Genomic DNA, 144,179 nt, shown 5'->3' with positions numbered 1-144,179 from the left:
TGTAAAAAGTCAGCCATCACCAATATTTAATGCTGATGTTGATAACTCAGGCATTCCTGGATACTCTGGGTTCAACATCTTTGGACTGTGATTTTCTCCATGTGTGGAATTAGACCAGAAAAACCTCAAGGGGTCTTGTCTTTGAAAGAGACTCTGCTATGTTCACTAAAAGAGCTTTTTCTTATTCATTAGATCCCCCTTCCAAATATTCTGTTAGTTAGAGATAAGAAACCTCCTCAGTGTGCATTAATTCACTGGCATCCTAATTTATAAATGAGTGTCCTGTTAATTTACTTACCATGATATAATGCCCCAAAGTAGGCACACTTTAGCTGAATTAAAACAAAATTAAGTTTTTGCAACAGGAAGGGCAAGCATACTAATGAAATAACTGAACTCTCTTTCAATCGAGGCTATGGAGCATGTGATAGTATTTCTAATTTTTTTAAAAAGAATATTGTATTAAATGATAGTTTTCCTAATCCATATAAATTTGCCAGGAGCCATAGGTTATTCCACATATTTTTGAATTTTATCAGTGTAAGGAGTAAGTAAAAGGAGTGTAAGTGGTTTTCGATGTCTTGGAACAAACCATTTTATGTTTGTTTATATTGTTGAGAATGTGTCATGTGAAATATTAAGCTCACTTCATCATAGTTTCAAAGAAGGTTCAAAATGGATCAGGAACTGTACACAGCCATGAGCCTGCCAAGTCAAGCACATATGAAGATAGAAAATCCTCCATAAATATGATATAAAACATTAACTATAAATACAACTGTGGCTCCCATTTCATTGATAATTTCCAATATTCTTCTCAAGTGTTATACAAGTATAATTCATCAACATTTACAACAGAAAAGATAGATGACAAATAAACCTTTTTTATCAAAATCTTCACATGAGAGGCACTGCCTCACTAGAATTTAAATCAGCAGTTCATTATATTAGAGAAGGCAAATTTAATCAAATAAGCTGACCAAGTAGCCAGCCATACTACTCCACATATCTTTATACCATATTATTGTGAGAGATGATGAAAGATGTCAGAATCCTTACTTATTTAATAAAATACATTCATCCAGTTCGATGAAAGAAAAAATAACAATTCAACAATGTTAGTCATCAAATAACTAAAATGCTTACTTAGCAATTTTTTTGTTGTTGTTCTCAGAGAATCCATGAGATAAAATTGCCCATAAAAGCACAACTTCAGCATAGGATAGTATTAAAAATTCAGTCAAAACAAGTGATTAAAATAATAGTTTGAATCAATGATAATGGTTTGTTGCCTTATTGTGGTGTTTTTCTACATATCTACTATATAAACACTTTCCATACTGTTTTTCTGACGCAATCTGTGGATTTCATTCCAAACAATAAGTTGCAACTTTGAACATTACAGTTTCAAGTCAATAAAGTCAGAGGTTTGAAAAATGATGGTATATTAGTGTTTTGGTTGTTATTGCTGCTGTAACCAATTACCACAAAAGTATGGTTTAAAACAAAACATTTATCATCTTTAAATTTTGTTGTTCAGAAGTTCTCCAAAGGTCTCTCTGTGCTGAAGTCAAGGTGTGGGCAGGGGTATGTTCTTAGAGGCTCTAAGGAAGATTCCATTTCCTTCTTTTCCCCAGAGCCTATAGCCCACATGCATGCCTGAGCTCACTGCCCCTTTCCTCATCTTAAACGCCAGGAACTTCATATTTTTCGGACCCTCCTTCAGTTGTTACATCTCTGTCTCTGATCCAGCCTAGAAAGGTTCTCTGCTTTTAAGGGCCCCTGATTAGACTGGGCCAACCAGGATGATTCAGAAGGTCATTCCTATCTTAAGACACCAAGTCCTTTTGCCATGTAAAGGAGCATACCCACAGGTTCCGGCGGTTAGGGGTGGACATCCTTGGGGGGTCATTAATTTGGCTCCTACACAACAGAGAGGCAGCACAAGATTAAAGCAATTAGACGGCAGTCACTGTGGTTGGCATCTTTGCTCCAGTTCCTCTCAGCATTATTGACTGGGTCTTCACTTTGATGTTTGTTCAGTTTATTTAGAAATTTAAAACTGATCTGAGTCAGAAATCTGGAATCTGCCTCAAGGTAGGAAATAACCTGTTGCCTTTTAGTTCTACAAAACATTTGCAGAAATATCTGGTTTGTTCTGTACAGCCAGCAGTTTGGAAGATGTTCTTCAAAATGCTTGATAAATGTTCCAATTAAGAGGATTCAGAAAATAGTATTTTCACTTAGAAAAACCTTTAACTTTGTAGTTGGACAAGCCACTCATTTTCTTTTGAAACAACTTAAAATTTTCATATTGTATGGTAAGCATATTGAAAAGAGTAGTGACCCTAGAGTAAATGACACCTAGTTGTGTTGTTGTTATATATTTTCTAAACTTGACCAATTTACTAGATCTCTCTCATGCTTGTTTTTTCATTTATACGTATTCTTACCATATCTTGTCAGGTAAATTTGAGGGTAAAATATACTGATGTTAGATCTATAAGCAATAAAATGCTATACAAATGTTATTATTTATTCTCCTAGTTCACACTTGAATACAGTATTATCTTCATTTTCATTAGAATGGCAAATCACAGGCACGTGCATGCACAGAAAAGACAAGTGACTTGGTTTATAAGGTGGTTCAAGAAACAGTTCTAGAGCTTCCACATTTGTTGTCTCTCCCTCTGCTGTTTTCTTTACATGGAACCATTTTAAAAAAAAATATTCCAGATCCTCTCAAGATAGGGCTTAGGTCTGTGGCAGTACCAGGAATTAAATGGCCTTAGGGCAGCATAAATTCAATTTCTGGGACCCTTGGGGTTGGTAAACTAAGGTCCTCATTCCATTTTCACTTTAAAAGAACTGTTTCAAAATAAAGTATCTCACAGCAAATTGCAGACACTCAAAGAGGTAGGCCTGTATCAAAACAGTGACTTGTCTTTATAATTTGCTCTAAGCAGGGAGGTGTAGGGAAGTGGGGCTAGCAAGCCATTCAAAGTGTCTTTGTGTTTTCATGGATTTTGCTAATCTGTGCTCACTTTGGTTAATATTTTTATTGTCAAAGTAATTTCTAGTAAGGCTTTTGTGTAGAAGAAATACAACTGAAATTTTGATAAATTCTAAAAGAAATGCCATGCAGTTGGATTTTTATAGCACCTTTCCTTTGAGGCTCGGGGCACCTGCTCCATTTCAGCTTCATTTGATCTACCCCACAGAAGCACATGATACTTTCCAAGAGATCCCCCTGCCAGGGGGCTCACAATAAATTCCTCCTCAGCCAGACAAGTTGGCCTTTATTTTTTGTATTGCTCTGGGCATCTCACATGACATTCCCAAATAAGGTATTGTACTACAAGCCTGCTATGATTGCTAGTAATGACTTAACTGCAAAGGAATTATAACAGTATGAATAACAGTGGTTTGCACTGTGAATGTCCTAGCTACTCCAAAAATGCCAGAGCAACAAATATAAAATGCTTCTCATTTGCCAGTTTGAAAGGAGTAAAAGTCAGAAGACTACAACTGCTGCTAATCTGTAAACACTGATTGTTCATTCAACAGCAGGAAGCAAAACAAATGCAAAACAAGCCATGGCATTAGCCATTGCGCTGGTGCATTAGGGGGTTGAAAATAAAATAAAAATTATATTCAAATACAAGACTACTAGGCAGAAAAAGGATTTTGCCCGCAAACTTGTTAAATAGAAACTTCGTGTGTATTTTGACTCTGGTTTTTAGAATGATCACATTAACATTGTTAAGCAGCTTGTCTTTTCCCACATGTTCATATCTGACATTATAGATCAATGGCCTAGAAGTACAAAATTCAATCTATGTTCTTAATTATATTGTTATATCTCTTGTTTACTTCCAGAAAGAATTTGAGTTAATTTACAAAATTAATATGGCATCATTTTAAAAAGTATAGAAAACTCGTTTAAAAGACCAAATATTAAATAACATTATTTCTTGAATGGCATGTGAGTATAATTAAGAATTAAAGACTTTACCCACTCAAGGTTCAATAAATATTCCTATAACATATGTACACTTCCAATGGTAATTTATTTATTGAATTCATTTTTAAGCTATAGAAGTGTAGTCTATAGTCTAAAGATTATAGATTAGATGCAAACTTTGTATAGAATTATAAATTAGGGCAGTGAATTTAACAGACATTTACTTTGTAAGATGGAAAACTGAAAAAGACTTCCCAGTCTAAAGAATAAATGTATTCTTCTTAGTTTCTAAAACTTTTAAGTTGATAATACTATCAAATACAGGACTTTTCATGCTGTAATGAGTAATCTTTAATACATAACTGTGAATGAATGCTGCATTCCATTAATAAAAGGCAAACATATCTTTCTCTGCCAGCTTATTTTTAAGCATTTTGGGCTCTAAAATAGAACAGATTTGTGGACTCCCTAAAATATTTCATAAATCCACCTACTCAAACATTCCTTACGCAGGTACCCTTTTCACCAGAAATAATTTCAATCTGATTTAATTGTTTCCTTTCATGACCTCATGGGGGTGTTCACTTGTCTAAACATCTATACTACTTCTCCTATACCCTGCACCTCAACCCCAGCATTAAGTGCTGGGGAATGAGATAAATGAAAGCAGGAAGGTATCTCCAAATGTTATGAGTATCTCCCACAATCGCAGCTTCCCATAGAGATTTATTGGTACCTTGTCTATCAGATGAGCTCAGATTTACTCCGTCAGCAGTTAGAACCATATTTCACCCACTCCTCTTGCTCTCTAGGTTTGAACACTTGGTTGCTCCCCCATGGGACAAGCAATGGCTTACAACTGGGATTCTTGAATGATTGCCAGAAAGGAATTGACTCTGAGAACTGCCATTTTCCAGGTTCCCATAACGTGCAGTAAACCCAATTATCCAAGCTGGGAATGAGAGACTGGCCTGATATGAGCATTAGAGTAAAGATGTAGATGATAGTCATAACTAATTACATAGTTATCTTCTAGCAGGTGGGGTTAGAAGGATCTATCATAGCCCATTCTGATATTCTTTTGAGAGAATTAATACTAATATTCATATAACAGCCCTAGGTCACTAAAATCAAAAAAGGCTATGCCATAAAATATACCACTCGATATCATGTGTTAGTTGCAAAATATTTCCTAAGTACCTTTCTCATTTTTAAAACTAGGTCAGGGTTGACAGACTATGGACAGCAAGCCAAATGAGGCTTGCTATCTGTCCTTTGTAGGCCCACAGGCTACAAAATTATTTTTAAGTCATTGAAAACAATCAAAAAGAATAATATATTATGGCATGTGGAAATTATATGAAATTCAAGTTTTAGTTTCTATAAATAAATAAGCATTGGAACCCAGCCACACCCATTTGTTTGTTGCTCTTGACTGTTTTCATGCTACAGCTACAGAGTTGAGTAGCTGCAGCAGAGACCGTATGGCCCACAAAGCCTCAAATAATTACTATCTGGTCCTTTACAAAAAAGAAAAAAGTTTGCCTGGACAGAGTGGTTGCACATTGAGCAAATGTTTGGTATAATTATTCTACTTACTCTACTTTCATTCTTCATATAGAGAGAATTTAAACATATTATTGAAGAGAGAATGAAAAAAAAGGGAACATACACACAAAACCACAATAGAAAATAAAGAAAACAGAACACAAAAGACAAGGAAATGAGAACAGTACTAATTTATCTTATAAAATTATCATGTGCTGTGTGAGAAGGACATGTTGTGATTTGTGAATTTTTTCTTTAATGTTTACAACAATTCTTTGTGCTGGTTTTATTTACTATCTTGAGTTAAAAAGACAATGGGAAGGATATGGTGTCACAGGAACGTAGATAACAAATCTATGAAGGAGTGAATAGAAAACTGGAAATGATTAAGAATAGATATCGCAACACAGACATGGCTAGAGACATTTTAAAAGATAATTTTAGTAAAATGGAGGGGGATTGAAACCTGCTTGGAGTGGTTTGAAGAGGGGACTATAGGTGTGAGAATAAATATAGAAAAATCTGAGTTGTTTTACAGAAAGTTAGCAGAGAAAATGAACAGAAATGGTTGACTGGCAGGAAATTTTAGTGTTTTTTTTTTAAGATGGAGTGATATTAAGGCTTTGTTATTATTTGTTTTGCTGTTGGGAGTAATTTAGGAGTGAAAAACAAAACTTGATGCAGAAAAAAGGGGGGGCTACTTGGATATATAATTGTAAAAACCAAAGCCAATAGGTGGGCAAGAACAAATGGGAACCTTCAGACTATTCATATGAAGAAACTGGCCTTAGATAATAGCAAATACACTCTCTTTGTAGTAGAAGGAAACTCTATGTGTGTACAGACACAGATAAATGAGCGAATTTGGTTTCAGGAAGATAAGATCCCCTCTTATGATAATAAATTATTGTTAATGACATTTGATATAATATCTTCAGTGTAGGGTGAGAGAGAGAGTAGTGTGTTTGGAGACAGAAGAAAAGATGTGTAGTAATAATTTAAGAGCTTGGGGAAGTGTAGTAGAATTGTTATGTGTGCTGAGTCCCCATTTGAGATTTGTAAACATTAAAGTGAGATCAGTCCACACAGTGGAGGAATTTTTTCTCTCTCCAGCCATATATAGCTGCTGAGGAGAGGGGATGGTGAATGGTCAGTGAGAGGCTGGCTGAACCACAGCAGGTCTGCAGCAAGCAGGCCAGAGGGATGGGAGGAGAGGGCAACCCCGAGGCCTGGGCCCTAGTGCTGCTCAGCCATCCGAGGGACCTCAGGAGTCTCAGTTGGGTAAAGAGCAGTGAGGACGGGTGTGTGGAGGAAGGTAAAGGAAAAGGCGGATTTGTGAATGGAAAGGTAGAGTGAGCACTGGAGGCCTAGGACAGGTGGGCACTGCACTGGAGCTCCATCACTTTAGCATCTGAACAAAAGATAGAATGTGGTAGTTAAAACGGGCTATTTAAGATGCAGAATTCTGAGGTGAGGCTGGTAGAGGTGAAGACAAGATCTAGGAAGGAATAAGTTAGAAGTTGGAGAGATCAAAGTTTTTGGATGGACCAGCTTGGAGTTCTCAAGCATAACTGGAGTAGCGCAGGAGAGCTCAGGGAGCCAGGTTCTAAGGACAGGAGGGAAGGGGGGCTTGCTGGGCATTTTCTTTTGGAATGTTAAAGGGTGAGAGATTCTTTACATCTTAATAGAGCGCCTTTCCAGAAATTTCAAGTTAAAGACCTAGTTTTTAGGGATGACAACATTCTGTTTTTCACACCACTAAACAGCACACGTGAACTAGTAATGTGGAGTGGGAGTGACTTTGTGTATGATATCAAAATACTTTTGATAAAACTTGAAAAATTTTGGCACATATATACATTTATGGATCTTTCCACTAGCTTTGGTCTATTTCATGAAAGAGTATTTCTCAGAGGTAATCTGGCATTTGCATGTTATTTGGAAAATTGCTTTTCTAATTTATAACACAAGTTCAAGCAGTAATGTTAAAAAAGGAGTACAGTCTAGAATACAAAGTTCTCCTAAATGGATATTTTTAAAAAGTACGCAGTAAGTTAAGAAATAGCTCTACAATACAGTTGATTTAGTTATATCAAGAAACTTGAGAAATCAGATTAGAACACATCTTACATTGAAGAATAAGTTCCAATCACTTAATAGTTTCTTCTTTGGTCTAAAAAATATATAGCAGAGTAGTACACAGGTAGGCCCAGGGAGAAAGCTAGGAGTGATATGAAAATGTATATTATGAAGGCTCAAATATGCCGAACTGTGTTGCATATGTGTTATATAGCATTCCCTCTGCAAAGGAATGTAGAAGGCATGTGTGGAGCATATTCAGAAGGAAATTCCACTTCCTGATTGACATAAATATTGATTTGACTTATAATGTATTGCTGTAATCATTGACAGTTGATTGACTTTTTAAACAACCAATGAAGAAACTTACATGGTTCTTTTAAAAAGTACAGCTTATTTTAAAATAATAACGTATTCTTAAAGTCCTAATAAATGGAGCCTTTCTGTAGGTAACCAGACTGTTAAATCATAAAACTCTAAGCGCTAAGTGTGCCATCTATTGGTGAAACAAGCACAGTAGGAATACCAGAAAAGTCCAGGCTAAGGGCAAGTTACACAGGCATCTTTTCATATGTCGCATAAAATGACACTTCATTTTGCCAAAATATCCTGATTACCCACAGAAAAAGTGGGCTCATTGCACCTGTGTCATTAACATGGTAACAGAAAGGATATCAGATCAGAAGTCAGGACGTCATGGACCTTGTCCCAGCTTTCTATAATGTGCAGTGTCACCTTGCATGTCGTTTCACTTTCCTAGGTCCCACTTTTCTTCTATATAAAAATAAATTGTGAGAGAGATAGCAGTGATCCATCAGTTTCTTTAAATTCTCTTTTACAAATTTTACAGCCTCCATATATGAGTACCATTGTTCCATTTAAGAGAGTTTAGCCTATTTTTAATTTTACTCTTGGAGACGTGCATTTCCTCTAATATAAACTGTAGAAGCCATTGCACATAAAGTCTTACTTCTAGGGGCATAAAAATTACTCAATACATTATAATTGAATTCATAAATGAGTAGGTAAACCACAAAATCTTTTTAAAAAATTTATAATTCTATACATCCTTAAGCTGTGTAATCATTAACTTTGATTAACCTGTGGCACAGGGTTTACTGATTCGTCATGTTTAAAGCTTTCTTTTTTAGAAGAAGATGTTAAAGTGGAAATTAAGAATTTTTTAAATTAAAGAAAATGTAGAATCATTTGTTTAAATTTTTATTTAAAGAAATTAAAGTGGTGAGAAGTATTTCTGGGTTTCATTGTCATTTTGTTTGTTTTTAAGTGGCATAAAAGTTTAGATTTATCTTTGAACAACATTGTAAACAAAATGTGTTACCATTTCCCGAATCCACTCTAAAATTAATCTCTCTAAAAAGTGATGATGTCTTGTGATGAATGAGGATTACCGGGAAGCTAGTTGATGACAACAATTGGTACAACTTTTTGGGACTTCGTTAACTTACTTTAATTCAGTAATTTCTTTCCTGGGATTTAACACTTAAGACACAGTCAGAAATTCATGGAGAGAGTTATGTACATATATGTTGTGTTATTTATAATATTTAATATGTATTAAAAAGTAAATTAAAAATAGGTATGTGGTTATTCAACCATAGTGACAGCTCCAAAAAGTATAGAAAGAATACAGAAATTCAGATAACACGGTCATAACATTTAAAGTACATTCATCAGTTACCACAGTTGACATCCTCATTAGCAAAAAATAAAAAAATAAAAATAAAAATTCTGTCAGTGCACTTCGTAGTAGACATAAGAATGGGAAGGCTAAATTAAAATAAAAGCAATCTATTATTTATTATTTGAATATTCTTAATATAGCATATTGTTATGCTATTAAATTTTAATTGCAAGTAGGGGGGAAACATTCATTAGCACTTTATTATACTTTTGTTCTGAAGTTATTGCAAATCTGACACCTTGAGACCTGTACCAGTCACACCATTCTTCTAGGTGTGGAACTCTCTAGGAAGCACTAATGCTCACTTATTAAAAGAGAGTAACACACAGACAAAGGCAAGACATGCTAAACTTCCTCTTTTAAAGAAAAATTCCAATATATCTCAAACAGAAAAAGAGGGAAGGGAAATATCTCTATTACAGAGCTTTTTTTTTTTTTAACTTTGGTACTAACACTTTATTACTTTAATGTTTTAACCATCAAAATGTTAACTGGTTAACAATGAGAATCATTACAATACGCTTTTCTTGGAGGAGAAGGAGATGGAGTTTATGAGGTGGAGGCGACTGCATTTACAGGACCCTCGAGTCTTCACACATGTTTCAATAATCACACTAAGCCTGAGGCATAAACAAGTTTAATCTGTGTTTGTATTTCCCATTCATTCTTCTAGGTTGAAAATCATTTCATCACAAGTTTTGAACAGTTTGCCATGATATAAACTAGACCTTCAAGTACATCTTTGCACTTTCCACTGGAGTCTACTTTGTAATCAGAAGGAAATAAGATGTGAAAGAACAGCACCACCTTAGCAGTTGGGTTTTTCCCAAGACCCCACTTATGCTGTATAAATAGCTAATCTCAGGATCTAGGGTCTGGGAATTCACTTAGTTCTTCAGCTAGAGCCATTTACTTGGCACCTATTTTCAATGTGAAATCGATTGTTTTATTTTCCATTCAGCTCACTATGCATATTGTTTCAGCAAATGTGAACATGGGAAGGAGTAGAAAGCAACAAGTGGTAGAACGGAATCTGTTTTCCACAGTCAATGGAAATATAAATATGCCCTTGTATTTGTACAGGGTGTCAAGTAAAAATCTAAACTTTCTCTGTAAAATTATACCAAACCTATTTTATAATCTTTTGAAATTTTGAATTATTGGCACAACCAGAAACTCTTACTTCTTCCAGGCTGGTAATGGAGTGTGAAAATGTCTCCTGAGACAACAAATATGGAAGGGGCCAGCTTCCTCCAAATAGATTGAAATAAGGAAAAAAGTATTGCTAAACACTCACCACACGAACTTAAAAATATTTTTATTCCTGTCACCTAGTAAATACATTGGAAAAAAAATTATACCAAGGAGGGAAGTGGAAAGGACATTTGCACAGGTGACGTACTGTATTAGAGGAACGAGTCTTCTGCAGGTACAAAGAGATAAGAGAAATTTATTTCTCCGTTTCCATTTACCTGAACAGAATTTGTAGTTCACTGGATATCTCTTTGCTTTCTCATAATACTCCAGATGTTTCAAGGTGCATTCGCTCTTTAAACTTCCTGATTTCAAGTATTCTGTAACCTTTTAAATAAATTGACAGTTGAGTCAAAATTTATCATGCTTTTCTCAGTCTGATTTTTTTTTTTTTAAGTTTGATAGAAGTAGTTTGGCTACCTTTCAATTATTCAAGCATGAAAAAGCCACATTTTTCATACTTTCAGACATATTTGGAAATAGTTTCCACCTTTGGTTAACCCAAGCTTGTGTGCAGAATGACAAGCTGACATCTGTCTACTGAGTCCTTCAGCTGCCAACCTATTACTAGGACCACGTTTATCTCAAGAGAGTGGGATGAAGAATGAAATGAGGGCAGTGTGGATGTGAATTGATGCTGGGACAGAAAAGAAGCGACAGGAATAAGAAAATGTGGAATGTAGTAGAGGAGATTACAATCTACTTTCCTCCCCTCTCACATAAGAAGTAGAGAAGGAATGGTATTATCCCAAGTGAGGGACTCTGAGAGCAAATTTATCAGGTTAATTTCCAAATACAATTTTGGGGAAAAGGAGTAGGAGTTAGTAGAAAGGGAATATGGGTAAAGAGGAAATAGCAAAATGTTAAGATTTTTAGAGTCAGGATTTTGATTCATTGCAATCCCAAATAGAAAAGGCAAAACTAATGAAAAATAGAAATGTGGCATATGGACCTTCTCTCTTTAATAAGTAATAAAAAAGAATATGTGATTTTAGCCTGGACAATTTAACTTTGATTCCTTGGAGGATCATGGAAAGACTCATTCAATACTCAGTTGACTTTTCCTAGAAAAAGGGAATCACTAAGATAATATGAGTAGCTGGGCTCTGTGAAGAATAAATTAGAACCAACCACTTTTATTCTGTCCATGATAGAATGACAAGCTTCGAGGTAAGAGGAGAAATAACAATAGCAATATGTTTGAATTTCACAGAAGATCTATTCTCCATCTAGAATGACATTCTATTACATGTAAGAACTAAAAATATCAACCTGTGAAACAGATATGTCATGTTCCATGGCTTTCCATCTAGAGTCATTGCTACTTCATGAACAGTCTGAGTAAATCACATAATACCATTATTTTATGTTCAAATGTGTTCAAAGGAACTCTTTATCTCAGTTAAGAACAGTGGGCCACTAGAAAAAAAATGTTTAAAGGAATATTTACAGCAGTTCAGAACGCCATAGTTAGGAGACCACAACATCAACCCCAAAAGTTTTGATTGCATTAACCATTGAAAATAAGACTTAAGTGTGAAAGTTCTGTTTTTGCTTGATTTATATCAATTAGAATGAAAAGGAGACAAAAAAATGTTTTCTCTATGAAGACAAATTTTGCCCTAAGAAGCTCTGATGGTGCTATGCTAAGAAATGTATGGAACATAGAAATGGTTCAAATTTGAGAGAATAGGTTGGATAACTGACTGAAAGCATTTCTTGGTATGCCTGTCTTTAACTTCTCACTTCTTAGAACGTTTACATCATTAAAGTGAGCATGGCTTTGAATACCTCCCTTCAGACACTCAGAATTCCAGTGTGGTCACATTCAATGTTTAACTTATCTTCGATTTTTTTTTTTCCTGTAAAACAAAGGGAATGGAATTTAATTATTCTCAAGGGTCTTTATATTTCTAAAAATGTATGATTCTCTTTATCTCTGTAAGATCATTTAGGCTAATTAAATAATGAACAATAATACTTAAGGTTTCATCTGAGCTTTGCAACAGTGATGTTTAGAAATTTATATTTGCTTGAAATTTTCCTCTCCTTAATTTTGTATATATGTTCCAAATGTAGGAATGTATAATGTACATAGTATCACATTTTAATGTTAATGGGAAAAAATCAATTTATGGATAACAGTGATTCTCAGGGACTGCAATACCTCTTCCACTCTCAAAATTTGTGAGTAAAATCCTTGGGATGCTTTAATGGTAACAGTCACTGAGAGGAGGGAGGTGTTGGCATTCATTGCTTGGAGGCAGGGATACTAAATGTTCTATAATATGTAAGACAGTCCCTCACAACAATGGATTGTCCTTCCCCAAATCCATTAGTGCCCTTGAAAAAGACCGAATATCTGTCCTAACTAATTTTCATTCTCAAAATTTGTTAGCTTCCCCTTTTCCCTTATAGCGGATATCATATGAATTGCTACAAGGACTAGAAAGTTTCTAGAAGGCTAGTCTTTCATGGCCAATCCAATGAAGTAACAACAAATATCATAATCTGATAACAGCCAGACATATTTACTTCGTGTGTAAGTGTGATGCTCAGCTTGAGGTTGGCAACCTGTTCCATGTGTTGTCTCGAGTATTCTTCCCTAAAGAGAAAACTGTTGACCAATGTGTCCAGGAGTTGTTCTCATAGGGGCATATACCGATCCTCTTCAGAAAACACTTTGTGCTGATTATGTAGCAAAAACTTCTTGGAGAGAAGCCATGGAAACTCTCAACAGCTGAGGAGAACTTGGCAGGAAATAAGACAAAGAGGAAGAAATAACTTTGCTCTGTTGAGATGTTATATAGAAGGTTGAACTCTAAACTTCTTGTGGATGAGGGCATTGTCCTATAACTCCTTTATGTTCTCTCCAGCATCTGGAAGAATTATACACTAATATTTCATAAGAGTTAGGTAATTTCTAGTTTGATAAATCCTCAAAATAGAATTAAATATTTCAGCCATCATGATAGTACGTATGTTTTAATAAGCAGACAATACCATTTGGTTAGCATTACAATGACCTTAGCTTTCAATGGAATTTGAAATTTTCTTGAAAGTCAAGAGCTAAAAATTATTAATAAACATATAGAATGTAATATAGAAATAAAAGACAAAATATTCATGGACAATATTTATCATATTTACTGTACATAAAATGAGTCAGTGAGGAGCCAACTGTGGTATAATCTATTTAGAATGACATTGAGAACATCCTGGACCATAAGCAGTGTGTTTCTTAACAATGGCATGTGTTGTAAGAAAGGGAATATCTTAATAGAAAATATAAAACATGAAGGAAAAGCATATTTCTCCTATACATTTGTTGAAGTCTTAGTAAATCCTTGCATATAGTCCATTCTTATTACAAACAGATGTGGAAAGTTCAGAGAACATCAAATAAAACTTTACAGGTAGAACATAAGTTTAACTGATAATATATATCTGGGGGAGGGGAGTTGATTTGATAGTCCTATCAATGCAAAGGAGAGTAGGAAGTTTCTCAAATAGAAAATCTTTTTAAATGTTGAATTTGTAGTTGCTAAGATTCTTCTAACTTCAAACACAACAAAGCAGGCACATATTTTAAGTTTAGCAAAACAGTAGTAAAATCTAGTGTCTTTAGTTGGTGAAATTTCCTTTCTTCTTTGTTCAAATCTCTCAACACTCATTTTATCTGGGAAAAGTGTAAAAAAGTGTTCATGGAGGGTGTGGCTATTTTTCTCATTAAAGTGATATGGTGAATAGGTCTTTTAGAAGAAAGATTAGCTGAGCTATCTAATGTTTTTTCTCACTTAAAGCTCTTCATTGGAGATGAAAGAATGAGTGGGAAATCTTTCCAGCTGTTGGTAAATCGATATGCAGTAAGGATTAATTTTTCGAGGATGATTAGAGGAGAAATCTAAACACATTATGGGAGCAAATAAAAAGAATATTAGAAAAATAGATTATATACCAGAGTTCATGAAATCAAGAAAAAGATGCCCCCATTAAAATGGGGGATGTTCTGCCTTTTACCTTTTCAATGAGACTGAGATAGGAACTGATTCTTTAGCCTAGAACTGAAATGAAAAAGATTTGTGCAGCAGAATTGTGGGCAATTTCAGCCCAGCGGTGACATAGTGAGAAAACTGTTGTTGATGAGCTTTCTAAAACGGTTATCTTAGCAACATCTATTACATTCCTTTGAGTGTCTAGGGCGATGTCTGATCATTATAAGCGATCATGCTGGTGAAGTTGCTCTTGTCGTCATTTCTGCTGTTGCTCAAAGTTGCCAGAGTGTTAGGTATTCCTGCACCTGAAAAGTGGAGCCAGTCTGTAAGGGGCTTGAACAACTAGACTCTTTACATCACACTCAGCCCTGGCCGGCGCGGCTTGGTGGTTAGAGCGCTGGCCTGCTACCGGGCATGTGCCAAGCAATGTGTCCCTCTCACATCCATACTTCTCTCTCTCTCCTCTCTTTCTCCCTCCCCCTTCCCTTTCACTCTCTTTAAAAATCAATGGAAAAATATCCTCATTCCTTAGTTGAGGATAAAAAAAAGTAATCAGATACATTTTGGCATGCATAAATAATAATCTGGATCTTGCTTTTGGTTTTAGGGGCTGGGTGAGGGAATTCCATTTAAACTTGTAAATCAGCAGCCACTGAAACTACATATCAGTGATCTTTTTTATCCATTTAGCCTCTTCCAGCCTAAGAATAAAAGGTGGAAGTTGCTGAAAGTCAAAATAGAAGCCCCAGGGATCTCTGGAAATCATGGAAGGGACCAAGAGCCCCGTCGGGCTTCCATGGCCTGTGTGACTGGGCTCTCTTTGTGCTTACTCACTACACAGCTTCGCCTCAGAATGTTAACTGCTGATGCTTCTCAAATGCTATTTATACACAACTATACTTCAAGGGCCAAAAGATTGCAGTGATAAGATACAAGATATTAAAAAAAAAAAACCAGAAGCATTTGGTGGGAAATTATAAATGGGTACGGATCACTGTATTCGCCATGAGAACTTTCGGTCACCAATTGTTTTTCACCTGTTTATTGGCATCTGGATGCCGATTTGGCAAGGATACAGAGCATATCAGTTGTGGAGGCAAAATTGGATCCAATGTTAACTAACTCAAACTGGTCATTTTCCGCATTTTCTGTTTAGACAAAATTTTGCCTCTTTTTGATCAAATGAACATTATTATCACAGAGAATATTCTAATCTTTTACCAAATTTTTCTAATATAGAAGAAGGAACATTTCTTTAAATATCATAGCTGTTTGAAATTTTTGATTAATCAATAACCTTATGTAGATATTACTCAAGAGAATTTAAAAGTCATCTATGTATGGTAAATTTTATTTATTACTGATTAAAATGATAAAATATGACAGTAGAAATACATTAATAGATACAATATGATAAGAAAGTATAGTATTAGTTTATGAATATAATAATATTTATTCCTATATAGAATGAATTATTCCTATATAAAATGATGAAAGTTTAAATTAATATAGGAGTTAAGCACAAGAGAACATGTGAATATATGTTAGGTGTCATAGAGTTTGTTTACATTTTGCATTTTTCTCAGGGGTTGTCCTATATAGAATATACAATTTGCTAACACACGCACACACACAATGCATATGTATCAGAAATGTATTATATATCACATACATGTGTATATGGATACCAAATAAGGTATAAATTCTCTATATTAAAAGATGTATTTGATAAAATTTATAAAGCAATATTTATTGATAATTAAATCATACTTAAATCATATTTTTATGTATATATGTAATTCCAGTAAGATTTAAATGCACTATACACACTTTTGAATGTGTAAGTATGCAATGGAAATTTTCTGATCTTTTTCTGCCATCTAGTGGTATACTCAACAGTTTGGTTTTCGTTTAAAGGTCAGTGCAAACATTAAATTGGAATCACAGATTTAGATCATTTAATAAATGTAAAGTTTGAAAAAACAAAAATAGAAATTCAGTGTGTGTGTATTACATGGTACTTATATATCACCTAGTCATTGTGAGGTTCTTAAAGGCTTCTATTGATTCTTACAAAATGTAAACTTTAGGGGTTAGAATGAGCTGTTGCCCTAAAATCCTAATCTTCCAAGTAAAACACCAAAGAAACTACATGTAAAATATTGTAATGGGATGCTTTAAAACTCTATTGACCTCTCACATATAGTTTCAGCATCTACAATTGTACAGCACTTACCATGTAGCGGGGTTTTTTCCAAAGCAGCTGTACATGCATCAGTTCTTTATGGTACATACCTTGAATAAAAATGTATATGACATCATTTTTATACACCAATAATGATCTCTCTGAAAGACAAACAAAAAAGCAATCCTTTTAACCACTGCAACAACAACAACAAGAAGAATTGGCATAAACTTACCAAGGAGGTAAAAGACCTGTACTCGGAAAGCTATAGAAAAAAGAAACAGAGGAAGATACAAACAAGTGGAAGCATATTCCGTGTTCATGGATTGGAAGAATTAACATCATTAAAATGTCCACACTACCCAAAGCAATCTATGTAGATTCAACACAATCCCTATTAAAATACAAACAATATATTTCACAAGTCTAGAACAAATAATTCAAAAATTTATATGGAACTAAAAAAGACCCCAAATAGCTGCAGCAATCTTGAAAAAGAAGAACAAAGTTGGAGGGATCACAATACCACATATCAAATTATACTACAAAGTCACTGTAATCAAAACAGCCTGGTACTGGCACAAGAATAGGCATGTAGATCAGTGTAACAGCACAAGGAACCTAGAATTCAACCCAAGGAATTATGCTCAATATTTGACAAAGGAAGCAAGAGCATACAATAGAGTCAAGACAGTCCCTTCAATAAATGGTGTTGGGAAAATTGGAGAGGTACATGCAAAAAAATGAAACTAGACCACCAACTCATACCATGCACAAGAATAAACCCCACTGTATGGGAGAACATATTTGCCAATGATACATCGGATAAGGGGTTAATTTCCAAAATATAAAAATAATTCATATAACTCAACAAAAGGAAGACAAACAACCCAATTAAAAAGTGAGAAAAGGACCCAAATAAACACTTCTCCAAACAGGACATACAGATGACCAAGAGACATATGAAAAAGTGCTGAAAGTCACTAACCATCTGAGAGATGCAAATTAAAACCACAATGAGGTATCACTTCACACCCATCAGAATGGTTCCATCAACAAATCAACAAACAAGCGCTGGCGAGGGTGTGGAGAAAGGGGACCCTAGCACACTGCTGGTGGGAATGGAGACTGGGGCAGCCACTATGGAAAGCAGTATGGAGGTTCCTCAAAAAATTAAAAATGGAACTGCCATTTGACCCAGTGATCCCACTTCTAGGAATATATCCTAAGAAACCTGAAACACCAATCAGAAAGATTATATACACCCCTATGTCACAGCAGCATTATTTACAATAGCTAAGATCTAGAAACAGCCCAAGTTTCCATCAGTAGATGAGTGGATAAAAAATCTGGTATGTTTACACCATGGAATACTATGCAGCTGTAAAAAAGAAGGATCTCTTACCCTTTGAGACAGCCTTTAGGGACCTGGAGAGTATTATGCTAAGTGAAATAAGCAAGTCAGAGAAAGACAAACATCATATGATCTCACTCATATGTGGAACCTGGTGAACAAAATAGATTCAGAGACATGGAGGCATGCAACAGACTGAGGATTCTCAGACAGAAGTGGGTGGTGGGGCAGGCAGAGATTAACCAAAAAATTTACATGCAGAGATGCCTCACCCATGGATGCAGACAATAGTGTGGTGAATGCCTGGGTTGAGGGGGGCAATGAGGGAAAAATGGAGGACATTTGTAACACTCTCAACAATAAATATATGTGTGTGTTCATATATATATACACACATAAAGATATATGGCATCACTGAATATTTGTTGTCTTAACACTAATTTGATTGCCTCTAAAAGCTGAAAAACAATAGTTGAAGTGACTTAGAAGCCTACAGTTTCGAAGGATAGAAAGGCTATTGGCCGCTCGTTCCACCTCTTCTGTCTGGGATGGAGCCTGCCTTTAGCGAGAGGGAAGCCGCTAATTGAAGCAGGTGTAAGTGATTTCAGTATAAATGACATAGAGGACACCATGCATTTCTAAAATCAAACACTTCAAAATGGAAAGTTCACTCATGCAGACCACTTAAAATGCTCATCTTATTCAAAGGTAATATTGACAAGCTAATACACTTCCTTTGAAATGTCTGCCCAGAAAAGAGCTTGTTGCCAATCCCTGGTCCCGCCCATTGCATTCTCTTTTGTGAACAAAGGCTGATGTATATGAAAAACCCACTGGGTCTTCACTGTCATCTCTAGCTAAGGGAAGAAACTTCTCTTAATGTAATGAAAATTGATTCATAGAAATAAAATTTCCTGGAACGTGGAGACAATTGATAATGCCCATTATCCAAAAGAAGGGAATTCATTATAAAAAAAACATAAACACATGACTTTTTTGTCTTAATAGAAACTAGAAGTAAACATATAGATTATAATGCATTTCTTTGAGGAAGTTCAGTTTACTCATTTGAGTCCATTCATTTATCTATTTTTAATTTGGAAAATGACTATTTCACTTACATATAATTAGCATCGGTAATCTAATTTTTACCCCTTTATATGACAACCTGAAAGAAAAATACAATTTGTATACAATTATATGAAATAGATAAAATGCACATTTTGATAGGAGATAATATTATTCAACATTATCTATGAAAAGCTCTCGCAGTGCTTCTAAGAATGCTAAAAGTGAAACTGCAGATGGATTATTAGACGTTATGCACTTTTTTCCTAAGAACATAGTAAAATAAGTTAAAATCACTAAGTTCCAAAGGAGAACTGAAAGCACCGGCCCCCATGTCCCACCTCATGCTTAAAGCACAGAACATTCATACGCACCCGGTAGGCTCCTTCCTATTGGAAGTAGATGCTGTATCTGCAGATTTTCATTTATATTATAAAGGTCTAATACATTTTAGTCATTATGCATAGAAATTAATGGCATCTAATATGTCATATCTTTATTTGAAATAATAACTGTCAGATACTAAAAATGTAACATGTATCTCTAAAAACCCTTCATAGAGGTGATTCAAAATTCTATTCCTAATTTGTGGTACATACTTGGTATCTTATTTTAATGGTATCTTTATTCCAAAGCTTTTGCAGGTGTTGAATCATTTGAAAAGCAATAAATAATTATTCTATATGTATATAGAATTGTTTTGCATAGGTCAAAATGCAGTTGCTAATAAATATGGCCTTATTAGGCATATTGCAAGGAGAAAACAAGTGAAATCCCACCCCCCAAAAAACACACATCACCAAACCCAATGAAGCAATATAGCATCTGTCAGACATCAGACTGGTTAGTGAACACCCCAACCAATGCCATCTACTCTCAGGAAGCAGCCCTTAACCATTCTAGCAATAGTACTTACTCATAAATATGTTTTGCCAAGGCAAAGCCACCAATTGTGAACTTTTGGGTAAAGCAATGAGTTCTTTTATATAATATACTTTCTAGCAGCAAGATTTCTAAATTGAAAAATATATATATTAATACTACTTTCTTAAAAATAAAGCACTTTAATTTACCCCATTAGATACAATGTACAATTATTTAAAAGTATATTTAGCTTAAAAAATGGAATGATGGCTGACAAATATATGGAAAATGACATTCTCACCAAAGGCTGGTATAAATGAAATTGCTACAACTTTGTCTATTTGTTTTTTTTCTGATTACAGTATCTATTTTTACCATATAAATACATATATAAAAAGATCTTAAAATAACATTTAAAAATACATTCATTTCTATCAGGCCTATATGTATATATAATATATATTTTTGTATGCTTGAGCCATATATATATATAACTATATACATATGTAACCATATATATAAAATATAACAATCAAGTTTTTATCCGACATTCTATCAAAAACAATTTTTATATCATTTTTTTGCTTCAAAATTATGTTATTGGATATAAAATATATTGTTTCATTTTTAAACTTTAGGTAACCAACTCTTATTCAATTTTTTCTATTAAAATTAATAAATAGCTCCAACTATTTTAGCTTATTCATTATAAATTTTATTACAAGTGCCTAGTATTCAAATTAAACAACAAGGTCATTTTATATGCATTTCATTTTGCCATCCAGAAAACCAATAAATACTCTGAGAAACAATTTCCAAGAAAGTATCAAAAGCCTTAATATTTTATGCCCCTTGACTAGGCATTTCCACTGCTAAATTTTGCCAAAAGGAAACAATTCAAAATTTATTCAGTGCTTTGAGCCTGAACTTCATTTCACTGTCATTTATTACTTGAAATATTGAAACTCATGTAAATACTTTGAAATGCAATAATGCTGAAGCCAACTATGGTAAGGAGAATATTCTTTACAAGATATTATATAGTTATTACCATTATAATAACATATCATCTATAATAATATGGAAAATGTGGATAATATATTATTTAGTAAAAAATAAAATACTTATATAACCCTTCAAAAAACATAAGCATACTAGAAAATCCACCCAAATAAACTGGTCATCATTGAGTAGTGGAGATAGAGGCCATCTTTAATTTTTCCTGCTTATGAATTTTATAAATAAGTATGTATTGATATATCAAGGGAAATATATCATTAATTTTATTTTAAAACATTAATCAGGCAAATCTACCTTCCTCAAAATAAAATCATTCTATTTCAGGATATTTTACTCAAGGTGTCTTTTAGCAAAATAGAAATCTAAAAATTGGTTTAGAATTGATAACCACTGACTGTTCTGATAATTTCTCCTGGATTTAAGGGAACTCATAGATAAGCACACCTAGCACATGTTTTTTTTTCTTTCTGTTAATGACTATTACATAGCTACAAGAGCTCATAGATAATAGGAAAGAGTAAAAAGTCTTATTTGATACAGGAGAGGCAAGGAAACGACTTACAATTTACAGCAGTAGATCCTAAACTGTAACCCAAGGAACTCCAAAGGAGATAAAGAGGTTTTGTAAATACTTGTGGATCCATAGTTGTGCCAAATATCTTTAGATAAAATACATATTTCCTATACTACACAATAGAATTGTAAGTTCAATGAAAGGACCAGTATCAGCTTTATGGTAGCCTGAATAAGTGAATGAATGAAAGTTATGTGACAAATTAATATTAAAATTTTACTTCAAAGTGTGAATTCATTATGTATTTTTTCAATTAATGAATGGTAGAACTACAGCTATTATTACTAAGAGGTCTAATATTTACACTTTACAGTGCACTTTATAGTGAAAACAATCATTCTTAAACTGTAGTGTCCATGGGGATCATGTGGGGTTTTCACAATAATATTTCATTGCCGAATCCCAGACACTGTGATGTGGAAGTTTAGGGGGAAATGCATTGATATTAAGCAATCTAGAGAATTCTGATGCATGTCATCTTTGGACCTTGCTTTTGGAGACAATCTGTAAACGCTAGGAACAACTAGACGCTTAGGAGATACAATGAGGTTGTTGTCTAAAGAAGGACAGAACCTTTTTAGTGCAATGATAAGGATTTCCAGACTATTAGTAAAATGATGTCCAGGAAGTTGTCACTAAAAGCTATAAAAAAGTCCAATCTAATTTACCAATAAGAACTAGTATCTAGAGGACTAATATCATTTCTAAAATAGGCTCTGTGTTATGTGTCACATGCATGCACATGTGTGTGAATACAAGAACCCTTGGGGTTCTTGAAAATAAATTACAACTGTTTCTGTTTTTGTGTATTGTGTTGTCAACAGGAGGGCACTAACCACATGGTTTATGTACTTTGGGTTTCCCTGTTCTTAATTTACTATGAGAGGTAAATACTGAATGCGGAGTGATTAGAGTTTTACAAAATTCTTGAAATTTTTAAATATTGCCATTTCTACAAAACTTCTTAAATAAAATCCTAGACAAATAAAGGATTAGATTGTAATTAAATGCCAGCAACCTCCCTAGTGAGGCAGAATTTAAATGCTACAAATACATAACACCTTTTTTTGCAGTTATTGTTTTGAGGTTTCTGTTGTTTATTTTCTGCCCTCATATCTTTTCTATTTTCTTCTGGTGCTGGCTTGTAGCTAGCAGGAGACACTCTCAAGCAATGATGTGATTTGCCCTTGACCCTTGCTGTGACTGTGGATTTTGTAATCTAAGTGAATTTCACTCACAGCAGGGGCCAATGGTAAAGTATTTCAGTTCCGAAGAACAAATTGGTTAAACTCTTCAGTTTTGGGTGTCCAACAGCTATCCATGGACATTTGACTTCCATAAATCCAAACATAAGGCTTCTGGTCCTGGTATGACAAATATATCCTTTATACACTCAGCTGAAATGTAGTGATGCTTATAATCTATAGACTCAAATATATTCAGATCTTAGTCATCTGACCACTTTTATTATTTGTCATCTAAGCAATGCTCACAAAAATATAAAGTTTCCATTCTTAGAGAAGCTTAATTATATCACACCATAGAACACAAGGCATGATATTGTACAAATTTCAAATTTGTGGCATTGCAAATAGCAATCAGGTAGACAAATCAATTATAAACTGGCTCGTGTCTAAATAAAACATGGAAGCCACCCTATCTAAATTGTTGAATAAAAAGAATTCAGAGTTCTCAGAAAAAAATGTTTCAAATAGGAGGTAGGATAACTTTATGTAGAGCATAGACTAGAAATTAAAATAGTTATAGGGGCTCTTAAAGAACATAATTGTATGAATTGGATAGTATGTAAGATAACAGGAAATGGTGGGGCCACTGACAAATTGGTTAATGCATAATTGTCCTGCAATAATTAACACACATAACAACACTGATTACAAAAAAAAAAAAAAAAAAAGCATACCTGTAGGCTTAATTAGGCCTATAAGATATAGCCTTATATAATCCCTTATTAGAGTTAGATTTAGGAACCCTTCCTCCACTAATTTTCCCCCTTTCTGAAAGCCTTTGTTGACTGGTAGGTCTTTAAACTCAGGGACACTGTATGCAGCTCTGTAACCCCTTTTCAGCTAAATATGTTATTCTGATTAGAAACTATTGTCTAACACATAATATTAAATTTTAATGATTTAAATTCAGAAGGGTGGTGAATGAATACTCCTTGAATCCTGATTATTAGAAGGTACCTAAGACCATTTTGTTAATGATTGAAGTATGTGCTTTCTCCTCATAACATATGGATAACATGGTTTTCTCTTGAAAAGGCCCTCATATTCTGGGTTCAAAAGTCTATGCATCCTGGACTGTGAGGCTTCTGCAAAATGCTACTTACCATGTTTTTGGAGTTCTTACAAAGTCAATTACCCAATAATACACAATATCATGAAACCAAATTCTTAGTGAGCAAAATGAGAGATGAGAGTTCTGATGGGACTGAGCTTTAGTTGCAGTGCATTTATGGGGAACATTGTCCACTCTCAGAATATGCCATGAAGCTTACCAGTCTCCTGGAATCTACAGCTTACTCCATGATGACATGAGACAAACTTTATAATTGGAAATTTGGGATAAATACTGTATTACCCTGAAGTTAAAGTAGACCTTAATAAATAGGCTTTTTCAAGAAAGAAAATGTTTTGATAGTTCATTTGAATTGTGGTTAATATTCAGGCTCAGTGAAATGAATTTATCACAGAGTAGCAAAGAAATTTTGTTTGATTTACATTGCATTATTTGTTATATCTATGGGAAAAAAATACAATCTGTTGGTACATTCAAACCATGTTTATATGCTTTAAGAACAAACATTACAATATAGACTGGAAGTTAATATCCACAACTAGAACTGATAGCTTCCTATGAGCCCTCTATGAATTTGAAGGGTAAAAGACTCACAATTATAAGCAGAAGCATGAATTCTCTGTATCTAAATACAAAACTCTCCTTTATACAGGAATAAAATATATTTTTCCCAAATGGCTGAAAATATTTTTGGCTATATACAATATAACAGCAAATTCTAGGCATAGAGACTTTTTCTGTCTTGTGTACTTGAAACAGATATAATTAAAAGACATCATTCCATCCCATCCCCCTTATATCTAGTATGTATTTTATCGTCTCTGTAGATTTCAAATTATAAACTTCTGATCTCCAAATGGAATAGATTTGGGCATCATGGCCTTCTCACCGTTATAACCAGCATAGAGTGCCTGGCACATAGTTGTTGCTCAACAAGTATGTGTTGAATGAATGGGTCAGAAGAGAACAGTCCCTCCACATATGCATCAGAAGTAGACATGAAATGCTCAACAGACTTGGCCAAGTGTATCGACTTATTTTCCCTGAAAATTTTCCATAAAATAGAATAAAATTTTTTGACAATTGGTCTAATATATATAAGTCTGCAGTTTGGGTTACTAGTAAGGAAAATATACACGATTTTCACAAAAACCATTTTCCACTTTGTGTGAAGTTAAACAAAATGTCTGACTTTTAAAAAGTAGATCTAATACAGACTTTGGAATTATTCTCTGGTCTGTTGATGACTTGTCTCTTAAGAGAGAGTTAGAAAAAATAGCTGAGTCATATGCAGATCTAGAGAATTTATATATTTCACTTTAAATTTGTGAGCATACTGGTGAAACAAAATTTCCTAAGGTAATTTTTAACTAACCATTGTAATGGTTAAATTAAAATATTATTTTAAGAAGATCATAGTATTATTTTAAGAAGATCATATTATTTTTATGGAGAGTGGTGAATTATTAGTTAAAGTATTTTTCTCAGTTATTTGTGGGTTAAGAAAAGCCTGTAATATTTTACAAGGTTATAGCTACTTTGAATATGTGGATGATTATTTATTCACATAAAGTAAGTCAGGCGAATGCAGAAAATATGCTGATGGCTGTTCTTTGGGTGTTTATGTTACTGAATATTAATAAAATTGTTTGATCTGGAGGTCAAAGTATTTTTTTATTTCCAAAACTTTCTAGAGCTGTCTGCATTTTTCATTTGGAAAAAGAAACAATATATGGAAAATATTTAGCTCTTTGGAAAAAACAATTGCCACATAATACATCAGTTACCAGACAACTGTCATACAATACACTGAAGCAGTTACCAAAACAACATGGTTTAATTTTGTTTTTTATTTGTTCATAAATATTTTCCACATGAATAATGTCAAAATGTCTTCTGATTCAAGCAAAAACTCACAAACACCGTTTCTTTCTTCTCCATAAAAATCTTGACATGTAAGATTTATTTAGACGTTCTTGCTGAAACATGAAAATTAAGGGAAAGCCTATTAAATTATTAGGTAAAGAAAAATTTCACAATTTACAATGCTGCATTTAAAATATTTCTTCCTAGGAATTTTTTTTTCAAAAAATGTTTGAATTGAGACATATGACTATAAACTGAACAGGAGTTACAGGATTCTAGTGCTTGGGGAGGCAACTGAGAAAACGTGGGCTCTTAAAACAATAACCTCAGCTAAGAAATAATCACCAGATGCTTAGAAAAGTATTTCTTAAATACTTTGAATAAGTATTTCTTATTCAAAGATAACCCACTATCAACAGACCCATTGAGATGTTTCTGAGATGGCTGTCTCCAAGCAGATTTACCAAGAGCTAATCACAATCTATTTTTCTCAAACATCAACTGCCACTCTTTGTGTTCCGAAGGTGGCTGGTGAGAATTTGTGATTTATATTACAATTTTCAAAATCAAGATCATAGGTTTGGTGTCATTAGAACCACACTCTAGCATATTAAGATGCAGCAAAGATAAATATCAATAAAATCTCTCAACGATTATGAGATCAACTTCTTGATTTGCCTTTGTTAACTTGTGGCTCAGTTTTGAAGTTAATGGATGACATATCTCCTGACAAAATAGAAATGTACTTAGAAACATCTTTCATTATATGTTGGTCTCATGTCAACTCTTTATAATCAAGTACTCCTTTGATTGCAACATCATTAGAATCTAAAAATTTTATTTAAAATACATTTCCATTCATCTGATAACTGTTCTATAAGAAAGCAAATGGTTGATATATTATAGAAAATACTAAAAGTAGGAGAAAAGCTTCAGCTGTTTTTAAAATTCTTATGAGAAATTTGGTTCACATCCAGAAGACCTGGTATGAAGGATCCTCTCAGTATTCAGAGGAATAATATTCTCAACAGAAATAACTAATATTTTTAGCCTAAATTAGATTTGTAGCATGAAGACTTTAAGTATAGTCTCTCTTGTCCTAACAAACAGCAACTTTTTGGGTTTGATGTAAGCATTTAAAACTCCTATATTTTTCCATACATAACTAAACATCAAAGATCAAAAGATCATTTTTTATTAAATATTTTACTGCTGGTCTTTTAGGTATATAATATATTGACATGTATAAATTTATCATATGCAAAATGAGAAATGTAAATAGTATATGCTCATCTTTGTTCTGAGGGAATTTTGTGAATAAATTTCCATTAATCTAGTGGCAAATGTACCCTAAAATTGTATAATTCATTTCCTTTCAGAGTGAGTTTAATATGAAATAATCTGCTATTTTTCATTTTCTTTCCTCCCCTTGCTCCAATTGCACTTTTATAGGTCTCTTAAATGTTTGTTTATGTATTCAGTTATGCATATTGTAAAGATATGTAAACTCAGTACAACTCATTGCAGGATGGTTATTATTTTGAAGGAAAACTAAATTCATTTTCATAAAGCTAAATTTAAAATTGCTTCAATACAAAATTAAAAAAATATCAAATCCAAAATTTGGTTTGTACTTCATTGATTTGACAAGGATACCCCTGATGAAACATAATTTATATTCTTTTACTTTTACAAATGTCTTTAAAATATGTTGTACATATGTATTTTTAAATATCGGTGATTGTGTGTATAGAAAGAGCATCATTAATAAATGTCATACCTCTCCCAGCCAGCATGGCTCAGTGGTTGAGTGTCCACCCATGAACCAGGAGGTCATGGTTTGATTCCCAGTCAGGCCACATGCCCTGGGTTGCAGGTTGATCCCCAGCAGGGGGCGTGCAGGAGACACCCTATTAATGACACTCTCATCATTGATGTTTCTATCTCCCTCTCCCTTCCTTTCTCTGAAGTCAAATAAATAAAGTCATACCTGGACTCTGAGTGACAACTGGATGTGATGAAGGTCTTGTCTACATTGTTTGTGTACAATGTCTGGACTACTCAGGTCTCATGGATGCCAAGGAAAGGTACATTGTTTTTCTTCGAAGGTGGATGCAAATGCAACTCAGAGGCTATTAAAAGAGGCAATGAAGAGAACATGTTAGCCAAGTACAACAACAAAGTATATTCTAATGTTCAATTGAATGGAATTTTTTCATTCTAATAATGTTTGAAATTAGAGGTTTAGAGGAACTATAATAATAGTACCATAGAACTATAATAATTCATAATTCATATTTATTTATGTTTTATCTTAATTGGACTATTAAAAGGGAAAACCATTGGACAATTATCCCTTTCTTTAGGAGGTTTTATATACCAGGTTACAATTTGGTAGCATTTATTGGTTAATATTGTTGGCTTGCTATGGCAAATTTTAAGTCCCATTTAGTAAGATATACCCTTAGGGCTAAAAATTTAATTATTGGTAATTTATTGTACCTGATTTGAATCTTAGATATAAAACCAATTACACTCCTTTTCCTCTATTATGCAACCTTATTCTGAACTTTGAATTTTATTCCAGTGTTTTTATTTGGCAGAACCAAATTCAAATCATTATCACACTTTTTTCTTGTAGCAATTTTATCTATACCTTTGTAATCTAGTATATTTTAGGGCATAATAAAATTTTAGTATATTTTATTATTTCTTTGTGGGGGAGAAATCCCAACATGGATCAAAACATTGTAAAATAAGAAAAAAAATAACTCCAACATTTGACCTAGTAGGTCCATACCATGGGGCCTTAATGCCACATAGTAACTGGTAACTACCAGGGGATCCACTGTTCCTTAATGCACAGTATTCTGGAAATACAGAAATCTGTGCTTTAGCCCTGGTGGGGCAACTCAGTTGGTTAGAGCATTGTCCCAATATGCCATGGCTGTGGTTTCTATCCCCAGTCAGGGCACATACAGGAATATACCAATGAATGCATAAATAAGTGGAACAGCAAATTGATGTCTCTGTTTCTCCCTTCCTCTCTCTTAAAAAAAAAGAAAAGTAAATTCTGCATACACCACCATGGCTCTATGCTCTTTAAGCAACTCAGCCTCTATTCCATTTTTGCATTCCCACCTGTAGGGAAGAGCAAAAGTCAAGCTCTTTGTCACTTTCCTCCCTCATAAGGGCCAATTTAGGTTGGATAAATTTAGACTGGAAAAACCTAGCCAACCCAGTATACAGGGGCACAGTTCAGAGCACCAGCACAAAAGCTCAGCAATTGGCTGATCCCACTCAGACCCACTGAACTGTGTGTAATGGACCCAGGTAATAAGGCAAGAGGAAGAAATTAAAGATACCTCACACCTGTGATCATTACCATCCCATCCTGCTCACAGTGCCAATTGTTTTATTAGGAATTTAGCATCTCCTTGCTGAGCAGTGTGTCTCTCCAAAATTTATGGAGATTACAATGAATGACACTTAGGCACCACTAATGAACAGGAAATATATATATATATACATATATATTATATATATATAATATATATATGTATGTATGTATATGTGTATACACACTCACACACATACACAACTAAATAGTTCTTTAAGGATAAAGGCTTAAGTTTGGTCCAGAGTGAAACAGAAGTATTGGGAGAGTGGGCTTGAGAGCAGGTGGCTCTGGTTTTTACTGAGGTTTGAAGGTGGGGCCTATAGGACAGAGTTTGCATTGCTTGAACTTGCCCTCTGTAGCCAAGGGAGGCTTTCTTATTACCTTGTCCACAAGTGAATGGCAAAAGGAAAGGGACAGTGTGCATGACAGATGTCAGAGGCTGTACATTAAAAATGGATTCACACTTAAATTTTTGAAATTATATTACAAAAACTATCATCTGTTATATAGTCAGAAATTACTAAGAGTAAAACTGTAACAGTGAAGAACTATAGAAACTTCTGAAATAATTATTATTGCTAATACAATCTAAGCTTCAGAAAGGGGGGAAAAAATCAGTATTTTGCTACATATCATGCCTGGTACAGAGAAAGAAGTCCATCAATATATATATATTTTTATTTATTTTCTTTATTGGGGAGACATTGGTTAATGTGTTTCAAGTGTAAAATTCTATAATACATCATCTGTATGTTGCATTGGATGCTCATCACCCAAAGTCTAATCTCCCTCAATCATCATAAATTTGACCCCCTTTACCCTCATCGTGCTCCTCTCTCCCCTCTTCCCTCTGGTAACCACCCTTCTGTTGCTTGTGTCTATAAATTTTTGTATTTGTTTTGTTCTTCCTTTGTTACTTTCTGTTTATATCTCACATGTGAGTGAAATCTTATGGTAGTTGTTCTTTTCCATCTGATTTATTTTGATTAGCATGATATTATTCAAGGTCCATCCACGTTGTCACAAATGGTAGCATTTTATCTTTTCTATGGCTGAGGAGTATTCCATTGTATACATGTACCACAGCTTTTTATCCAACAGCCCATCAAAGGACGCTTACGTCGTTGTCTTGGCTACTGTGTCTAGTGCTGAAATGAACATAGCAGTACATATATCCATACAAATAAATTCTTTCAAATTATTCAGGTAGATACCAGAAGAGGGATTGCTGGATCATATGGTAGCTATATTCTTAATTTTTTGAGAAATCTCCATACTGTTTTCCAAAGTGGCTGTACCACTTTACATTTCCACCAGCAGTGTATAAGGATCCCATCTTCTCTAAGGGTTGTTATTTCATGTCCTGTTGACCATAGCCATTCTAACAGGTGTGAGGTGGTGACTCATAGTTTTGACTTACATTTATTTCCTACTCACAATTTTGTATCCTTTTGTCGTTTTTTGTCAGGTAGAAGAGCACCTTTCAGCATTTCTTGTGCAGGTTTTGTGGTGGTAAATTCCCTCAGCCTCTGTATGTCTGGAAAAGCCATTATTTCTCCTTTAGAGCTAAAATAACTTTGCTGGATGTATTATTCTTAACTGATTATTTTTCTCTTTCAATAATTTGAATATTTGATTCCATTCTCTCCAGCTTTTAGGGTTTCCAGTGGGGTTCCCTTTATAGGTTACTGTCATCTTTTCCTTAGCTGCCTTGAAAATTCTTTGTCATTAATTTTTGACAGTTTTAATATCCTGTACCATGGAGAAGGCATTTTTGGAAGGAGATAACTAGGTGTTCTGTTAGCTTCTTGGAATTGAGAATCCAGTTCTTTACATAGGCTTCAGAAGTTCTTGTTGATTATTTGTTTGAATAGGCTCTTTGTTCCCTTTTCTTGCTCTTCTTCCAGTGTACCTATTATTTTTATATTGTTCTTTCTAATGGAGTCAAATATTTCTTGTAGAGTTCTTTTATTTTATTTTTTACTTTTGACTCTCTTCTTCCACCTGAGTCATCTCTAAATTTCTGTCTTTAACATCACTGATTCTTTTTTCCATCCAGTCTGCTCTAAGCTTGCTAGTTCAATCATCATCTCATTTACTGAGTTCTTCAGCTCCAGAATTTTTGTTTGGTTCTTTTTTATAGTTTCAGTCTCTTTGGTGTACTCCTTTTGTTTGTTGATTTTATTTCTGAGTTTGTTGAGTAGGTTTTCTGCGTTTTCTTGTATCTCATTGAGTTTTTTCAGAACTACGCACTTGAGTTATTTGTCATTTAAATCACAATCTTCCATGTCTTTTATTTTCTGGAGATTTTTAATTTTCTTTCTGAATTCCCTTGTTGCCTTAGTTATTCATTGTGTTTGATGGATTACGGATTATTTCTCTGCCTGGGCATTTGTGTAAATAAAATTTTTTTTTAAGTATTTTACATTTCACTGTTCTGCAGATTGATAAGTAGAGGTTTTTCTTTTATCAGTAGGTGGCGCTAAAGCACAAATTTTTATGTTTTACCTGCACTACTGTGCCCTCCAGGACCTTTGTGGGGTGGCGTCACCTCAGCCGTGGAAATCGCCCCTTGTTCCCAAGGAGGGTGATGTTCCTTTTACCACCCAGTTGCCTCAGTCTCAGGGCACTACACCCACGGATTGAAAGTGGCAAGCTATGGATTTTTTGGCCTGTGTGTTTCCCACCCCACCTTCTTGTACCCAGAAGCCATCAGCAGAGCTGTTGTGTCTGAGTTGACCCAGCTGCCTCTAGCAAACTGTGCCATGATGGGTGGAGGAGGCGGGTTCGAATCTGTTCTCTCCAGTGGGTTTAACCACAATAAGTACAGACCACTTAGGCTGGAAAGTTTTTTTCAGACATTTGCAATCGGCTGAGTGAGGATTTTACTAAAAGGCCCACAGGGGGGGTGGGGTGGGTGGGTTCCCGTGTCTGTAGAATCCTTTGTCCAGTATTGGTCTGTGGAATGCTGTTTGCCACTTTGCACCACTCCTTTGCCCCTAACCCTGGGCCCAGCATCAGTGTGTGCCAGCTACAGAGACCTAATTTCTGTCCTTGCCACTTTGGTTTGCCAAGTGGGCGTTGTACCTGGACCCTTCACTGTTTTTATGCCCACTGGGGCTGAGGCAAGCACCAGACTGTGTGCATGGTGTCGGTTTCTGTCCTTCCCCTGTCCTGTCTGTTAGGCCCTATAGGCCTACCTACCGTCAGATGTCTCAGTGCGGGGTCTCTCAGATGTGTTTGTATGCTGAACAGGGAATCCTTTGTTGATTGTAGCAGCCCAACTTGTAATTTCCAGGGGCAAGACTGGGCTTCTATCATGCTGCCATGCTGCTGACATCACTTGATAGATATTTTTAAATGAATAAATGATAATCTAGGGAGCTCTCACTGAAGAAGTGATATTTGAACTAATGTCTTAAGTTATTTGAAAATCAGGGCAATGTTTAGACAAAGGAGACAGAAATATAAAGGCCTTTAAGCAAAAAGAACCTGGAATTTTGGAGGAGCCAAAACGTGGCCATTGTGATTAGATCTTGGTGATTGAGGGGGAGAGTGAAATAAAATTGGAGAGTTTAGAAAGAACCTTATCATCCATGGCCGATAGGGCATAATAAGCAGATTACATTGTAGTCTAAGGACAATGGAAAGTCATTTAAGGAGTTTAGGCCAGGGAGTGGCATGGTGTACTGTAAAAGAATTTTCTGTCTTCTTTATGATGTGCAAAATGAAATGCAGGGGTAAGGTAGAGTTGATAAGGTATTACATTCATAGAGGAAAAGGGTCTGACTTAGGTGAAAGTGAAGATGGAGAGAGTGATAGTAATGGAGGTAGGGAGAAGTAGGCGATGAACCTGACAGTCCTCAGTGATGGGTGGATTTGGGGGAAAGAGTAAATGGCATGATTCTTAGGTTTGTTAGCTTGAACCATGGGCCATGTGGAATGCTTTATATAGAGCTGGGGAAAACTGAGGTTGTTGGAGGAATACATTGGGTTGGGGTGAGATAAACCACTCCATTTGGCACTATTGCAGTGTCTGAGTGTGCCATTATTAAGAAGAAAGTGGAAACTATGAGTCTCCAACTGCATTTTGGAACACCAACGGGTTGATTTATTTAATTTCTGAACAAAGTTTAAAGCCTTCGTGAAATCCCCTGAAAGAAGCTAATAAAGAAGAGAGGCTCAGCCTGAGTTCTGGATACTCTAAGTTTATGGAGGAAGAACCAACAAAAGAGAGTGAGGCAGATATTCTGGCTGAAGAGCCAATGCAGTAGAATTAAAACTTGAGGGTGATGTAATAAAGGCCAAAGCAGGGGGAAAAGATGACCAGTATGAAATTAGGAAAGGTATTTGTAATAGAATTCAGGGAGTGTTAAAAGTATGAAGACAATCAGAATGGAGAAAGAGATGGAACATGGTGGAGTAGAGAGTGGGTTTTAGACAGAATTATTCTGGCAGATCCCTCCAACCAGATGATTTCAGCAGAGACATCGATAATGTGTGTGTGTGGGGGGGGGGGAGGCAGGTGAATACCTAGAGGGAATACTCTCCAGGTCAGGAAAAAAGATGCCATAAAAGCTGATAAGGTCACAAACTTGAGCTATTGAAGGAAAAGCAGCACATCCAGTGCAGCTGGAGCTGAAAGAAAAGGTGGTCTGAGAGGTAAACAAGGCCAGGTCAGGTGCAACATTGTGTACCGTGGCAGAGTCCGCATTCAAGAATGGTGCTTTTTAGGATTAGATAAGTCAATTAGTTAAATAGCAATGGAGAATTCTCTAAAAGTGTATAATACTAAGAATAATTCTTCTGGTATTTCTAACAGATTTGACTTTTAAGTCTTTTTAGAATAAAATTCAATACCATAATTTTACTATGCTCACTTCAAAAATAGCTAGAAGATTGAAAGATAGGTGGATAGATGGATATAAACATAGGTATTTCAAATCAGGAGAATTAGTTGGAAGATTTTTAGAAAAAAAATGTTATGTGACCTGTATTTAAATATTTTAAAAATTATTTCTATTAGGATAAAGACTGTATAAAGTGTAGAAGGCAATTTCAATAATTTCCAAGGGGGATAATGGCAGCTTGTATTAATGGTGCTAAAAAAGGTATAACTTCTGGCTGTATTTTGAAAGTAGAGCCAACAGGAAATACAGGATTAAATATGGAATTTGAACAAATAAGTTAGTGGTTAAAAAGGAAAAACTTTGGATAATGCACTTTGTATTAGATTTATTGACTAGTATATTTTCAATTTTCTAAGCACCCAGGAATGTGCTTTGCTCATAGGCAAAGCCCAATACATGTTTACTACATACACTCAAGTATTGTAAAACAAGGTTTGAAAATAATGCCTTTCTGCTTGTATGTTAAAATATTTAAAGAAAAAAGTGAAAAACATCAAAGGTCTTCTAGGCAATTCCTCACCTTCTTTTCTTTCATTATTCCTCCTAAAAACTAAAGAAAGAAACAAAAATACCTAACAAAACCAAAATCTGATTATATGCCATAACCATAAATATGTGTTTATATGCTAATGGTGATTACAAAATAAAATAAATATGCTATCTCTGTCACTAAGGATAAAGGTTAGAGGAAGCTAATTCTATAAAATATGTATATAAGAAAAGGTAAAAAATATAAAGTTGAGTGATATTTTCTGTGCCTTATTATATAAAAATGTTTTGTATATATGTTTCATATATCTATATATCTTTAAATCTATCATTTAGTTCTATTTGAAGTAAACATGGTAAAATTAAGATATTTCTTTTTTTTTTTAATATATCTTTATTGATTTCAGAGAGGAAAGGAGATGGAGAGAGGGAGACAGAAACATCAATGATGAGAGAGTCATTAATCGAGCCTGCAACCCGGGCATGTGCCCTGACCAGGAATCGAACCCCGATCGCCTGGATCCTAGGTCGACGTTCAACCGCTGAGCCATGCCCAGCCGGGCAAGATATTTCATTTTTTATTGAAATATAGTTGACATACAATATTAAGGTGTGTTTTATTCTTGAAACTCTTTAGAATTGAATCTCTTCAAAATATCAGAAGGATTTCTCTTAATTGAATACACTTTTAGAAAATTAGCCAAACTTCCCTAACCTGGTGAAGGAAAAAGTCACACAAGTTCAAGAAGAGCTGATAGTCTCAATTAAGATGAAAATATATTATCTCATAAGAATTTTCTTTCAAAATAACTTGTACAAAATAAATAAACACTAATATGTGTTAGATATTCTCTCCCCATTTTTCACTCCACTTCTCTCTCAAATCTTTAAAGCTACAAATAAATCCCAACACAGTTTTAAGACTGCTCCCAGAGGCATATCAGTTGCCTCCTCCCACGTCTCCCCAGTAAGATTTGGAATTGTCATGCTTCCTGACGTCACAACTAGAACCTCTTGTTTCCCACTCCTCCCCCCAGATCTTCTCAGCTTTCTATCATATCTGTAAATTACTAACCTAGGAACAAATACTATGCATTAAGGAATCAATAAGCCTACAATTTCTTATTTCTCTCCTTTTTGTGTTGACCTAACCTATCTACTAGCTTCATTGTATTTATTTTTATTTCCTAGTGATTTTCTTATATCAGTAACCTTTTTCTTTCACCCTCCCTGAATCTTCCTGCCTTGCTTTTGCCACCCCCCCACTTTGTGTCTGGATCTCTGAATGGTCTCTTCACATAGTCTGAGCCATGAACAATAGTGTGCAAATACTTTTACACAAAATATTCATTTTCTAGACAAGAATATAAATATACACCTCAGTAGATATTAGTGATCAGAAGAAATTGAGTGTATAGCTGAGAGTACTTAAAAGGATATAAAATTTTGATTAAGGTTTTAAGTCATAGAAGAAGAAAATATTAAGAAATATTTTAAAAATTAAGTTATTTACAGAAATGGAATAACTTCCTAGTATATGCCAACTGCCCTCACTCTGTCAATAATCCTCACATGCATTCATTTTATTTATTTTAAATAGCTCTTTATTGATTTCAGAGAGGAAGGGAGAGGGAGAGGGAGATAGAAACATCAATGATGAGAGTCATTGATCGGCTGCCTCCTGCACGCCCCCTGCTGGGGATCGAGCCCGCAACCCGGGCATGTGCCCTGACCGGGAATCGAACCCCGATTGCCTGGATCCTAGGTCTGTGCTCAACCCCTGAGCCACGCCCGGCTGGGCAATTCATTCATTTTAAAAATGATTTTCCATATTGGTCAACAGAAACAGAAACTTAAGCTAAAACAATTGGAGCCACACTTGGTTCCTTCTGCATCATCATCTTTCATCCTTGTCAGCTTCATGCAATGGCCATTTTCATTTGGAATGATTCTTTTATTTATAATTTTCATACTGTTTTAATATTTTATCCTGTAGCACCCCTTAACTGTCATTCATTGTACACTTTACCTGTAACATTAAGATGTATTCTGCGATGACACAATGTGCTATACTACCAATGAGTTCAAATATAAAATTGTAGGAAATACTTCTAATGTTATTTTATTTTTTTTCTTTATTTTATTTTTTCCATCACCATTTATCCCCTCTTATACCCTCTAATGTTATTTTAAACAACAATCTTATTGAGATGTAATTTATATACCATATAGTTCACCCAACTCAATAGTTTTTTAGTATATTCACATTTGTGCAACCATCATAACTACAATCAATATTATAAACATTTTATTACCCTGCCCTCCCCCAAAAAAACCTTATACCCATTGGGAGTTTTCTAATTCCTCCAACCTTCCCCCAACCCTAGGTAACTATTTTCTGCCTTTGTTAATTTGCCTATTCTGAACATTTGATATAATGGAATTACACATTTCATGTGTTTGTGTGTGTTGCTTCTTTTTACATAGCATATGTTTTTGTTTTTTAATCCTCACTGAGGATATATTTTTATTGATTTGGGGGGTGGGGGGGGAGAGAGAGAGACAGAGAGAGAGAGAGAGAAACATCGATCAGTTGCCTTCCATATGCTCCCCGACCTAGATTGAACTGCAACCTACATAAATGCTCCGACTGGGAATCGAACCTGCAACCTTTCTGGTGTATAGGATGACACTCCAACCCACCGAACCACCTGGCCAGGGCCACATAGCCTATGTTTTTAAGGTTTGTCCATGTTGTAATATGTATCAGTGCTTCATTTTTTTTATTACCAAATAATATTCCCTTGTATAGATATAGCACATTTTATTTATCTATTCACTAATTAATGAACATTTGAGCTTTTCCACTTTTCAGCTATTATAAATAATAATGAATATTCGTGTATGAGTTTTTATGGGAACATAAGTTTCAATTTTGAGTATAGATTAAGAAATAGAATCACTGGGTCAGAGTGATAACTCATCATTTAAACTCTTGTGGAATTGCTATACTGCTTTCTAAAGCTCTGCACCATTTTTACACCTCCAATGAGAGTTTCAGTTCCTCTACATCCACTCCAATGCTTGTTACTGTCATTTTTATTACATTCATACTAGTGTGTGAAGTGGTTTTGATTTGCATTTCACTGATGGCTATCTAATGTTTTTAATAATCTTAAATTTTACTGCATACCTGGAAGAATTTAAAGTGCCCCTTGTTTTAAATGGATATTGAGTTTATCTTAAACATTACTTAAAATACTAAGTTTGAATAATAATGGACACTATGAAAATGCAGGTGGGTAAATATCTGTATATGCAGGATGCTTCTGATGGCTTATTTGTATTTAGACTCCTCTGCAGGCCCTGCACCTGTGGCAGCGTCTACCACATGTGGCAGAATCAGATATAATTGGAGTATGACTAGGTGTCATTTGTTTTATTCTAATTAGCTGGCCCCAATAGCATAAATAGTATTTCTCTCTCTCTCTCTTTTTTAATATGTGTTTATTGATTTCAGAGAGAGGAAGGGAGAGGGAGAGAGAGAGAGAGAAGCATCAGTGATGGAGAGTCGTCATTGATTGGCTGCCTCTTGCATGCCCCTGACCGGGAATTGAACCACGATCTCCTGGATCCTAGGTTGACGCTCAATCTCTGAGCCATGCCTGGCCAGGCATAAATAGTATTTCTAAGTAGTTAGAATAGAACTTTTCTTTCCTCCTGTATCATTCTAATGGAGTATTACAGATTTGTTCAATGAGAGATAAGCTAGAAATTATCAAAAAGTTAGAAACTTCCTTTATATCACTATATTCTATTCCCACATATCTTCCTAACACATCTTAAATAAATGTATCTAACAGATGGCTGGCCCCCAAAGAAATCCACATCTCTTTTTGGGGAGAAATCCTTTTGATGTAGTAGTAACAGTGGCCACTGATGTACCCTGAGAAACAGAGAGAAAAAAAGCATACAACAAAACAAACAACAACAACAAACATATTTACTTGATCAATCAAAGCAAATGCAAATAGATTGCTTTGGCTTGTTTTGTTTTGCTTGTATGTGTGTGTGTGTGTGTGTGTGTGTGTGTGTGTGTTTTAACACACTGCTGAGTTCTTTAAATTCATCTGCTGTTTAGTCTTTATTTACTAAGTATGACATTCTTGAATAAATAATTTGTGCAAGGATATTTCAAAGTCCATTAATATTCTGGTTTAAAATTTATAACTTTTTAAATTTTTATAAGCACAAATTTTTTGGAAGTCGTGTGTTTGTTGACTAAGTAGATTTTTAAATGTGTAATTCTAACAAATTGTATTTCCATATGGCTACAGCAATCATTCATAACTATGTAAATTTCAGTATTGTCCTACAGCGCTGGAGGTTCTAAGTACAAATAAAATGATGGACTATAAATAAGTGTATTTGTCTATGCCATCTGGAAGCCTTTTATAGTCCATTAATTACTGGGATTATTACAATATTCTCAGTTAATGGACTCTGCCAAATTCAAGCACTAGATTTGTTTGTGGTTGAGGGCTGTTTGTGTATTTGAATTAAGTGCTTGGTTATTGCAGTGATGTGTGTAACTGTTACTAAATGATACTTATCCACTCCTTTATATCTTATTTTTCAATAAATTGAAAGGAAATTTACTGAGGTTTTAACAATTTTGGACAAGCAATAATGAAAAAGTACTTATTGTGTCCATAACTGCACATGGCCCATAGAGCAGTACTCACCCTTTGCTTATGGTGCGATGGGTTAAATCATGTCTGTCTTCTCAGCAGAGTAAATTTTGGAGGCAAGAAAAACATATCCCCTTAATTCAACATGTACACCTTTTTGTGGAAAATACATTGTGTCTGGTCTCTGTCCACAGTCCTGGGTAGAGCACTTTTAAACCCTTGGGAATTCCCAAGAGACAGGAATGTCTTTGTATTCACAGTGGGCTCCTGGACCACACCTGAATTTGTGCTAATGAGGTGACTCCGGATGGGGATGGGTCATACTAGAAAGACTAATCATGTGGTTAGATGTTTGGGCCTGTGAGCCACATAATATCAGCTTGACCTCCTGACATCTGGGGAGAAGGGCTGGACTGAATTTAATCATGTGGCCAAGGACTCAGTCAATCATTTCTACCTAATGAAACCTCAATAAAAACTCTGGACACTGAGGATCGGGTAAGCTCCCTGGTTGGTGAACACACTGTAGTGCGGGAAGGGCGACCCATCTGAATTCCACAGGGAGGACATGAAAGCTCAGTGCTCAGGACCTTACTCAACCTCACCTTACATGTCTCTTTATTGGACTGGTCCTGATTTGTGACCTTTATAATAAAATTGCATGCATATAAGTACACTGCTGTACTGAGGCCTGTGAGTCATTCTTATGAAAAACTGAACCTGAGGGAGTCATGGGAAACCTTGAATTCCTAGTGAGTTGATCAGTAGTGAAGGTGCGCTGCAGATCCCCAAACCTACAGCTAACATCTGAAGCCAGGGCAACCTTGCTGGTGACTGTGTCGTCAACCTGTGAAATCTGCACCAACTTTGGGTGGTCGGTGTCAGCATCACATCTCAGTGTTGCAGCCTCCCAGGGTATTCTTACCTAGAGCTTTCCCTTCCACCCAGGAAACTCTACCTGCCAAATGGTGCTGCTTGCAACTTGATTGGATTCTCTGGATTTTGATAATCAGTGTGGTTCCCTTCAATATTTAAATCAACCACAGACAATGCTCTATAGAAATCAAAGCATTATGGAGGAGCAACAAGGCTCAGTGAAAACCGAGTGAGACTGGGTGTCTCAAGAATCCAGACTTTGAAAATAACTGCTTAATCGCTCTGGACTTGTTTCTTCATCCAAAAATAAGGTGATTTACTAAATAACCTTTAAAGTCTCTGTGCGCTCTTAGGCAGTAAGATTCTTTAAAATCATACCGAGATTCTTTGAATTTCAGTGGCTCACTATCCTTGTCAGAAAATGGTAGTCAATCTGACTGAATCTCATTCAATTCCGATGAGTAATAACTAAACCATTTCTACCTGTGGGGAAGACATAGACTTTATTCTTTCTAAACATGTTATGATTCTGTTAAGATATACACAGAAAAATTACAAAACAAAGTAAGTTAAGGCTCATGGTTTTAACAGAAAGCAGTTTTCCCTCAGCATCCATCAGTAAAGTAAAATATAGAGGTTTATATGATGAGAAGCTGAGATAAAAATGTTACTGCATTTGAGTTCTACATAGCACAATTTAAAACTTAATCCGTAATGGTAATTTTGGTTAAAATATATTTGCAATAAGTGATATTGTATCTGCTTACTGCATGAATGTCTTCATTCAATTCTTTTTTTTTTTTTTTTTTTTGGTTAATACCCTTCACCTGACTTTTGGCTTTTGAAGAAAATAACTCATATTAATGCACAAGCCAAAATATGTCAGGCGGCTCAGTCACACGTTAATGCATGTGTATCATCGAGCATCATGACAAAGGAGCTATGTGATTATAAGTTTGCATTATAATCAAATTTAAAAAAAGAGCATGGAATTCAGAGTCAAGCAGGGCCAGATTTGAGTCCTAGCTGCACCTACGTGACCTTCGACAGCTTACATTAACTTTAATGGGCCTTAGTTTTCTGCAAAATATCTATTTTACAGGACTATGTTTAGTGTTTAGTACAGTAGCTAGTACATGATCAATGATCAATAAAATGCTAACTATTTTTAATGGCATAATGAGATCCCATTTTCTGTTGTTAGCTTCAAGTTCTGTATCTTTCAAATGAGCAGGTTGGACTAGACAATTGCTAAAAATACTCCCATCTTTAACATTCTGATAATTATTTTTTCTTTTTGACTGACATTTTGTTACCACATGACCCCATCATTATAACTTACAAGGTCACAGTATACAATGTGAGGCTTCTATTATTTCATGAAAGGCAGGTAAGCAAACTCAAACTACTTATGTCATTCCCAATTTTACCATAGCTCTCATAGAGTGTAGAATGGGTACATTGAGTTTATTTTCTTGCCACTAAACCCTTCCCCCATTGGTGTTTAAAGTCAAGCACATTCTCTGGTCTGTCCTCTTTAGAAGGTAGTTAAAGCCACGCGTATGGTATGTGGTGGTAGAACAATGTTAATTTTGAATAAAGTATCTCACCCTTATTAATGTGCAAATGATTTGTTTAAGGATATCTCCAGAAAAGGGAAGTGCCTTACAGCATCTCTTTGGCACATCAGTTAGACATTGCAACTCAAGGACCTATGTTCAGTAGGCGTACCACATTGCATTAAGTAAATTGTTTATGTGAAAATTCAGTTTCACCCCCTTGATGAGCTGGACATAACTATGAGTTTTGCAAATAAATACAAATATAAAACTTATTTAAATAGCATCTACCTTTTTTTGTGTTCAAAATTAGCTATTTTTTTGGATGCACATTTGACATTTTTGGGGTTTATATATTATCTAAATAATTTGTCTATTTTGCAGATGTTGGACCTTGAATATTTTCATCCTTTGTTGTTGTTATAACAGCTTTATTGGTTCAAATCAAGACATCACGTGTTCTAACCCATCATGATGATGTGACATTTAGCTCTTCTTTGTAGCTAGAAGTCAGTAACTCACTTCATTCCATTTCAGTGATTCCTGAGATGATGTAATGAACTCCAATTCCTCCTGCTTGGCCACGATACGTTCTCTTAGGGCCTTGCTAAAAATGATTTCAGAGTCCTGCTTTCTTATCAACATGCTAATCGGAGGGATGTTCTCCTATTCAGCATACCTATTATTATTGTTGATCTTATTGCTTCTGGGCCAGACTACTTGGGGATAGAAAGAACCTGATAACAAGCTAGTTGCCCTGCACACCTCAAGATAAAACCTTTCTTTAGAACTCAGACTACTAACTTCAAAGAGCCATTCTACCTCACATGCTTCTTCTTCCAACTAGTCGTCTGAAGTGTCAGGAAGCATAATGTTCACGGTGGCATTTTTGCTCAGATACACTGTCTTTCAATTTAAGAATACACTCCTGGCCTTGTTCAATTTCCTATCCCTGGACTTTTTCCTCAATCCCTTTGTTGTGCAGTCTGGTGACGACTCTTTGTTTACTAAGGGCATTTGCTCAGGGGACCTCTCCATCTCAGCAGCCTCCAACCAGCTCACATCACACTGGTTGGCTTCATCAACTTTGTTAGACCAGTACAATCAGGCAGAAGAGAGAACATCCCACGGGGGGAAGCTGTCCCTCTCCCACTTCCTCTTCATACATTTTAAATGGGTAGGGGACTTCACCCTCATTAGGGTTACAAAGCACACCCTACTTTCGAAGGAACTCCGTGAAATCCAATATGCTGCACCTGCAGAAGTTCAGTTTGAGTTCCTTTGGTTTTCATTTTTTCCCCCAAAGCCACTCTAATGGCAAAATTGTACTGGATTATAACACAGAGGAAATTTAGGTCTCCTGTTAGGTGTAGTGGGTAAAGGGTGCTGGAGTACGAGGAAGCTTGACTACTCATTGGGCACCACTGAACGTCAAAAATACAGATTTCCATTTCTGAATTCTCCCCCAGGAACAGAGAATGGATCATTTGCAGAATTTTGGTACCAGAAACTTAGATAAAGCTGCTGGGCCACACCATTCACCATCCATGTAATAAAAGGGTCTGGGATTATTTTCTTCAGAACGTGTTCATTTTCTGGGCTGCTCTGGTTCCACGTCTGTGACTGGGAGAACCCAGGGGCATGATGGCCTCCTTGTGGCCTGAGCTTTGCAACCCAGAGTGTCTAAGGTGAATATTTTCATTCTCACTGCAGAGACCATCACAAAGATCTAAGAGCTGAAAAATAAGAATGGGGTTTCTAATTTCTGATTTTATTACACATTGCTAAACTTGTGCTCTAACTAGAGTTACTGGGTTTTTTTGTGTGTGTGTTTTTTCCAGAAAGAAATGCTACTTTTTCTTTCCTTGAGAATCTATTCTTTATAACATGATTTTATACAAATACAAATAAAAATTATTGTCTTGGAAGAAGTGGATGAAATGGGGCAAGATCATTTATTTAAGCAGTTGATTTTAGGTTAGTTGAAAAACAACCCAACAGCAAGCATTTTCTTTTTGCTGATCAAACTGTTAGGCAAAGAAGTTTTTTTTTTAGGAGTCAAGAGGCTGTCCACATGCTCCACTCTACATTTTTTGTGTCTTCATCTACTCACCACTGATTTGATTTTTATGAGCCTCAAATTTTCTTTGTATTGAACTTATGTCACATTATAATCACAAAATAAGATGTATTATAATACAACCCTTTGGGTAAGTGGATGGTTAAGACTGCAGAATGACTTTAGAAAGCCTACTTGAGAGATGACAAATTTTAGACAGATAAATTTTTTTATATTAGTTTCTAAAAATCCTAACAGGGAGCTTTCCTTTACAAGTAAGAATTCAGTGGACAATGAAAGCTGTATGGGAAAGGGGTGAATTAATATAACAAAATGAGACATTTGAGGAGAAAGCTATATATTTGTCCTGTCTCTAAAATGCTATTATTTCAAAAAATGTAAAAAAAAAAAAAGTAATTGTAAAAATGTATTACAACAAAAAATATAAAAAACATATACCATTAGATTTATTTTTTTAGGTTGTGTTAAAAATCTTACAAATGGACCATATTGAGTATAATATATCTTACTGGATGTGTATTGTAAAGTCACAATTCAAACTTAGTGTAACTGATTCCAATTGATTTATATGTGTGACTATTTCCCAGGTGGATTGTTGAACATTTATTAACTGACACAGTAGAGTTTTCTTTTCCTTTTTTTTATTCATTTATTTTGCATGAATTATCCAGGATAACTGATTAAGTACCCGCTGCATATTCTTTAGGTGTAGAAAAAGGGTATGAACCTTCCCAGAGGACAGGTAGTCTCATTTCTGGTCAACTTAAATTATATTTTTCTTGCTGAATTTCTCGTTGTCTCTGTTTCCTTCAGCACTAACAAATAATACCAAATCTCAGTGTCTGGCTCTCACTTTTCTTTCTGGCCTCCTGTTATTAGTTAGGAGGCCTTGCAACTATGTACTAAACAGTGTGAAGGGGTGAATCAGGGGGGAACAATTCTTTCAACATTCTCTTGGATCAAAGATTATAGAGGGGGGTTAATCCTGATTCTGTAGCTGTTACTTTAACAAATCTTACAAGTTGTATTCAGGTAGTATCTCAATTTCAAATATTTTAATCATGATATTTATTAAAATACGGTTGGTGTTAACCTTGGGGATCATGCACAATGAATGGACAGTTTAGCAGTCATCAAATATAAAAGACAGGGAACAGGCAAGATAAAATTCATAGGCATATAATTTTATGCAAAATCACTAATCTCTTTATGTAGAAGTGTGTAAAAGTAGAGCAAAAATAAGTAGTATATAATTTAATATTTAACATCCATGAGATATGCTAAAAGCAGGCCACCAAAACACAAAGCAATATATCTTGGGTTGAGTATCCAAACCAGTAATACCTTTATTTTATATGAATTTTAAACAGCCACACTAATCTGTTTAATCTATCTCATAATATTCATTCTTTGCTGAAATATCATTTTTCCTTTATGTTTGTTGACTATATCTCTGAACCCTTTTCTATTTGTGTAAGCTTCTGACTTGAGACAGTAAACACACAATACAATATACAGATGATATATTGTAGAATTTTACATCTGAAACTTATATAATTTTATGAACCAATGTCACCCCAATAAAGTCAATATAATTTTTTATTTTAATTTTTAATTAAATTTATTTTAATTAATAAATTTGTTCATAAAATTATATAGGTTTCAAGTGTACAGTTCTGTGATACATCATCTGTATTTTGCATTGTGTGCCCACTACTCAAAGTCAAATCATTATCTGTCACCATATATTGGATCTCCTTTACCCTTTACTAAGCCCCCTGCCCTTTCCTCTGGTAATCACCCTACTGTTGTCTGTGTCTATGAGTTTTTGTCTGCTTGATTTTCTTTTTTGTTCCATTGTTACTTTCAGTTTTATATCTCACTTATGATTGTAATCATGCATCTTGACTTTTTCTGTCTCACTTGTTTCGCTTAACATGATTTTTCTCAAGATCCATCCATGTTGTCGCAAATGGCAGTATTCCATCTTTTTTTATGTCTGGGTGGTATTCCATTGTGTATTAGTGTCATCTTCTTTATCCAGTCATCTACTGAAAGACACTGGTTGTTTCCATGTCTTGGCCACTGTGAATAGTGCTTCAATGAACATAGGGGTGCATATATCTTTGAGAATAAGTGTTTTCACATTTTTCAGGTACATACTCAGAAGAGAGCCTTCTGGGTCATATGGTAACTCAATTTTTATATTTCAAGGAACCTCCATACTGTTGTCTATAGTGGCTACACTAGCTTTTTGATGGAAGGCTCTACCTTGGTCATCACTGTATTCCCAGCTGTTGAAACAGTGCCTGGGCCACTGTAAACACTCAATTAATATTGATGGCTGACTGATAGTGACTTCCTATTATATCTGATTTCTAATAGGACATTATTGATGCTAATCTTTATTTATGTAACTTCACAGAAACGTTTTATACATTATCATTTCAAAGCCTCCAATAGGACCGGAGGGAGTAAGATATGCATTCACCTTCTCATTTAACATCTGAAATGACAGAGGTATAGTCTAAAGATCCAGATCTAAAATTGAACCTGGTTGTCTGACTGAAGAACTGTGTTCTTTCACTATGGTATTACTTCAGGATCCTCTAGCTTTAAGGTTTTAGTTTCTATTTTATAATGATCAAAGACTCAGTGCATTCATAGGACAAACCATTTATAACAACAAAACAAATGTGAAAATACTATCCAACAATTAAGTCATTGGTTTGGTACCTAATGCTGTATGTGATAGTTTCCTAAAACAAATGAAATGTTAAATTCTTCTGGGAAGCTATCAATAGTATTTGAAAATCTATTTTGAACTAACATTGAGATATATTCAAATAATAATAATGATGTATTATTAAGTATTTTTATACATGACTCAGTTTTTATTTAGGATTGAAAGAACTAAACCTGACTTTATTTTTTATAAAAATGAAGAACATGAAGCTAATAATAAACTAAATCTTTATCTAGATCTATGGGAAGCTATTTTTAACTTCAATGTTTAATTGAAATCCAAAGCAAATTATGATTCCAAAATGCAAATTGTTTTTCTACATGCTAATTCAAATGGGTATGTATTTTGCCTGGCAGGCCAGTATGGACCAAGGGTAGGTTAGAGGGATTTGAAAATGTAAAACAGAGCAATTCAACTATGGATTTCATCTGAGGTGCAATAATCTGGTTACAAAATTCATAAGTAATGTGAAAGGTTTGCTATTTTATATCTAAAAAGCAATAATGTGCTGTTTATGTCACTGGTCTGTGGGAGATTGATTAGTATAAAATTTGACCATTTGCTTGTACATAAAGTGTGACAATAGAAGCAAACTTAAATAATAAGCTTGTAAACAGCAATATTCATCTTTCCTTTTTATCTTTATTGTATCGATTATGGTTCCTCAATATGAAAAACTTTCATTAATAAAAATAATCTATTATTAATACTAAATTAAGCCAGACCACTCTCTACACCTTGAACATAGCATAGAAAAACATGATATATATGCTCCATTTTTTGAAGAGCATTTAAATAAATACATTTTAAAACAGAAATTGTATCTTTGGAATCCAAATTTAGAGCCTATAAAGCCTACGTAATTCAAGGCTAGGATACCTTGTATTTGTGTGTGGTCTATTTTTGTTCATATGCAGTTTTTACTCATTTTTATTTCTCTCATTCAGTATTTGGCCCTTTCTATTTCATACCCTATTACTGATCTCAACAGAGCAAGCAGGGGTGGTTTCTTGAGAGAAGGCCTAGGTAGTTTTCTAAGTGTTGTAATTGACGCCTATTAACATTTATGTGATCTTCTATCTAAATCTACCTTCACTCCTTAGTAGATCATTTTATTTTGTTTTCTAGTATCTTGAGAAGAAAAAAAAAAAACATTAAAAAGTAATGTAATTTAACTCTCTGTCAAACAATTACTTCCCATACTGATGAGGGGTAACACATTCAAAGAAAACCTGTCCTGTAATTTCTGTAAATCAAACATTTCAAGAGATTATTTATTCGCCTTTAAAAATCCAGTTACTTTTCTCCTGACTCACTAAAAAATATTCGAGAAAGTGAACATTTTAATGGGAGTCATGGTAGCAAAGTGAAGGAAGGAGAAGTCCTTTCAGAAAGTGGAGCACATCATGGGGAATTAGACCTGGGTTTGGAGAAGCCATGGGACTGTTTAAAGAAATGTGTGCCTAATTACTGAGAGAGGTACCAGAAAGAGAAAGAAGAGTGAGAGAAAAATTTTACATTTATCAAATATTGCTGAAGGCTGCTCCTAGGCAATTGTATGCTTTCAGGACTCAACCCCATTCAAAACTGTTTTAAAAATGAGGAATGAACTATACTATAAGAAGCTTAAAGAATTTTGTTTGCTACACACTAATAAACAATAGTTATATGTAGGTTACCTTTAGTCTTTTAGGGATAGTCTATGTGACTTTATCTGTAATGGTAATAGCATGTGTGGAGTGAGAAAACTAAAAATATGTAGTCTAAATCCTCTTGACCTCATAAAATGTTCCAATACCTTATAAATAGACTTTAGCAATGTTTCCAGAGAAAAGGAGTCTATTGCAGCTGGTGGGTTTAATTTATATAAAATAGTATCCACATAATATTCACCAGCTGTAGTTCAGAAAATGATTTGTTTTTTTAATTGATAAAATAGATGTTTGCTCATATTTTTGAGCCAACAGTCCTGTTTAATTGTATTTTTCAAAGTCAGTTTTAGCAGGTAAGTTGAAGTGGCAGAATGCTGTCCTGTTCATTTTCTCATTTTCATGTTTTCTCCAAGGCAGATTCTCCTAAGTAGGTTTGCACACATTACAACTGTTTTTCGATGTCATATATCCTGCACCTTTCAGGCTCAAGTTTTACTACTGTTACTAGTAAAAAGAGAAAAGCATGACTAATGATGAAAATTGGAGTAATAAACTCAATCGGAGAGACCTGAATATGGGTTTAAAGTGAACATCCATAGTTCAGTACCCAACTCTAACCATATAACCATGATCAGCTCTGTGCAGGTTTGTTGCAGTAGTAATTCAACCACATTGATTTTCATTTAAATCACTGGAGCCTCTTAGGGGTTCAAGTAGAAATTTCTGTGGCATTAAAATAATGTCCATTCAATGAATGCATATTATAGCTGCATGCTCTGGCAAGATAAATTGTAACTAGTTACACTCTATAATAGAAATGGTAAATGGATGTTCTACAGATTTCTACTGTCCAAGCTATAGGTTATTTATTCTTCCTCAATATTTATTTAAAAGCTTCTGCACAGCAGAAGAAACCAGCATCAAAATGAAAAAGGAACACTCTGTATGTGAGAACAAATTTGCTAATGATACATCTGATAAGGAGTTAATTTCCAAAATATATAAGTGCTCATTCAACACAACAAAAGGGAGAAAAACAATCCAATTAAAAAATGGGCAAAGGACCTAAATAGACATTTCTCCAAAGAAGACATACAAATGTACAAGAAACATGCAAAAATGCTCAACATCACTAATCATCAGAGAGACACAAATTAAAATGACAATGAGGTATCACCTCACACCTGTCAGAATGGCTCCATCAACAAGTCAACAAATGACAAGTGCTGGCGAGCGTGTGGAGAAAGGGGAGCCCTAGGATACTGCTGGTGGAAATGCAGACTGGGGCAGCCACTATGGAAAACACTGTGGAGTTTCCTCAAAAAATTAAATATGGAGCTGCCTTTTGACCCAGTGATCCCACTTCTAGGAATATATCCTAAGAATCCTGAAACACTAATCAGAAAGAATCTATGCACCCTTATGCTCATAGCAGTGCAATTTACAATAGCTAAGATCTGGAATCAGCCAAGTGCCCATCAGTGGGTGAGTGGATATAAAAGCTGTGGTGCATTTACATAATGGAATACTATGCAGCTATAAAAAAGCAGGATCTCCTACCCTTTGATATAACATAGAGGGACCTAGAGATTAAGCCAGTCAGAGAAAGACAAATATCACATGATCTCACTTATTTGTGGAATCTAATGAACAAAGTAAATGACAAACAAAATAGACCCAGAGACATGGAAGCGTGCAGCAGACTGACAATTCTCAGAGGGAAGTGGAGGTGGGGTGGGAAGAGATTAACCAAAGAATTTATATGCATATATGCATAACCCATGGACACAGACAATAGTTCGGTGAAGGCCTAGGGAAGGGACAGAAGTGGGGAGGAGGGGTGAATGGGGGGAAAAAAGGGACATCTGTAATACTTTCAACAATAAAGATAAATTAAAACATTAAATTATAAAAACTCACAATTCAAAAGTATATTAAAACAAAAGTAATAAGTTCTCATAAAAAATAAAGCATGAGTATCTGTTAACTACAACAGTACTCAGTAGTTACATAAACACACATTAAGAGGAATAGAGAAAATATACGTAGAGCTTTCTGATTGCCTGTTTATGGGCCCTGAACTACTCATAAACATCGTGTGTTACAAATACACAAAACAGAGAGAATGGAGCAGGGTTCTCTCTCTAAATTTTCTTTAAAAATTTTGTTTTATGCTTACAGAAATATTTGACTAAATATGATCTTAGATCTGGGTCCTTCAATCAACATGATATTTGTAACTAATAAAAAACCTATAACTTTGTTTTTAAACTGAAATTGCTGCAAGGAAACTCTATATGTACATCAATCAAATTCAACAATTCTGAAGGAGGTCCGCGAGACATTGTAAAATGCTCATGCATTTATTAAACACTTAAGTCACACACTTCTCTCCTATTAGTTTGGCCAGCTGTGTAGCTGCTTATCCTCTTGTACTAAATTCCTGAGAGAACAAGGGTATTCCTGTTGACATCCCTCACACTGCTGCTGCCCCAGAGGGGCTCAGGGCAATGAAGCGAGAAATTGAGTTGAGAGAGTAGAGAGGACTCTTGACAATATCAGCAGCAAACTGTTTTGCGCTAATCATCAGAGGTGGCCTTGGAGGATTCTGGGTCCTAACCATGTCTCTTTTGATGGCTCTGTTAGCTTAATGGGGTGGTCAGATTGTGTCTAGAAAATTCACAATTTTAAATTTAAAAGTACTGGGAAAATTTTAAACATTTCAATCCATGTTGTAGGTGTAACATAACAAACAAGCATTTTGACTCTATTTCAATTACCAATTGGCTGGAAATCAAGTAAACATAGATGTGTGCAGAATGGAAGTATTGTTTTCAAAAACTAGCATCCTAGAATGTGAAACCAAATGAATGAGCAGTAGGGAGACTCATATATAAACATATAAGCAAGAACACATGCACACCATTATAATACCAATGGAATTACTTATATGTATTATTTTAATCTAATTATTGTGCTTTAAAAAATTAACTGATCAATTCTCTAGTATATTTTATAAGATACAATAAAGGGTAATTAAAGATTCCTGACTTTGTGGAGCTTATAATCAAATAAAGTAGTAGGTATTAAAAGCAATAAATGCTGAACACACAAATAGTGAAACAATGAAGGCAAAAAGCTGGTTTGTGGAGACATAAAAAATTAAATTTAAATTTGATTTAAATTAACAGTACCTATACTTTTAAAATCATTATGTCCATTTTGAAAGGTACATAATGCTGTATCTGTATTTTGCTTATTAATAATTTTAATTTTCAAGAAACTGAGTTTATTAGTATGTGAAAACAGGTTGTCTATTTTCCTAAGTGGAGTCATTAAAAGTGAATGGAGAAGCCTGTATTAATGCTCTCATTTCTTCTAATGCCATATTTTCAAAGTGGCCTAAGATTCATTGCAGAAAGATAAGTAACTGATGACTTTATAAGGAATAATTTATAGAGTGTAGACAGATGTCTTTACAATGGTTATCTTTCTGGGTGCATCTGTTCGGTGTGTTTTTTACATTTCCAACAAAAATGTGGCATTTGGGGCTGTAATTCTGTCATCGAATCACATGGAAACCTGCCAATTCTTATTAACATCTTGACATCTTACTGCTATAAACTTATCATAAGTTCTTCTAATGTTAGATGGGTTTAAATTCATGGAGTTGAGCTTTTTTGCTGTGTACTCATTAAATGCCTGATCCTTTGCTCCTTACATCAGCAAAACTTTCAGTCAAGTAAATCAGCTGTTGGCCAGAATACAAATTATAGATTAGGCCCTGAAAGGTTAACAGTTAGCTGTTTGGGATACAGCTGAAAAGCTAGAGAAAACAAAAAGAATAAATGTGGGTTAAACTCTTTCATATTAACTTCTACACAATATAACTGCCATGTCAAGCCCCTTATATTTAGACATTACCCAGTGGAGATGCAATAGATTCTTATTACCACTATATAGTTCTCTTGTTGTTTAACAGAAGGTGTTAACCTTTCAATTGCTACAAAATTAAAGGTTTAGCCTGGAAACCTATCTCTAGACAAAAAAGAAAAACCATTATCGGAGACTGTAACAAGGCTCATCAAAAGGCTAAAAATGCTCCAGAGATACTATCAGGTGCATCAGGATATAGTATAAGGAAAATGTCACCATTGTGGAGGAAAAGGGGCCACGTGCTAACCTGACTAGCTCAGGGAAGGCCTATGTGGCTGCCTTGCAAACTCAGAGACCCAAAGTAACCACGAGGATGGTCTGAAATTAAAACTTTTTAACTAAAAGCAATTTATGGTGGGTAGTCATATCCTAGGCTGGTATCTTCCCCAACAAAGGTTAATTTTCACCTTAACTAAGCCAGTTGATTGTCTTTTTGCATCTACGATAACATACCTTTGGAATATCAATGTAATTTTCCTTTTCCCGGACCCCTCAAAACACAGGCACCGCCCTGCTGAGACCACAAATCCCCTCACTATTATTGAGTTCATTGTTGACTGTTAACTATCCTGCACCCACCTAAGTAAAAGAAGTGTGTCCATCATTTTACTTTTTAGCCAACCCCAGAGGTTTCTCTGCTTTGTTTTCCCCATATCTGTCACCAATGGATTTCATGTAATCCACTTACATCTCCTCTTTTGATTGGAATGTATAAAACAAAGTGCAAAACTGCCATTCTTGGAGCATTATCTCAGTCCATTGAGGTATTGGCTTCCCAGCAATTGTCAACAGTTTGGCTCAGATGAACTCACAAAAATTCTTCACAGGTTTGAATGATTTCTTGCATTAACACCATGATGTTTTATCTGTAAACTTAGTCCTAATCTAGTATGTCATAGACACATTGAATGCACATCTTGAATGTATAACAAGATGCTTCTTACCTAAAGGGTCATCAAAATCTTTTCTGGAAAGAATGATAATTTCTTAATAATGTTTATTAATGTTAACTTGTTAAAATAATATGTTAAAAATGCAATACAGCACACTCACTTCTTCATTGTGTATTTGTGTTAGAGACAAACTAAGTTTGAGAGAGAATTAACACTTGCTACATATTCATAAGTTATGGTGAGGGAACCCATCTGTTGCTGGAATTCAGAGGTACTAGAGAGAAGAGTATGTTTTATAAAGTAAAAAGAGGAAATATTGATAAAGCCTCTACTTATAGCAATTATTCTATTAAAGTGGAATTTTTGGAGGTGGAATTGGAGGGATTTCAAACTGGTCTTCAGGTACATTTTGCAGTCCTTGATTAGCTACAAGAGAGTAGTTTTGAGACATTGAAAACAACAACAAAAACAAACAAACAGAATTGTTCATTGTTGTGGGGAGGGTTTTCCACGGCTAACAATTTCTTGGAACAAGTTGGGCTCAATGAGGAGCTTTTGCAAAGTCAAGCACTCCTAATGGTTCCTATGCGGGCGTGGGTAACTTCCATGCCAGGTAGTTTTTTATTTGTTAAAATAAGTTTGCATTTCTTGAGTATGCAGTAAATGACTTGAAGTTAGAAATTGTTGGCCATATGTCTCCAAACCTGTTGATGGCAAGGAAAAGTGTCCTGCGATTAAGGCACACACACAAAATCCTCTTAAAGTATACAACCCAAAGTTATTAATCATATCGTGGTTATGGAAGAAAAGTAAAACCATGGTTTGAAAATGTCTAACTCTATAACTACTTTAATTTTTAATTTTTATTTTTTAAATATATCTTTATTGATTTCAGAGAAAGGAAGGTAGAGGGAGAGAGAGAGACGGAAACATCAATGATGAGAAAGTCATTGATTGGCTGCAGCCTGCAGACCGGGCATGTGCCCTGACCGGGAATCGAACCCCAATCACCTGGATCCTAGGTCGACGCTCAACCGCTGAGCCACGCCTGGCCAGGCCTCTATAACTACTTTTAATGCTACACACTAAAAATAGAAAATACATTATGTCATGTAGAAACAAACTTTAATTCTATTTGTTATTAGCATAAGAAATATTAATTACTATAGAAAAAAATGAAATATAAGAAACTTGTTGCTTATAGACAGCCCTTTCAAGCTTGTAGATCTTCCTCCTTTTTCCTCAACAAGTAAAAATTGTTTGTCTAAACCAAGAAATTAACTAGTAAATCAACAAGTACTTCCCCGGCCAGGTGTGGCTCAACGGTTGAGCATCAACCTAGGATCCAGGAGATTGTGATTTGAATCCCGGTCAGGGCACAGGCCCGGGTTGCAGGCTTGATCCCCAGTCGGGGGCGTGCAGGAGGCAGCGGATCAATGACTCTCTCATCATTGATGTTTCTATCTCTCTCTCCCTCTTCCTTTCTTTCTCTGAAATCAACAAAGGTATATTTAAAAAAAACAACAAAAAACAGGTACTTAATGGCAAGATGCTTTACTAGGTGATGTGAAAAATGGGTGCGGTTCCTGCCATTTAGCTTACAATATACCTAAAAACAAGACATGCATGCACAATAATAAATAAATAAATAAATAAATAAATAAATAAATAAATAAATAATAAATAAATAATAAATAGGGAGCATGGCAAGACAGCATGGAATGAAGTGTTTCCATGAAGATTTACAGTAAATATAGACGAGGTGAGAGTCTAAGTCATGAGTAAATGTAAGGTGGAAAGAGACATTACTGAGTTTAAGGCAGCCTGAAGGGCCTGTAGAGTTGGGCAATGGAGAGTCTAATGACATATCCATGGAGTGCCCTCAATAAGAGCCCACTTAACAGTGGGTGTTTTAATGAAAATGTGAATAAATGAATTGCTGCTAAGAGATTGGTGGAATTCCAAAAGGACATAGCAGAATGATAAGGCAAGGGTTAAAAATATGACATTTTTGTTTGAGACAGATTAATCTTTGTATAAAATCTGGTGAGATGAGGTTGAAAAGTGATTGGGGCAATACCGCAAATGCTAAAATACATGAGGCTTTAGCCAGGGGTTAAGGTTGATCTATGGAAAGGTTGTATCCCTTGGAGCCTGGCCTCCTCTCTTCTTACACTACTGCTCTCCCTTGATGATCCCCTCTATTGCCCAAAGTTCAATTATTAGCTATTATATCTGTTCACAGGCTCCTGTATCCCTGGCTGGTAACATTTTCTTAATACTTAAATCTGTATGTAAAATACCATATTAGGCAGTTCCCCCTGAATGTCTTATAGGCATTTCAAACCCAACATATCTGAAGTATACACATTGTATTTTCCTGTCTACTCACTTCTCCTTTGCTTCCTATATCAGTAAATGACACCCCCTAGCTCATGACTTTTACCTTCCCCTCGCTCTCCAATCCGATGCATTACAAAATTCAATCCATTCTATCTCCAACTTATGTTTCAAATCTATTGTTTCTCCTAGCCTATGTGGCTCAGTGGTTGAGTGTCACCTAATGAACCAAAGGTCACCCAACCAGTTCAATTCCAGATCCAGGCACATGCCTGGGTTTCCGCTCGATCCCTGTAGGAGGAGTGCAGGAGGCAGCCAATGGATGTTTCTCTTTCATTGATGTTTCTGTCTCTCTATCCCTCTTCCTTCCTCTCTCTTTAAAATCAATAAGAACTTTTTTTTTTTTTTTTAATCTATTCAGTTTCCTGCCATCACTCTGCCACAGATATAGACTCAGCTCGGTTCATCTTGAGTTGTTGACTGGAGCAGACTCTCGGTCTCTGAACTCTTCCTTCTACATTCAGTCTTGTCCCTTTCCTGATTTTTCTTCACACAAAAGCTAGGATGATTTCCCAAAATGCATGTAAATAAATTGATTTCATAAATATTAAATATAAGATTTCCATAAATAAATCAAGCATGAATAAAGTTAATCATGGGTGCATAGAATCCCCTCAAACAGGCTGAGCCTGTATGGTCTTACACTTTTCCTTTAAGCCCTCTTCCCTCCACACTTGTTCAATTTTCCTTTCCAGAAATGCCTTTTTCCACCAGATCTCCTTGTCAAATTCTCTTCACTTTCATTGGGATTTTTAAATAATATTAACAGTAACATTAAAAAATCACAATAATAGCATCACCTGATATTTTATATGCTCATTTACAATTCCCATTTGCTTTCTCAAAACATAATCTTCTGAATTAGTTAGGGAAGACATCATGAGCAATACTTACAGGTGATGTCGCATCTCAGAAAAAAATTAAGTTTTCTGTACAAGGTCACACTGCTGTTAAGTAGTCACTCCTCCTGTCTCCCCCACACCCCACCACGAGGTCTCTCTCTGGAGTTCTCATCCCAAAGCACATGGCATTTTGACTCAAAACTTTTATGGCACTTGATAATAAAAATCCCTTATATTTTATGAATTGCTTTCTGTTTTCAAAAGTTTTCTTATTCCAAGTTCTTGTTTCTATTTTTAATACACATTTTATGTTATAAAAGTTTTAGATTTACAGAGAAGTTGCAAAGACATGAAGTGGTGAGTTTTCATAATCACCATACCCAGTTCCATGTATCATTGTCTTACATTAATATGGTACAGTTTTCACAATAAATGAACCAATATTGGTACATTATTATTAACTAAAGCTATGCATTACTTAGATTTCCTTATTTTTTAATCTCTTAGATTTTAAGCTAACGTCCTATTTTGGTTCCATGACCTGATCAGAATATCTCATGACATTTAGTCTTCATTTCTCTTTAGACTCCTCTTGGCTATGATAGTTTCTCAGACTTCCCTCTTTGATGCTTTGGCACTTTTGAGGAATACTGATCTGGTATTTCATAGACTGTCCTTCACTTCTTATTTGCCTGATGCTTTCCTCATAATTATTCTTGAGTTATGATTTTTTGGAAGAAGACCGCAGAGGTAAAACGCCATCCTCATCGCATTCTTACAAGGGTACATACTGTCAATGTCACTTATCACTGTTGGTGTTCATCTTGATTGCTTGGCTGAGTTTTTGTCATTGTTTGTCAAGTAGCTGTAAAATTGCTCTTTTCCCTTTTCTGCTCTGTCCTCTTTAGATGGCAGACACCATGCGCAGCCCACACTTAAGGAACTAAGGAATGGGTGTTATGCTCCAACTGCTTAAGGGCAGAGATCTGCTTAAATTACTCGAAATTCCTCTGCATGGGAAATTTGTCTGTTATCTCCCATTTACTTATTTATTTGTTAAATCATTTATTTATATCAATATGGATTATAACTCATGGATATTTATTTTATACTTTGGATTTTAATTCATACTACATTTTTACTAAACTTGTTTTAGCTTTGGCCATTGGGAGTTCTTTCAGTTGGTTCTCATTTTTCTTTCATTTTCACAACTTCTCGCAGCAGCTATACCATTCTTTAGCATTCTGTTGCTCCTTTCTTATTTGTGTAATATCTAAAAGCATAAACTCCCTAGCAGGTTGAACTACTTCCACCTCGTACCCTGTCCTGTCCTGTATCAGACTCCAAATACAAAGAAGACTAATATGAATTAGTCCCTTACATCTCATATTGCATTAGTTTTTATAATATATTCCCAATCTTTCTTTTTTTGTACTAGTAAATCTTTGCATTTGGGCATTGGAGTGTTTTGTGTGTTGTTTTTTTTATTCCCCATAGGCAGCCTGGTTATACAATATGCATTTGCTCCCTTGGGAACATTTATTGACATATCAGCAAAGAGAAATAAGTAGTGATACTGAGAAGAAAACAAGAACCATTATGAACTTTGCTGCATTCAGCTGGTTTAGGGATTGTACCCATTAATTCCTCAATTCCAGAGATCAGTGGTTCTCAAACTTTAGTATTTGTCAGAATCATCCAGAAATCTTGATAAAATAAAAAGAACTGGACCCTACCTTTGGAGTTTCTGACTCAATAGGTTTTACGTGGACCCAACAGGACTTTGCATCTGTAACAAGTTTCCAGGTTTATTGGTTTGCTAGAGTTTCCATAACAAAATACCATATTCTGGGTGGCTTCAACAACAGAAATTTTTCTCACAGTTCTAGAAGCCTAAAGGCCAAGATCAAGGTATTAGTAGGGTTAGTATCTTGTGAGGCCCCTCTCCTGGCTTTCAGATGACTGCCTTTTTGCTGTTCTTTCACACGTTTTTCCCCTGTACATACCTCTATTTAGTGTCTCTCCTCTCCATTTCTTATAAGGACACTAGTCAGAGTGAATTAGAGCTCACTCTAATGGCCTCATTTTACCTTAATCACCTCTTTAAACAGCCAATCTCCAAGTACAGTAACATTCTGAGGTACTGGGGGGTTATGGCTGTAGTATATGAATCTTGGGGGATACATAGTTCAGCCCAGAATAAGGTTAAATGATATTGATTTTGAGAATTACTAGCTTAAATCATCAAATCAAGCCAAAGATCTGCTAACAACAACTGAAAATGACCTGGGTCAGTTATGGGGACACCACCAGTGAGGAGAAGACAGAAGATAAGGTCTGGATAGGAAGGCTTTTCCGTCCCAATGTTAACTGAGAATGACAATCACACACCAGAGGACTGGGGGAGAGAAGCTGAGTCTGTGTGAGGAATAGTAATGCTTCATGCCTCACCTCCCCCAGGCTGAATCAACAGAAGGCGTATACCCATGTGGGGGCTGCTCAAAGGCACTAGAAACTCTCATCCTTCATGTGTAATTTGCCAATTCACTTGTTTCCTGCTTTCTGCTTATGATATGGTTTTCTGTAGGTTACCCTTAAAGGTGTTGATGAGCTGGCGGGGACTGGGGGGATGCCAGTGGGCTTTCAAGACTTGATCAGCGTGACATTCAGGTTGGATTACAGGCATCGTGCTGACTAAAGAACGCTGTGTTCCATGGAGTTTTTCACCACAGCCGTGTCAGGGGTTTCTCCGAGAAGTAAGCTAGTGTCTCTGTCAGTTCCTAATGAGGTCAGGACTTTTTTCCCAGTTCAGCCCTTGTAGTTAATGACCCTTGAGAATACATGCCAAATGTCGGATTCTCCAATTTAGCTTTGTCCCCTGCTTAGGGCTCAGGATTTTTAAACTCTCTCCCACAAATGAGCAGAACCAGATCCATTAAAAGCTGGTCTCCAGGTCACTTGGAATCAACAAATGCCACGAATGCAAATTCTGGTTTTTGTTCTGACCCCTAACGGTTTCTCCTTAATGTCTCAGAGGCTTCATTGTGCAGTTAAAGAAGGTAGTTTTGTGTGTGTCTCTGTGTGAGTGTGTGTCCCCTTATTTTCTTTTTACTACTTATATCATGGCCAAGTTTCTTGAAGGTAGTGTCTGTGCTTTCTGCCACCTCTTTTTACTGTCTTTGATTTGATTCAGTCTTAAATAGCTGAACCTTAGTGGTTGTGCATTTTAACCCGCGCCTGTGTAAAGAGATGGAAAATCAAGCATCAATGAGGCCAGAACAGAAGAGAGGTATTTCAGAAGCATTTGAGAAACTTCTACAAGTGTCAGAGAGAAACCAATGGAAACTAATTTTACCACCTTCTGAAATCTGCTCTCTCAAGTGTGCGTGTGGGTGGCTGGAGGAGAGAGCAACAGGCCCGACAGGAGGCCTCGGAGGCAGGCGGGCTCCTCTCTCTTATCCAAGCTCCACACCCAATCAGTAACAAAATGTTAAAATTCAGGTTTCTAACGGATTCTGAATCCAGTCTGAGTCTTTGCCACAATTACATCTACCTCTCCAGCAACTCTTATCTTATTTCAGGCTTAGATCAAAGGATCAGTATAACATCCTTAATTTTGCCTCTTTTTTTTTCTTCTTCACAAAGCTTAAAATATTACTATCTGGTCTTGTAATTAAAAGATTGTATACCCCTGTCCCCAGGTTACCAAAATGACCCCTAAGCTGTTGGCCTCCTGTTCTCTCCACTCCCAACTATTCAGTTTGTTGCCTTCCACCTAAACACTGAATCCTTAGCTCTTTACTATTGCCCGCGGCACCCCCATTTCTAGCTACCACCATTCTCAGCAGCATCTCAGGCTCCTCTCTTCTGCTTATTCTATAGCCTGGTCATCCTGAACTATTTGGCGTTCTCATTGATTCCCAGAACTCCAGATAGCGTGTGTGTGTGTGTGTGTGTGTGTGTGTGTGTGTATATATATATATGCATATAAATGTGTATATATGTGTATACTAATTCCTCAGCCTAGAATATTTTGTTCAAACTGAAACCTTTTTAATCATCTTTCAACAATCACCTCAAGCATTTCTTCCTTTCTAAAGTCTTCAGATTTTTCTAGAAAGACACTAAAGTGATCAAGAGCATGGATTCAGGAGCCACAGTTCCTGGGCTTGACTAATGGCTTCACTATTCACTAACTGTGTTACCTTAGACAAGTAATTTAAAAAAAAAAAACTAGTCCGCAATCTTCTTTTTTTAATTGAATTTATTGGGGTGACACTGGTTCATAAAACCATACAGGTTGCAAGTATACACCTCAAAAAGACATTATCTGCATACTGCATCATGCACTCATTGCCCAAAGCAAAGTCTCTTTCTGTCCCATTTTTTTTTTTTTTTTTTTTGGTGAAATGAGGCTACACAGCATAAGGCAAACTAAGACAGGCATTTGGTTTTAATTTTCCCTTTCTCTTTGCTGTGAAATTAAAGTCAGGTATAGAAAATAAAAGCACTGCATTTAGAAAACTGCATGGAGAAAGTCAATATATGCATCTTTACAAAACCAAATTAAGGATAAAGATAAGGGGAAAAAAGGAACATAAAAAATATAAAAGTTTTCAAAATGTGACAATGCCTCAGGTAGATTTAGGTCACATCGGGAAGTCTCCAAATACATCAGGCAAAATATCTGTCTGAAGTATTACTTCCTCCCACAGGTATGTGCTCAGCTTTCCATTTGAACAGTTGAGCTTTCATTAACTTTTAAGCCTTGTGCTGTGTTTATACTATTATCTTCTCACGTCATTTCTGACTGCTTTTTGACTCAAAATAGTGACAATCAGATGATGAATTTAGTAGACAGTCGAATTGCGTTTCCTCTGGCATAGTAACCAGCCTAAATTACTAAGGATATTTTTAATACTAATACAATTAAGAGATTGCTTAAGAGTTGGGTCCAAGTTTACAGAAATCTAGCTAGCTAGCTGGCATCACCTGTGTATGTGTGGTGTGCATTCTGATAATTAGGACTCAAATCATTGATTTTGTTTATTTTTAATGTGTTCTTTATATTCCAGCTTTGTTTCAAAATTTTTTCTCAGCTTTTAAAAATAATGACATACATTTACACACACACGTAAAATCACACGTGCACACCTATACATAAATACACATGCTGACATTCATCAGAAAACACTCTCTCTCTGCCTCTGTCATGCAAACTTAGTAATTTTGTTGTTTAATGCACTTGATCATAGGCCATGTCTGGCTGCCAGGCAATCCTTCCCTTGAAAGGAGATAAAGAATTCTTTGTTGTCTTTATTTAAACTTTATTTATAAAATGATGTAGCATCATTAAAATTATGTGTTATATTTCCTAGCATGTTTTTCTTTATTTTGTTCTGTTTTACATTAGCATAATAATCAATTAGAATATGTTGAAACACCCGTTTCATCAGGGACTTCAAATTCTGTTTTTTCAGTTGTTGACAGCCAAAGTTGGAACTCAGTTTCTTTTCCTTTAAACTGATGGAAAAAACTAAGAACAGAGCTCCAACTCAGAAACATAAAAATCAGGGAGAAAAATGAGAGGAGCTACTTGGGATGTGGTGCTACAACCAAATTCAGCAAAATATTCAAGAGTTGTTTAAGTTAGTAGTTTAAAAACAGATTCCACTAATTTCTGTGGGAAACTAAGGGAATGAATCAGTGAAGAAATAAAAGCTATCTTCAAAACTTTTCTAATTTTAAATAAAAATGAAAATATAATAGATAATGTACTTTATCACTTTCCTGTCGATGCAAAGAACTCTAATGAGAATAGTCATTAATCATCAGACCATTAACACTACATCATTTGGCAGCTTTTCATTGGCTGCATCCAAAGGGATCGGTTGTTTTCCCCCCACCAGAGCTAGTTCTGTCTCCTTCATTATGAAGTTGTATGAGAATGTGTGGCTAGATGAAACTTCCTGACAGACTTGTACCAAGAATGCAAAATTACCTAATGTTTCTTTGAATCTAAGTGGCTATATTAGGGCCCTGTATAGGAAAAGGTCCTTTTTCAAAATGAACCCAAACTTGTACATAATTGGACAGAGTATAAATAGAGATTCTCTAGAAAACAAAGGAAAATTAAAGCTAAAATAGGAGGGGAAATTATTTTCACATATTCATTAGATACAGTCTTAATTATATTAGGCCTTTCCTGTATGTTTGTCTTTTAAAAAAAAAAAAAAAACACACACAAAAACACACAAACCACGTAATAATTTAGAGTGCTGGCTTTGGAGTCACACTTTGGTTCAAAATAGATTTTCTCCAACTGTACATTCTTGAAAAGAATCTAGCATTTTGAGCTTCAATCTCCTCATCTGCCAAATAGGTTAAGAATACCTATATTAAGAACTTGCTATACTATTTAATAAAATGCTAAATGTTCAGTGAGTGGTACATAAGATGCCCTCAGAATGGTGATTATAGTAATAAAGGCTGCTGTAGATCATTAAGTAGAGGTAGTTGATAGTGTAAATACAATTTGTGATTTGGCAAATGTTACAATAAAGAAAACATTTAGTAGAATTACCCAAATTATCAACACTCTTGTTTTCTTACCTTTAAATAACATTGACATCTATACATAATTCTAGTATGAATTTGGCCACTCCTTCAAATTCCTCCCCAAAAGCTTAACTCCCAACAAAGCTCATCAGTGTCAGGCGATCCCTGGGGAAAACATAAAGAGCCTTCAGTATCAGCTTTGTGGACATATGTGTTAGTCTGCTCAGGCTGCCATAGTAAAACACCACAAACTGGGTGGCTCAAACAACATAAATTTGTTTTCTCACAGTTCTGGATGCTGAAAGTCCAAGACGAAGGTTTCATCAGGTTTGGTTTCTGGTGAGGCCTTTCTTGCAGGCTTGTAGGTGACCTTCTACCCTCTCTCTGTGTCCTCACATGGCCTCTTCACTCTGTGTGTGCCAGCAAGGATGGAAATCTTCCTTTCAGATTAGGGCCCCACTCTTACTGACTTTGTTTAATCTTGATTACCTCCTTACAGGCCCTATCTCCAAATACAGTTGGCTTGTTAGTTAGAATTTCATCATATGAATTTGGGGAGAGACACTAAAAATATTTTAAAATTTGCAAATCTTCTACAATATTTCACACAGTGAAGAGATAATGAATGCATACTTATGTTGAGTTTTTATATCATCTTTAACATTAAAGTGCAGTGATTCTAGTTTTCCTTCTGCTCCCACAGAGTCCAAATGAATTGTAGATTTTTTTTAAACAAAATAAATTCTGAATATTTTTGGATGATTGTGAGACTTTCACAAAAATCTTCTAAAGTAAGTAGAGAAAAATATTATTCTACATTGTTGTGTACTTTTTATGCTGTGTTATGTTTGGTCTTGGGGACTGAACAGGAAGGTGTGCAGGTATAAAAAGCCCAGTTTTGTGTCAGAAGTAAGATCAAGGAGATTTATCTTTTCCATGGAAGTGGAAAACTATAAAATGAACATAAAATATTTTTAAAAGAAAGCTTATTTATTTCTCCAAATAACTTATCCAATTTACAAATGTAAATCAAAACAACCTGCTCACTCACATTAGTAGTGGAAAAATATCATCTTTACAAGTATTTTCAACCTTTATTTGCATCTCCTAAAAAATTATGCTCAAAACATTGGCAACATTTGATATACCAGTATATGTTTGCTAGGGCATTCAGTACTTCCTAGGGATTTGAAAGCAAGAGAGGCATGTTGAAGAGCTTGGGATTGGTTTTGTTCTAAAGTCTGTAAAAAATAACATTAAGGTCTAGAATTAGAATTTGGCAATTTTCATTCATAAATTCACTCGGCCATGGTTTCGAAAGCCTTTCAGGAATATTAAGCCCACTAAGTCAAGAAATAAAATGAATTGCATGAATACAATTGAAATGAAGTTCTAACCAGAATGCCGAGGAGTGAAAAGAAAGTGTATTATTTACTGAATTCTTCTCACATTTAAAAAACTAGAAGGAGAAGAAAAAAAATTTAACCCAGATAAATACCAGACACTAGTTTGGACAAGAATCACGTACATTCCTTAAATCTGCGCCAGCTCTGAGTCTGGATTGTGAATCACAGAACAAGTGTCTGCCCCGCTTCTGTGTTTACTCTGACTCAGTCGGCACCCAGTGAGAAGACACAGACAGGAGTAAGGCAATACGACATACTTTGGACAATGTTCCCTATTAAAAAATAACATTCTCTTCTTCAGTTCCCGAAAAAGACTTGGGTCAATTACGTATTTGGTAGTTGCATTTTATGTTAGGTGGAACACCAGAAACTAAAAAATAGATTTTTTAAAAATAGCTGACATTATAAGCTTAAAATACATCACAGTCTTTTTGTTTCATTTTGATTAGAACACAGGTTTTCGGATAGTCTACTGGAAAATTCCCATGGGCAGAAGCAAAAGGGAGGGCCTTATATAAGGCATTGTTTTAGCACATTTTTAAACTGTTCTTATTTATTGATACACATAATGGTTCAAACTAATTTTTTGGAGGGATATTGAGTTTGTATGATAAATATATATATAATAAAACTAGCATGTATTAAATTATACTTGAGTGAATGGCAAATTGTAACAGTGGATAGAGTCATAACTCATGATTACAATAGAATCAAATTCTTTATTTCCCAAATCAAAGACAATATGACCGTAGAATATACAAGTTTGTGAGTTTAGTTTTGCTTGGGGAAATACAGGAGAATAAAAATCATTAATATAACAGTTTAAAGATTGCAGGATGATGCTTATTTTGAGTTAGAAATTTCTAACACAATTTCTTTCTGGAAGAAAGATAGTTGTAGTAAAAATTTTAATTTTATTTTCATATTAAGCTCTATAGTAATGGAAAATATATCATCTAAGTTACATAATTATTGGGTGTCTCAGCAACAATAGGTCCTAAACAAAAATAGTGACTATATAATCTGACAATTGGAACTTAAACAATTTTGATTTAGCTACTTTTCCAGATTCATTCATTCATATATCTATCAAAAAACATTTATTCACTGTTGCCTTTTGAGATGGTATAGTTGATGCTATACCAAATGTTCTAGAATAAGAGTTGCAGACTCTCTTGCCTACAGGGGCTGGACCAGTAATGTAACTAAGTGAAGTGGGCCTGTGTGGAATGAGGTTCCCTGAAGTGCATGTACCCACCAAAAGGGACAGTCTGCTTTCTACTTCAATATGGTTACATAGGCACAACTTCTTTGGGCTTCTCATTTTTATAAGAGACTGGAAATATGAAAATTTACTTGTAATCTTTGATTTTTTCAGTCTCAATTTAAAAACTACTTCAGTTAAAAAAATAATCATGTGCAAGTCAAACAAAGTATGTTTATGGGACTGTTGTAGCCTCTCCTGCTTCAAGTGTTGCCTACTGGTACAGAGATTTATAAATATCATTGTGAACATTGGCTTTCTATTCAGATTTTTGGCAAACAATATACAAGTTCTCAAGTTCTTCACTGGTCCAAAGACAGTTGCACAATTCTCAGTTGTTCTGATCCACTGACACTTAATCTTGGTATCAATCCCTGCACGAGGGCCTCCGCCAGATCATCTTTAAGGTTCCCTGATGAAGGCCATTTAGAAAGGAATAATGTTACACTGTTTAATACAGATCAGACTTGAAAAGGAGAGTATTCTAAGAAAAAAATAACATTATTTGATAAAATATTTACTTTATGTGTATACAGTATATAAAAATATATGCACACATATGCAAAACAGCAGAAAAGATGAATGGGGACTGGACCAATGATTAGCAAACTTTATGTTTCGAGGAGTCATCTTGAATACCTGTAAGAACTGTGATATGTGACTCTATTCCACAAAATGCAGATTCTATAGTTTGGAGACAGGTTTCAGGTCATGTCTTGTAATCAAGCCTCCCTATGATTTGAGGCTCATGTTGTAAGGTTGACATTTTAGAGACTGTGGTGGACTGAAAAACTAGTAAAGACTGAAACATTAACCTGTCACATGGTTAGCCTCACTTCAAATGAGGGTAGTCAAGGTGCTACCTTGTTATTTTCCCTGCCAAAAGAATGTTTGTTGACTACTGAATTGTTCTCTTTAGAGTGAGTGTTCCATAAGTGAAAGATTAAGTAAACATTTCAGTGTGAAGCAGGGCGCCGTGATCATTAGCTGACAAGTTTAAAAATGATAAAAATCACAGGAAAGCCCTGGCCGGTGTGGCTCAATTGGTTGGGTGTCTTCCCATGCACCGAAAGGTTGTCAATTCCATTCCAGGTCAGAGCACATACCGGGGCTACAGGCTCCATCCCCAAGAGGGGGAGCGCAGGAGGCAGCCAATCAGTGTTTCGCTCTCACATTGATATTTCTCTCTTTCTCTCTCTCTCTCTCTCTCTCTCTCCCCCTCTCTCCCTCTCTCCCCCTCTCCTTCTAAAAATCGATAAAATCTTTAAAAAGATCACAGGAAAAACAGTAATAGTTAACACTGGGAACAGCAACCCAAACATATAATTCCTATTGATATCCTTATTTTACAAATACAGAATGAGAAGGACTTGCCAGATATCTTGCAGTGAGACAACTTGCCTAGCATCACACATCTAATAAGTGACTGGTTCATAGAAAGAGGGAAAGAGATCTTCACATTGGAAAGGCAAATGTGTTGCCTTTAGCACGAATCTCCCATGCTGTGTTTTGTTGGCGTTTCAATCACAGGGCAGCCAGCATGCAATGGGCAGGGTCCTCATCGAGCAACGTTACACAGGATTGCTGTGAGTGCTCAAGTATTATTTATGATTACCTAGTACACATTATTAAATATTATGTTATATGTCTTATGCATATATGTCACTGTAATTACCATATGTCACTGTAATGAGTATGAAAAGCAGGAAGAATTTTTACTAATGCATACATAGGACTACAGAACGTAAAATTGTGAGATTCCTCACTGCTGCCATCATTTTACCATATGCATCTAAATGTAGATAATGGATATTGTTCTAGATCTAAAAAGGAGACGGAAGAGAAGGGGGGGGGGGAAATGCAGCCATGGATTTAAAATACTGTAAATAATAAAATTATTGAAACAGTAAACATGCAATATCAAGGTCCCAGACTCAGGTATTCTAACTTAGTAGGTCTGCAATTAGGCCTAGAAATACGTACTTATAAAAAGAAATTTAGATCATCACATCTATAAACAATTCTTCACGAAAAGGATCATCGTTTCCCTTATTCTCTGTTTTAACTAAAGAAAGAATAAAATTACACAATGTATAAAGTATTTGGCTTTAGCTATTAGAAAAATAAAATATCTTGTAATAAAGGATTACAAATATTAAGATCAGTTGTTGGATACCTGTGGCTGAGGGATAGCCTTCTTTAGCAATCTTCAAGACATCGAATACATTTTATGATTCGGTTACAGATTAGGAGTTCAAGTACCACGATTATTTTTTAGGTAAAGAACTAATATTTAACAACTGTCCTGGCACACACACCTTAACTTTCTTCATGTAATTCTCACAATGACCTTTCGGGCAGGTCCCATTCATCTCCACATCATACGTGAGGATGGAAGGCTCGGAAGCATTGAAGACTTGCTCAAGGTTAGCTTCTTGGTCGACTGTTAAATTTGCTTGCAGACCCACAATGCCCAGCTCTGATCCTTGTCATTTGCTTCTGCACTGCTTTCCTCCAGACTGAAACACTGCACAGCAAATATGCCTCCCCTCACCCAATTTCTTCCCAGAGTCACGATTGTTTGTCTAGAACTACAGATACAGGCAATTCACCATCTCTAACAGCTTCAGTAACGTCCCACTTCTTATAGGACTCATTCAAAATTTCTTGGCAGAGGAGAGTGGGTCTTACACAAGGGTCTCCAATCAATTTCTGAAGCCTCGCCTTGGTCCCTCCCCAGCCGTCTGTCACACAGACAGACCTTTCTTCCTAGAGCAAAATGCCTTCATCACAGAGGTCTCTCTGCCTGGAACACCTTTAGCAGTGTTCTCTCCCTAAATTATTCTGAGTCTTTTTTTTTTTTTTTGAGGCCTGCTATAAACACTCTCTTTCTGACACCCACGACAGAACTGAGTTTCCCTTCTTTATGGTAATTCCATCCATTTTTCCCTTTTTAATCTAATAATTTGTTACATTGCAGTGCCCATGGTTGAAATATAAGCCACCTGAAGAAAAGTCCTAGTTCTAGTCATCTTTGTTCCCTCAGCACCAGGTATTATTTGGAACCCATAAAGTTTACTTGGATAAACTAAAGTGTGGTCATAAAATAGTTAATACTGTCTTTTGTTTTTGTTTTTTGTGCCTTCTTTAGTAATGTTTCAACCTACCTTGAATGCGCCCTACAATTAAAGTACAAACTTTTAAATTAACTATACATTTATAAGGATGAAATTATAGTTAATTTTCATTAGCATGCCAAGGTATTTTCCTAATGAATAATTTAAAAAGTTAAAAAAAAAAAGTCTCCTTATCAAAGGCCAAGAGATTATCTACCATTAGCTAAATATGTCTTTGGCTGATATTTAAAATTAACAGCAGGTATATTGGCATAATTAATATGCAGACATTTATAAGTCAAGAAATACATCATGCATCTATAAAATTTCCCCCTAAACCATATTAAAACATACCTTCACAAATATTTGTAAATTATACTTTTTTTTTCTTATTAGCAAAATATAGAGGACAAGAAAGATCAGCTGAAAGATCCAAGCATTAGTAGAACAAAGTTCCCATGAGGCTTCGTGGAATGGATAGAAACTCATGATAAATTTGTTTTTCTCTTTTATTATCAGATCTGGAAGCCCATTCAAAATGCTCGCTCTGAGCTATTTTATGCACATCTTGCATGCTTGTGCAGTTTTTCTGGAGATAACATGAGGACTAACTAAAAATCCTCAAAACCCTTAAATCTACTCTTATTATATGAGGTTATTATGACTGACGCTCGATTTTGACACGCTTGGAGAACTCGGAGTGCTCTGTTTCCATTAATAGAATATCTGCAATTCCCAAGCAGCCACTTTGGGACTGTGACTCACCCCTATTGCATTAATTGTGTTATTTTATTCTATGTATGCTTGTAACTAGATAATTCCTTTCACATAGATATTTCTGCCCCCACCCCATGATCTCTTCTATTCTATTTTCAAGTCTTAGCATTGTAAATCTAACTGATTGAATGCCAATTAGACATTTTTACCCCAGCCTCTTCCATGTTGATTTTAGGTGCCTAAATAAAGCTGGGAAAGTGCCTTATAGAGAAGTGTGTTGTTAACAAAACCAAGTAGAGTGGTTTACTGAGGTAATGCATTATTTCTAATCTCCTAGCATTGTGTGTCAAGACAAAATCTTGACTGATGTTGCTGAAATTGCCTCTACCAAGGCCATTTGTAGCTACAAGTTGGAAGTGATGTATTTCTTAAAGATCCTGATCATACCAAGAGCAGAGCCTGGGTTTGCCTGGCCTTGATGAATGTTACCGAAACATTTGTGTCAATTGGACTTTAGCAATGTATCATTCTACAAAACCTGAGAAAACAAAACAATTTTAGAAGATAGCTCTGTATACTTTCAGAAAACATCAGACTTTCCCAGGTCCTTTCAAATAGCACCTCAAATTAATTAAAACATTTTAGTCTCAAACCCACAAATATTGTATCTTTTTATGTACAGAACTGCAGGAAAAGCCTAAAAATGCTGACTTAACTCTACAGTGGAAGAAAATAATCTTTAAATTGAAAAAAAAAAAAAGGGAGCAAGGAAACTTAATTTTGTTTAAAAATATAATGATTCAATAATAATATGGTTCAATAATATGCTTCAATAATAAGGTTTTTAACAATTTAATCAAACAGATACGTTTAATCTACTGTATTCCTTTCTTTACTCTTAGCAAAGGTGGAAAAGTGAAAGCAATTCTAACTCATCCTTGCATATGTAGATCACAGTGATGCCACCCATGGCTTAAGGATTCTGACTTTCTCTGCTGTCTCATCTCACCCGAACTCTACAGGCTGAAACCTAAAATATTGGTTCCTCTTTTCCTTATTGCTGGACTTGCATGTACGTCTTGTCCCTGAGTGAAAATTCCCCTGCAAGCTTGGAGCTAGAAACACATTGACTCTCATCATAAAGCAGAAGCGATATTGCTCTGCCTTCTTCACTTTGCCATAGCTGTGAGGTGTTTCGAAGCTAAATTGTATTCTCCATTGTTTTCTGCTTCTGAATTTTTTAACAATAACACTTTTCTTTTCTTCTTATATGATTCTTATATTTTCATCCAAATTTTAAGAGTTTTACCCTGTAAGCCATTTTGTGCAAACCATCTTAAATTGTTTTAGAAAGTATGTTTACCATAAATGATTCAATACCTTTGAAGAAAAATAGATGTGGGATAGCCTATGTTGAAGGACTGGAGAGCTCTGACTACCCATCTGCCCCCATATATTTTCCCTGGTGGCAAACCAAATGCCAACATTGTGAAACAAATGGTCGCAAATATGTACATGTTTGTTCTACGTACGTCAGTTTATCAGATCAATCTCTTCAAGTGACTGAAGAGACCAAGGAGCCATGGAAGTAAATATCTTCGTGCATAGGATAACTTGCGAAACCAGACCAAACCAAAGCAATCCAAACAACAGAACATGGAACAGTGTCCTCTGAAAAGGGAGGGATACTGGAACAGAAAAATACACTCCCTACATTTTTCTCTAAAATTGATTCCTAACTCCACTACTATATAGTATCTTTCAGAAGATACAGTAATGATAACTTACTGATATAAGAAAAACTCATGCTCTGTAGGACAAGTAGAAGGAAGATGACAATATAACACTGTATTGAAACCTCCGCTTTCCATAATCATCGTTTATCTTCATGAAGGCAGACTGATCATCCCTTGGCCTCCCGGTTGCATCAACTGAACCTCTATTTCAGACCAGTAAGGCAATGTGCTAATCATTTTTATCGGTTGTAGCCTCTCTTTAAAATTTTTCTTTAAGAGACACATGTGCATATTTATTTTAGTATTCAAAAGTGCTGGGTACGGTAAAAGTTATACAATTTTGACAGCTTAATGTACCATAAGCCTTAGATAGTTATTACTGAATTTAAAAATTATTTATTCTTCATTTTTGGTTTACTGTTCTATATTGTATTTTTACTATTGGCCTTGAGGGGTTTTATTTATTTAACAGAGTTATTGTCTAATGAGTGTCAAACTGTTTTGCCCAGATTGGCAATTGACTATAGTCTGTTCTTTGCTTTTGAGCTTTGTCACTGAAGTTATGTATCTGAAATTTACAACTGAAATCAGAATACTTGTCCAATCTCCATTTTCTTAGTAAAACTTGACCCTGCACATTCACAATGAATAATAACGCAGCAGGCTTTTCCTTGGGCTAGGCGGTGTGGAAGACAAACTCAGTCCCTGGAGAACCATTTCACACAATGAAACACTCACTTGGCTCGATGCCCTGGTGACTTGAAGAATTAATATGTTTCTTAAGTGCCAAATTTAATCCCAGATATTATGTCATGTTTTGGGAGAATGTGCTTCAATAAAAGATAAAAAGTCTTAGTCTTAGGACATAATGGGGAAATAAGTTTATGAAAAACAGAAATAGAATGTTCCTTCTAAGCAAAGTATTTCTTTTTTGCAAGAGATGTTTGTTGAACACTAGTGACGCATTTATCAATCATGATGTGCTCTAAGGTTAGTTCCACACTTGCTGTTAAAAATACTTTCTGTGAGCTACAATTGAAAAAAAGATGCAATTTTAGTCTAACGAGGACAGTTAAAATAACAAAGTTGCCAATTACTCAGACCCTCCTTTGCTGCAACCAACCAACATGGGAACCTGCAAGCATTTACCCCTTCCTGAGAACAAGCTCAGCTCTGCTGTGGTCAGAAAGTGAAGACCTTGTGCAACGTGAAGGGAGCAACCTTGTAAGGAAATTTTATTTTATTGTTTTTTTATTTTTATTTTTAAAAAATATATCTTTATTGATTTCAGAGAGAGGAAAGCAGAGGGAGAGAGAGAGATAGAAACATCAATGATGAGAGAGCCATTGATCAGCTGCAGCCCACAACCCGAGCATGGGCCCTGACCAGGAATCGAACCCTGATCACCTGGATCCTAGGTCGATGCTCAACCGCTAAGCCACGCCTGGCCAGGCTGTAAGGAAATTTTAGAACAACACAGCATAAAGGTATACCAATTCTGTAACCTCTTTATAATATAAAATATCTCTCAGGATTCTCTCTATTTAGAAACACAAACTAGCTAAAACATGAATTACTGAAACATGAAACAATAAAATGTGTCTATCAATACAAAACAATTGATAAAACTATTTAAAAACAACTGATTTCTATAAATTGCATAAACCTAGCTGGAAATTGAAAACTATACTACAGATAAATCCATAGTTTGTACAACCTTCACCTTGATTAAGACTTCTGAGTGATTTTTTTCTATAGTACTTCATGTACTTCATATGTAATCAATATGATTAATCCTAAAGTTGTTTTTTATACTATATGCAAGAAAGTTCACATCTGAAACTTCACAGTGCGAAATAACAAAATTTAAATGGATACAAATGCATACATAATATTTGCCAAATAAGAACAATGAACCAAGAGTTCATTAAGGGTTTACTAGTTATTTCTTTAAAAGCGGAGGGGAGTCCAGGGCGTTAAAGGGGGAAACCTTATCTTGAGTGACATCTAGTGGCACAGGATGCCATTTTACACAGTCAAAGCTACCACAGATTAGGCAACTAGCTTTAGCTCTTTATCACACCATACGTTGACATTTGTGTAAGAATTAGAAACAGCCACTGAAAAATAACTTTACATAAGCGGTAAAAGGATTTGTTTTAATTAACAATGAAATTTACAAAGGGCCTAGTAAGTGGACAACAGACATATCTTTTTTTTTGGTACTATGCTCACAGTTTTTGTTAACCCCCAATCCCCATTTTACTTTTTGCCATTTTCTCCTCTGCTATATTATACTCTATATGTCTTTAAAAAACACTTTAAATTTTATTCTTCTATTACAGTTTGCATTCAATATTATTTGTGTTAGTTTCAGATGTACAGCGTAGTGTTTAGACAGTCACATACTTTACAAAATATCCCCCCCCCCCCGTATTTCCAGAACTCACCTGGCACCACACATAGTTATTAAAATATTATTGACTATATTCCCTATGATGTACTTTACATCCCCATGACTATTTTGTAACTACCAATTTGTACTTAATCCCTTCACCTCTTGCAACCAGTCCCCTACCTCCCAGAAATCTCTTCAAGTAAAAAGTTTGCCCATAAATATAATGTCGATATCATTATTGAAAAAGTGTTTTCAGTACATTGAGGAGCCAGGAATAGTTGAGATCCTTCTATTTTTTAAATATAAACATATAGACTGTTTTTTAACTTCAAAACCTCAATGTTGAGATCCTTTAAATTCTGTTTATTTTGACCTTTTTTTTGATAAATTGATAAATTAGGTCGTTCAGTCAGAAACATTGATTCTTACTTGATATTTTCTATTTCATTGTGATTATTTGAGCCATAAAGACACAATTTTTTTTGTTAATAGTATCTTAAGGGAACCTTAAAATATTTTCCCATTGCTTCGTATTATTTTTTAATAGTATGTAAAATTATGCCAATTACTTATGAGTTTTCTACCACTTTATTTCTAATTAGCTCCTTTGCCCTGGAGGGCACAGTAATCTTGTACTGTTATTGTTTTTCTGTGTCATTTCAAATCATAGCATATCTATTGGTAAACCATTATTTGATGCTTGACCTTCAATTTATCCTAGTATCTGTTTGTATGAGCTTCTCAGTTCTGCTCTTTGTATACCTTCTGTAACCCTGTTCATCTCTTCCAAATTTTCCTTTTCCTGCCATCTATTTCATGTTCTTTTTCTGTATTGTAAATTGCCTTGCATTGTTCTGATCATCTTAGTGTTCTTTGTCTTTTTTAATGTATGCCACTAATCTTAGGCATTCTTACAAGAGAGAACAATTTCGTGATCTCTAATTTTTTTCCTCAATAAATCCTTTGTCTCTATTCAAACACTGTTTACTCATTTCCCATGTTCACTTTTCTTCTGTTCCTAAAGCTTCCACTGAGTAATTAAAAAATGTAATTTTAATACCTCGCTTTTAGAATACTTCTATGCACTTTTAAGGGAATTTCTTTAATTAGCGTTCCTATCACTTTTTGAAATTATCAAGCATTTACTGAACTCTTACTATATGTTTGGTTTTAGCTCAAGTTCTTCTGGGGTTACTGAAAAATGGCTTGCTTTCTATGCCCTCACATCATGAGCCTAATGAGATTACCACATGTGATGACAAATAAGGCGATACATGCATATAAGGCAATATGTATTGCAACAAATAAGGCAATGCATAATCAAGTGCTAAACTGTGTGGGCCTGGCCTGTGTGCAACATTCAGAGAAGATAAATGGTAATGAGGGTCAAGAAGAGACTAGAACTTAGTTTAAATAAGTTGAAAATAACTCAAAATATATTGTATAATCTATGTTATTAAGTCATTACCTGTATTTTCTTATAAATAGTTACTCCAATAAACTGCTTAGTGGTATTAATTTTTATGATTTATAATCAGTTAAATATTATTATATATTAAATATAATATTTAACCAGTTAAGTATTATATTTAGAATATTATAAGTAAAATTAATTGAGAAAGGATTCGGAAAAGTATATTGTCATTTTCTAGCATCTTTAAGGTTTGGTGTGATGCCTTTATGATTCTTTGCTCTAGAATATATAAAACAATCACATGCATTTTAGATTTGTTAATGTTTAGGTTCCCAAGTTAAAAAGTTGAATACATTTGCATAGTGAGAGGATAGAAGGGAGAAATAATGAGGTCATAGAATATAGGCCAAGCACAAGACTATGGGTAGAAAAAGTAGAAAGGCACAGCAAACATCTTAATAAAAATATGGGAAAATATATCGAGGACTTAGAAAACTAATACACATATTTGAAATTATAAAAATTTTAGTATTGGAAAAATCATGTAGTAGAAAATACGCATGGTGATTATTGTTTTCTACAAGGAGATTTTGACAATTATTGAGAGATTGAATAACTTGATCAAAGTATTGTTTATATGTCATAAATCTGATCATGTATGTATTGGAGAGAGGAAAACCAATAGACCGAGGGATCACTAAATGAGTGTCACATGGCCCTGCTCTGAAATCCAGGTGGGCCTTAACTAAGGTGTTGAGTGCTAACATTAGAGGAGTAGGGATAGAAAGCAGAGACATTTCAAGAGGAAAAAAAGCTGAATAAAATTCTGAGGCTAATCAATAAGGGTTTTTATTTGAGGCCACAAAATATAATTCTACTTGATTAATTAGTTAGGCATTAATTAAAATGGTACTGTGTAGGTCATAAAATTGTTGGGAGAACTGGAGAAGCCGACCAAGGCAGAGTTTCACGGAGCAAAACCTAACAACCAGGTTGAGGAAACGATAACTATGGTTGCTACCCTGTGAGCACCAGAGGAAACAGATTCCTTTGCTGCCAGCAAAACTGATCCACTAAAGAGAGAGACACGCAGAGACAGAGAGACCAAGAAAGTAGCAGAGAGGCAGACTCAATCTTTTAAGAGGTGGTGGCTGAAATTTTGAAAATTGTCTAGCGGTATTAAGTTTTAAAACGCTTGTTTGATCTCTGAAAGTGCCAAAAGAAAGTAACAACCAACTTAAAAAATAGCCTCCAAAAATTAAAAAATAGTAAATATATATTCAGAGAAAATAAAAAACCTGAGGGCATTTTTAACCGGTTCATAAGCACTAAAGAAAACACTAACTTGAGTTTTAGTATTACTATTTTGTTAATAAATTCCTTTTTTCTCTTTATTATTTTTTCCCATCAACATTTATCCCCCCTTATACCCTCTTCCACCTTATTATTATTTTTTGATTGAGATGACATTGGTCAATAATGTTATGTAACTTTCAGTTTTACAGTCTTATAATTTGATATCTGTATACTCTATGGTGAGCATGAAGTTCTTCAGGCAGAAGGAAAAATATCTCATAGCAAAATAGAACTTACGGGAAAAAATAAAAAGCAATTGCATAAGTAGGAAAGTAAATATAAAAGAATATTAGCTAAATATGGATCTTAAAAATTAATATTAATGTCTTATGTTGTTTTAAAAATATTGACTAATAAGCAGCTACGCTGTTTTCAGGAGTGGCTTTACCACTTTATATTCCCACCTTTAGTGTGTGAGTGACCCAGTTTTTGCCCATTCTTGCCAGCATTTGGTGTTATCACTATTTTTTACTTTTGCCATTCTCATAAACATGCAGTGATATTTCATTGTGGCTTTCGTTTTTATTTGCCTACGAATCGATGATGCTTTTCATATGTTTATTTGCCATCTGTGCTTCCTCTTCATTGAAATATCTATTTGTGTAATTTGCTATTTTCTAATTGGATTGTTTCTTTACTACTGTGTTTTGAGAGTTCTTCATAATTTCTAAATACAAGATCTTTGTCAGTTATGTGGTTTGTAAATATTTTTTTCCCAGTCTCTTCATTTTCTTAACAAGGTCTATTTTACCTAAAAAACATTTTAACTTTTGATGATGACCAAATTATATATTTTTTCCTTTTATGGATCATGATTTTGTTGTCAAGTCTAAGATATCCTCAATTAGCCTGAGTTTCCCAAAATTTCCAGTAATACCACTTTCTCTAAAAGTTATATAGTTTGACATTTCATGTTTAAGCCTGTTGTCAATTTTGAATTAATTTGGTGTAATTTATGAGCATACTATGAATACAAGCAATGACCTGCTAAATCTCAACAGCATTATGCACGGTGAATAAAGCCAGTTTTAAAAGGTCACATACTGTGTGATTCCATTTTTATAATATTCTAGAACTGACAAAATTATAGAGAGGCTGAGAAGATTAGTGGTTGCCAGAAATTAAGAGCCAAGGCAGAGAAGGATATGGCTATCTAAAAGGGCCTTTGTGTTAATGGAATAGTTCTATACCTGGACTCCAGTAGTGGAATCAATCTACACACATGTGATAAATTTGCATAGAAATAAATGTGTGCACAGACACAAATACGCACATACAAACGAGTGCATGTAAATTTGACAAAATCAGTGGACTATAATGACGTCAATTTCTAAGTTTTCACATTGTACTATTGTAATGCAAGCTGTCTCTATTTCAGAAAATTGAATGTAGATCAACACACACAGTATAAAAATAGAGGTAAACAGTAAATTTTATTCTTGAAAAAGCTAATAAATTTATAAATTCTATCAAGACTGATCACAAGTAAAGAGAAGACATACTGTACAAAATCCATATTAGAAATAAAAAACAAAAGCATTACTACATCTACTCCAGGTGTAAAAAAATGTAATAATGAGAACTAATGAGCAACTTGATGCCACAAAGCAATGGGAAAAACTTCTTAGACAAACTCGACTCACCAAAAATGATGCTGGAAGATATTTAAAATCTGACTACTAACCTTAAATCTATGAAAGGAATTAAATTCCTTAAAAAAAACCTTTCACAACTAAAACTTCATGATCAGCTGGCTCCACTGATAAATCTAATAATTTAAAGAAGAATAGCAAATCACAGATAAACTCCCTTAGGGGATTTAAAAGAGTGAGGCATATCTTTCAATTTAGTTTATGAGACCAAGATAATAGAAATAACAATACTCGATGGGGACATTACAAGAAAGAAGAGATGTTTCTAAATAAGCTGAGTTTAAGGTGATATTCTAGCATCCAAAAAGAAATGTTTTTTAGGTTGTTGGATCTTAGCATTAAAATAAGAAATAAAGACTGCTTTCTGCATCACACATCAGGTAATTTAAAATAAATAAATAAATGTTAAGAAATTATTTTTTAGAATCTGTCATAGTCCATTTAGGCTGCTATAACAGAACTGGGTGATTTAGAAAAATAAAAACAGAAATGTATTTCTCACAAGTCTGGAGGCAGCAAAGTCCATGATCAAGGTGACCGCTGATTCAGTGTCAGGTGAGGGCCTACCTCCTAGTTCATAGGTTGTGTTTTTACATAGTGAAAGGGCAAGGTTGCTCTCTGAGATCTATTTTTATAAGGACCCTAAGCTCATTCATGAGGGCTCCACCCTCATGACCTACTCACCTCCCCAAGGCTGCACCTCCAAGTACCATCACATTGGGGGTTAGATTTCAATAAATTTGGGGGGAAACACAAACATTAAGTCTATAGCAGAATCCTCACTTTAAGGCAGGAAGAGAAAGAAATTTTGCAAAGAAAGCATTTCTTAAGATCAAATTAAAAGTAAAACATTAATTCATCATTCCTTAACTCTAAGTTACTAACCCACTAATGAAGTTGGGGTTCAGGAAGTCTCTCTGGGATGTGGGGTGTACACATCACCAGGTAACTGATGACACCAGGCCTGTGCTCTGCTTGCCCAGTGACTGGTCCCGGCAGTAAGTGGCATGAGTTCTAGAGAAAGAAAATACTAAGTCTGTGATTACCAACAACTCGAAAGAAGGAAGACTGATTTGAAAAGACTACTATTAAATATAAAGGAACAGACTATGCAAAGAAAGTTATGCCAAATTTTATTTGAGTGGCAGTAAGTGGTATAGTCGTACTGATCAACATAGCTCACATTGAGAGCAGGGAGAAATTACGTTTGTGAAGGAATGTTGAATACAGATGCCAGAGTGTACTCGTTTTAGTAATTCTCTCTTACCAAACTTATTTAGGAATTTATGCAAAGTCTCAACAATTCATTAAATGGTGGGCATGATGAGACAGACCAACCTTTGCAAAAAGTTTATTTCTTATGTTTGTAAAGCGGAGATTTTAATTCACTTTATCACTTTCCTATATTGTGCCAGGTACTATGTGTCTTCTCCCTAGACTCTGAGATTTTACTACCTTCAGGGAAGAGGGTGTGTGTGGGGAGGGGTGATGTGGAAGAAAATAAGGGGAAATGACACCTTTTTCTTATAAGTTTCATGCTCTCAGGACTAAATTTTCTTCCCTGTAGAAAGTCTGCTTTCATGGAGGGGATTAGAGTGAACCTTTCATCTCCCAGAGCTGCACTGGGGGCATCCTCTGCTCCCAGGGTCTTGACATTATTGGTCTCTGTCGCGTTCTGGTCACTGCTTATATGTGTCCAATCTTCACCGAGAGTCAGTAGCTTTTCAAGTGATTTTCCAATTTATTCTTAGCTATCCCCACCTACCCATTAAATAAAGATCTCTTATTAAGATTATTTTTAAACACAGTCTCCCTTTCCTATTATCCCTGGACTTCTAGCTGAAAAACCACAGTACAAAACGTCCTCCAGGCGTGTCTCCTGTTTTTCCCAACACCTTCTTGACTCCTAATCCCCATGCTGCCCACGTGTGGACAGGGTTGTTGGAAATCATTTCCACAGAGGGGCCCTGAAAAGCTCTGTAAGTTCAGATTTTTTTATTTGCTTATTTTATTTGCCATATAAAAAAAAAAGAGAAGAAGAAAGGAGGAAAGATCATGTTTCTGATTCTAACAACCTCAATGGGCATTTTATTTCTAAAAAGAGGGGGTCTGTTTAATAGAACTTAGTCTATGGAGTGACCCTGGAATCTTGCTAACATTCCAAAAGTTGTCCTGTGGGCCCGGACGGGCGTGGCTCAGCGGTTGAGCATTGACTTAGGAGCCAGGCGATTGGGGTTGGATTCCCGGTCAGGGCACAGGCCCGGGTTTCGGGCTCGATCCCCAGTCAGCGGGGTGCAGGAGGCAGCCGATCAGTGACTCATGATTATGTTTCGATCTCCCTCCCCCCCTCTCCCTTCCTCTCTCTGAAATCAATAAAGATATATTTTAAAAACACACAAAAAACAACAACAAAAGTTGTCTTGTGTACACCACACTTCATTCAATTCCAAACAGGAGGTCAAGTAATTTAAATTAGCCCTCTTAATGTGTATGTTGATCAGATCCAAACTGCAGCCGCTTCCCTTGTCCACAAACAAGCATGAATGCAGACATCAAACATGTCAGTCTTTATCTTTGAGGTCATACTTATTTTTTAATACAGCCAATAGTGGTTTGGACGAACAAAGCATACTCATTAAATCTGCAGACAATGCCATGTTGTGGACGGGGGGAAAGCAGTGCATATTTCAACAAAACAACCAAAAGTGTTATAACCAAAATTAAATTCAGTAAGATGAGCTAAGTTTCAAAAATGTGAATGATATTTTATTAGGATAAGTTTAAATCAATGGACATGAAAAGGAGAAGGAAACTCAAGATGGAAACCCGTAGGTACCACAAGGCGCACCACATAAATACTGGCTTTCCTTCGTTCTAGTTACTCAGTTACGTAGCGAGAGGGAAGATTGTGCAAATTCCACTGAAGCTGGCTTCTCAGTCAGATTTGTAACGTTTCTCTGCTTTTGATACCCCATCTGTAAAATGGTACTAAAGGTTTGATTTCATACAGTTATAATGATTAAATTAAAAAATGCATGAAAATACACAGGGATCTCCAAGCCCTCTTCTTGGCCTTGTCTCTGTTACCCCGACACCACTGTCTTAAGCTTACCCAGCTACAGCCACTGGGTTTTTTAAACCCATATCTTGTTGAACCTGCCCATCTTTCCTTCCAGCTGTTAGCCATGAGTCTGAAGCCAGCTGTTGTTTTCTCTTAAATCTCTGTCTAGTCGTTTTTTGTTTCTTTCGTAGGTTCTTAAACCTTTGCTAAAACTACACACGTGCTCATTGTGTATTTATTGTGAGCTGGGCTCTCTGATACATACACTAATGGAGATCCCAGCCTCTGTCCTGAAGAGGCTGCTTCTATAGTGAGATCTATGGAGAAATGAAAGGACCTTGCACCAAGCAGGGGTGAGGTGGGGAGGTAAGAATGGAGGAAGTAATGGCCCATGAGAAGACACATATATTGAGATAAAAATAGGAGTGACTGACTAAGGTGAAGATGGTTCAGAGTTGCTTCAGTTTTTAAGAAATGTGTAAAAATTTAGAGGCAAGAGAAACTCTTGTGAACGTGAGGGACTGAAAGAAATTCAGAGGGACTACATTTTTTATATTGTGTTTTCATTAAGCTGTGATGGGGGTAGCAAACATGAGGAGACAAGATTGTATAAGTAACTAAGTACCAAGTCATTCAGGATTATTTTTCAGTTTTTAAGGCATTTCTATTTTATGCTAAAAGCAATGTGGAAAAACGGAAGACTTTTAAGCACCATCAGTCACTGACTGGGATTCTTGCAGTCATTTTCTAACTCACTTCCCCACTTCCTGCCAGCCCAGAGTGATCATTTTAAACTTCGGTCATGATCAAGATGCTCTGCTGTTACTTAATTTCTAGTAGATCTCCAGAGACTATATTCTCTGTGCATTCTTCTATGAAAACCTTACATGATAATTATCTTGGCAGAGATCCTTCCCATTCAAGACCAGGAACTCCTTAAGGAAGACTGTTGACCAGTATATCACCAGTATCTATCCCAATGGCCAACACATGGAGTTTCTCAAAAATAATAATGAATTTACTATCAGAGATGACTAAAATTTGAATTAAGGAAATGGATTAAATTTCTTTAAGATCTTTGCAAAGCGATGATTGCACAACTCAAATTATTTATAACCAAAGTGTGGTCCCTGGACCAGTAGCATGAGCAACACCTAAGAACTTGCAAGAATGGCAAACATCAGGCCCTCTTCCCAGCCTATGAATCAGAAACTCTAGGGAGTGCCCGGTGTTTTAACAAGCTCTCCAAGTGATTCTGCTGCCCTTGGAGGTTCAAGAATCATTGTTTACGCTGCAGACATACCTGTGGGGAGTGGGTTTGTTTTGTGACATAAATGGGCCACAGCTATAACATTGCTGCACATTATTGATAGGATGCTAATTTATTTTTTCATTCTGCTTCCAGAATGGGTATGAAGCTTCTGCTAGTATGAAGCTTCTGCCAGTGTTAATTGGGAGGGTTTCTTTAGGTTTAATAAGAAAGTAATTTTTATATATTTTACATCTGCAGGTTGAGCTTATTTGCACTCTTTCATTATTTTTTATACAACTCAAGCTAAACTAAACAGCTGATAAAGATTCAGAATCTGTCACCTTACCTCAGTTGTTTATCGACTTTTCTGTGAAAATGAGTGAAGAAACTTGTCATATCACAGTTTGAGAGCTATTAATTAGCAACAAAATTCAGATAGAGAATTGCAAGTGATTCTTTGGGACCCTGGAAGTAAAAGAAAGCACAGTCTGTCTTATTGACTCACGTATTTCTTTGACGCCTGGATCAGTGAGACAGACATAAGCATAACAATACTTTTATTTTTCCATAACTAGTTGGCAGTATTTCTGGGTTTCAGTTGTTGCCTCTCGATTGCTTTGTGAACATTGTTTGGGAAGGAAATACATAATATATAATTGAAAGAACAGTGTCATATTGAATACCATGGTTGATATCCAGTTACAAGTTCCTACTCCACAGTGACCATTGCAATTAGATCATTTCTACTATGGAAAGTCTTTTCAAAATGTAAGTAACAAAGTACTTAAAAGTTAAAATGGTAAACCAAAACAACAACAACAAAAAGCATTGATACTTTAGTCTTTGTATTAGTATGTAATTGTTTAAAATATTTTATATATTAAAGTACAATGCTTTAAATTAGATTTTATTTTCTTGCCCCAAAATAAGGAATTATAAGTTATATTTATTCACAAATCATCCAGATCAACTCAAAGCATCCTAGACTGGAAGAGATCATAAATTAATCCTCTGTGTCTCCTATATTTTTTGCATGAGTCAGTTGAAATCCAGAGAGGTTAAGTTACTTGTCAGATGACAGTTAATTTGTGGCAGGGTCATAAGTAGAAAACAAGTGTACTGACTCCAAGTTTTGTGCTTTTATATTTTATTTTTTAAAATATATCTTTATTGATTTCAGAGAGAGGAAGGGAGGAGAGAGAGAGAAACATCAATAATGAGAGATTCACTGATCGGCTGCCTCTTGTACAACCCCTGCTGGGGATCAAGTCCCCAACCTGGGCATGTGCCCTGACCGGGAATTGAACGTCAATCTCCCTGATCACAGGTCGACGTTCAACCGCTGAGCAACACCGGCCAGGCAGTTTTGTGCTCTTAAAGAGACTATTTATCAACTTGAATATATGAAAAACATATATTTTTGCAAAATGTATCAATATAACATTTTTTTAGTCCTCTGGAGAATACTTATAAACTTGAAAATATAAAAAGAATATATATATATATGGTAACATTTGAGATACTATAGATAACAGGGAAATTGGGAAGGCATTTAAAATTTTTTGAATGGTTTGATGATTTATTGTTAATATTTATAGAATTTTAATTTTATTTGCAACTTTCTATTAAAAATATTTTTTTTGTATTGATTTTAGAGCGAGACGAAGGGAGAGGGGGAGAGAGAGAAGCATCCTGCATAGCCTGGGCATGTGTCCTGACCGAGAATTGGGGAATCGAATGGCGACCTTTCAGTGCATGGGACAACGCCCAACCAACTGAACCACACCAGCCAGGGCTGCAATTTTCTCTTTTTAGTCTGTATCTGAGATACAATTTAAGGAGAGCAAGGAGGAAGATATAACTCAGAATATCACATTTCACTTCTATAACAGAGAGCTGGCTCATTAAATATAATAACAAACTTTCAGGAGAAAATAATCCATTTAAATTTTCTATGTTTAGAAAAGTAATATGACTCATTCAATCACTCAATAAATATTTATAAAAGCCTATGGTGATAAGGATAACTCACGGAACAAAACAAAGAAAAACCTTTGCCCTAACAAAGCTTGTGCTCTGGTGGAGGAATTCAGATAATAACGAAATGCATTAAGAAAATGTACAATATACAACATCGTGATAACTGGAGACATTCAGGGAGAAGACTAAGATCAGGAAGCACAGAAATAATGTAGGATATATTTGAAACAGAGTGGTCAAAATGATATGCGAAAAACACCTGAAAAAGATGTCAGCACCCTATGTATTTCTGGGGTAAGTGTATTTTAGGAAGAAAGCAAATACAAAGCCTTCAGGCAGGAGTGGGCCTGGTGTGTTCAAGGACGAAAAAGAAAGCTATTATGGCCAGAGCAGAGGCAGCCAGAGGGAGAGTAGAATGAAGTCAAAGAGATTTCTATCAATTACAGCCTTTCACATATTTCTCTTCTGGACTCTCCTCTTCCCTTGAAATAATTGTTGGTTATAAGCACAGACCAGCCAACCACTTTCTGTGGCCACATTTCCCATTAATAAGGTAGCACAGAAACCTGAGAGGAGCAGAGAAAATAGGGAGTGGGCGTGACTTCACTCTATTTCCTGTATTCCAGGTTTTCAAAATTGCCCTGGAAGAGCTCAGGGTTATTTGCTATCCTGGACTACATTATTTTACCCCTGCCTAATTTTATTTTGGTGTAGAATTTCTGGATCACTTTTTAGAATTCTATGGAGGTGTCTATTAAGATCTTTGGCCCATTTCTTAAACTGGGTTGCTTTTGCATTGTTGAGTTATGAATTCTTTCTACATTTTAGATTACTGTGCTTTATCAGATATATCTTTTGCAAATATCTTCTCCCAGTCTGGAGCCTGTCTTCTCATTCTCTTGACACTGTCTTTTGTAGAGCAGAAGTTTTAAATTTTAATGAAGTCCAGCTTATCAATTATTTCTTTCACGGATTGTCCCTTCAGTGTTTTATCAAAAAGAGTCATTGCCGTAATCAAGGTCTTATAGGTTTTTTCCTACATTATCTTCTAGGGTTTCATAGTTCTGCATTTTACATTTAGGCCTCTAATCCATTTTGACTTAATTTTTGTTAAGTGTATAAGGTTTGTGTTTAGATTCATTATTTTTCATGTGGGTGTCCAGTTGTTGCAGGATCATTTGTTGAAGAGACTGTCTTTGCTCCATTGTATGTATTCCGTTTGCTCCTTTGTCATAGGTCAGTTGACTCTATTTATGTGGGTCTATTTCTGGGCTCTCTATGCTGTTCCATTAATCTATTTGTCTATTCTTTTGCCAGTACCACACTGTCTTGATTATACTATGGCATTTTAAAGATATATTTCCACATATTTAATGTTACACCTCTGTTGCATTACTATTTTTGAATACCAGGATACTAGAAGGTTAAAAAACAATATTTTAAAAATATATTTTCATTGATTTCAGAGAGAGAGGAAGGGAGAGGGAGAGAGATATAGAAACATCAATGTTAAGAGAGTCATTGATCAGCTGCCTTCTGCACACACCCTGCTGGGGATCGAGCCCTCAACCCAGGCATGTGCCCTGACTGGAAATCGATCCGTTGAGCCATGCTGGCTGGGCAAAACAATATCTTTTTTATCCTACTTTTCTTCTCCCAAATGCTTTATTATTGTTGTTGTTGTTGTTGTTTTTAATCCCCACCTGAGGATATTTTTCCATTGATTTTTAGAGGGAGTGGAAGGGAGGGAGAGAGGGGTAGAGAGAGAGAAATAGATGTGAGAGGGATACACCGATTGGTTGCCTCCCTCACCCCCCCCCAACCAAGACTGGGGGTCAAACCTGCAACCCTGGTATGTGTTCTTGACCGGAAATCAAACCCGTGACCCCTTGGTGTGCGGGCTGATGCCCTAACCACTGAGAAACACTGTCCAGGGCTCCCAAATGCTTTTTTAGATGATAAAAGTCAATTGATACCTGCAACATGGAGGTCATAGAAAACAAGGTGAATTTCCTAGAATCCTCCGAGGTTTTCTTCTCTAGTTTAAGACTAATACAAATCTGGCTACTTTTTTTTTATGACAAGTTCTCATGACCTTATTTCTAGAGGCGATTAGGGGCTTTTGGATCAGAGATACACTCAAAATAAATGTTTGCCATATGACATTGAAAAAGCTACTTAGCCTATTTAAATCATAGTCTCATAATTATTAAATTGAGAAAATAATACTATCAAACTCATAGAGCTAATATAAATATTAAATGAAGTAATATATAATAGCATTATATACCTCAGTGGGATATGATGAAAATTAAATGAAACATAAGTGACCCCCACAGTGCCATGCATGTGTTCAGTACTCAGTAAATATTAGCAATGACAATGAATAAATATCTCTTGTTAAATATCACACTTGTTTTAATACGTTAGACATCTTCATTTTAATTATTGAATATATCCAAATGCTTCTTGGAAGTATGACCCTCATTTTATGGTCTCCTATTCAACTAGGAAAATTGTACTCACAACTTACCAGCACCTAGACTACAGCTTAATGTTGCAGAAAAGAAAATGAGGCCAAAAGAGGGACGATTCCTTAACCTCAGACATATTAGAAGTCACGTCATTGTCTTTTCACACCAGACCATTAGTCACATCTCAGAAATGTCAAGATTTTTATTTTCTCTGTAAATTATTAGCAATATTAATAACAACAAAATAATAACATTTAATACAAATTCAAGAGTTTTCAAGGCACTTTCACACATGCCTTTATTAGATCCTCATACAAATTCAGCGATTCCCAGTATTGAGGCGCTTTCTTGGGCAAGTGGGTGGCCCAGAGTTGAACAGACAGTAAGTAGCCAGCTCCCATGAGAAACACTGTCTTCTAACTCCCTTCCTGCGGCTCTCTCCTTTATACCATGGCATTCTCAACTTCCCTATAAAAGAGATTTTTTATACCATATTAGGACAGGCACAGTGGGCTTCATTTTCTAGGTGGAAAAGAATCTTAGAAATGATGGTCTTAATGAAACTACAAACGTAATTAGTCTTCTCCAAAGGATACTGTAAGTAGACACTGATACTCTCAGATTACCTCTGAATTAAAGGATGGATAGTAAGTATACACAGATACACTAAACTGCTACAGTCATTTAAATTCTTAAAAACTGTTAAAAATGATTATATTTTCAATATTTATTTGGAAAAATACATACATAGATATGTGTATACATATTTACTCATATAAAAGCATATTGAGAGAGTGAATTATGCATATCTTTGGGTTTTTCAAAAAGATTTTTCCAAATTCATTAATTTTACTAGAGTTATGAGCACAGAACATTGAAACTTTTAATATTTATTTGCTTTACAGAAATACGTTCAGAAATTTGTACTTGGGGTAAAAGTTTGTCCTGAGCAAGGCAATGTATGTGTCATGTATGTGTCAGTGTGTGTGTAAATAATTTAAGGTAATTTCAAAGTAATATTTTAAAATATTAAGCATTATTAGTCTAAGGAGAGAGGGACCAGCTTACACATACACTAATTACTTATCAGCCTAGGACATGAGAATATCTGGAGGTAGACTAAGGTAAGATAAGAATTATTTTGCTAGCCTAGGGGACAGAGGGACAGAAAAATCAAACAGGCAAACATATTTTTTAAAAAAAGAAAAGAGAAGAAGAGGGATTAGCCTGAAGCAGTGAGTTCTGACTTGCCCTTTCCCTTCCACACTGTGATTAGTGTAAACACTTGGCTGCTCCTGCATTTATCCGCTTGCCTGCCCCGGTTTTCCCCTTCACAGGCCCTTTGCTAATATTGCAGCGAATGTTCCCAAACAGAAAGACCAGGTTTGGAGATGCATATGTGATTTATGAAAGATAACTATTTTTCTAATTCATTTTTTAAAAAATATATCTTTATTGATTTCAGAGAGAGGAAGGGAGAGGGAGAGAGAGAGAGAGACAGAAACATCAATAATGAGAGTCACTGATCGCCTGCCTCCTGCACGCCCTGGCTGGGGATCGAGCCCGCAACTCGGGCCTGTGCCCCGACCGGGAATCGAACCCTGATCGCCTGGATCCTAGTCAGTGCTCAACCGCTGAGCCACGCCCAGCCCGGCTCTAATTCATTTTCAAGAACTGGCTGTGAAAATACAAACAAGGAAGGTACAACTAAATGCAGTTCAGATTGAATCTTGTGTGAGACACAATCAGCTCACTGAGCCATTCGATCACAAATTAGCCTCCTGAAATTCTTAATTACAATCACTTTTAATGAAACATTTTAATTGGAACTTAGATGTATTCCATCAAATAAAAAAGAATGAAGGGAATATAAATACTATATAGGTTACGTACACTTTTCATTTTTTTTCTATGCTTATGTTTTTTGCATGGAGTGCAATGCAGATATCTACAAATTGATCTAGAATAGGACAAAGGCATTCAATAAACAAATTCTTCAAGCAGCGAAGCGTTAGAGATACTCATCAACAAGAATTCCATCAAATAACCCTTGAAAAAATAAACTGCTTAATGAGAATTAAAAGTTCCAATAATACCCATTAGGGTATGCTACTGCACCATTGATTCCACTCGTATCAATTGCTTTCAGTTAGCTGAACTCTTGAGTGTTTATTGGAAAGGACTAATAAACCATGATCAATTTTTTTAACCTCACAAGGGTAGCTTGAATGAATGAAATGTTTTCTCTCCCTCCAGACCCCCTCCCTCTGCTTTCCATTTTCAACACATAACTGATAGGAATATCTTGAGCATTTACTTTTATAATACTTTTATCCCTAAAATAAGAGCAAGAAAATGCATATGCATGTGTTCTGTCTGTGGTGAAAATATGGACGTTCCCCCCTTACTTTAGATCATCATAGTACCTGTGAAACTCGAAGGATGTTCCTCCCTTTGTGTCAAGTTCAAAATAACAAGGTCAGGCTTTCCCATGCATTTGTTGCTTTCCATTAATGAATTCAATTTGCCTTAATTTTATTGAGGTGCCACTCTGTATAAGTTTAAAAAATGATAGATAGATAGATGATAGATAGATAGATGATAGATAGATAGATAGATAGATAGATAGATAGATAGATAGATAGATAGATAGGTAGATGATGATAGATAGATGATAGATAGATAGATAGATAGATAGATAGATAGATAGATAGATAGATAGATAGATAGATGATAGATAGATAGATAGATGATAGATAGATAGATAGATAGATATAGATAGATAAATAGATGATAGATAGATAGATGATAGATAGATGATAGATAGATAGATAGATGATAGATAGATAGATAGATAGATAGATAGATAGATAGATAGATAGATGATAGATAGATAGATAGATAGATAGATAGATAGATAGATAGATAGATGATAGATAGATAGGTAGATGATGATAGATGATAGATAGATGATAGATAGATAGATAGATAGATAGATAGATAGATAGATATAGATAGATAGATAAATAGATGATAGATAGATGATAGATAGATGATAGATAGATAGATAGATGATAGATGATAGATAGATAGATGATAGATAGATAGATAGATAGATATAGATAGATAGATATAGATAGATAGATGATAGATAGATGATAGATGATAGATGATAGATAGATGATGATAGATGATAGATGATAGATAGATAGATGATAGATAGATAGATAGATAGATAGATAGATAGATAGATAGATAGATAGATGATGATAGATAGATAGATAGATAGATAGATAGATAGATAGATAGATGATAGATAAATAGATGATAGATAGATATAGAGAAATAGATAAGTAAATGGTTTATGTGCCCAAGATCAATGCTTTCAGATGTCTGGAAATGCAGAAAATATTATTTTAAACTGATGAACTGAACCCTTTAATCTTTTGTCCCAGGCTCATGATGTCGAAGAGCCCAATTATTGTCTCTACACAGGGTGGGGCAAAAGTAGGTTTACAGTTGTTTGTATGGAAAATGATCTAATAATTAATAAATAATAATACAATAATAAACTCTGTGTTTTGCATACTCACAACTGTAAACCTGCTTTTGCGCCACCCTGTATTTAAAGATAAAATTAAAATACATGTATAGAAATGTAATAAAAGATTAGACCAAAAAGTACAAGAAAGTAGGTATTTAAATATTTTAAGAAAGTTCGCATTTTGATTTTCATTCCTAATGTGTCTAAAAATAATAATATACCTTTTAAGTATTAAGTACAATGCTGAAGCCATACATTTAGACAATATTAAAAAGATTTAAAACAGAATTAGTTGAATATTTTTTCTATGTTTTGAATGCTCTATCTTGCTTGAACAGTATAGCTAGCATTGGAACCTCAGCTACTTTTTGCTAAAGTCCACACAAAGCTGTCTTATTGAAGTTGAGGTTGAGGTTTTCCAGATTTCCTGGAAAGCTTTCTAGGAAAAACAATTTTTAAATATTTCAAGGCACTATTTCTATATTGTATGAGTAATTATAAAATAAATATTTTCCTTTTTTTGAAAATATATTTTTATTGATTTCACAGAGAGGAAAGGAGAGGGGGAGAGAGAGAGAGAAACATCAATGATGAGAGAGTCATTTTTCAGCTGCAGCCCGCAACCCGGGCATGTGCCCTGACCGGGAATTGAACCCCAATCACCTGGATCCTAGGTCGACGCTCAACCGCTGAGCCACGCCCGGCCGGGCTAAAATATTTTCTATTATTAATTAACAAATAGAAAATGACAACTAACAGATGTTTTCTATGCACAGCCTGGGAGTTGAAAATACAAAATTGAGTTATAACCAGCAGACCAAGTTTCAGTCTTCAGTCAAAATCCCAGTTTCTAGCCATAATCCTGGAAAGGGAGATATCAGATTTATAAATCATTGCTGAGATTTGGGTGGACTGATTTTCACTCAGCTCTCTGAGTTTAGAGATCTCACCCTTCACCAAATATATACCTGGTGAATTTATTTGAATCCTGAAGTACATTGGAGATGCTCACTAAACTGTCAAATGCCTGTGAACAAGTACACAATTTTGAGTTTCCAAGTGCTAGACTGTGCACAGAAAATGTCTCTTAGCTGTCGTTGGTTTAGACCCTTTAAAATAGTGGTATCGATGATATTTAAGAATTCTATGGGAGTATGTGGTTTGAAATGGCACATTTAAAATATGTAACAAAATATGACAAAATATCAAAAAGCATAATATAGATTGATTCTCCACTTGGGAACTGTCCGCAGTAGGACACAGGTAGTGGTGTGCTAGCAAATGCTGAACAACCAGCTCTCCATTTCCCTCTTCCCCCAGATTGCCTATTTCCACGCTCAGGGCCCTGATCTGCTGATTACCTGTATAGCAATTGGACACACACACACATATAAAGCAATTAGAGTATAAGATCAAATGTAGATATCGACAAGAAGCTATATTTAAGATGCTATCCATGCATGTTTAGGTGTAAGCTGAGCTCTTTCATTATTTTAAATAATTAATATGAACTTTTATGATAATTTCTAAAGTATAACCCCATGAAATTAAAATAATTTACCAAATATGTTAACTCATTCCAAAGGAAACTTTCAAGGACTTGAAACATAAAGGACAAGGTTTACCACTGAGAATTTACTCATTGAAATTGAGAAACTTCATCCACTTTCCATAAATAAATATCACAGTGGTGACAGACAGAAAAGCAAATTTCTACTCATACTGAATAATAAGTCTTTAGGAAAACTGTCATTTAGTGAAATGTCAAGCAGTTCATTTAAAGTGAACACAGCCTATGAGGTAGTACTTTTAGAGAAATTGTCAACAATTTCTTAAAAGATGATTTTATCAGACTTGGGCCCTCCCTAAAGCTTCCTTGTGCTCCTTCGCCACACAGACTGCTTTTGCCCTTAGGGAAGAATATTCAGATGGCTACAGCATCTCAAGCTTTCCCAGGAATGGCGGCTGTAATAAAGGAATGCCCACGGTGAGCCCCTCTTGCATGTGCGCGGGAGGGGGAGGAGTGAATCATAGCTGTTGTAAGGTAATTATTCTGCCTCACTTTGTTTCAGACCATGCCCTGCATATGCTCCCTTTTAATCTGCAGAGGCTAGCAAATCAGGAACCACTGTGGCATCAGATCATTTTGCTCAGGCTGTGTTGAGAAGGGGCAGATAGTAATAGTAACTAATGGTGCATTTAGTATCTCTAAACAAAAAAAAAATAGAGCTGAATATTTAATCTACCCTCAAATCCACTTGACTGAAACTTGCATTCAGATAAAGCTATTTAATTCTTGTGTGTATACCTGTGTGTGTATGTATGCACACATATGCCCTGTGTGTATTTGTAGGCATTTAAAAAAACACACAAAACTCTATAAACTTCTCAAAACAAATATCTCACAACAAATACTTCTGCTTCTTGTTACCTTGTTTCCCCACCTTGAACACTAGACCCATGCACATTTTCTCTGCCTATTACTTAAAGTGGAAAATTTAAATCATAGATTTTCTCCCTATTGCTACCAAGATAGTAACACCATTGGTCTTAAAAATTGTCCCAGAAGATGTGCTGGAAACTTAAGTTTAGGAAGTTACAGCAGTCCTCATTATGTAAAATTTTGAAGGGATGGGGTCTGGAATAATGCAATTAGCCTCATCAACCAAGGATGATGCCTTCTCTTTGTGCCTGTATTTAAACAAATTAACAAATTGCTACCACTATAAATCATTCATGATGCTTTTATAAGACATGTTTATATTTTAAATAAATAGATTAAATATATTATAAGTAATATATAAATACATAATTTACTCATGTATAGTTTATGTTTATTAATACATATTATAACCTAATTTATATTTTCATTCATTCCACAAAGAGATAACATTTATAAGCTATGAGACCTGGTAATAGACCAAAGGGTTGTCCAGAGGACCCATGCATAGTCGAATACACTGAGTGATGTGTAAAGGACAATATAGGGCATGTTGAGGTGTTCTAGCAGAGTCTCTAACAGTATTTTGGGGTGTCAGAAGGAGTGATGGTCAAAGACATCACAGAGAAGGTGGCATTAGAGCTGAGGTTTTAAAGCATACTTATTAGAGGTCCATGTGGTCAAGTAAAGAAAGACTGAAATATGGCCTGTTCAGAATCTGTAATTTGTTATCTGTCATTGGACCCTGGGTTGAGAAAGACTGGAGGACAGTCTGGAAAAAGATCATGTTAAGTCCAAATATAGTCTGAGTTTTGGGCTTCATACTATGGTAGGAGGGCTAGAAAATGTTTTTAATGTGGAGATTTCTGTAATGAATTTTATATTTTTGAAAGCTATTTTGACACACAGAAGCAAGATTCTAAAGGCAGAAAGAGTAGTAAGGAAGCTATTTTGATGGCTCTGAAGACAGATGATGCATGGATGTGAAGGAGAGCCTAGTACTAGGGGTAAAAATATCGAAGATTATGAAAGAAGTGGTGAGATTATAGCAAATGTCAGCTTGCTTGCACTAGCAAGTAGAAATTGAAAACACTTAATCTAAAAACACATAAACATACGTGCACACACATACACAATCAACATGCAAAAGAAAAAAATGGAGAAATTTGAACAATAAATTGATTCTTTTTTTAAAAGTTGTCCAAAATATTACAGATGTTCCCCCCTTTTTTCTCCCATCAACCTTCTCCATCCCACTCCCATCCCCCCATCCCCAGGCCTTCACAGTACTATTGTCTGTATCCATAGGTTATGCTTATAAACATATAAGTTCTTTGGTTAATCTCTTCCCCCTCCCCCAACTCCCTTCCCTCTGAGATCCCTCAGTCTGTTCCATGCCTCCATGTCTCTGGATCTACTTTGTTCGTCAGTCTAGTTTCATTAGAGTCCACATATGAGTGAGATCATGTGGTACTTGTCTTTCTCTGCCTGGCTTATTCCATGGAGGGACCTGGAGGGTATTATGCTAAGCAAAACAGATTGATTTTTATTTCACTTTTCCCTCTATTTTTAAGGCTGCTTATTTAAAAGTTGATTCAAGCATGTAGTAAGTATTTATCATAAGTTATCTATGGGTACAGGTCTGTTCTCAGTGTTGGGATTTAGATGCTCAGAAACAGAGTTTGCATCCTAGTAGGATATCATTGGCATTGCTTCATTTTAATCCTAAGAAACAAATCAATGGAGAAAATTTAATTTAGAAGGTTTGGGTCTGTAATAATAAGTAGGACCTACTTGGGACTTTTACCCCAACGGGTAGTGATTTCTTGGCAATTATAGGATAAAAAGGACCTTGGGTTCACTGTTTCACAAAAAAGACCTGGAAAGCAAAATATGTGAAATTTAGACAACGTAAAAGTAGAAACAATAATGTCTTGATAGTATTTTATAACAAAATCTATTTGAAATTTGTAATTGTTAGAAAAAACAATTGTAAAGAAAATTGTACTAGATTTGCCCCCCACCCCCCAATCCAAGTTAAAAGTCATCCAGAAAATAAATCACCTGAACTCAATGGTTCCACTGTAAATATTCTAATTAGGAGCAACTACTTTAAAACTGTGCAAGCAAAATTCTAATCTCCCTGTACTACATGAATTACATGAATAAAACTATGTATATATAGGTATACAGCTGTATTTGATATATCTATATGTAATTTTTGTTTCCTAATTTTAAGTTTCTGTCAAATATTTTTCAACTACATCAAAACAAAAGGAAAAAAATATATTTTTCCAGACCTCAGGCCAGTGACTCAGGTGAAAAGAGAAATGAAACAAACTTCCTTGATGGAAGAATACAAGCTTCTCATCATTCGCAGCCAAGCTCTGAGCCATTTATAAAAAATGACTCACTTTCTGAGGGAAAACAACATCCAAATTCTCAGTAGGGAAAAAACAACTGGGACACTGGAATTTGGGGAGACAGACAGCCAGAGGTCTTTCAAATCATTACCCATGACATGTCTAGAAGCTAAGAAATTGCAAGAAAATTTTTAAAAGTGTGTAGAATTCCCACTGGTGCCTTTATTTCTCACTGGTGAAATATGTCTTTTCAAACCTTGGAACTAAGTGAGATTTTTTTTAGAGCAAACCATCAGTGAGTACTTCTGTAGACATGCCGGATGGCCTCTGTAGCTCAGCCTGTGCACCCTACCACCGGAATTATTGACTCTTTGATAATTAGCAGATTAGTTCAGAGGCTGTTACTTGGTCTCTTGTCTTCTATTCGACATGTTCAAAGTCTGCCCCGATTCTCTGAAGAAGACCCACTTGCCTGCCACTTGTGTTCCCAGGTTTCCCGATGAGCCAGCCGCCAATACTTAAGCTGGCAGGGTTTGCTCATGTCGAAGGGGGGCAAACCCTGAACTGACTACCCAGGGGACCGAGCGGTGCAGGCCAAGAAGATGTCACCACAGCGGAGTCTGCAAAATACTTAGGTTAAGAATTTTTGGAATGCTATGTTGTATTTTATTCATAAAATAATAAAATAAAATAATAAAATGTGTAATTGATATACAGGGAAATGTTCTGAGAACCCAGACACAATGGAGACTGGAGGTCACACTTTAAAATAATAAGGATCCTGTCCTTGCTCATCCAGCTTTCTCCTTAGTTGTTTCTGATTCCAATGTTGTTTAAATAAGTTTTCCCCAACTGAGTTTCAAAGTAAAACATGAAAAATGAGCTCAGATGTTTTGTGCACCACTGAATAGATTTTCAGATTAGTTTTGGATGAACGCTTTTTAACATGAATCCTATATTTAGGTGCTCAGCACAAAAGGTCATTCCGTAAGTACTGCCCGATACAGTGATTTGTGTCACTTTTGGAGAATTCAGAATTCTCTTGCTTTCTCAAATCACGTAATTCTGCCTGGCCATTCTGTTAGACATGAGGAAATTACACCCTACTCGTTATATCTTTAAGAGGCTAAATATCATCACAGTAATGTTTTGTACTGCTTTATGTAAGCCCTGCATAGTTTAAATGTAACCATTCATTATAATTTTTGTTAGAATTTATTTAGAATCTCATGCATGTTTTTTATAATTGATGCAATGCCAATAAGAATGACTGATAAGAAATCTACATTGCTATCAGTGTGTCTTCAATTTTTTTAAAAGAATTGTTTTTAAGACCGCCAAAAGAAACCATGGTGACAGCATGAGCTTTGAAATAAATTTTATAAGGATCAATCAAAATAGAATAAAGTTAGCAGGAGTGTTTGAATGAAAATAAAAGATAGCATTTGAGTTTCTTTAATAAAAGGAGTTATGAGACCAGAATGTCACAATGTCATTTAAATCTTTTGTCTAGATAGCTTTTCCTACAATTTTGAAGAGGCTAGAGCAAACATAAAGGCAAGAAATTGAAGCTTTTTAAATCCAAGGAGAAAAAAACAGCAAGCTTTTTCAATCTACAAGGAAAGGACTATAGAATTTGTGGCCAGTATTGAATCAGGTACTTGAAACTAGACTGCAGTAAATCCACAATTCACACATATCTAGGTCTCTTTCAAATTTTACTGAATAAATGAGTGATCACTGATGTAAGCTGGTTTGGGGTAGATGTATTTCATTTGCTATTCATGTGTTCTTCTTAGTCTTTCACAAAATACCTTGCAGTCAATAAATAGTCGATGAATTTCTGTCTAATCAAATTATGAATCGAAACATATCTTCTATTATTAAATGTTAATAAAATCGCAGAGATTTTAATTTTGTTCAATAAATTCATAATTGTGGAAGTGACCAGCGAAACCTTAACTCTTTATAAGGGTTTTACAGTGTAGTGTGTGTTTGTGTGTATACAAAAATAAATAAATACACAATTTTCTCATTTGTTGCATTATAAGAATTGCAAATATCTAAATTGATATCCTCATAATACTTTATTTCAGGAAATTGTTTTAAGGAGCTAGTTAAGATGTTTTAAAACAACATTTAGTGTTTCCCATTAAGTTAAAATTTAAGGTTGATAACAATTAAGGTATAGCCAATGCCAATGACAGATATTCTGATTTACAGTATTGATAATTTCACTGAAATTTAAACCTATATAATTCTTTGAAATAATCGAGGAACTAATGCTTTATTCTTTCTTACAACCATCTTATCTACTTCTCCCAGGAGCCTGAGTAAATCTGATTCTCTTTCCTCATCATACACACTATGAATATTCATGCCAAAATGAGAACTATTAAAACAAAGCATGAATTATTTACTACTGCCCAGAGCTGCATTAACTTCATGGAATATTCCTAATTCACCAAGGTTCTGAACATCTACCTGAGGTCAGTTAAGCATTCATAATACATGATTCTAAAAATAATGTTTTCCAAAGTGTACAATTTTCCCTTGAAAAAGTCAATACAAATCTAACTGTAAAACAGTGTGATTGCATCTGAGTTAGAAAAATGTATTTCTTTTCTCTCTGCAAGTTAGAGATAAACGGTGACCCTTGTGGGAGGGGAGCAAGGTGCTGGTTCCTGGGACACCATCCTCACATCTATGAAGTTTCACTGCAACTGGGAGAGTCAGGGGTTATGTTCCACCTGAGATTTGGGTGGCACTCATGTCCCCTCACAGTCAGTGAGGAAGCAGCAGTGCGCAGGGCTGGAGAGCTCTGCCAACACAGTTGTGGCTGTGCTCGAAACTGGCTCATAGATAGAGGGCAGGCAGACAACTCTGGTGGGAGGGGGTGTTGGGGGCAGGGACTGGGCGAAAAAGAAAAAAATAGAGCACTCATGGTCCTGGACAACAGTGTGGTGAGGGGGTGGAGGTGGGAGAGGGCACAGAGGGGATAAGTGGTGATGAAGAAAAAAAAAGAAAAAGAAATTTTCTCTTCCCTTTAGTGTGTTGCCATGGGAAGAACATAGATCTAAGGCAGATCCATTTACGTAATTTTGTACAAATCAATGAGTGTCTTCAAATTCTCAGCTTCCTCTGTAATATACATACATCCTACAAATAATAGGTGTATTAAATGAATTAATGCATATTAATCACTTATTATAGTTCCCTTAATATAGTTCCTGGTGAGCTTGTGTGAATTTAAGTAACCTGAAATTTCTTGTGCATTTTCGTAATTTAAGTTGCTACTTAATCTTTCTCCACTCATTTCTGCAGCTGTGAAATGGGTTAATAATAGCATCACCAAATGTGGTGTTTTGTGGTGTGGATCAGGTGTGTGTGAGTGTGTGTGTGTGTGTGTGTGTGTGTGTGTGTGTGTGCTTAGCACAATGAATAGCATACCATAAAATTAATTCAGGTTAGCATTTATTTCCATAATTATGTTTTTAAATATGTTTTATTGATTTTAGAGAGAGGGGAAGGGAGAGAGAGAAACATTGACATGAGAGAGAAACATCAATCGGTTGCTTCTCCCCAACCAGGCGTTGAACCAGCAACCTAGGCTATGTGCCCTGACCAAGAATGGAACTGGCAGCCTTTTGGTGCAGGGAAAGCGCTCCGACAAACTGAGCCACACTGGCCGCCGCTTCCATAATTAGTATTAGTTGGTTGGTTTCATTTGTATGATGTATCTGATGATAAGGAGATTAGATGATTGGTAGGTAACCTTTAAGTTTGAGGAAGAAGAAAGTAGTTTTCTCTGATAAGTTAATAAGTTGGGGCAGGATATACAATGAATATGTAGAATGAATACTTAAAATTTCGCATTGAAATTACTTTAAAGTAGTAGTTATTCTGAGTTATTGAATAATTACCCAAATATGCAGCTTAGTCTTTAAGAGGAAATGACAAAACATGGAGAGTCTTTCAGAAGTTTTTATGGGATTTATGGTATAAGGAGAGCCTATGACAAATCACATTTATTGTTCATTCCTTAGCTAATCTCAATTTTATTATAAAAATTAAAAGGAAAAATTTATATATAGCAGTCCTGTAGTATTACGAAGTTAACTGTAGGCATGCACTCAGAAGAGTGGGGCATAAAATTCATTTTACTTAGCCATGGATTCTAAAGCTATTTATTGAGTGGCTACTGTGTGTCAGATACTTTTCTAAACACTGAGCATATGGCACTGAACAAAATAAACAAAAATCTTTGCCCTGAGAGATTTTTGTTGAAGAAAATAAATACATAATTAAAGGTAGTATAGATGAGATAGATTTACATGATTAGAAGGCATATAGAGCAAGGATGGTTGACAGGATGACATACGGCGGGGGGTGCAAAATTTGAGATAGAGGTTCTAAGAAAATCTGCTGAGAAGGTGGCCTTTGCACAGGGACCTGAGGGGCGCGAGGGAGTGAGCCCCAGGAAGAGAGCTGCGAACCGGGGAGCCGGCCTGATGCTTGGGGCAGTGATGATTGATTGCTAAAGAGTGCGCTTCAGTCGGCATGCAGCCTTTGGTTTTTGTTTGTTTTTTAATCTTCCCCTGAGGACATTTTTTCCATTGATTTTAGAGAGAGTGGAGGGAGACAGGCTCGGGTGGGGGGGAGAGAGAAACATGGACGTGGAAGAGACACATCGATGGTTGCCTCTCCCAGGCACCGTGACCGGGGCCAGGGATCAAACCTGCAACCGAGGTCCGTGCCCTTGACTGGAAATTGAACTCGGGTCCCTTCGGTCCAGAGACTGAGGCTCTAAGCGCTGGGCCCAGCCGGCCAGGGCCGCTTGGCAGCCTCCTAAGAGGAGTCCCCAGGCCGCCCGTCTGCTGTCGCCCGGCCTCACGGCAGCTGGGCGCTGGTGGGGCTCTAGCTGGAGGCTACAGCAGGCCTCAAGGGGGGCCTGCCCTGCCCTGCCCTGGCTCACACGGGCCCCCCTCTCCTCCAGCAGCTCTCAGGGAGTTTGGGTTTGGGGTTTTTTGTCTGTTTTTTTCTTTATTCACTGATGTTTTTGTTGTTCACTTTCCCTATAAATGTATAAAGGTCTTACTTCCAAGAACAGATGGGGCACCTTGTTCATGAGATTCTTATGTTGTTTATAGGATCCCCCCTTTTAACACATAGAGAATGTTGCCTTTTTATGGGAAAGAAGCAGAGAAAAGAAACAGAAATTGCTGGCGGGCGTCAAGGGAGTGAGAGTATCTGAAGGCTGTTCCTACTTGTTATTAACATAGTGATATAAGGATTATTCAATATAGTCTTATGTGGCTTTATCATAAAGAAGAAAAAAGAGAAGAACATTTTACCATAAATAGAGTAACATAGCTCACAAAGCTGCAACTCAATGGAGAATTGTTATCTGTGCTGGCGGCTGCCTTATAGGTAAACGCCTTATTAAGAAACCAGGATATAATTAGCATTCTATTTAATGTGTTTCAGAATTCCTGCTCTTCACCAAATGCACTAATTTATGTGAATAATACAAGAGTTTCAAATATATATTTTTAAATTAAAAAAAAGAGTCCACACTGAAAAATAATGTTTGGTTAAAAGCTTTAAGAGGATAGAAATGAAACAAAAACTGTTGTGGCTATCTCTGGGCAGTGAGATTAGGACCGATTTTCTTCCTCCGTGTCTTTCTGCTTGTCAAATTTCTCCACAATGAATATTTTTAAAAAGCATAGTAACAAATATTTCAAAAGCTTTATGTCAGAAATGTGAATGATTAAAGTAAGTTTAAATATAAGAAAAATTAAAGCCTTCTGCATTATTCTAGTCCTGACAGCATTCCGCCTGTGGTTGCTGTGCACAGCCTTTGAAAGCTATGACTTCTAACATAAAATAATGATGATAATAATTGTAATAACAACAGCAATCTCAGGAGTTCCACCTGACTCCAGCTGGGTTACTTGAAAGCTTGTGCAATTTAAGAGATCAGTTCAGGAACCATGGTTTCCACTGCAACAAGCAGATGTCACTGTAGACTGTGTGAAAGTGTCAGAGAAAATGGAGCAAAGCCAAGTAGCAGCAGAAATAAAATCTCAGCCTTAAAGTGTGTTCTTTCCCACCCTGACGATTGTCAATCTGAAGGCTCTTGTTCACTTGCAGCATTTACTCTGACGGGAACTAGTGGTCTGAACATATTTCCATTTATCTGACCTGGTGTCGCAGCTCCTCCTCTCAGGCTCATTAGGCTGTGAGGGTCTCACCGAAGCACAGTCCCTGCAGAGACTGATAAAAGGAGCTTGAGACCCGCTCAGGTCTGAGGGGCTGGCTGCAAAGAGTCGGTGGGAGGGAGGCAAAAGGAGGGATGTTATTAAGTTGCGGAACCGAGGATGACATACCATTTTCTGGATAGATGGGTAGAGTAATGCATGTGCTGATCTCAGCTCTGCAGAAATAAAGTACTTTTAGTCCTATCTGGTTCTCACCACGACTACAAACAAGCCTTCTGAGGACTTTTTCATTAAAAGTAAAAGTCAACCATCTCTCAGCTTAAGCTTAGAATCTGAGAGTACAATCCTCTAACATCAGACACTTCTTAACAGGGAGCGGAATCCTCTTTCTGGGACTAGTTATCTATCCACTCAGGATGGAGAGTATTTAAGTTTCCACAGAGAAATAACACTACCTGGAAGCAGAATTCTTTTTCTTTCTTCAAGTAAAATGAACTTAATAAAATATCCTATGATACATATTCTTTAAATTATAATTTTAAAACTAAAAACCAATCAATAAATGTGGATGTATCACTTATGTTAGTTTATTTACAATACTTAATTCAATCTCTTTAAATATAATTTATGCATAATTGTAATACCTACATATACCACATGTCAATTTATTTTATTATGATAATTTTGATCAAATTTTTATGGTGCTAAAAATGTCATAAACCATACCTCTATCATACAAGTGAAATAAAGCCCGAAGACAGTGGAAAAACAAAAATATAATAAACTGAGGCAACTATAAAGTTCATAAAAAATGGAAATATAGAGATCTGAAAGAGAATGGTTCATTTCTCCCCATAAAACAACTTTTCATAATTTCATAAGAAGTTAATTCATGATAGATGCAATTTTTATAAAAGCAATTTGCTCACAGAATACTTTGGAGCAGTAGAGTTAGAGGAAAAAAACAGTGAAAAGAAGTGGACTTGGACTAACAGCCTGTTATGTCCTATTCGGGTTCTTTGGCCAGTTGTCTAACTTCTCAGCACCCTTATCTGCAGAACAGGCACAGGTCCACTTGGCGGCCCACCTCAAATCAAAGAAGCACATGCATCTTGTAAACTGTTGACACTTTAAGAATGTAAGGCCCAAATTGCGGTGCAAGAAGTCATCACCTCACAGAAAAAGAGAATAATTCTGTGTCTTCGCACCTGTGAGTTGGGTCTGGGAGTGTACAACTTAGCCCGCCTGCGGACCTGGGCCTGCTGGCTCCAATATGTGGACCTCAGTGCTCTGAAGAAGCTGGGCGCTCCCTGCGTCACCTCCCAGGGCTGCAGCAGCCTTCTCCAACTAGTGTCTGAATTGCTTGCTTGTAGAGTAAAAAACAAAACAAAACAGAAAACAAAGGAAGAAAAAGATAAAGAAAAAAAGAAAAAGCAAGGATTTTCTCTTTCCAGTAATTAAAAAAGAAAGATTAGTCTGGTTTTATAATTAAGGACTCTGACCGGCTTAGGTTCACTAAGACAGAGTCTGAGGTGGAAGGAAAGAACGACTAGCCTCTTATAATTAGGAAAGCTCTCCTCCAGAAAGGAGGGCAGAATGGGAATAAACATTTCTGATTCCTCAGTGTGAGTTTTTTCAGCCTCCTTCCTTCCTTTACTTATAAATGAGCAGATTTGCATATATAAAATATACCTCAAAAAAAGCTCAATAAAAGCATGGTTTAAAAATATGCAGCTAATTATATAAGAATGTTCATTTCTTTTCCCTATAAGGCAAATGAATATTTATCAAGTTAAATTCCAAGATACTTATTATCTCGCTTGCATTTTGAATATAATTACATTGGAAGGCAATTGTTCTGGTGGGTGTAGGCAGAGATTAAAAGATTTGTATGCACTTTTTAAAAATGCAGAATAATCATAGTTTTTTATCATTAACAAAGTAGCTCAACCCTTCACTTCAGCTAAAAAATAAGTTAAATCTTAGCAGTTCTAAAGCTATTACATAGTAAATGAAAATGGCCAAATAAAAATTAGATTGCAATTATTTTTGCAACCTAAATTTATAAACACTAGGAAAAATTCCTGCCATATTTAAAGGAGATATTTAATCTGCTACTTTAAGTTCAGATTTTAAAATAACTGCAATTATTCCAATAATATATACTCTAGATAAATAATATTAAAGTGAACAAAGTTTATAAAGTAGCAAATAAGTCACAATTGTGTTTAAATTAATGAAATTAAATTATGCTAGGGCAAATAAAATCATGGTTTCATACAACTTTTATAATTATAGAAGGTTTTTTTCTCACACTGTATTTCTAGTAAACAGCATCAAAATGAAGTATGTGTTGAACACAAACACATACATGTTGTGTTTTCCTATTTTTACCTAAGCTTCCAGAAAACATGGATTATGTATTAAATTTATTTTACTGGTTCCAAACTATCAAAAAGGTTAATCGGTTATAGCTAACTGGTAGCCAATGAATATGTTAACTGCTAGCTATAGAAGAAAAAAAAAACAGGACAGAACATTTGAAAAATTATAACACAATTTATGGAGGAGAGTGGATTTATACTGCAGAGCAAATGGCTGATTATGTGTCTGTTCCATACAAAACCCCTTTTCTTGGTACATATGCGTTCTCCCATGTACCAGCCTACTGTAACCATGTCGGTGTCTTTCAGGCTCAAACATGAGGCCTCAACAACAGCAAAAGCTGCTCAACTTCAAGCTCACTGACCCAACTTTTGTGATTCACCAAAACACTTTAATAATTTTAAGGAGCAAAGTAAAATGTTGGGTGGTGACATTGTACAAGAACTCACACAACTGCCACTGAAACAGTGGATCATTCAGAGCCTGAAAGGACTGAATAAATTTCACCTGAGATTAGCTCTGGAGAACTTTATGGCCAAATAGGAATAGAGACACATCCCTGCTTAGAAAGGAGTCATGCACTTTTATAAAAAAAAACACTTTATGTACATGTGGTTTGGTTTGAACCAGGGGAAAAGAAAACAATCTCTTGGACTCTAAAGGCCTTTTACAAAATTTCTAATTAATTTTGATAAGTCCTTTTTAATATGGCAAGGAGTTCCACTTGGGCTTATCAATTTAAGAGTTATACTTGCACTCCGTGGACTAGAATATGCCCAAAGCTAGTTATGCATAACACCTGCTAAAGTTAATAGATGTTCCACATGAGTAGCTGATTTTGCCAGAGAGTCATGTGAAATTAACTACTAATGAAATTTGGCTGACAATATCTTTAATTTTTCAATTTAAAGACTATTTATTACCTTGTGTGGCCTCCTTATATAATTAACTACTTTTTATGTGCTCTTGCCATATTTCAGATATGCCATCATTTTTCTCTCTGATGCTATATAATCATGCAAAGAAAATATTTTTAAAGTTTTATCTCCTAATATTTGTTAGAAATAATGCAGTGGCATATTAATACACACACACATAGTGTGTATGTTTAAGAAAACTTGTAAATGCACAACATATTATTTTTGAAAATCCCTATAGAATCTGAAAGCGTGAATGATCTGCCCTCTTTAAAAGAGACATCATTGTTGATTTAATGAAAGTACTAAAATTTTAAAAACTGTTATTATTATTTTAATTAAAAATGTCCTTATTCATTTATATGGTAAATACTGTCCTCTACTAAAAAACAATGACATTTGTCTTTTAATCTGCCAAGCTTAGCTAGAAAATTCATGTGTCTCTTTTTTATATCAAATGTTAACATGACATAGGATGCCGGATGCAAAAATCAATTTAATAGTCATTATTAAATAATTTCACATGTATGCTGAACCTTGGAAAAATGGTTAAAATTATAGGTGAACGTTAAATGTGGGCACATGAATATTCCGCATACACCAGCGAACTTAGTAGAAGACGTGTCTTCACTGATTTCTGGTAACCAACTTGCTTTCTGTGATTCTTAAAATACCCAATTCCAGATCTCCCAGCTCCTGGCTTTCTCTTTGTGAATTTTCTCCAACTGATTTTTTCTAGCTGTTTTCCAGTTGTTGCTGATTTTTTCAGTTGTCCTATTGTTTCCAGTTTCTTCTTGGTAAAAAACTGATACACATAATTGTAGGCATGAGCGCTCGTCATTAATTTAGCATCTCTTCCCATACTAGTTTGCTTCTCTGTCCATTTTCCCATCCACATTGCCTGTCCCTTTTGGAAGATCCTCTCCTCATTTACTCACACTGAATCTTTAGAGTTTAGGTCTCGCTTCATATTCTCCTTGCGGTCTTTCCTAACCTGCAGAGATTATTCTTTTCATTAAATTGTTACCTTACTTATTATGCGTACCTTTCTCATCACAGTTAAGATTATATCCCAAGTTTGTGTGCCCTTTTATAATTTAAGTATAGTTGGTATAGAATCTTATATTAGCTTTATTAGTTTCAGGTATATAATGTAGTGATTCAACATTTTTGTGCCTTACAATACGATCACCCCACTAATCCTAGTTATCTTTCAGCTTGTAAACTTATGAAATATTGTTGACTATATTCCCCTTCCCCTTTTCACACATTCCCCCACTCCCTCCCTTCTGGTACACATCCCTCTGATCTCTGTTTCTCTGAGTCTGTTTTTGTTTTGTTTGTTTATTTTGTCATGTTTTTAGGTTCCACATGTAAGTGAAACCATACAGTATTTGTCTTTCTCTGCCTGACTTATTTTACTTATATTTTCCTTTATTTTAGTATATTTTTACTTACATTATTTTTACTTATATTATTACTTTATATTTTACTTATTTCTACTACTAGAGTCCAGTGATTTCAAATGGAAATTTGCCAAATATTATTCTTTTTGTACCACTTAGCATTCATGCCTGTTATTTTATTTTACATCATCAGCATTTATTTTGAGTAATATGCTATGCATTCAACACATTAAGGGCTAGAAAGAAATGAGTTATAATGCTTTTCACAGGAATTTTTAACTTATATAATAAGAAAGAAAATGAACATCTAAGAAAATATTACAATTACTTGAAGCACAAAGGTAACCAAGAATTGTTCATGGATCTACAAGTTGTTTAGGGGGATGACGTTATTTGCTGAGACAGAAATTAAGAAGATTTTTAAAAAGGAATATTAAATTTCAGATGCAGATGAGGGATCTGAATAGAAATATCCTAGGCAGATGTTACATACCCTCTGAAGAGAGGATCATAGCAATGGGGATAGAAATCAGAGAGTAATCAGCATATTGGTGGTAGTTAAATCCACTTGAGTATACACACTGCCAGAACGCATGTGATTGAAGAATATCAGAGAGTCAAGCACTGAAAGTTCTAGGACAACCACTCTCAACAAGCAAGAGGGAATTTAAGAAAAAAGAAAAAACTAAGCTAAGAGAACCAGCAGAGAAAAGAGACCCAGAAATTGATTAAAAATTTCAAAGAATTTGGTTGTTTTATCAACACCCCTCAGCCACTTATTCTGTATGATCTCTTTAATTGTTGTCTGTTCAACCGCCATGTACATGTTATCTCCATCCAAGGTCTCTCTCTGATTTCTGGCCCTGCGTGTGCAGCCCACTCCGGGAAATCTTGTGCTTCACTTCCACAAGATGTCAAACTCCAGTGAATTTAGTACCTGGGCAAAGGGAGGTAGTTGTCCATTGTTCCTCAGTAATAAAATATTCATGTAACCAACAAAAGTAAGCTCTACCTTCTCCAGTCTGTCTTGCAGGATATCGTGGCCTGTGACGAAGTATTGGCCAATTGGGTGGAAGCAGAAATTGTGTGCAAATACCTGGAAATGTCTTAAACAGCATAGCTGAGCCTTACCTTACCTTGTTGTTGTTTTTTCTTCGAGATAGCGGGAATGTGTATTTTATAGCTGGACCTGAAGCTAGATAAAATACACTAGATCATGAGATGGATCTTGAAACTGAGACCATACAAGCAGGTCAGCAAGATCAAAGGAGTCTTAGTCTCTGACCCTGTAAGAAAACTTAGCTAGCCAGGGATCTATAATTGGACCTTTATGTGAGCCAAGCTCTTTTTTTATTTAAATCACTATTATGTGGAGACTTCTGTCCCTACCCACATAAAAAAAATTCTGGTGAATACAGTATATCTATCACAAATCTTTTATCACTCTTATATTCCCTGTTCTGTGAATGGCACCAGCAGCAATCCAGGCATGCAAAACAGAGCCTTTTCTTTCTCCCTCTTCCCTCATGACACCAACACAGGGTGCAGTCTCTAAATCCATTGCCTTAGTCAGGCCCTTGTCATTTCTTGCCAGGATTATTCCCAAAACTGTTACTTCCATGTTTAATTTTTTTCCCTTCCATCCACTATTTATGCTTTACAGCTAAAGTCATTATTTTATGCATTAAAATTCGCATGTGGTCACTCCTTTGCTTACATTTGTTTGAGGGTAATATACACATGTCCACGTATTGCCTATCAGCTCCTTTCTGACCAGCCTCTGGCCCACTTTTCCAGTCGCATTGTTCAGATTTCCAGCCTGCTGCCTGAACTCCAGCCATGTAGAATGTCTTGTAGAAACTCACTTGGCTTTTTCATGCTTTCCTAGGAACTGTTTCCTTTGCATAAAACTCCCTTTCTCTCTGTTATTTAGCAAATTTCTACTTTCCTTCAAGTCTGTGCTTAACAATCTTTTGCTTTTGATGAAGACTGGAGCTTTTGCATGCCCTGCTCCCCCACCACGGTCTGAGAAGTTCCTGTTCGGTGTGATCTTCTCTCTACATCTCCTCATAGGAACCATCATCCTGTAACTGATGGTTTACTCCTCCCCCTCATTTATAAGTTTTTAGGACTTTTTAGAGCAGGAACTTCACTTTCATTTCTGATTTCCAGTGTCTAACAGGGCCTAACATTCATTCACTCACTTATTCAGCAGATATTTATTGAACTAATCCATGAATATGTGAGAGACCATGAGTAAGAATGCAACAATTACTATCCAGTTTGAGTATCAGAGATAACACCGAATCTTAGGGACCAAACATATTCATTACATATGAAGCAGAAGTTAAGAAGATAGTTATCTAATTCTGTGTGTAAAAGAAAGGTAAAATTGTATATAACTCAGCAAAAAGAAAGCAGAGAGTAGGAGCTTACAAATAAGGGTAAAGCTAGTGATACCTTTGTGTTAAATGGAAGGTTTTAAAACCTGTGTGTTTATGTGTGTTTTAGAACACAGGAGAGATCTGAGTACATGTTAAGACAGACATACACTAAAGAGCATACCAGGTGAGCTGTAGAGAGGGAAAAACTGAAGTGTGTCTTCTTAGAGGCATTTTTAAGGCCTAACACTTTTATGGGTTTTACAGATTACAAAGCATTACTCGATACACTATATCATTTTTATTTTTACATTAACACTTTGATGCAGGTATTGCCATGTTTATTTAATAAATACAAAAATATGACTCTGAGAAGTCATAACCTGTTCAAGTTTATTAATTAGTAAGCTCATATGCACATACAAGATGCTGTAATATTTATTTATTTCAGAAACCTGAAAACTAATAGATGTGTAGAGAAAATTATCGGTGTTAATATGCAAATAATTATTTGATTAACCTACTTAAAAATTCATAGCATTCTTTTCAATGAAAGTTATTCTATATAAATAAAACAAAAAAATATCTCAGTGATATTTTAATCAGTATATGTGTGAAATCATACATGACTAGATTGAGAATTTAAGAAATCTAAATAACTATGTGTACATAGGTACTTATCTCAGTCATTTCAGTCATTTTTATACTGATTAATTCTTTCTTCAGATTTGAAGAGAATATAGCCTTTTAATTTAGCCTGAGCCTTTCTTAGTATCAAAAAACATCTCAGGTTATATAAAAAGTGTGAGCGTCAAGTGGTGTAGATGGTTTTCTTGTATGATGAGAAATCTTTTGTGTTACAGTCTTACCTTCATTTCTCCATACATAGATACAGCCTGGGTCTTGAGGGCATCTGACATCAAGAGTCCTTCAAGATCCTTCCATTTAGCCTTTAATATGTTCTCTAGATAGAGAGATCTGACTACTTTTAACTTAATAAGAATGTTGGATTTGGTTTACTTTATAGTTCTTCCAATTAGCTTCCTGAGTGCTTTTTTTTTTGGAGGCTTTAATCTTGTCTAAACCTGTGGTAAAGTAGAGAGAAGACAAGAAAGAACAGCCTTATTTAAAATAATATTACAATTAACTGTCAGTACACTTGACTTAAATCATCTCATACTTTATGTGGAGCTTAGTTTAATTATATGATAGATGTCATTACTTCTAAATGAGCACCATTTTTATAAGATTGGATAGAGTTTGAAACTGAAGGAAAGTTCTATAATGAGACCAAATGCAAGAGAAAAAAACTTGTAATAGTCTTCATATCAAATACAATATTTCTAAAGCCCCCACAAATTAATGCAAATTTAAGGCAATGTATTTCTTTCAGGCCTACATATAAATATATGAATAGGCATATATTTATATATTCCTTTTTAAGGAGTAAGCAGTAAATTGGAGTATTCTGATGCCTGAGTCACCTGAGTGTTGCCAGTTACCTATGGCAACGTCATTAACTCTTTTTTAATTGTATAGTGCTTCATTGTTCTGGGAATAGCAAAGCATATTTCACAATATCAACTGGGTTGGTGTAGAAAAGGTTTATTTTATTTTTTATATTTTACTCCAGGGACATCAAAATACAGTAAATGTATCATATGTTAAGATTAAGAAAACAACTACTATTTTCCTTGAGTTATGTTAACTTTTAATAGTTGTAGCTTTTAACCTATTGAAAGTAGCTCAGAAAAGTATATAAATTAATAAAAAAGATTCAGCAACAAGGTGATAGCATCTGCTGTAAAGTGGAGGCTCCTTTCTGAACATATAGAAACACTTAGTAATTTATAAAAAAATTAAATCAACATTTAAATACATTTTTCAGAGAAAAGAAATGGAATTACACAGTTTTCAATGCAAATAATGAAGTCAATACCAGAGAAATTCTGATGCTAGGGAGGCGAATAGACCTTGTACTTGAGTCTAGACCCTGTTGGATCTGGCCCAAGATGACATGTGTCCTCAATTTGCAAGTGGTTGCCAGGTCTTAGAATTACACTCTGAGGAGCTGTCCCACCAATGAAAAGTGACTCTGCCTATAGGCCAGGTGAACAAAGACATTTGGCATCTGTCACAGCCATGTATGGGGGAAATAAATCACTGTTGAGAAACTGAAGTCTAGTCCTGTGTTATGCAGAGTTGCAGGTTATGAATTAACACTACAGTATGGTGCAGGATCCCAAGCCAAGAAATTAATATAAAACAAAACCATTTGCATCCTAGGGATCTTGAAGAAATGAGCAAAATCATCTGTCCAAAACCTTTCGCAACTCAGGGATAACAGCACTCCCACACACAAAAAAAACCCCAAAATAAAGCAGTTCTCATTGAGAAGAGCTAAAAATATCACTTAGGGGAAAAAAAGATGACAAAAAACAAATAAATAAAATCATGGAAGGAGAGGTGGCTAATGAAAATAGAAAAATTAAGAATTGGAAATGATAAAACCATTTGAAAGACACTGAAACAAAGATATGCTGAGATGATTCAAGAGATAAAATATGTAAGTTAATACAAAGAATAAGAGAACATGAAATAAGAACAAGTGCTTTGAAAAAAAAACAAGCAGAAAGGTAAATTATAATTTAGAAACAATGCTGTCATGGTAACTAAAACCCCAATGTTTTAGTTACATTGAAAAATAAACTAGTGTCCTCAATGACCATATCTCCCAGGATGAAATTCAGGGAGATATAGATGTGGAGAGTGTTAAAGAAAGATTAAAAATACAAGGAAAAAAGAAGAAAAAAGGTATACTACATGTTTATTAGAACTTCCAAGCTGAGAAAAAAGGAAGGAGGAGTTAATATTTAAAGAGAAAATTACTCATAATCTTAAATGCTTGAAGAAAGAAATTGGGCTTCAGATGTGAGTAGCAGAGCCTGCTCCAAAAAGTTTAAATAAGAACCAATCTACATCTAGTCACAAAAGGAAGAACTTCAAATATAAAAGAGCACTTCTGAAAATAACATTAAGAAAAAGATGAATTTTCTAAGACGGGTTTGACTTAAGGCAGACATTGACGACAACAAATGACAAAGGAAAATACAATATCACCTGGTGAAAATGGAAAATATTGTGTCAATCTACACTATGAAATTCTATCAATCATTCAAGAATGAAGATGAAATAAAAGCATTTTTTAAAAACACACAGGATGATATAATTTGAATTTTAGGAGGCTTCAAAGTGAATAAATTGTTTTCATAATCAAGTAGAATGTATGTTTTCTCTACTTGATTATGAAACATTTGAGCTTAGACATTTTCTTATTAATCTATATATTTCTAGACTGCTAAGTAAATCCTGAGTGGGTGAATGAATGTTTACTAAATGGATGGAGAGATATTATGACAAGCTACATGCCTGACTGTTATTAGTATGATTTCTTGATTTGGTTTATTTTTAATGAACTTATTTTTTATTCCACTTCATTATCTCTCTTCACCTCTGGTCTTTATTTCTTGACTTTAAAAATTGATTTCATTTTTAATTAATATCAAATTTTAAGTTCGCTCATTAAATATTTTCCTTTGCTATATATCCAAATTTATAGTCCAGCTTTTGACCAAAATATCATTTTTATCTCATGACAGAATTTTAAACACTTTTTAAAAAAGGATTAAGGACTTTCAATAAAGAAACATAGTGTGGTTCACCACAGTAAATATTTGATAAAAAACATTGGGTTCTATTTTTCTGGGTAAAATTTCTACCTAAAATCACTCTATGGTCATTCTCATAATACTGCTCTAAAGCTGGAAAAGCTGGAACATAGCCAGGTCTGGTGTGTCACACTATCTTTATCATAAGCCTCCAGGAGGCACATCCGTTTACCAACAGACAGAGATCCAGGGTCATGAACTCAAACCTGTGTTGGGTAAACAGGTCCTGTAACTGAATGAAGCAGGCTGGCTGTAAAACATGCTTTCTTTTCTCATTTTCACTCTTATTATTAGAGAAATGCACTCTAACTTTGTTCTTGAGCCACATGACCTTCTTGACCCAGCCTTTATCTCTCCACTCTTGAGGAGGTATATATATATTTTTTAACTCTATAAAAATATAAATGTGAAGAGAGATCACAAATAGCAATTGACACAAAACTGCTGTTTCAAGAAACAATGGTAGTAGCAGGAACTCAGAGGAAGTACAAGCCCCATCGAAGGAGGCAACCGCTACTTACTTCTAGCAGGTGAAGAGAATTACGGAAAGGAAGACACACATCTTCCTTTACATAGAGAAGCCAGAAACCTGAAGTGTTAATAGGACCCAACAAAACATGTTGGTCTGACTTCTGGTTTGCATATCTTTCTTTAGGTTCTCAAACAAAGCTGTCATTATTTTAGTAATTTACCCCAGAGGAATATTGAGGCACCCTTGGTGTATTCTGTACTGGCCTGGCTGAAGTGGTTTTACATTGCTGAATTCCAACCGATGTTTCCTGGTGCCTGGGCCCTGACAACTCCTGCCCCAGGGTGTTGTGTGTCTTCCTCACCATGGTAGTCAGGTTAATGGCCTCCCAAAGGTCTGCACATCTTAATCCCTGGAATCAGTGACTATAGTACATTACTGAGAAAGAGGAATTAAACAGATGGAATCAAGTGTTCAGGTCAGGTGACTTTAAAATTGGGAGATTATCCTGGATTTTCAGAATCAAATGTAATCACAGCATCCTTAAATGTGAATGAAAGCTAAAGAAAAGTTAGTGTCAAGAGTGATGAGATATGAGACTGAACTGGCCATTGGTTATCTTTGAGGATGGAAGGGTGTCATGACCCCAAAATGCAGCCAACATCTAGATGCTAGAAAAGGCAGAAAAAAAAAGAATTCTCTCTGGGAGCTTCCAGATACTTGATTTTAGACTGGCAAGATCTATTTTAGACTTCTGACATCCAGAAATGTAAGATAATAAATTAGTGTTGTTTTAAGTCACTACATTCATATTAATTTATTATAGCAGCAAAAGGAAACTAATACTCTCACTGGCATAAATTCCAGTTATTGACTTATCATGATGATTGACTTTCCCATGTGTTCCATCTGCTAGTCTGTATTATTAAAAATTGATCTGTCCAATTAGACATTCCTTTTTACTACTCACGTGGTTCTATTTTATCGGAGATAGTTTGGCATTGTGTTTAACTTGGATTTTGATCTCACTTTTAGCATTTATACTCTCTGAACTTGGGTTTCAAATTCTATGAAATGGCTACCTAATAGTCTTACAGAAAAGATCCATTTAGATACTGGATGTGACTCAGACACAGCACAGTGTTTACCTAAAAAATCTAGGTAATATTGCTTTTGTTGATATTCTAACCTTTTTAAATGTTCACACCAATATAAGGTGCTACGGCGCCTCAGTCACTGCTTCCCTGCCTCATTCTGGAATACAGTCGTGAATTCTTGACGCAGCCTGTAGTTCGCTTAATGATATTCAGGTTCATCCATTTCCTTCAGGCTGATTTTATGCCTAGGCCGCTCCTTCTGTATTTGCATGTCTTTTTCCACTCCGGTACTGGCAAACCTCAGTCTGCTCTGTGCAGCAGTCACAGGAATTCCACACCTGACACACTGACATTTCCTGATGTTAAAGATCAGAGCGTTAAAAACGATCTCAGCAGGATGTAGGAGTTCATGTACTCAGAACGATACATAACACAATTTAACAATGTTATTTATAGCGTGCATTCAGAGGAAACTAGGTATTTTACTTTTCAAATATCCAGTTCCAGTTTAGCACTTGTCCAGTTAACAACTTGTTGACCCAAGTTATGGAAAATCTTTGGTACAGTTTTTGGCAGAATCTTTATAAAGATATCTGGCATATGAACTAAAACCAACGGCCAATGGCTTCCATTTTTTTCTCCCTGTTTTTCCTTCAAGAAAACAGTAGAAATAATAAGCAAGTAATAATAACAATGAGTATATATCGAATGATCATATTTTTCAAAGTGACTTCTCTAAGAGTGTAATTCGTATTAACTCATTTCATACTTCTCTCTTTTGCAGAGGAGAAACTAAATTGTAGACAGATTAAATACCTTCTCCAAAGCTAAGAGAGTAAATTATAAACCTAGGATTTGAATCCAGGTTAAAGTAGAAAGCTTAAACTTTTAAATACCACATGATTCTAATGATAACTTTATATTTATTATAATTTTTCATGGACTGAATATGTTCCCTACAAAATTTATATGTTGCAATACTACACCCCCCCCCACATCCAATGATATTAAGAGGTTTGGGAGGTAATAGGTTATGAAGGTGGAGCCCTCACAAATGGGATCAGTGCCCTGAAAGAAAGAGATCTGAGACAACTCGGGTCTCTCTCTTTCTGTTCTATGCCATGTGAGGATACAATGAGAAGATGGCCATCTACAAACCAGGAAGCCGGCCCTCATCAGACACTGCACTTGCCAGCACCTTGATCTTATACTTTCCAGTGCCCAGAACTGCTAAAAATAAATATTTGTTGTTTAAGCCATGCAATCTATGGTAATTTGTTATAGCAGCTCAAGCTAGCTAAGAAACAGGCATTAAAGAGATTGCATCATACTATTTATTGAGGAGTATGATTTTTATGTTGGGTGTTCTAAAAATGCATCATCTCATCTAACTTTTCTTCCAAATAGAAATACAGAAGGTCTGTGTTACAGAAATATAGATGTACATAGGATCTATATTAGGTTAAAGAAGAACAACAAACTACTGTGAGTTCACTGAAACAGTATTAATTATAAGGAAAAAGAGAGTAATTAAGTAGACTGCAAAGCAGCACTACTACCTGATAGAGTGAGCTCTTGTCATTTCATTAGTTTTATTGAAATATGTTTAAAATGTTAGCTTAGTCGCTTTAAAAAAAGGCTTAACAGTATAGGTGAACATAAGAAAACCAGGAATCAAGGAGACATTACCATTGACTGACATCTTCTAGCGTTTTTACTAACTATGTATTTCTTCTCTCTTTGAATAAGAAGTGAACACAATTTTGACTACAGACATTGGAATCAATAGGATTTATTCATCAGTGACTCAATTCAGCTCTTAATTTTCTAAATGTTCTATTATTCATAATTTTCTATTAAATTCAATAAAGAAAATTGTTTAAAATCCAAAATGAGCAGATTCTAAACAGGTTTTCTAGTCCTATCATCTGTAGGGTAAAATGTGTTTCCAATGTTTTTTATATATAGCCATCAAAACTTGTCTAGAGAATCACCAAGAGGAGCTATATATGTGTGTGTGTACACACACACACACACACACACATTTTAAAAAGACAACAGTTATCATGTTGAATTATGTAATCTTCCAGAATACTATTTCCAGAGAAGTAAAATTTACCTTCGGTGCAATATCAACAAAAACTGACATATAATTTATAGAGTTATTTTCATGAAAAGTGAATTTTGGTATGTGCACTTAGGTAACTATAAAATGTCATTCTTTGTCATATAAAACCAATAGTTACACACTGGATAATTATGAACATTCACTAAAACGTACAAAATGTCTTTACATTGGCATTCTGTTTGAAAGAGTAGGACATTTACAATGGATTTATTTAATACATTACTTTAAAAGTTTCTCATATTATTAGCAGGTGATAGTTATAAATGGGCCTTTAGGAGAACAAGTCATATGTAATGTCTTTTAAGTAACAGAAGAAACAATATGTATGGGAGATGCTTAGTTAATTTTTGGGACACTTGCATTTCAAAAGTCCTTTCTTTAATCACCACAGATGACACTGCATTTTTGGAGACGATGACATTTCTTCCTTTAAAGAGTGAAGAACAAGAAATAGAAGTTGGCTCCTAAAATACAAAATATCACAGCTCTATTGGGTTGAGATCAACCCTGTGTCTTGACATCATTAAATCAATTATGTTTTACCAGCATTTACGACAATTAAGTTAGTGCATTGAAAAGAGCACAGGCTTTGGAGTTAGGTAAATCTGTTTAATCATGGCCTTGCCACTAAATATGAGGATTAAAATAAATTTCCTCATACAAAGTAATGCCTGGCATATTGAATGCACTGAACAAAAATGACCCTTTTTATTAAACACAGAGAAATGTTGTATAATACGTTCTTTAAAAAAAATCACATAATCACAAAATAAGTGACAGCAAAATCAAAATACATTTTTTCTGCAAGAAATTTTATCATATATTACTCTTTAAAATGGTTTTAAAATTATTTCAAAATATAATTTGTGCTTATCCATGTAGTTTATAAAAAGTATAATGCACACAGTTTATTTAACTGTCTGAACAAGTCACCCTAAGTGGCCGGGTGCCTGCTGAGTTGCTACCTTGCTGTTCTCCACGAGGCACTATGCACGTGAGAGTCAGCCTTTTGAAGGCATTCTGACGTGCAGTCTACTAGGAGTGTATCAAAACCAGGCCGATTCTCTCTTACTGATTATCTGAACCTTCTTTATATATGGTCTTAGAATCAGACATCATAAGCTAGACAGAAAGAAAATGTATTTGGTTTGAGTTTAAATCCTTCATTTGTGAATAAAAAATTAAGACACATTTTCCTCTGAGCTATGCTACAGGCATTCTTAAATTTCTTAGTGGATGTGACCATAATGTGTGGCATGGATAGCAAAGAAGCAAAATTCGCTAGAGCAAAAGAATGATACTGAAAATGTATTAGGGCTAATGTCTAAAACCTGGCAATAGGTCACATTATGGAGAGCTTTGAGGGCTAAAGAGATCACCTTATTTTGTAGTATTGTCACTGGAGAAATACTGAAAAACCATAGTTCAGAGACCATTAAGGTGAAAAGAATACTTGAAGAATATTGATCCAGCTCTGGGGGGCAATTAGGATTCTGAAAAACGATTTTCCCCATTCATTTATTATTTAATTATGAGACCTATGAATAATCGCTATGTTCTAAAAATAGACTTGCATTCTATCTTAAGCCAAGGCAAAGTTATTCTTCTACCAAAAGACACTTCTAGTGTGGGGTGATGCATGTAAATTACATATTGGGGGGAAATAAAGTCTTAGTAATGCTTTAAAAAGTAAACAAACAAAAAATTAAAGCTGGTTATAAATTACTTTATTTTAGTTGGGTATGGTTGTAAATTATCATTGTAAACAATCATTCTAACAGCCTCAGATAATTCAGTCTCAAATAAAATATATCCACATAAGGCATCTACTTTGGTTATCCACACTCAGAGATTATATTCAGATATCTAACATAGAGAATAATCATGCTGATTATCACATTGCCAATTCATATTTGCATGAATGGTAGCCTATAAAATTGTACAATAGTCCAATTCAGGGGGACAAAGGGAACTGGCAAGTCAAGTCTTGTGCTGAGATTACAGGAAGTCCCCTGTCTTTACAGGAAGGCTTCTTGGGATTCTGCACATCAAAAACCCATGAGTGTCTATTTCCTACATAAAATGCTTCAAGCAGCTGCTTACTTTTTATCTGTAACTTTCCTTTCCCATGTTCTTTCATTTTTCTGATTTCATTAGGGAAAATCCTTGATTTGGAGCCAATGGTCTTTAACACCTGCTAATCTCCTTTTGAACAAGGAGACTGTTTGCCAGGCAGGGCCATCTGCAGGCAACAGAGGGCTAGAGTGGCACCAGGGGGCAGGATGCAGCGGGTATTCAAATCCGCATATCCTGAATCTTTGAATCAAGAGGGTTTCCTTCATTGAACACTTGAGTGGGGTCTCCTAGCAGCTAAGGAAGCCCTGGAGATATGTAATTAAAAGAGTCCATTATGCCTTAAACACAGTGAGATTGTAGCTCCTCCTAATTCCCATAGAAGTGAGCCAGCGACTTGTGCCCACTGCGGAGTTGTGCTCATTCCTCAGGAAGCGCCCGGCTGCCCTCTGCGGGGAAGGTCACTGTGAAGGGCTGTGGTATGTTTCCTTGCAGTGGAAAGCAGCTTATATATTGTTGAAAAGATATGGCATTGAAACCAGCACCTGGGCCCTCCTAGCATCCATGCCTGCCAAGCCTGACTTAAAATATAATGAAGTCTTTTGGGAGAAGACATTCTAAATATATTTAGTACAATGACAACTCCTAGTCCGCAAATGAAATAACAAAACCCCCAGAGCTGAACTGCACCTTGGCAATAACGTCATCTACCTTCGTCTTTTTCTCAGGGGTGGGGAGGAAGGAGAAGCATATGTAGCCAAAAAAAATCAAGCATTAATTAGCTAAAGGTATCAATCATTTGTTTTCCTGATCTATCACATTTTATACTGTCCCCAAATTCAATCAAATATCTGTATTGTTCATGCAGTATATACTAGTCACCATGCTAAGGTCTGGGGATATAATGAATAAGATTGAAAGGCCCATGACTTCATAGAACCCCTAGACTAGGAGTAGAAGACAAACACATTTTAAGTGTTCTGTCCGATAAGAGAAAAAGTTACCAAAACAACAACAAATTCAAATAAAAATGCATGAGTAACAAATTCACATCAAAGTTAGGTTTTTAAATTCTAAGTTAGGTTAGTAAATTCTAAAATTAGAAATATAGAATACTTATAAAATTTATTTATGAGGATATGCCAAAGAATTTAAATACTGAAACATAGTATAATTTCTTGAAAGAAGATTATAAAACTTCAACAAAATATTTTTCATCCTGAGATTCTTGTGATTAGGGGGAATGGGCTCATTAAAAATGTATAAATGAATGCATTAATTCAAATAGGTTTTCCTAGGGTAATTAAAATACTTTCGCACCTTATAGGAACAAGTTGTTTTGTTTTGTTTCATTTTGTTTTGCAAAATGTATTCTACCTCATGTTTTTTTTGGTGTGTGAAACATTTTATATTAAATAGGGAATTTGCTTTCTGTGGATAGTAAATGTAATACTAAAATCATGCCTTAAAGGTAAGTTGTATTATATAATAGATAAGTTCATATTAGTTTAAGTCTAGATCCAATGTATTTTGATATTGTTGACCATTTTTTGAATAGCAATTCTTAAATATATGTGAGTGGGGGATAGAGTGTCAAGACCCACTTGAATATCAGAGTAAAGCTTCGAATAACCTTCATTAGAAATATACGCACTATTGCTTTTTTCACAGACTCTACATTCTGATTAAGAGAAATCTATAATTATATAGCTTAAAGTTTTGTCATTGGCCCTACTTGATTTTTATTAATATATCAGCTTACAATACTGAAAGCTAATTAGCTCAATTGTAGATGATACCTTTGAGAGATTAAATAAAGTAAAATGTCTTTGGTCATCTAAAACAATAGACTTGAAATAATAATACTGAATATAATAAAGAGGAAAATATAAGGGCCTATATTTAAGTTAAAGAATCAAAACAATAAATAATTTCACTTATTTTTCACTGTAGGTATATACAATTGACTTCCAATAGTAAGTATTGTTTCATGTGTATAAAAGAGTTAGCCAAACCAGAAACATTAAAGGGAGTGTAACAAAGGCGATGGCATCTAGAAATAGTCCCCTTGTTAGCATAGGTATCTAGATATTAATAAAGGAAAGGAGCAAAAAGCAATTAACCATTAAGAAGCCTAATAAACTTGGGAGCTGAATTGGTAATAAACCTGCATTGCTAGGAAGGTGCCGCATTCATAGGCACCCCAGGGGATCGCAGCATTTCCCAGCCAAGGGGATTAACACCCTTCCCTCCCTATGCAGGGAGAAAGGACCAGTTTTCCAGTCTCCCCAGGGTACAAATGTCCATTCCCCGCAGATGACTGGGAGAGGGATCAAACAATAAAGGGGACATTCCTCTGCTGGGACATGCCCAGGAGACGCTGAGATGGTGCAGGGGAAGTGCTTCTGCTAGGAGGCCTGTGCAGCAGGAGCCACGATGGTCACCACAGAGACCTGTCGGTCTAGCCTGGGGAAAGGACTGGCCTGGATAAGGGACAGAGAACCCGGGAAGATAAAGCTTGGGAAGCTGGTTAACCAATAAATTATTAGCTGAAAGAGACTAGTGGGCTCACACCTCAGGAAGCACTGGGTAGACACAAAACTATCATTTATTCGGAACTTGAAGAAGACATTCTTGAGACGGGAATGCGATGAAGGTAGATAATTTCTGTGTCCCTACTCTATCTGAATAGTGTATGATTCCTTTATAAAAGGGACATTCCATTTTCTTCAGAGAATATGGGGTTAATGTAGAAAAGTAGGGATTTATATTTCATCTAATAATGTGTTTAAAATAGTGGCACTTCTATTTCTTATACATTCAATAACTTGCCAACACACAGTTATTTAAATCAGAAATTCTTATAGTTTGATACTAAGTGGTAAAATACAATACTCTGACTTTTGGATTTGTAGTAAAAATCCAACTAACTGCTACAGAAAACATAGTTACAATTGTATCTTTATATGAAGCCTCTCCAAGGATCTTAACTCTGAAATAAAAAGCAATCGGCTCTGTTGAATCTGGAGATTTTTAAGTCTAAAAGAAGAGAGTGAATATTCAAACAGATGAAACCCACACACACGTTAAAATAATTACTTCTTTTATGAGGGTGAATTAACAAGATAAGTGTATTTAATTTTTTCTGGTATGCATTAGGTTTTTTTTCTGTTTCAGTTTTTGACATTCAATAAAATGCAAGTACATTTTGATAGAGCAGATCAATAAAATATGACTAGTACCAGGCTATTTGTAAACATGTATAAGATATCAGCTTCAGTCCATACAAATGTATTACTTCATTAGGAAGCATGATTTGGTTCCACAGTTTATCACAATATGTGCGTGGCATTATGATACTTTACTGCAAATACTTACAAGATGTGGTGTTGATAAATTAAGGTGAGAAAATGAACTCACCCGGCCGGGTGTGGCTCAGCGGTTGAGCGTCGACCTGGGATCCAGGCGATCGGGGTTCGTTTCCCGGTCAGGGCACATGCCCCGGTTGCGGCCTTGATCAATGACTCTCTCATCATTGATGTTTCTATCGCTGTCTCTCCCTCTCCTTTCCTCTCTCTGAAATCAATAAAGATATATTAAAAAAAAAAAGAAAATGAACTCGTGGGGATCAGTTCTTAAGATAATGGAAAAAAATAAAGAAAATATTAGAGGAGTCATCTTTACGTAAAATTAACATATTCCAAATGCAGACAACTAACCCAAATGATAACGCATAGCTTAACTGGTATTTTTGAATGTCTTCTGTAAGCTTGTACAAAGATGATTTTGTTCTGTTTTGTTATGCTTTTACTTTAACACAACCCAAAGAAGAGAGAGGTTCATATATAGTCTTATAAGAATAAGATGGTGATGCTAGTTATCCCACCGTATGCCTCAGAACTTTCTGGTTTCCTATTTGTAACTATTGGACTTACTCGTTATAGACTCAATAAGGAGCATTTATACAGTCTCTGCAATCTATACAACAACATTTCATTAAGTAGATACTAAGATTTACTAAAGATTATCAAAAAAGTTTTGGCTACCTTTTCATTTCAAGATGGCAAGCTGGAACTTGTGATATACAGACACTCTTTCAAGACTCTTGAAACTCTCAATGTTTTGTTTTGGTTGTTATGTCAGCTGACTTCTTAGATAATCATTATAGAACTTTTATGCAAACTCCAAAAATTAAATGATATGTTTAGAATTAAGAACAATAAAAAATATTTCTAAAGCATTTGTTATGTGTTTAGTGGTTAACCATATAATTACAACAAAAGAAGTAAATACCTCAATTTTATTTGATAAATATTTACTGGCTTAACAATTTTTTCATCTTAATGTGGATTCACAATCAGAAAGAAGTGTGTTAGCAAATGAGTGGATACAAATTTCTGCTCTTCTTTGCAATTACAGTCTTCAAAATGAATTAATATATAATCTTTCTGGATAATTAACCAATCATTTATTTTAGCATTTGATTTGCATGAAACTATTCATCAAATCTACTCTTACTTAATAAACTAAAAGTGTGAGTTTCAAATTTCTAAAGGTAATTGTTACTCATTAAAAAGATTATGAAGATAAATAAAAACCCAAAGACAATAAATATAGAATACAGTACAGTGACATATTCTAGAATTATTTTCCTTAATATCTATATGTCACTTAAAAATGGATTGATATGTAAAGCATTGTAGGTTATATGTCATTAAAGAAAGTGATGACAATTTAAACAATGAATTCTGAAATCAAAAGAATAGCATGTAGTTTCCTTGGTGGATTATTTCCAGAGAAGTGTGTGGTTTAAAAGAGGAAGCATGTAGAGAAGTAAAGTTGATGGATGGACATTTGTGCCTTCTGGGTAATAGTTTTAGTTTTCTCCCCAGCTATCCCCACCATGCCTCTATTATAGAAATACACACTCTTCCTGTCAAGATCTTATTAATAACTCACAGAGAAATAACCAAAAGCCCTATTTAAATTTAGAGCAATTCTGTATAAAATATACGCATATGTTGAAATATATGTATATTTAAATATATCCATTGATTTCAGAGAGAGGAAGGGAGAGGGAGAGAGCGAGAGAAACATCAATGCGATAGCAAGAAACATTGGCTGACTGCCTCTTGCATGCTCCCTACAGGGAATCGATCCTGCAACCCAGGCACATGCCTGGCCGGGAACCTAACAGGCAACCCTTCTGGGCACAAGATGATATCCAACCAATGGAGCCAACAGGCCAGGGCAGTATTTCTGATAGAGCTATGGAAAAGTTTTGAGAGACCAGTCTAGTACCAAAGTTGTCACAGTGACACAGGCTGACTCCAAGGTGAGAAAAAAAAAAGGGGGCGTTTAGTGAGACATTTTCCCTGACTGCTTTTACTTCTGGCTGTGTAGGTCCAAGCCAAGTTGCCTGCCCATTCTGGATAGCCTACAAGCAGTCTAACTTCTTTAATAAACCCCTTTTGAGTACTCTATTGTCTGTAACTTATATATTCACTGGTACAATAATGAAGAGACATAAATATCGAAGAAAATTTAAAAAAATATTTTGCCCTATCAAATGTCCAGACATGCCATAGTATATCGAACAAGGTACTGCAGACTTAAGGAATGAGTAAAAGGATGTCTTAGGAACAAATCACAAATATATGGACAATCTTCAATTGTATATGGATTGCAACAACAACAGTAAAGCATCACTGAGTGAGTGAATTTTAAATGAATTGTTTTGGTTCCATTGGCATTACATGAGAAAATAAGGATGATATTATTTAGGCACTTGAAAGTATACACAAAGGAACATACTACCTTCAAAAGAGGGTCAATTAAAATTATAGCTGACTGCCCGGTTGGGCGTGGCTCAGCGGTTGAGCATCGACCTAGGATCCAGGCGATCGGGGTTCGATTCCTGGTCAGGGCACATGCCCGGGTTGCGGGCTCGATCAGTGACTCTCTCATCATTGATGTTTCTATCTCTCTCTCTCCTTCGTCTTTCCTCTCTCTGAAATCAATAAAGATATATTAAAAAAAAAAAAAATTATAGCTGACTGCTCTTAGTACAAAATGTGGGAGAAAGATTTAAGGTTTAAAAAAAAAATCTTAAGAACCTCCAAAGGAGATTGCATATAGAAAATCATTAATAATTTTTACAGCAGCAAAATTAGTTTTCAGTATGGCAGCTGGTACCCTAATGAGAATTTAAAACTATCGACAGACTAAGAAAAGATAGTGTGATATTTTGATCAAGAACTGGTATATACACTGTCCAAATAAGTCCCAAAATGAGTAAGATGATACAATCCTGTATAAGTGGACCAGTAGACTAAAAAAAAATTGAAGAGTGAATTGAAATTATTGGTGACTTCATAGAATGAAGTTCAAAGCCATTGGTATTGAAAGAGATGGAAAATCTTTTAAAAGTCAAATTGTAAACACCTAGAGGTGTCACTTTTCCAGAGTCAATGATGAAATGGTGAAATTGGAACTTTAACTCCTTTATCAATATCTCTTCTTTATATTTGATAAATTTCCTTGCTTTGAAGTCAGCTCTGTTTGAAATTAATATATCTACCCCTTTCTTTTCATTATTGTTAGCATGGTATATTTTCCTCGACCCATTTACTGTTCATCTAAATGTGTCTTTATATTTAAATTGGATTATTGCAGACAGCATGTAATTGTGTCCTGTTTTTTCATCTACTCGGACAATCTCTGTTTTTTAATTGGTGCATTTAGGTCGTTGATGTTCAAAGTGATTATTGATATAGTTGGATGAATACCTACTGTATCTGTTACTTTTCTCTATTTCTTGCCCCTGTTCTTGGTTCCCCTCTTTGTCTTTCATTCTTTTTCTACCTTTGTGGGTTTTATTGAGCATTCTATGTGATCACATTTTCTTTTCCTTAGCATATAGTTATTATTAATTTTGTTTTTTACATTTTTAAGTAATTGCCCTAGAGTTTGCAATATACATTTACAGCAAATCAAGCTAATCTTTCAAATAAAGGCATAACATTTCCTGGATAGCATAAATACCTCAAAATTACAAATAATCCTAATTCCTCCCTCCACTCATAACATACATATAAGAATAAATAAGCATACATATGTATATAAACATATACATGCATGTACATGATAAATATATAAGCATATATAATCAAATACATTGTTGCTATTATTAATTCAAATAAGCTACTTTATTGAGTAAACTGTTGAATAAAATTAAGAATAAGAAAAACTAAAAAATTAATTTAATTTATAAAATTTTACCTTCACTATGCTCTTCCTCACTTCACTGTCTTCTTGCTTGCATGGTTTCTCTCTTTTTTTAACAAACTATGTCTTTATTGATTTCAGAGAGAGAAAGGGAGAGGGAGAAAGAGATAGAAACATCAATGATGAGAGTCACTGATCGGCTGCCTCCTGCACGCCCCCTGCTGGGGATCAAGCCCACAGCCCGGGCCTGTGCCCTGACTGGGAATCAAACCCCGATCACCTGGATCCTAGGTCCATGCTCACCCGCTGAGCCATGCTGGCTGGGCTGCATGGTTTCTTTTTTTTTCCTCTATAGGTAAAGTGTTTATTTCCTCTGGGTCCTTTCAGGATTTTTTTCTTTATGTTTGATTTTCTGTAGTTTGAAAATTATATGCCTTGATGTGTTTTTTTTTGGCATTTATCCTGGTTGGTATTTTCTGAGCTTCTAGGGTCTATGAGTCTGACATTAATTTGGGAAAATTCTCACTCATTCCTGCTTCGAATATTTCTTCTGTTTGTCTGTTTCTTTTCCATCTAGTATTTAAATTATATGTAGCTGGTCCACAGTCTTTGGATATTTTATTCTTTTCTTTTATTGCCTTTGTTCTAACTTTTCAGATTTGGGGGGATTCTATTGATATATCCTTTAGGTCTAATATTCTTTCCTTAGCCATATCCAGTCTACAAATGAACCCATCAGAGGCGCTCTTTATTTTTGTTACACTATTTTTGATCTTCAGTATTTCTTTTTGGTTCTTTCTCAGGACTCCCGTCTCTCTGCTGACATTGTCCATCTGTTTTTGGATGCTGTTTGCTTTATCCATGGGACCCTTACAATATTAATCACAGTGGTTTTAAATTCCCGGTCTGATGATTCCAATATCCCTGTCATGTCTGATTCTGATGCTAGTTCTGTCTCTTCAAATTATGGTTTTGGGTTTGGGTTTTTTTTGCCTTTGTTATGCCTTATAAATTGTTTCTTGATGGTCAGTCATGATGTATCAGGTGAAGGAGCTGCTTGTTGTAAATAGGCCTTTAGTTATGGAACAGTGAGGTGTCAGCAGAGGACAGTGTTCTGTGGTCCTCTGGTTTGCTACCAGGCTGCCATCCAGGGGGCATGTGCCTCTAGACTGTCAACATCACAAGTGTTGCTCAGGTTTCTGTTTTGGTTTGCTTTGTTTTGCTTTATTTTGTTATGTTTTTCTCCCCTTGGAAGTGAGTCAAGGTAGCTAGGGCAAGCTGGAGGTGAATTTTGCCTTTCTTCCACCAGAGAGGCTACAGCCAGCTGGGGTCGATTATTTCCCTTCCCCCAGGTCAGTTGGGCCCTGATAACACCCAGCAGGTTAGGCTCTGGTTAATTAGTTTCCCCTGAGGGCAGGCCTTGTTAAGAAAAACAGAGCAATCTGTTTTTTTCAAAATGGTTCCTTTTCCTTGACCAAGGCAACTTTTCTCAGGTATTTACTGCGGGAACCTGGTCCAGCTCCTGGTTCACGCTATTGGGGGGTTGGGGCAGCTTTACTTTGATTCCCAGAGTTTTTAACTCTCAGAATTGTCGGTACTGAGCCTCCAGCAATTTGTTAACTGTCAGGTTTTCCTACCCCAGCACTGGTTCCCCAACTGGCTTCTGCTCATGAGTCTCTGCTCCAGGTAAGCCATGTCTCCCTGTGGCTGCTTCTCTCTGTGTCCACTCTTTGGGGCAGCCCTTTGTCCTGTGTTCTCCCCTCTCTTATGAATCCAAAACGCGTTGTTGATTTTTTAATCTCTTTAGCTTTTCACTTGTTGTTAGGATAAAGCTGCAATTTTCAACCTTTTTCATCTCCCGGCACATAAACTAATTATTAAAATTCTGCGCCACACCCAAAAATATATTTTTTGCTGATCTGGCCAAAAAATAGGATTTTGATCAATTCACAACAGATGGCTATTGTGTTGGCTGTTGTCATTTTTTATTTGACAATATAAGGGAAAAGAAGTCAGTGCCCCTGACTAAACAGTCAGGTATTGCATGTTTTAAAAATGCTTGCCGCTCACCAGTTGAAAATCGCTGGGATAAAGTGACGACTTCCAAGCTCCTTACATATAAAATTGGAAAGCAGAAATGAGCAATATCTGTTAACGTTGGGAAAAAATTGCTTCTGCTGGCCCTGCAATATAAATTTCAGATTTCCATTCTAGAGAAATCTTTCCTAATATGTACAGGAATATATATACAAAGATGTTTATTGTAGCATTGGTTATAGTTAAAACAACAATAACATGGAAATAACATCAGTAAGAGAATGAATATAATACAGTTTTTTAACCTCAGTACCAGTTCAAAATGGTTCTATCCTGTTTGACAAGGTGCTAAATTACTTTTTAGAGACAACAGACCAAAACCACAAGTCATGCGGTTCAAGCGTGCGCAGAGGAGAGAACTTTGGCCTCTGCTTGCGCCCTGAACCAAAGTCTTGCCTCTCCTCCCTGACCCCCTCTGGAACCAAAGGAAACTGGAACTTGAACACCAAAACCTTTTTCAGAAGCCAAGGGTCCCTTGTCCATGAAGACCTGGTGTTGACACCCTTTTACCATAAATGGCCAAGTTCCAAGGTCGTCCAATTAAAACTTGCCCCACCAGAATATCTGCATACTTGTAACCCCTAAACCCTTAAACATCCTTGGCCTGATTCTGCGAGCAAGATGGATTTGAGACACCACTAAGTCTCCCATCTTCTTGGTTGGTGCCTTCTCGATCAATAAACCTCCCTTTACTCCAGACTCTGACATTTTGAGTAATGGCCTTTCGAAGCAGCAGGCACACAGACTTTGGTAACAATTTGTGCTTACTTGAATACTTAGTACATAGGAGTTAAAAATGAATAAACTAGTTGTGCTTGTATCAACTTGGCTGTAGCTCAAGAAAATCAATAAGTAAATAAATCAAGCTGAAGAAGGATTCAGTGTAGCTTTATAACATTATATAAGCAATTCTTCTTGTTACAGAAATATTTACATGTAGGAAAAATGTAAATACAAGGATTATAAAGTGCTACATTAAATTATGACAGTCCACCCACCCCTCACTCCTACTCCCAGTGTGTGGAGAGATGGAATTAAAATTTTACTGAGGAGAGAAGACTTAAAGTTTATTTATAATATTTATTTTTAAGAAAAAAATACACAAAGTCATAGTAATTGAAAGAAATGATCACTTCTAAAGGATATACAAATTTTTATGGTTCTTACTGTACATTTTTCTGTTTAATAAAAAATGAAGTATTTTTTTCAGTTAATATATTTTAGTTACAGAAAATTTAAATTTTCATAATTACAGTGCTTGACTTTTGGCAAGCTTTTAGAAAGGTTGGTTGACTTAAATGTTATGAAAATCATGTCATATATATAATATTGTGTTCTGCATTTCCCCCCCCGCTTAATTTCATAATATGAGAAGTAGTAAACTGGATCTCTGGAGTTATGTTACTTTTGTTCAAATACCAGATTCATGGAGGAACAAATTCATTTAACATCTTTGTGCCTCAGTTTCCTCAAAAGTAAAAAGTTGCTGAAGTATAAAGATTGAATAAAGTAGTACATGTAAAGTAACTGGAACAGTATCTGGAATATAGAAAGGTTTTAATATCAGTTAGACTTTGTTATTATTCCTCAAGTCATTTAAAACTCTGACTATAGCATATGAATGGCTGTATAATATTATAATTTAACACTATTATACAGCACTTTACAGGTTAGCACAAATTTCCAATCCTGAGTTAATATTTTAATATATGTTGCATCAAGTATATGTTTACATTATTTTACTTCCAAGATGAAGATTAAAGGTAATACTAATTTTATTACTTTTTATTCAAATCAGAACTTTTTATTCAAATCTCTGAATTTTATTTCAGTATTTATGAAAAATTTAATAAAAATTAAAATGAGCCTCATTTTTGCTCTGTTATACATGTTTTTGTTATGCCTACTAAAATTTAGGATATGCATATGCATTTTTAATTTAAATTTATTGCCCTGTCTTGTGTCTGAGTGTGGTAAGTTTTTATTGGTATTTGCTGGGATAGGATAACGCCTTTATACCAGTCTTTTTCTTCCTTTCTCTTTCTTTCATTTTTTAAAATTTTAATTCAATTATTTGATTGTTGCTTTTGTTCCCTTTTTTTTTTCTTATACATTGTTTATTTCCTGTGAGATTTCTAATATGGTTTATATTCATAATGACTTTATTGATGGGTATCTTCCGTGTAGACTAAAATCTCTATGAGAGCAGAAATAGTCTCTTTTTCATTATTAATTACAAAGCTCAGAACTGTGTTTGGAGCAAAGTAAATATACACACATATATACATATGTAAGTATATAAATATATCAAATATATCACGAAAACCTAGAGGAAAGACAATCTTCTAGGCAGTACATTTCCTTTCCTTCATTCTATAGAATATTCACTTGTTAGTCTCTCCTATGGACTGAATGTTTGGGTCCCTCCTCCCACTAAGTTTATATGTTGAAGTTTGAAGTCTTAAACCCCAATGTGATGATATTAAAAAGTGGGCTCTTTAGGAGATAATTAGGTCATGAGAGTGAAGCCTTCCCAAATGGGTTAAATGCACTTATGGTAAGAGACATAAGAGAAGTGATTTTTCTCTCTCTAATATCTGAAAGTACAGCAAGAAAATGTCTATCTGCAAACCAGGAAGCGACTTCTGACCAGAAAGTGAATTTGCTGGCCCCTTGAACTTGGAATTCTCAGCTTCCAGAATTAGAAATACATTTCTGTTGCTTACGCCACCTAGGCTACAGTGTTTTAGTTATGGCAGCCCAAATGGACCGAGATAGACTCCATTTCAGTATTTTATTTGTACTATATTAATGTGCATAACCACGCATTTTTGCATTATGAATTATTTAACTTTATTTATTTGGGCATAATGAAAAAGCATTGTTTGCATACGGTATATAATTAGCTCATATATTGTGTAGAATGCATCTATGTCAATCAACAGTTTTTCATTGATCTATTTCACAAATTAAAACATAGCTTATTTTTGCTGAATAAAATGAAACTGTATCCAGACATATGGTCATCTTCAGCCCAATTACAACCCGTGTCTAGTGGACAATATCATTCTGCCTTTCTTTGCTGGTTTAGTAATTGTTTCTTTGGTTCTTTGAGCACATTTATAGTGGCGACTTAGAAGTCTTTGTGTTTTTAAATGCAGCATCTGTTTGCTTTTACAGGCAGTTTCTGTTCCTGTTTTTTGTGAGTGTATGGGTTTTTTTTTTCTTTGTACATCTTATAACTTTTTCTTGGAATATATATGTATATATAGTTAGATAATATCTTTGATCTCCCTTATTTACAGATTCACCATTTGTGAATTTATGGTCTCACTAAGATTTATTTGTAACTTCAAAATCGATTCCATTCACACCATGGAATACTATGCAGCTGTAAAAAAGAAGGATCTTTTATCCTTTGGCACAGCATGGAGGGAACTAGAAAGTATTATGCTAAGTGAAATAAGCATGTCAGAGAAAGACAAATACCACATGATCTCACTCATATGTGGAATATAATAAACAAAATAAACTGATGAACAAAATGGATCTAGAGACATAGAAGCTTGGAACAAACTGAGGGATATCAGAGGGAAGGTGGGGAGGGGGGTGTGGGTGGGGAGAGATTAATCAAAGAACTTATATGTTTAGAAGCATAACCCACGGACACAGAAAAAAAAAAAAAAAGAAGAAAAATAATAAAAATTTATTTGATACACATATCTATTGGGAAATATTTACTACAGTTTGGTTAGTTAACACATCTGTGGAGGAGAGACTATTCCATGATGTGACTGCTGCTAGACCCACAAGCTAGACTCAGGCCAAAACAAAGATTGCTTCCTGCAAACCCCACTTAGAGACTGATCGTAATTGATGCTCATTGTGACATAAATCACAACCTCTCCGTCATCTCCTGCTATGTGCTGGTTCCTGAAACAGACCATTGTACTAATCTGGTCAAGCCTGTAAAATGTCCCATACCTGGTAGCATTCACATACTAGTATACATGACTATACCCCCCCTCCCCCCCAAAAAAAAAATCAATACTGTGCTTTTGTATTACTGGTCTAGCATGATATGCACAGAGCAGTAAAAAATTTGAGTTACCCGATGTGCGTGTTCTCAGTTGAGGTCAAACAAGTTGATGCTTTCCCGTCACTGTTTCCATTCTCTTAAGTGTCCTTTTCAGAATATATTTAGAGCTACATTATTGGGCCTTATGTTGGTGATTTCGCTGTTTAAAATGGCCTCAAGCACAGGGCTGAAGTCATCTCTAGTGTTTCTAAGTGAAAAGAGGCTGAGATGTGCTGTAGGGAGAAAATATGTGTTTTAGATAAGATTTGTTCAGGCATCATAAGTTATAGTGCTGTTGGCTGTGAGTTCAATGTTAATGAATCAACAATATAAAGTAAGGTGTCTTCAAACAGAAACATACATATAACAAGGTTACAAATAGGTCCATTCACAAAAATGTAGTGACCAGAGACAGGAATTGCAGAAATGTACCCCTGTCCTTTCCTTAGGAGCAAACTGTTTAGTATTTACTAATTCAGTGGTATAGGACATACCTACCATGAGTAATGAGAATCAACTGTACATTTATCAATGTAAGAAACATCCAAGCCTGTAAGAATTTGTGTGAGTTTATTTGAGCCAAACTGACGACAATTGTCGGGAAGCAAAATCTCAAGGATTGAGAAAATGCTCCAGAGAATGGGAGTTTTGCAGCTTGTTTTATACATTTACAATCAAAGGAGGAGGCAAAGGGGGTCACATGAAATTCATTGGTGATAGATTAGGGAGGCGGGGAAAAAGCAAAGCTGGGAAACCTCTGGGACTGGATACAATGTATAAGGGATAGACACATACTTCTTTTTCATAGGTGGGTACAGGATAGTGAACAGTTAATTAACACAACAACAGTGCCAGCGAAGGGCTCTGTGTCTCCCGCTCTGGTGGGAGATTGGTGGGAGATTGTGCCCTGAGGAGTCTGGAAAAAGGAAATTACCCTGACCTTCCAAAGGCATGTTACTGTCCATTCAAAATGACAATAGACAGGCTTAGATAAGGTAAAGATTGATCTTTGTCAGGGAAGATATGGGCCTAGGACATGACGGCCTGCATGACTAGCTGTTAGTTAGGAAGTTTGAGTCTCAGACCATCCTGTGTGTTTACCTTCTGTCCCTGAGTTTGTAAGGCCCGCCATGCAGGCCTCCCCTGAGCTTGTCAGGTTCAGTATGTGGCCCTTTTTTCGCCCACATATTGTAGCAACTTTTTGTTCTGGTCTTCCCCCTTCCCCACCCCAAAGTAAAACTCAGGCTCTCTTTCTCTACTGTACCCCGTGGTGAAACTCCACTACTTGCTGGCTGATTGCTCTATTATTTCCAATTATTATATAAGACAAACTGATTCACAGGCTGATCCAGGCTTTGAAAGTACAGTTCCTGAGGCCAGTGCTTCAGACTGGTCACGACCCCAGAAAAGCTCTTCTTAGCTGTCTTTTTCATTCTTTTTCTCCACAAAGTAGCAGACCTGCATCTCCCAGGGTGTCTGTCAATCACCACTCAATTGCCTTGCACCACAAGTTTTATCATTTTTAAAAGTCCCTTACGCTTGCTCTTCTCCACACACTGCTGTAAGTTAAGCCCAGTTTCTTTGGGCAGGGATGTAGCTCTCTCCTGCCATCTGCTTTCCCCCGGTCAGCATTTCTGAGCTATCACCCTGGTGCTGGGAGTGAGGACCATGATGCCCTTTCATTAGAGTGACATCCCCACTCTAGGAGCCCAGTGCCTGGTCGATGGGGGTGGCAGCGGCCTCAGGTCTCCTTGGCTTGCCTTCTTGGTGTGCCACCTTAAGCCCACAGCCCAGGGCAAGGGCACCTGGGCTCCCATTGTTCTCAGCCGTGCTGTGTCCAAAGTGGAGGCTCCATCCTACAAATGAGGAATGAACAGGTGAAGGGAGCTCCCCTCCTTCCGCCGCCCGGGCACAGAGCTCAGCCGCGGCAGCCAGGCAGCCGGGCAAGAGGAGGAACGCTGAGGCCCTGCCCATTTTAGTGCTATTGCCCTCTACGTGGGGCCTGGGAGGAGAGGGGACCCTCTGTTCTTGGCTGGACAAGGTGGGCTGAAGCTTCTGTCTCAGAGCTGGGAGGCTGGAGGGAGACTTCTTAGTTGAAATAACAGAGTTATAGCTCTTACAAGTTTTAGTAGACTTTTCGAATAAATATTTTTCATTTGTTGTATGCCCTGAGGGCTGTTTACAGAGAGTTTAAATCATTGAGTTTTTGTTTGTTTGTTTAAGTAATTTTCACCAATTTCCTGGGCTAGGTGTCCTCGGAATGCCTCATGCTGTCTTGTTGGAAGTGGAAGTCTTTATTTAGATTCTGTAATATTGTTAACGATAACATACATTTGTACATATCACAACCAAAATCCATTGTCCGTTCTATGGTTTGTGAAATGATAAGGCGGTCACACGTCACATGGCATTTGAAACAAGCAACCTATGAGAGAGATTAATTTCTTCACAAAGTAGTCACACTGATACGTGTAAATTGCTAGCTTCTGCTGCCCTTAGTTATAATCGGGGCTGTAAATTCTAGGTCGATTAGTTTGCTAGAAATTTCATATATGGTTCCACAGAGCAGGTGACTTCAACATCAGACATTTATTTTCTCACAGTTATGAAGGATGGCAGTCCCAGGTCAAGGCGGTGTTGGGACTGGTTCCTTCTGAGGGCTGCAAGGAAAGACTCTGCTCCAACCCTCCCTCCTTTGCTTGTAAATGCCTGTTTTCTTTCTGTGTCTTCATATAATCTTTGTTCATGTTTGTGTGCAAATTTTCTCTTCTTAAAGGACACCAATGATGCTGGGTGAGGGCCTACCCTAATGACCTCATGTTAACTTCATTATCTCTTTAAAGACCCATCTCCAAATAAGGTTGCTATCCGAGGACTTAGGGGTTACGACTGCAGCACATGAATTTTTAGGAATGACAATTCAGCACATAATACTAAGTAGGATGGCCATGTTCAGCTGCTACTCAGCTTACTTTAAAATATGTTTTTAAAACACGTTGAAAATGAATCCTAGGAAAATGTAGAAATACCATGTAACTTAATATATTGGAAACAAATTAGCCATAAATATTACGTTAAGATTGCTATGTAGAGGAAAAAGGGGCCACATACTAACCCTGACAAGCTCAGGGGAGGCCTGCATGGTTGGCCTTACAAACTCAGAGACAGAAAGTAACCACACAGGATGGTCTGAAATGAAAACATCCTAACAAAAGGCAAGTCATGGCAGGTAGTCATGTCCTAGGCCAGCATCTTCCTTGACAAAGGCCTACCTTTACCTTAACGAAGCCTGTCTTCTTGCATCAAGGATAGCATACCGTGGAATGTCAGAGTGATCCCCTTATCCCAGGCCCCTCAGGACACAATCTCCCACCAGAGCCGGAGACCACGGAGCCCCATTGCTATCTGGCTGCCCTGCATGCCATCTCCACATGCTGTGAATGTTCAGTTCACTGCCCTGTACCCACCAATGTAAGAGAACTACGTGTCTAGCTGTTTTACATTTTATCCAGTCTCAGAGGTTTCCCCCCTTTGATTTCTCCTGTCTCCCTAATCTATCACCACTGAATTTCATGAAACCCTCCCTAAGCCTTCTCTTTGGATTCTAATGTATATAAAAAGGTGCAAAACTGCCATTCTCTGGAGCATTTTCTCAATCCTTTGAGATTTTGCTTCTCAGCAACTGTTGTCCGTTTGGCTCAAATAAACTCATAAAAATTCTTACAGCTTTGAACATTTCTTACGTTGACAGCTCAAACGTTTAATAATCTTGTCTTTTTGCATTAAAAATGCTAATTAACCTACATTTTAGGGAAACATTTGAAATAACCATAATATAAATATATTTATTATTTGAAAATGTTAAATCTGAAAATCTTGCAGTACAGATTGAAACCGTAAGCCCTAAAATAACCAAAAAGTGTACTATTTAGTATTTAACAAGTTGGCCTTTTGATTTATAAGTAAATATCTTCTAAGTAAAAATTTTAATATGATTATTACTATTTTAAGAACACATAGCTAATAAGAGCAAATGTACGCTGTAATTTTAAATAGTATTGATATATTTGTCTAGAACCCTCAAGGTAAATACTGATCATTATTTTCCTTTTGCTTGTCCTGTGCTGTTTAGTGTTTAAATATGTAGTAAAACCCTTCTTATTTATTTTTCCTAAATACCCAGAAAATGTACGCATCTCTTTACTAAAAATTATTTTCAAAAATTAGATTTTATTGCTCAGTATATTTGGTATATTTTTTCAACTTATTGACAAAACTGTAAAAATATTGTCTACAATGATAACAAAATATATTACAGTGCTAACGTAGGCCAATAATAATACATTTAAAATTGGGCTTGTGAATTACTCTACTTTATTGAAGAAATGAAATGAGCAGATAAAGTGCATTTTCCAAATGCTAAATTTTGGATTCCCTGTTATATTCTGTTATGATGTACTTTTAACTTTTCTTTTCATTTGTAGATTTTCCAAATTCTTTAATAAATTAAGCCTACCCATTTTAGTTGACTCGGTCAGGCTAATAAAATTTGTGTTATAACAGGATCCTGGTACATAATCACCATTGCAGCTAATTTACAATTAGCTGAAAATTGACTAATTCTGATTATGGTTACAGTTGCTACAGGAGGGAGCCAGTGGGGGGCAGGGACTGAGTGTGAAGAGGGTCTTTGTACCCTTTCCCATTCATATAAAAAATAATTCTTTGCTCATCTCCTCTGTCCCCTTTGTTGGTCTCCAGACAGCCACTGTCTAATTAGTGAGCTGATTCCAAGTTTTTTAATAGTTTAGACAGTTATTGGGAAACCCATATATCTTCCCCTAGAATACAGTCTGGTTTACTTAACCTCCTTTCAGCATTTCTCTCAGACTACTGTTAAAATTTTTAGATCTAGAGCCACTCCAAAGACATTCCAAAGGTATATTTTCTTCTTTCTTTCTGTTTATAACCCTGACAGGTCACTTAATACATTTTTTTAAAGTTTCAATTTCCTTTGGTCTTTTTCAGTAGTGCCAGGGATCCTTTAGTTGTAGAGCTAAGTATTTATCTGCTGATGATGTGTCCAGGAACTAATTTATCAGCTTCCTACATCCTAGCTTCTTTAGATTAATCGGGCACATCACATGGTTTTAATGTGGCAGACAGTATGTGTTCAGTCTTTAAAAACCTCATTTGCTTCATTATTTTCGTTAACAGGATGGCTGTGTTGAGACCACTGGTCTCAAGGAAACCAAGCAATAGAATATGAGTGGATGAATGGATACAAACTCATCTCCCCTTCTGCAAAACCAACAAAATACAGTGTTCTAATAAACATCTGATCGTATCAACCGTAAGTACTTATCAATTCATTAAAAACTAACCAATGGGAAAATTATATAAATCATCACTTGATGTTACTGGAAACTTTAAGAAACCTTGGTCAGTGTGTCCAGTGTAGTTTTTAGTAACAAGGATTTGAAGTTATGCAAACTGAACTTAAAATCCTCTTTATGGTAATTACTGCATGATCTTAGAAAAATATTTAACTTCTCTAAGCTTCAGTTTTCCCAGCTGTACAATGGGAACAATAACACCCACTAGATTAAAATCCATGCATAGAGAGATGCAGAGTGGGCAACAGAGAGGAAGTCTCCTGTGTTTCCCACATCCCCCTACCCTGCTTTCCTTCCTGAGAACCAGCTGAATACATCCCCTTTGATTTTTCAAGCTGCCTTAACAATAGCTGCAGCAATAATAACAACTTAAACGGTGACACAGCACTAAACATGTAAGCTCTGTTCTAAATATTTTTTAAAAACAAGTTGTTTAATGGTCACAATAACCTTATGAAGCAGGTGATATAATTATTTCCATTCTACAAATGAAGAAATTGGAGCACAGAGTGCTTAAATAACTTGTCAGAAGTCCCATGGAAAGTAAGTGGCAGAGTCAAGACTAGATTCAGCTCTTAACAACCATGCATACCCCTTACAGTACTCGTATCCAATACTTGTGCATAATCTTGCTTGAATTTGGTTTGTGACACTTGCAACCAAATTTCTCCTAACAAATACCTCACACTTAGTATTTAAAATACCTTCAAAAAATTACAACAGTAATCATAGCAGCAGCAATCCTACTGGCACTGTTGATGATGATGATGATGACAATGCTGATTTTTATTATTAAAATTGAGTCATTTAGGGCAGTGGTAATATGTGTCAACATGTAAGATACTCTGAATTGCTTATAAGCAAGTGTTTATTATGGAAATTTAAAGTGAAATTGAGAGATAAACCAACTACTACTGTACAACGACAAAAGGCTAAAAACAACAGACATAACTCAAAATGCTGAATTCAGATATGGTCATAAACTAACAGAAGACTGAGTAGTTTATGAAAAATGTCAGTACAAAAATTGAATAAATTAAGTTTTGCATTTAAAATCGTTTTCAACAAGCACTTTTGCATAGTTTTTATTTCTTCTTTATGTTTTCCTTAAGTTAATGTGAAAATTCTTATACTTAGGAGAAATGTACTATAAATTGTTGCCCTAAATGTGACAACACATTTGCAAGTTATTAATGGGCTTATTAGAAAAACATTCTGTATTTCCTTTGAAAATCACATACTATTTTTTTCTCGTTAAGAATATCTTCAATCTTTTGCCTTAAGCATTGCTTTTCTGGTGATATAATCCCAAAGAGCATTGGTGATGAGCAGTTTTAATAGAGAGTATAAAAACACCTTTTTAAAGGATGCACTCCAATGGAAATAATTTCTTTTCTAACAAACATTCTTCTCAGCCTCCTTGTGTTTTTCTTTAAGATCATGCCTGTAAATCTCACATTGCCTTTGACCCTCTCCATTTATGGTTACGTAGAGTTTTCGGTCAGTCCATCAGAGTTCTAGATTGATGGCCAGCTCAGAGCCGCAGAAAAGGTTAACACACACACACTATCAAGTTAGGTGTGTCTGGGAGGTTAGGATTTTGAATCACTTTTACTCTTGGTTTTATTCTCATTTCCCTTTCAAAATATTTGATTATTAAAATTTCTGGGGATATGAAGGTGGCTTATTTACAGGTATATCAAAATATAAAGCACTAATTATTACACGACAGACTTTCAGACATTACGTAATCAGGCCAAGGTAAATATCCTTTATGAAGCTGAGAAAGAATGAACAGAATATAATATACTTGTAAATTGAAGTGTATGTACATTCAAAGATAATATTAGGGTTATTTCTTATCAAACATCAATGAGGATTTCCTCCCCCTACCTTCACTATTCTATTTTCTTTTGTCAGCTAGATTCATTTTTTACTATAATTTTTATCTATCTGTCTATCTACCTACCTACCTAATATTTTTCTCTAATGGTACTCTCTCTGTCCGATCGAACTTTAAAGTCTTTAAATAATTGTTACAAAATTAAAGTGGACTGGACAATTAGAAGAATTTTAGACCATCTTGAACAAAGACCTAAATATGCATTCAAATAACTTGACATTCTTTTCAGATATATAATCTTCAATCACTATTTCAATATTTATAACTTTGTCCATAATTTATAATATTTCTGGGACTTTTGTAAATACCAGAATATTAAAGGGGCTCAAGCCATTAAATGGCCGTATAAATGAGGCCAATGTCTGGATAGATCTCTTCAAACCATCTCACTTCTTCATACATTATCAGTTAAAGGGCTCACAGGCAGAAGGCACTATCAGTATAAATAATAAATACATTTTTAAAAAGTTTTCTGGTAGAGGAGGGCTGAATTTGGCCAGAGACATTTATCTGATAGAGTGACAACAATATCAAATTTTTAATAGTTGGAGGAGGGAAGGGTGAACCAGACTTTGTGGCTATTGGAATTTAGTCACATAAACCTGATCCAAAATACATGCCACGGAGTATCCACGTCATTAACTTTTCTCTGTATCTCTTCCTTATTGTGAAACATAAAGGCATCACAGATACTCAGTATTGACTGGTCTAGCCAAGTATATGGTATCCAAATTTTGACTTGTTTTTACATTTGCTGCTTTTGAAAAAGAGAAGGCCGTAGATCAACATATATAACTGACTCTGCTGTACCCCTTGAAAGGATGTTAATAATGGATCTTATGTTTAAGGGGGGAAAACATGCCTGGGATAGAAATATTCTGTGAATGTCCTCTAGGTGAGCCAGTAGCTGAATAACCTCACAGAGAACAGTTCTCACATATGTGCAAACCTGCAGATAAAATACATAGAATTCCAGTTACCCAGAGCTGTAAGAGGGAGCTTCGTTAACGATGGGGTTTCAAGTAAAGGTGATACAGACACTCCAAAGATGAGTAAAATATGCACATGCAAGAACCTAAACCCAGCGGAACTGAGTAATGAGCGCTGACTCCTTGAGTATTTGTAGTTTTGAGCAGCTCTGCGTAGAATTACTCTCAGTGTGCGCATTTGATGATGTTTTTGTAATAGGTGACTGATTCTGTTATGCTGAAAAAGATACTATACAAAGGGTATATTTAAAGTAACATCAAGTGAGAGGAGAAGTCTCAGTTCCTGAATAATGATAATGGAAAATTATTCAAGCCGCAATTAAACATTCAGGGACCCCCCTGTTTGCAGAACTGCCTTAGGCCACATTTAGTTTCAGAGGCTATGGTGGCAAATCAATAAAGAGCAATGCCCCATTTATTCCACATTGCTGGGTAATGAGGTGTTCCAGCAAAGAGAATTTTCCTGGGTGAAGTTTACCCTTCAAAAAATGTTTTTATGAAAGGCACTTTCTAGGCTGGTGGTCTTCTACCCGCACGGTCTCTAATACTGGGATTTTCATCTGCAAGTTTGAAAAGTCCATTTCTAACTCCAAAGGAACTGGTTCTTTGAAATCTTTCTAAATAATATTTTATTTCCCTTTTTCTTAAACAGAGTACATGGCCTCTAGAGAATAGAGAAATCCAAAATATTTATTATAATTGTTCTTAATTCTCTACTTTTAATCTAGATAACACCCATACACAAAGAAAGAAGTTCCTATGTTTTGTCTTACTGCGATTTTATTTTTTAAGAGGATACTAGAGAATCAGCTGCATGACACTAGAGCCGTGTTTGGAGCTATTTTAGAGACCATCTCTCTATGTGTACCTAGAAATGCAAAGCTGGAGAGACCTCCTGGCTTTCTTCATCCAACCTTCTCATTTCAAGGGGAGGAAACTGAACACCAGAAGGGTGCAAGTCTTGCCCACCCATCGCATGTCAGTGCCATGGCTCTATCCTACATTAAGGGTTGCAAAACCATGGCCTGCAGGCCAAGTTCAGCCTTTCTCCTGTTTCTGTAAATAGAGTTTTATTGGAACACAGCCATGTTCATTAGTTTACATATTTCCAATGGCTGTTTTCATGCTACTGCTGCAGTTGATCAGTTGTGACAGAGACCAGAGAGTAGTATCTGGTCCACAAGGCCTAAAATACATACTTTACAGAAATGTCCCTTTATAAAAAACGTTTGCTGACTCCTGCCTTAAATCAGACAGTTCCTGTCCAGTACCTTTCCCTCTCTTACTTGGTAAACATTGTTTGCTGAGTTACTATGCTAAACTCCCCTCCTGCATTAGGCACAGAGAACATACGGGGACCTAGGCCTGGTGGGGAGCCTTCGATGTTGGCGCTTTGTCGAAACAACTTCTGCGTTTATAGGGCAAAAATCTGAAGACCACACTACTTTAAACCACACTGTGTGTAGACCATGCTGCTTTCAAACATACAGGGTCACATTCGTCCGCACCAAATGGATGGGGTGAGAAGAATACGGGAAAAGTACACGTCCCGTTACTCTTCTTCCTACCGTGTACGTGTGGAGCATTTAGTCTACTGGAGGAAGGACACATGTGGGTTAGTTACTAACAAACATTGCTGCATTGTTAAAACAATACAAAACTTGGTAATACTTTTTGTTGTGGGGTATATGTTTGTGAGAGTTAATATTAATTGTACCTTCTTTAGAATTGAAAACTCACATAAATTTACTTATGACTGGGAATTAAGAGATGTCTTACTCAGTAAGGAAGCACCCCTCACCCCCACCTCATAGAACAAGCCATGTCTATAGGAGGTTGGGTAATGAGGAAACTCCTGCTGAAATTCAAAATACTTCAGACAAGATTTCTCATGCACAAAATACTCCTTTTAATTGGTTCTTAACTAAATTAATTAAACCGGTATGACTCACTCCCCAGTCACAACTCAACTTGAAAAACACAAAGAAATATGGCTGGGATAACAAAAGCTAAGAGCCCTGAATTACTCCTGATTTTCATATTAACAAGGGAGTTCAGCCTAGAGAGAAAAGGTTAATTTGTTTTTTAATAGGCTTTTGAAAGACGTGATCAGGTCTAGTGTGATAATTTACGGTTAATCATATGTTTAGAGGCAAAAGGGATTAATCTTTGAATATTAGAGCCATTTTTGTGTAACATAAAACAAAGTTTTCTTCATAGGAACTTTAAAAGTCAGGTCAGACTTCCTTTTAGAGCCAAGGTGGCAAATTGACAACAAGAGAATAGAAATTCTGTCTGAGCAGCAGCCAGGGAGAACAGAATGACAGAAGCGCTCCCGGAACAAAACTCGCTCACGATCTCTCTCCTTTTCCCTTTTGCCCCATCTCACGACTTAAACATTGTTTCCACTGCAAGGGGCTGCGGTCTGGACCTTCACAAGTCAAGGAGAATACAGTCTCTCTCAGTCCTTTGGATCAGTCCTCCTCAAAAATGTAACTCCAGGAGCAAAATTCAACTAATCTCAACTACAGTTGTTTTACCTCATTAGAATTTTACAAAGAGAACCTGATAGTGGACCCGAGGGGCCTGAGGCTGCTTGTCACTACTTGAGCAGAATTAAGCAGAAACAGGGCTGAATCATATATGAGCATTTATTCCAATAATGCCGGCAGTATGGGGAGAGCAGATGGTCACCCTGGAAATCCTGCTCTGATTCCCCTCTCCAGTTGGCTGCTGATGTTCCAGTGAGGGAGGAGGTGACTGCATGCAGCTGTGAGCTGCAAGAGTAACAGGGAAAGGGGAGCGGAGGGCCCGCAGTCCAGCCTTCAGGAGCTCAAAGTCCGATCACAAGGTGGCTAATCTTCTATGATGTTACAAACAGCTCAGCCGGTTCCTGGGTCCGGAGAATGGTCAGCATTCCCGAGGCAAACCCCTGGAGGAGGTTAGGGTCAGGGCACAGCAACCAAATCAGCCCTTGGTCTGTTCTCAAAATCGATTTCTTTTCCAAGTGATGGACCCATTGAGGCATCTTTTCTTTTTACAGCCTTGTTTCCGCCTCCAGTTTCCCAGGGTCTGTTAGAAAACTTCTTATGTATAGTTAGTAAGGTGAATGATTATTAAACAACTGTGGCTCTATTCTTATTACGTGCCCTCCCCCACTATCACCCCCCACAAAGAGATACGCCAGGGTGGAAAAGAGCCTACAACAGTAGACGTCCACAACCTACGTCATGTGCATGTCTTTTATGGGTTGACTCGTGTTCCTCCCCCTCCCCCTGAAAAAAGATGAATTAAAGTGCTAACTCCCAGGACATCAGCCTTATTTCCAAGAGGGTTTTAAGTTAAAATGAGGCCAGTAGGGAAAGCTCTCCTCCAATATCTCTTAAAAAAGGAAGGCTTGGGTACAGAGAGAGGCGTGCGCACAGGCCACGTGAGATGGAGACACGGGGAAGGCAGCCGTGGGGCTGCAGTGAGGCAGCTCTGCAAGCTGAGGGATTTGGAGGGTTGCTGGCAAACATCAGGAGCTACAAGAGGCACCGAGGGATTCTCCCCTAGAGCCATCAGAGAGAGGGTGGCCCTGCCGACACCTCGATGTCAGGCTTCCAGCTTCCACAACTGTGAGGCAACAATTTCTGTGGTTTTACGTCACTCGGTTTTGGTGCTCTGTTACGGTTGCCCCAGGAAACTAGTACGGGGCATTGCACACAATCGTTTTCTTTCATGGCCTTGTGAAGGTGCTTTAGGAAAAGACTAAGAGAGGTGGAGATGAACATTGTTATCTGATGTGAGATACTCATGATTTAGGACTTAAAAATCAATTTCATGTGGCTGGAGCAGCAGCACAGTTGTCGAGGTGGGAGGACATCCCATTAGGTGCATCCCCTCACCTTGATCGGGCTTGATGAAAGCTAGCACCTTTGAGGGGTTTCTGCTGTACAGACGTGCATCTGTTAGGAGTAGACGGGATACATGAAAGCACAGCTATAATGTGCCTTTCCCTTGTAAATGATAGTGCTTAACAGGGTGGTATGTGCCCAGGCATAGTATAAGAATCCAGGCATAAAAGCTCCAATTCGAGATCTTCCATCTGTACGTCGTTTATCAATGAAACATTAGTAGGATAAATTATTTATAGGACTTTATAGATGTGAAAGGATGTTTAAACGTACCCTGCCTACCCCCTTGCTCAACACTGCGGAGCTTTTCATGCCGTGGAGATGTAAGTTACTTGGCAGCCAGTGCCCTGGCCCTTCCCTTAGCGCTGCTGGAGTCACTGGACTGCACCTGCCCTCGGCTCCCCCGGGATCTGAGGTCACCGATCCCCTAGTTATCACCCTCTCTCACAGCTGGGCCCAGCTTCATGCCCTGGCCTGGTTGAGATTGCACATTCTTGGTTTCATAAAAGCTGTTTTATTTTCTACTCATTTAATTGTGTATGAGACTTCAGAAAGCCAAATGATGTAAATAATAAATAGCAGCTAAAGCCTTTACCTTTAGCTACTGTGTTTATCACACGCCTATCATCCCACTCACATACCAGCTTCAAGTTACCTCCAGCTAGTTAAGATGAGAAACAAATTATCCTCAGTGTCAAATCAATCCCTGATCTGCCACAAACTTACTGATTTTCTCTTCTCCGTTTCACCTCTAACAAAAGTTACTAAAGATCCCAGTTTTCTTA

The sequence above is a fragment of the Miniopterus natalensis genome, chromosome 6, assembly GCF_054644295.1.
Source record: "Miniopterus natalensis isolate mMinNat1 chromosome 6, mMinNat1.hap1, whole genome shotgun sequence".
In the NCBI taxonomy this organism is placed as follows: domain Eukaryota; kingdom Metazoa; phylum Chordata; class Mammalia; order Chiroptera; family Miniopteridae; genus Miniopterus; species Miniopterus natalensis.
Note: the sequence above shows the minus strand (reverse complement) of the source record.